The sequence below is a fragment of the Budorcas taxicolor genome, chromosome 3 (assembly GCF_023091745.1).
Source record: "Budorcas taxicolor isolate Tak-1 chromosome 3, Takin1.1, whole genome shotgun sequence".
In the NCBI taxonomy this organism is placed as follows: Eukaryota; Metazoa; Chordata; class Mammalia; order Artiodactyla; family Bovidae; genus Budorcas; species Budorcas taxicolor.
In genome coordinates, this window is record NC_068912.1 from 10,009,519 (window position 1) to 10,124,436 (window position 114,918).

The 114,918-nt window shown below is 44.8% G+C and overlaps 4 protein-coding genes across 4 annotated transcripts; 2 read left to right on the top strand and 2 right to left on the bottom strand.

The window, feature by feature from the left end:
• Positions 1-19,864: 19,864 nt before the first annotated feature.
• Positions 19,865-20,266, bottom strand: NHLH1 (nescient helix-loop-helix 1). The gene has a single exon (XM_052638158.1). It carries the CDS (start codon positions 20,264-20,266, stop codon positions 19,865-19,867), a length of 402 nt encoding a protein of 133 aa, XP_052494118.1.
• An 11,251-nt stretch (positions 20,267-31,517) lies between these two features.
• NCSTN (nicastrin) lies at positions 31,518-45,416 on the bottom strand. The gene is made up of 17 exons (XM_052636775.1): positions 45,303-45,416; positions 43,753-43,857; positions 41,299-41,422; positions 40,771-40,892; positions 40,205-40,350; positions 39,298-39,448; positions 38,892-39,001; positions 38,504-38,656; positions 37,777-37,881; positions 37,516-37,593; positions 36,433-36,605; positions 34,584-34,686; positions 34,380-34,475; positions 33,811-33,898; positions 33,381-33,535; positions 32,919-33,131; positions 31,518-32,348 (listed from the first exon to the last, which is right to left on the bottom strand). Exons 1-17 carry the CDS (start codon positions 45,385-45,387, stop codon positions 32,226-32,228), a joined length of 2,130 nt encoding a protein of 709 aa, XP_052492735.1. The 5' UTR covers positions 45,388-45,416; the 3' UTR covers positions 31,518-32,225.
• Positions 45,417-45,517: 101 nt separating this feature from the next.
• COPA (COPI coat complex subunit alpha) lies at positions 45,518-90,602 on the top strand. The gene is made up of 33 exons (XM_052638183.1): positions 45,518-45,644; positions 51,012-51,125; positions 51,311-51,384; positions 54,528-54,608; positions 57,539-57,615; positions 58,339-58,448; positions 62,681-62,790; positions 64,373-64,472; positions 65,046-65,181; positions 66,461-66,543; positions 71,836-71,986; positions 72,926-72,992; positions 73,942-74,017; positions 75,926-76,008; positions 77,086-77,225; positions 77,931-78,016; positions 78,132-78,270; positions 80,990-81,152; positions 81,254-81,400; positions 82,137-82,326; positions 82,449-82,544; positions 83,683-83,771; positions 83,935-84,058; positions 84,947-85,036; positions 85,203-85,312; positions 86,092-86,169; positions 86,336-86,404; positions 86,911-87,047; positions 87,276-87,462; positions 87,552-87,662; positions 88,195-88,356; positions 89,534-89,728; positions 89,985-90,602. The coding sequence occupies exons 1-33, from the start codon at positions 45,605-45,607 to the stop codon at positions 90,042-90,044; spliced, it is 3,675 nt and encodes a 1,224-aa protein (XP_052494143.1). The 5' UTR covers positions 45,518-45,604; the 3' UTR covers positions 90,045-90,602.
• Positions 90,603-96,142: 5,540 nt separating this feature from the next.
• Positions 96,143-101,787, top strand: PEX19 (peroxisomal biogenesis factor 19). The gene is made up of 8 exons (XM_052636888.1): positions 96,143-96,212; positions 97,602-97,711; positions 98,140-98,305; positions 98,740-98,825; positions 99,035-99,196; positions 99,925-100,101; positions 100,267-100,311; positions 100,480-101,787. The coding sequence occupies exons 1-8, from the start codon at positions 96,143-96,145 to the stop codon at positions 100,561-100,563; spliced, it is 900 nt and encodes a 299-aa protein (XP_052492848.1). The 3' UTR covers positions 100,564-101,787.
• The last annotated feature ends 13,131 nt before the right edge of the window (positions 101,788-114,918 follow it).

The following is a 114,918-nucleotide window of genomic DNA, read 5'->3' on the forward strand; positions in this document are numbered from 1 at the left end:
AAGAGTGATATTAAACTATATACTGCCTCCAAGAAACACCTTTAAATATAAAGATATGAATAGGTTAAAGGTAAAAGGATGGGAAAATATATGCCATGCTAACACTAATCAAAATAGAGTTGGAGTTACTATATTAATACTGTGCTAAAGTAGATTCCAAGGCAAAGGTATTAATAGAAATAAAGAGTATCATTTTTTAGTAATAAAGAGCTCAATTAACAGAGATAAGTACATGAAGCAAACACTGATAGAACCGCAATGAGAAATGGACACAGTTATAATCAGAAATGTCAATAAACATCTCTCAACTCATAAGACAAGAAGACAGAAAATCAATAAAGATATAAAGGACTTGACCATCACTATCAACTCACTTGACCTAATTGACATTTATAGAACAGTCCACTCAACAACAACAGAACACTTCTTTTTCAAGTGACATCAAAGACTTTCAAAGATAGACCATATCTTGGGCCATAAAAATGGGCTTGATAAATTTAAAGGAATCAGATTATACAAAATATATTCTCTGTCCACAGTAGTATTACATTATATATCAATAATAGAAAGATAGCTGGAAAATCTTGAAATATTTGGAAACTAAGTAACACATTTCTAAGTAATTCATGGATAAAATAAGAAATCAAAAGAGAAATTAAAATTTTTGAACTGAATGAAAATAGGAACACAAACATAATCAAATCTGTGGGATGTATCTAAAGCAGTACTGAAAGGGAATTTACAGTTTTATCAACCTACTAATAGAAGAGGAAATATCCTCAAGTCAAAGATACCAGCTTCCACTCTACAAGATTAGGTGAAGAGTGCAAGTTAGGCCCCAAGTAAGTGAAAGAAAGGAAATAATAAAAACCAAGCAGAAATCAATGAAATAGAAAATTAATAGAGAAAATCAATGAAACCAACAGCTAGTTCTCAGAGAAGACAGGCAAAATAATAAATCTAGCCAGACTGATCAGAAAAAAACAAGAAAAAAAATACAAATGACTAATATCAGTAATGAAAGAGATGACATCACTACAGATTCTAAAGATGTTAAAAGGATATCAGAAAATAAGTATTAAGGTGGCTCTATGCCAATAAATTTGACAGTTTAGATGAATGTAAAAATCTCTTGAAAGTACCAATATGTCAAACTCACTCAAGAAGAAATAGATTATCTGAAACACCCTGTAACTATTAAAGAAATTAAATTGTAGTTAAAAACCTTCCCACAAAGAAAACTCCAGGTGTAAATGGCTTTACTGGTGACTTTTACCAAATATTTCAAAAAGAAACAATATCAATTTTATACAAGCTCTTCCAGAAAAGTAGAACAAAGGGAATACTTCCCAAGTCATTATATAAAGCCAGCATTACTCTGAATAAGACAAAGAAATTACAAGAAAACTACAGACCAATATCCAATATAAAATAGTTAAAGAATCCTTGACAAAATTTTACCAAATCACATCCAACATCATGTAAAAAGGATAATACATCCGGACCAAAAAATTCTAGTTGGATTTAACGTTTGAGACACTGAAAACATTTTACAAAATTAAAAAGGAGGCAGAGGGAATACATGGTCATCTCAATGTCTATCAAAAAAACAGTTGACAAAAATTCAATATCAATTTCTAATTTCAAAAAACTTTTAATAAATTTGTAGCAATAATAGTGGGCATCTACAAAAAATTATGGGTAACATCGTATTCAAAGATTGGTTCTCCTAAGATCAGGAAAAAAGCAAGGATGTATGTTCTCCCCACTTTTGTTCAACATTATGCTGGAGGTTCTAGCCAGTGTAATATGCCCACCCCCCCCGCCAAAAAAAAAACATTGGAAAGATTGGAAAGGAAGAAGTAAGATTGTCTTTATTCAGAAACGACATAATCAGACTTCCCTGATAGTCCAGTGGTTAAGAATTTGCCTGCCAGTACAGGGGGCACAGGTCTGATCCCCGGTTTGGGAAGATCCCGCATGCCGTGGGGCAACTAAGCCTGTGTGTCACAACTGCTGAAACCCACACACCTAGAGCCCACGCTCTGCAGTAAGAGAAGTCACTACAATGAGAAACCCACGCGCTGCAAGCGCAGAGGAGCCCCCACTCTTTGAAACTAGAGAAAAGCCCATACGCAGCAATGAAGACCTAGCCCAGTCAATACATAAAGGAATAGTAAATGAATAATTTTTGCTGCTGCTGCTGCTGCTGCTAAGTCACTTCAGTGGTGTCCGACTCTGTGCGACCCCATAGACAGCAGCCCACCAGGCTCCCCCGTCCCTGGGATTCTCCAGGCAAGAACACTGGGGGTGGCCATTTCCTCCTCCAATGCATGAAAGTGAAAAGTGAAAGTGAAGACGCTCAGTCGTGTCCGACTCTTCGCGACCCCATGGACTGCAGCCTACCAAGCTCCTCCGTCCATGGGATTTTCCAGGCAAGAGTACTGGAATGGGGTGCCATTGCCTTACATAATCATCTTTAAAGAAAATTCAATGAAATCTTTTTAAAAAGTTATTAGAACTAATAACTAAGTTTAGCAAGTTTTAAATATATAAAATCAAAATGCAAAAATAAATTACATTTCTGAATACTAGCTATATGAATTCCTAAAGCTGTCAAAACAACAAAATATCACAAACTGAGATGGTTTCAAACAGCAGAAATGTATTACCTCACAGTTCTCAAATCACTTATGATTATATGGTGGAGGTACGCGAGTCTGAGTGAACTCCGGGAGTTGGTGATGGGCAGGGAGGCCTGGCTTGCTGCGATTCATGGGGTCGCAAAGAGTCGGACACGTCTGAGCGACTGAACTGAACTGAACCAGTAGACTGAAGGGATTGAATCTGGTACACAGAGTGCCTGAAAAACTATGGACAGAAGTTCATAACACTGTGCAGGAGGAGTAACCAAAACCACCTCCAAGAAAAAGAAATGCAAGGCAAAGTAATTGTTGGAGGAGGCTTTCCAAACAGCTGAGTAAGATTGAAGCTTCCCTGGTAGCTCAGACAGTAAAGCATCTGCCTGCTATGCGGGAAACCTGGGTTCGATCCCTAGGTCAGGAAGATACCCTGGAGAAGGAAATGGCAACCAACTCCAGTATTCGTGCCTGGAAAACCCCATGGACCAAGGAGCCTGGTGGACTACAGGCCATGGGATTGCAAAGAGTCGGACATGACTGAGCAACTCACTTCACTTCACTACAAACAGCTGAGAAAGGAAGAGAAACCAAAGGCAGTGGAGAAAGGGAAAAATTATCCAACTAACTCCTGAGTGCCAGAAAATAGCAAGGAGAGATAAGAGGCCTTCTTAAATGAACAGTGCAAAGAAATAGAGAAAAACAATAGAGTGGGAAAGACTAGAGATCTCTTCAAGATAATTGGAGATATCTAGGGAACATTTCATGCAAGGATGGGAATGATAAAGCACAGAAACAGTAAGGATCTAATGGAAGCAGAAGAGATTAAGAAGAGGTGGCAAGAATACACAGAAGAACTATACAAAAAAGATCTTAATGGCCCAGATAACCACGGTGGTGTGGTTATGTTCCTAAAACCAAACATCCTGGAGTGTGAAGTCAAGTGGGCCTTAGGAAACATCACTAGGAACAAAGTCAGTGGAGATGATGGAATAACAGCTGAGCTATTTTAAATCCTAAAAGATGACGCTGTTAAAGTGCTGTACTCACTAGGCCAGCAAATTTGGAAAATCAGCAGTGGCCACAGGACAGGAAAAGTCAGTTTTCATTCCAATCCCAAAGAAAGGAAAGGCCAAAGAATGTTCAAACTACTGCACAATTGCACTCATGGTAAAGCGTCTGTCTACAATGCAAGAGACCTGGGTTCGATCTCTGGGTCGGGAAGATTCTCTGGAGAAGAAAATGGCAACCCCCTCCAGTACTCTTGCCTAGAAAATCCCATGGACAGAGGAGCACTGTCCATGGAGTCGCAAAGACTTGGACATGACTGAGCGACTTCACTTTCACTTTCACATGCTAGTAAGATTATGCTCAAAACCCTTCAAGCTAAGCTTCAGCAGTACATGAATCAAGAACTTCCAGATGTACTACCTGGATTTAGAAAAGACAGAGGAACCAGAGATCAAATTGCCAACATTCACTGGATCATCAAAAAAGCAAGAGAGTTCCAGAAAAACATCTACTTCAGCCTTTGTGTGGATCAGAACAAACTGGGGAGGATTCTTAAAGGGATAGGCATACTAGACAACCTTACCTGCCTCCTGAGAAACCTGTGTGCAGGTCAAGAAACAATAGTTAGAACTGGACATGGAACAATGAAGTGGTTCAAAATTGACAAAGGAGTATGACAAGGCTGTATATTATCACCCTGATTATTTAACTCATATGCAGAGTACATCATGTGAAATGCGGGCTGCGTGAAGCACAAGCTGGAATTAAAATTGGCAGGAGAAATATCAACAATTTCAGACATGCAGATGATACCACTCTAATGGCAGAAAGTGAAGAGGAACTAAAGAGCCCCTTGATGAAAGTGAAAGAGGAGAGTGAAAAAGCTGGTTTAAAACTCAACATTCAAAAAACAAAGATCATGGCATCCAGTTCCATCACTTCATGGTAAATAGATGGGGATAAAGTGGAAACCGTGACAGATTTTATTTCCTTGGGCTCCAAAATCACTGCAGATGGTGACTGCAGCCATGAAATTAAGATGCTTGCTCCTTGGAAGAAAAGCTATGACAAATCTAAACAGTGTATTAAAAAGCAGAGACATCACTTTGATGACAAAGTTTTGTATAGTCAAAGCTATGGCTTTTCCAGTAGTCATGTATGGATGTGAGAGTTGGAGCATAAAGAAAGCTAAGCGCCAAAGAATTGATGCTTTTGAATCGTGGGGTTGGAGAAGGCTTTCGAGGGTCCCCTGGACTGCAAGATCAAACCAGTAAATCCTAAAAGAAATCAACCCTAAATATTCATTGGAAGGACTGATGCTGAAGCTGAAGCTCCAGTACTTTGGCCATCTGACGTGAAGAGATGACTCATTGGAAAAGACTCTGATGCTGGGAAAGATTGAAGACTGGAGGAGAAGTGGGTGAGAGAGGATGAGATGGTTGGATGGTATCACTGACTCAGTGGACATAAGTTTGAGCAAGCTCCGAGAGATGGTGAAGGACAGGGAAGCCTGGTGTACTGCATTTCATGAGATCACAAAGAGTTGGAAACAACTTAGTAATTGAACACCAATATATGCATATCTGAGGTTTTTGCTATTTCTCCTGGCAATATTGACTGTAGCTTGTTTTTCATCCAGTCCAGCATTTCACATGATATAATCTGCATTTAAGTTAAATAAGCAGGGTGACTACATACAGCCTTGTCGTATTCCTTTCTCAATTTTGAACCAGTTCATTGTTCCATGTCCAGTTCTAACTATTGTTTCTTGACCTGCACACAGGTTTCTCAGGAGGCAGGTAAAGTGGTCTAGTATGCCTATCCCTTTAAGAATCTTCCCCACTTTGCTGTGATCCATAGGGCTTCCCTGGTGGCTCAGAGGTTAAAGCGTCTGCCTCCAATGTGGGAGACCTGGGTTCGATCCCTGGGTTGGGAAGATCCCCTGCAAAAGGAAATGGTAACCCACTCCAGTATTCTTGCCTGGAGAATCCCATGGACGGAGAAGCCTGGTAGGCTACAGTCCACGGGGTCGCAAAGAGTCGGACACGACTGAGCAACTTCACTACTACTACTATGCTACACAATCAAAGGCTTTAGCATAGTCAATGAAGCTGAAGTAGATGCTTTTCTGGAACTCTCTTGCTTTTTTGATGATCCAGTGAATGTTGGCAATTTGATCTCCGGTTCCTCTGTCTTTTCTAAATCCAGGTAGTACATCTGGAAGTTCTTGATTCATGTACTGCTGAAGCTTAGGATTGAAGGATTTTGAGCATAATCTTACTAGCATTGAGTGCAATTGTGCAGTAGTTTGAACATTCTTTGGCCTTTCCTTTCCTGGGGATTGAAATGAAAACTGACTTTTCCTGTCCTGTAGCCACTGTTGAGTTTTCCAAATTTGCTGGCCTAGTGAGTACAGCACTTTAACAGCGTCGTCTTTTAGGATTTGAAATAGCTCAGCTGTTATTCCATCATCTCCACTGACTTTGTTCCTAGTGATGTTTCCTAAGGCCCACTTGACTTCACACTCCAGGATGTTTGGTTTTAGGTAAGTAACCACATCATCGTGGTTATCTGGGCCATTAAGATCTTTTTTGTATAGTTCTTCTGTGTATTCTTGCCACCTCTTCTTAATCTCTTCTGCTTCCGTTAGATCCTTACTGTTTCTGTGCTTTATCATTCCCATCCTTGCATGAAATGTTCCCTAGATATCTCCAATTATCTTGAAGAGATCTCTAGTCTTTCCCACTCTATTGTTTTTCTCTATTTCTTTGCACTGTTCATTTAAGAAGGCCTCTTATCTCTCCTTGTTATTCTTTGGAACTCTTTTCTCATGACAAATAGAAGAGGAAAAAGTGGAAGCAATGACAGATTTTATGTTCTTGGGCTCTAAAATCACTGTGGATGGTGACTGCAGCCACAAAATTAAAAGAAGCTTGCTCTTTGGAAGGAAAGCTCTGACAAAACTAGACAGCATATTAAAAAGCAGAGACATCACTTTGCTGACAAAGGTTCGTATAATCAAAGCTATGGTTTCTCCAGTGGTCATATTACGGATGTGAGAGGTGGACCATTAAGAAGACTGAGCGCTGAAGAATTGATGCTTTCGAATTGTGGTGCTGGAGAAGACTTTTGAGAGTCCCTTGGACTGCAAGGAGATCCAACCAGTCCATCCTAAAGAAAATCAACCCTGAATATTCACTGGAAGGACTGATGCTAAAGCTCCAATACTTTGACCACCTGATGTGAAGAGACAATTCATTGGAAAAGACCCTGATGCTGGGGAAGATTGAAGTCCAGAGGAGAAGGGGGTCAGAGAGGATGAGATGGTTGGATGGCATCACTGGCTCAGTGGACATGAGTTTAAGCAAACTTTGGGAGATAGTGAAGGACAGGGAAGCCTGGCATGCTGCAGTCCGTACAGTAGCAAAGAATTGGACGTGACTTAGCAGCTGAACAATGACTCGGTTCTGGAAGCTAGAGGTCTGATATCAAGGGGTTGACAGGTCCATGTCTCCTCTGAAGGATCTGGGAGAGAATCCTTCCTTGCCTTTTTTAGCTTCTGTTGTTTTCTGGCAAGCCATGGGTTCCTTGGCTCATAAAAGCGTCACTCCAGTCTCTACCTCCGTTGTCACATAGCCATCTGTTCCCTGTGGATTTTTACATTATCTTTCCTCTCTGTATGTTTGTGTCCAAATTGCCCTCGTTTTATAAGGACACCAACCATATTGGATTAAGGACCCACGCTACTTAAGTATGATCTCATCTTAACTCTAATTACACCTGTAGAGAGTCTATTTCCAAAGAAGTCCACATTCATAGGAACTGGGGGTTAGAATTTTTACTCTTGGGTGAGATACAATTTAGCCCATAACATTAGCAAAGAACACTCAAAAAATTAAATTTATAATTTATAATTGCCTTAAAAACTACAAAGTATTTAAGATAAGTCTGAGAAAAGATGTGCGCTGAAAACTGGAAGACATTGCTGAGACGAATTAAATATGACCTAAATAAATGGGAAGATAAACATTGTTTATGGGTCAGAAGACTCAGTGTTAACATTTCAGTCCTCTCAAAACTGATCTAAATATTCAATGCAATCCCAAACAAAATCACAGCAACCTTTTTTAATATAAATTGACAATATGATTCTAAACATGATATATAAATGCAAAGTACTTGGAACAGTCAAAACAACTTTGAAAAAGAAGAATGAATTTCAGCAATTTATATTATATAAATTCAATATTTGTTATAAACCTATAGTAATCAAGACAGCATTGCATAGGCAAAAAAAAGATAAATGGATCAGTGGAACAGAATAAGGAGTCCATAAATAGATCCACATGCATATGGTCAACTGATCGTTGATAAACCTGCAAAGGGTAGTCTCTTTAATATAGAGCATTCGGGTATCTACACATCCAGGAACAGAACACCAATCCACATCTTGCGTCATACACAAAAATTAATTCAAAGTTGATCACAAGACTAAATGTAAAACATAAAACTTCCAGGAGAAAATCTTTGTGACATTTGGATGGGAAAAAAGCTCTTAGATATGACATTCGAAACGTGGTCCTTAAAAGATACAAAATGATAAATTGGACTTTACCAAAATTAAGAAGTCGTGGTTTCAAAAGACACATCTAACAGGTGAAAAGATAAGTCACAGACTCAGGGGAAGTATTTGCAAATCACATATTTGATGAAGAACTTCTCCAGATTATAAAAATAATTCTCAAAATTGAAAAAAAAGAAGTGATATATAAAAATATTGCAAAGGTATAAATAAAATCGCTCTTTGAATAAAAAAAAAAGATGGATTGTTCAGTAAATGGCATTGGGATAATTAGCTAATCATTGGGAAAAAGCAAAATTGGATTCCTATCTCGTTTCTTATATCTAATGAAATGCAGGTAGATCAAAGGGCCAAAGGTAAACAGCAGCAACACCAGAACAATAATTATAATATAAACACTAGAAGGAGGCCATGGAGTTTCTTTCTTATCTTATGATCTTGGAGCAGGGAAGGCCAAGGCCTAAAATACAAAGTCCATGGAAGAAAACAACTATAAATTTGACTAAATAAAAATGTTTTGCATGGCAAAATAGTTAGTATCTATAATTCTATAGATTTTACAATCCTATAATCCTACAATCAATTAGAAAATTCCCAACAATCTAACAAAACAGTAAAACAATACTTACCACTTTACATCTACCTGAACAGCAAATCTTACAAGCAGGATAATGTCAGATGCTAGTGAGGTGGTAGGAATTAGAGATCATCACAAGCTGTTGGTGTGAAGATGCGTTGATACATCTTACAGTACAGTTTAGAGGTGTCTCATACAATTAAATATGTGTGTGGTCTATAACCCAGTTCCACTTCTAGGAATATAGTCACAAAAATGACCCTGCAAAGAATAAATAAACTGACATATTCAAGGATATCCATTGCAGAAAAAAGCTGGTGGGAAGATCTTATATAATAAATACATGGTATCAATAGAATATGCATATGGCATATGCAGATAAAAAAAGAACTAGTTCAACATATGTTCAGTTACTTCAGTCGTGTTACACTCTCTGAAACCCTGTGGACGGTAGCCTGCCTGGCTCCTCTGTCCATGGGATTCTCCAGGCAAGAATACTGGAGTGGGTAGCCGTGCCCTCCTCCAGGGGCTCTTCCTGACCCAGGGACTGAGCCTGTGTCTCCTGCATCACCTGCACTGCTCGCAGATTTTTTACTCCTGAGCCATCAGGGAAGCCTATATATTGAGTTTTAAATTTCATCTCACAGGAAAAGCAGAATAAGATTTTAAAACACAATGCTCAGTAAAAATAAAAAAAATAAGATAACTTATACATCACAATGTTGTCCTGAAATATCGAAACATGCAAAATAATGTAATGCACTGATCATGGATACACTCATGCATCAGTGAGGGGAGGAAAGGGAGATTCAAAGACGTGCACTAAGAAAATGAGTAGATTCCTGTGGGAGGGGTGGCAAGGAGGATAGGGTCAAGGATGGGGAGAGAGGGCGCAACAAAAAGGGACGCATGGGCAAATTACTCAGTGTGCCACAGACTGAGGCATTTGTTTGATAAAAGTATTGCAGTTGAACAAAAGCAGAACAGAAGCATTTTTGTTTTACTTAAAATCAATTGTATTATTTTATTTTACTCTTATGTATTTATTTGGCTGCTTCAGGTGTCAGTTGCAGTACAGCAGCTTAGTTCCCCACAGCATGTGGGATCTTAGATCCGCAACCATGGTTCAAACTGCATCCCATGCATTAGAAGGTGCATTCTTTATCACTGAAGTACCAGGGAAGTCCTCAATTGTATTTTTAAAAGAAAAAAAATATTGCATAAAAATTTTAAAAGATAAATGAAGAAGCTTTTTTCAATAAGCCAGTGATATGAACAGGGAATTCACAGAATAAACACAAACATCTAATAAGCATATGAAATTATCATCAACCTCAGACAAGGAGAATTCTAACTGAAGAAAAATTTGATATTTCTTTTGCTCATAAAGTTGTAAAAATTAAAAAAAGAATGATAATATCCTTTGCTATGAAGGGTATGAAGAAATGTAGACTCTTGTGTGTGGTTGGAACTAGTACAGAAAATAACTTATAAGAACTTCATCTGAAAAGTCAAATGGACTGGAATAGATGAATACATATTCTCAAGGTAAATGGTAACAGGTGCGTGTTCAGAAAATATAGCAACAATGAAAGCATAATTTCTCTTAATATAATCACTGTTTATTGACTTTTGTTATGCGTTAGCATGGGGTTAAGGGCTTTATCTCTAATAAGAATACAGATATTTGAAGATTTCAAGTAACTCACTCCAGGTCACACCAAAACCCATGTGATAGTAGATAGATGATCTCAGTACAATTCAACGTGGTGATTGAGATGTGCACAGAGACGTACGTTGAAAGCTAAGAGGAAGCTTAGCTTCCAAGTTTGGGGTGTCCTGGAAGAGAAAACATCTCTGTTGTCTTGAAGGATGAGTAGGACAGACGTAGGTGCAGTAAGCAGAGGAACCACAGGAGCAAAGGCACAGAGCTGGGAACGACGTGGAGTGTGTCAGAGACCTCCCCAGAACATCAGAGAACCAAGTGTGAAGGGTGGGATAGTACTAATAGTTGGGGTGGAAAGGTTTGCAGGAGCTGCACCATGAAGGGACTCTCATGCCATGTTGAAGAATTTGGATTTTATTCCAGAAACAGTGTTGTTGTCGTTCAGTCTCTAAGTCACGTCCGCCTCTTTGATCATGGACTGCAACACACCAGGCTTCCCTTTCCTTCACTCTCCCACAGTTTCCTCAGATTCATGCCCACTGAGTTGGTGATGCTATCTCATCATCTTATCCTCTGCCGCCCTCTTCTCCTTTTGCCTTCAATCTCTCCCAGCATCGGAGTCTTCTCCAATGGGTCAGCTAGAAATAATAGGGAGCCACTAAAGGGTCTGATGAGTTTGGGTGAACTCCAGGAAATGGTGATGGACAGGGAGGCCTGGCGTGCTGCAATTCATGGGGTCACAAAAAGTTGGCCACGACTGAGCGACTGAACTGAACTGAACTGAAAGGATCTGAGTCTAGAACTGTCCTGATTAGATATGCACTGGGGGTGGATCACTGGTGCCAGTCTGGCGGGTGGACTTAAGGAGAGGAAGCCAAGAGGCAAGGAGACAGCTTGGCAGCTGTCATAGTCCAGGCAGACAAAAGCAGGGGTGGTACTGGTGGAAATACAAAAACAGTTCCAAGTCTCCTTTAGAAAGCAGAATGGATAGATGTTGATGATGGATTGGAGGTGGGAGCAGAAGGAAAGAAAAGTGTGGCAGTCAGGGCAATTGCATGTGGACAGATCATTATTCATTTAAGAATACCAAGGGAAAAGTTGGGTTGAGGGGTGGAGAGAATAAGGGGGCCAGTTTAGGGTTATGAAGGTGGAGATTTCTGGGAGGTATCCTAGTAAAGAGGTCCAGCTCTTTAGTCACAAACCCAGAGAACTAGCTTCTTTCTGGACAGCTCCTCAATGGCTCTTTAAAAAGAAAAAAAAAAAGTATTGATTTGGCTGCACCAGGCCTTAGTTGCAGCACTCGGGAACCTTTCAGCTGTGTCATGCAAACATTTAGTTGCAGCATGTGGGATCTAGCTCCCTGACCAGGGAGAGAGTCTGAGCCCCTGAACTGGGAGCATGGAGTCTTAGCCCCTGAACCCCCAGGGAATCCGCCCTCAGCAGCTGTTGTTCGTTGTGTCCTTAGTATATCACCACTACTGCCACCATCCCCACCTCAGCCTCCGACAGTTCCTCCCTCCATTTCGTCGGTTTTGGAAGGTAGTACCACCATTCATTCGGGCTCCCAAGCCAGAAACCTGGGGGCTGTCTCCTAACCTAGCACATTTCATAAATCACCAAGTCCCACTGAATCTACATTTAAGTAGCCTTCCTAAATCTGTCCTCTCCTCTCCATTCCCTCTGCCACTGCCTAAATAGATTCTCTTTCTCTCAGCTGACCCTCTAAAACCGTTCACAGCACAGATCCTACTGCTGCTTGCCTGTCTTCAGAACTGCCCTTAAAGTGATATTTCTAAACTGCAAATCTAACAGCGTTTATCCTCCCTACTAGACAACATTTACTGGGCTTCCCAGGTGGCTGCAATACAGGATACACGTGTTCAATCCCAGGGTCAGGAAGATCCCCTGGAGGAAGGCATGGCAACCCACTCCACTATTTTTGCCTGGAGAATCCCATGAGTAGAGGAGCCTGGTGGACTACAGCCCACAGAGTCACAAAGAGTCGGACACAACCGAAGCAACTGAACACGCACTCACAGGCAGCATTTACTATTCTCCCATCTCTACGTGGCAAAGGACATGCTCCCTAGCATAGCAAACACCACTGCCATTCATCATTCTCCTGCCGCACCAGCCCGCTGCATTTTAAGTCCTGACAATACCAGAGTGTTCATAGTGTACTGTTGCTCACAAGGCCTCTTCAGGCCTCCATGCCTTCATATCTACAGTGTCTTCTACCTGGAATACTGCTGTCTCACGTAGGGTTTCCTGGGAAAGAGATTCTTACACACTGAGGTATATGCAGGAGGGTGCTTCCCGGAGGGAACTTGGGAATACCTGTTAGGTGTGAGAGAGGCTGGATTAAGCCGCAAGAGAAGTTGAAATACACTGCGACTGCAGAAGAGGCATCTGGCAATCCCATGGGGATTCTCAAGCTGGGAGAGCCCTTCATGGTTGTCCCTGGAATGGGGCTGTGTAAACCCACACGCCAAGCAGTCCCTGCATCCACACTGCCTAGGGAGGGAGGGCAGTCTGAAGCAAGATGGCTTTCCTCCTCCACAGGCAATTCTGGAGAGACTTGGCTGTGAGTCAACACTGCTGTATCTGGGGAGGGGAAGGCTTTGTCCAATGAAGGAGGAGATTTGTAAAGGGGGGTCTTGGCAACATACTGCAGAGTTCTCTGCAAGCACCTTCATAGATCTGGCAAATCCCATTCAGTCTTTGAAACCCAGCTCAGACTTTACCTGCTTCCTTCCTCATCAACACTCCCTCTGAATAAATCCTGACTTCTGTTCCTCGCATAGGCTTCTCATCCTCGGGAAATGCATGTTTCCCTGTCTGCCACCCCAGCAAATAGTGAGGAGAGTGTAGGCCTGTATTTCAGAAACTACAACAGTGTCTAGCCCACATTGGCTAGTTAATAAATGGACAATATACTGAATTAAATGGGATTGACTCGTGAAGGAGACAGCTACAAGGTTATAAAAGCAGGCTGGAGTTTAATCGCCAGTAAGGATGGCAGAGAGGTACTCATCTCAGGTCCCCCTCACTCCTCTCACTTCACTTGGGAACCAGGTGAAACCCAAGAGTCCCAGATTAAAGCAAAACAAGGCTCTCCTGCTTGGAATAATCAAAGTAGGGCAGGAAGACTGTCACTTGTAAATAACCGTGAGGCTGATGGAGCTGAGAGGCAGAGGTAAAACCTAGAGGGAAGGAGAGGAAGTTAAACAGCTTCAGGCCTCTGCACCATACCTGACAATTGTCACTTAGATTCCAACATGAAAAGTGACAGAAAAACAAGCACACCGTCATACGCACATAGAGCCGCCGAAGAAGCAGTCAAGCATCCCCAGAGACAGAAAACACACACACACACACACACACACACACACACACGCACACACACACAATGAATAAAAATGGACAGAGGAAAAGGCAATCTGAAAATTATAGAGCACTGTTATATGTAAATGAAACACCTATGAATTTCTGTCCTTATTTATCCCCAGACAGCAATCAACCCTCATTCACCTTCCAGAAACCTCTGGCAGGAACAGTAGTTTGGATGGCAGGTCCCACCACATCTCCTTCGTCCTTTGTCCCCAGTCTAGCATGGTCTTCTCATTTCCTGTTTCTTAGCAGCTCCCACACATAAATGCTTAAGCACAGCACGGCATGTATGTGCATATTTATAAGGGCCCTGGTGGCTCAGACGGTAAAGAATCCACCTGCAATGTGGGACACCTGGGTTTGATCCCTGGGTTGGGAAGATCCCCTGGAGGAAAGCATGGCCACCCACTCCAGTATTCTTGCCTGGAGAATCCCCATGGACAGAGGAGCCTGGCGGGTTGCAGGGTCGTCCACGGGGTGGTAAAGAGCAACTAAGCACAGCACAGCAGCTCCCAGCCAGAGGGAGAAATGTGAGAACATCCCCGACTGTGGCCAGCAGGGGGCAGTGCTCCACAAGAAACAACCACAACTGGCTTAAAGAAACCTGCTTTAAGTGAAGGAACAGGGAAGAGGAGGAGCAAGAGGTCCAACCAACACAGCGTTCTGATCATATTCCCAGACCCGGGGCTCCCTGCTTTTCAGCTTCTGGGGCTCCCTGCTTTTCAGCTTCCGCAGCACCCACTCCCTCTTCTCAGCTGCAATGTCTCCATGCTCAGTTTAGCAGAGGTCAGACTTTGGCTCTACTCAACTTCCCAGAGAAGCCAGAGCTAAGAGATCCACTCTCTAGTGGCCCCCCACCGAGTCTCTTGTCCCCTCCTAGCCTATCATGGTTTCCAAGATGGTCAGGACTCCCGAGTTTTTGCTTGGACTCCTGACTGATGCCTGGGAACCCACACAGGGAGCTTGATTCCAAGGCCACCTCTTGGAGGAGCCAAGCATCCTCACTGGCACCAAGGGCACAGCTGGTCTGGTGGCCCCTTCTCTTCTCTGGCCTGGCACACGGTACAGTGCACAAACTGGGCAACAGTACAGGTTGGCCCTCTTGCTTACTGCCCCTGGGGTGCCCTAAGTGAGCACTCGTCATCCTAAGCACTGCCAGGACGATCTCATTTAATCTTCCTAACTAACATCCCTGTGTTGTTGTTCAGGGGCCAAGTCATGTCTGACTCTTTTCGACCCCAGCATGCCAGGCTTCCCTATCCCTCACCATCTTCTGGAGATTGCCCAAGTTCGTGTCCATTGAATCAGTGATGATTCAGCATCCCTGCGAGGCAGGTCTTACCTTCCCATGTTACAGATGAAAAAGTTGAGGAGCAGGGAGGCATGTGCTTCGCTCGTTATGGCACAAAGCATAAAAGTTGAGGATGGGGCTAGGATGCAGGGCCTGCTCTCCCCTCCGACACAACTCTGCTGCTGCTGCTGTGGCCGCCACACTGCCTCCCTTCTCCCCAGCTCCCTCTCTGCTCTCTTCCCTCTTCTCTCTGGCAAACTAGCATTCAGGAATTGTGACCTTCCTATCAGCTTCTTTCTCCTGCCTCCAGTCCTCACTCAATCAGGTTTCAAGAGCTTATGGAAAGGGCATAAGAAAGCAAGAGTCAGAAAGAGAAGGCAAAGAAGGCCAGCACCGCACTGGGAAGGAAGGAAGGTGAGTGAAAGAGGGAGAGGAGCCCTGTGCCCAGATGAAAGGGGCACAGGCAGGGTCTCCATTGTGTGGGTACAAAGGGACCATATGCCTGGCAGCCTACACAGTGTGTGTGTGTGTGTGTGTGTGTGTGTGTGTGTGTGTGTGTGTGTGTGTGAGGGGAGGAGTGGCTAAGAGGTCCCCTTCAGCCTCTGAAACCCCTGGGGCCCTGCTGTCTGTCACTAGGGGTGGAGTTTACTGATAAAAGGGCAGAGGGGAGTAATTATGACAGACAGCACGGGAGGGTCAAGGCTGGAGTCAACCGGGGATATGGAAGAGGACTTGGAAAGCTGAAAGGGGCAGGGCTTGATGGGAAGGGGCTGGAGGAGGAAGGGGTAAGACCCATTTGCCAGGTGCCTCCAAACCACCCCTGCCCACCCACTGGCCCCACGTGCTGCATTTTGGAGGTTGTGAAATGAGGGCCCCCCAGATGCTTCCTCTACTAACCTTCCGTTCCTCCCGCTCCCTGAATGTTAGCCCCGGAGTGCTCTCTCTCCCCTCATCCAGGGACTTCTACCTCCCTGACAGTCTCCTCTCCCAGGGCCTGGTCCCCTGCTCCCTTCCCCCTCCCCTCCCCACCTCCTTCATCTCCAGTCCCCTGGAGCAGAGCAGCAGCCGAGGCCAATTGATTATCTGAAGAAATTCGGAGCTAGCAGTAGAACAGCTGCAGCTGCCCCCTCTCACCACCTCCAGGCCCTCAGGGATCCTTGAGGGGAGGGGCCCAGTAACCCCTTCTGCTTTCCAGCGGGACACGGTGTTGAGAGAGAGGCAGGGCGCTCAGGGGACTGAGGTTGCTGTGCAGGGGAAAGCACAATGCCCTCGGGGCCAGGAATGGAAGACACTGGTTCTAAATCCACCATCACCTTTGCATTTTACCTGCTTTTTAGACAAGGGTGTTGGAGTCAGCAAATTCTGTTTTCCCTTCCAGCCCTGGCCCCTTGTAGTCCTCAGATTCTCCCTGGTCTCTGTGGCTCTAGGCAGAGCACATTTCATCAAAATCAGATGGGAAGGGAAGATGTCAGCCTCTTCCTCTATGGGAGTTCCTCCCTGAGTCTAACTCAAACTGCTCCTGCTGCTGATGTCATTCTTTGCCCATCAGAGATGACAAGAGCACCTATCAGGTGCTGAAGGACATCCCAACATTTTCCACCCAGTGTTGGGACCTTATGGTTGAAAAGGATCTTCAAGTTCACCTAGCCAGTGTTTCATCTCTGCAGGAATGGCTCACTGGTAATTCTGCCTATTTGGACTCCTTCTTCTTGAGGCAGGCACTGCCACTGCTGGACAGCTCCAGATGTTGCAAAGGTTTTTGGAGTTAAAAATCTGTTTCCTGTCACTTCCACCTGCTGGTCTTCATTCTGACTCCCAGGGCCTTATAGAATGTCTGTTTTTGTTTTTCTTTCAATATTTGAAGATGGGTATCCTGCTGTCCCTAAGTCCACACTTGTAAAGGGCTTCCCCGGTGGCTCAAACGGTAAAGAATCTGCCGGCAGTGCATGAGACCTGGATTGTTCAAGAAGTTCAATCCCTGGGTTGGGAAGATCCCTTGGAGAAGGAAGTGGCTATCCACTCTAGTATTCTTGCCTGGAAAACTCCATGGACAGAGGAGCCTGGCGGGCTGCAGTCCATGGAGTCGCCAAAGTGGACACTACTGGGCAACATGCACTTTTTCTACACTCGTAAAGACACATGTCCTCCGTGTTTCACCTGTTCCTTCTCTGAAGTTATTTCCAGGCTTCACAGAAGTCAAGTGTGTGGTGCCTTCTTGACCACACAACTCTGAATACTCTCTAGTTTATCGAAGTTCCTGTTAAAATAGGAGTCCATAGAGCAGCACCTGGCAGGCTGGTTCATTTCAGAGAAGCAGAGAGGTCCTGGCAGTATAGGACACAGAAAAATCTGGGTGTGAACTTCCTCTCTTCCCCTAACTAGCTGTGTGACTTTGGGCAAGGCTCTTTTCCTCTCTGGACTCCAGTTCCCTCATCAATAAGGTAGCTTTAGAGCTGCTCCCAGAGCCCCTTTGCTATTCCTTCAGTTCCCCTTTGCATCCCTGCCCCTATTTCCCTCTTAGTCCCGGGGGCTCCACTGTGTTCTTTCCTGCATCCAAAAGCTGAGGAACACAAATGTGCCAAGAACTGTGACCGCGAGGAATTCTGACCCAGCTCAGAGGCGGTAACGATTCATAGCCACGGCATGAATTGTTGCATAGCCCAGCAGCAGGGACCCACAGACACACGTTTAACATGGGTTTCACTAGGACACTCAGCTCTTTCTCTGATCCACAGAGAGCAGAAGCAGAAGCACAACATCAGAAGACTCAGGAAGTGTCCCTGGATGGGTGTCAAGGAGGAGGTACTCCACTTTAGGTGGAGGAGTCTGGGACCTGCTGCACATTCCCCTTCACACTCTGGGACCCCTCTTCTCTCTTTTTTCATTTTCCCACCATAATGAGCTCTCATGACCCCATAAGAAGTCTTCAAAGCTTGGGACCCTCAATGCCTGCCCTACCATAACCTGCAGCCCAGCGTCCCAACCCAGTCGAATGATCCACAGCCATACCTGGTGCTAGAATGAGGTCACTTTAATTTTTCCTTGTATATGAAATCAGAATTTCAACAGGAGGGACTCACACATGGGACACAGACCCCTGAGGGCCCACTGTTGGGGGGGGGGGCGGTTCTTAGGAAGAAGTGAGGATTGTGGGGGAGGGTTGGAAAGAGAAAAGAAGCAGGCAGGACTGGGGTGGGATTGTCTGGGGATGAAGGGAGCTGAAGAAGGATCCAGGAGTGCTGGCAGGGTAAAGGGGTTATCATCCCGAGGATTAGGGCGTCAGGACAGATGGGTCCTAGGAGGGGATATGGGTGTGGTGAGGGAAAGGGGTCCCCCACACACCTGGAGTTGCAGAAGGAACAAGAAAGGGAAGGGAATAACCAGGGAGGAAGTAAGGAAGGCCAGGCGAGGGCTGCCAGGAGCCTCCTCACTCTACCCCAAAGTGCACAACTCGGCAATAAATAGTAATATTTATAAATAAATAAGTAAATAAATAGATGAATAAATAAATACGTAAATAAATAATATCCTTGTAGAGCTTAGGAGTTTGGTGTGAGGGAGGTGGAACATGGGAAGTGTGGGAGCGCATCTCTTCTACACAGGTTCTCTGGCCCTTCATTCTGTCACTGACCCCAGCTAGTGAGCATGTGGGCTCAGCAACATGGGGGGAGGGTGGGGACAAGAGGGCCTCAAGGTGGGGTGGGGTAGGGGTCTCTCCCCTGCTAAAGGCAGCTTAAGGAAAGAGAAGAAAATACAATAAACAAGTCATGGGGCAGAAGAGCTGAGCTTTCCCAGAGGGCAATAATGGGGCATAACCCCTGCACCCAACAGGGAAACCAGTGTGGGCCTCTCACATCTTCGTGGTGGGCGGGGAAGGAGGGAGCAGATCCGAGATCCAGCCCACCCACTGCCCCGGCCTTGTGCAGATCCTCTGGGCTGAGTCTGGGGACACACTCCCCTACCCCCAGGCCTAGGTTTCCCTTTCTCTAGCTGCACACAAGGAAGAAGCAAGTTGGGATGCTTGGGTGGAAGGGGAAGGGAGAGGGCCAAATAGCTCAGAGAGGGCAAGGCACTCACTACCAAGTAAGAACCGAGGTCTGCATATGCTAAGCCTCAGGAAAGACGTAGAAAGCAGGGGGTTTTCCCACAATTCCCAGCTACTGAGATGCCCCTCAGAGGAGTTAACTCCCGGAGCCCCCGCCTCCCAGGGCTAGACTGGGATGCTTAAGAAAAAGCCCACCCCACTCTACTCCCAGCCTTCCCCCTTCCTGTTCTCATGCCCCTCCCTGCTGTGGGCAGGAGAAGCTGGAGCGGGGTAGAAGGAGGGTGGGAGGCAGAGTTGGGGGCTGGGGAAGGGAGGGGGGAAGTCTCTGAAAATCTGGGACTAGGAGTAGAAGAGGGGGCAGCCCATGAGCAAGCCAAGACTATACCCCCCAGCCCCGCAAACATTTCGAGCCAGCTGGGCCCCGACCGCTAACCGTGGAAGGTACCCACGAGAGGAGCCCTCTGGGTGCCTGGGTGAGTCAAAGAAAGTCGCCTCCATGACCCACCAGTGGGCTCTCTGCCTGGGCCCGGGGCCTGTGGGTACATGCCATGCCGAGGTACGGGGGCTCAGGAAGGAGAGGCCGTTCTAAGCAGTGAGAGGGTGAGACGGGACCCCGGCGAGGCCGGGGGAGACGGGTGGACCCGGCGGGGAGGCAGGCCGTGTTCACACGTCCAGCACGTGGTTCAGGTAGGAGATGTAGCAGATGGCCAGACGCAGGATCTCAATCTTGGAAAGCTTCTTGTCGGGGGGCAGCGTGGGCAGCAGCTTGCGCAGCTCGGCGAAGGCCAAGTTGAAGGCTTCCACACGGATCCGCTCCCGCGTGGCATGGGCCGTGCGGTACTTGGCTGTGGCGCGCCGCCGGCGCCGACGCTCCTCGCGGCTCAAGTGCTGCAGGTCTTTCCGGCCCGGCTCTGCAGGTTCCAGGCCCCGGGCCGGGCCGCCCCTCGGCCCCCCGGGCCCCGCCCCGTCAGGGCCCGCCCCGCCCCCGCAGTCGCTGAAGCCGGACTCGGTCTCAGAGTGGGTGAGCGGCAGGTCCAGCTCCATGGTGTCTGAGTTGAGCATCATGATGGATGCCCCCCGCCCAGTGAGATCAGGACCCCCTCGCCACCCCTCCCTCTGGGAGCCTGAAAGCTGGTGGCGGGAGGGGCAGGAAGGGCCTGGGGTGGGGAGGTCTGCCACTGAGCTCAGGAAGCCAGAAAACTTCAGGGTTCCATGGTCAGGGTTCCGGTCGGGGAGTCTGGAAGAAAGAAGGGGAAATGAATAAGGTCAGAGGCAGGAAGGAGGGGACAGCTCAGAGACGCGGAGCCAGGAGGAAGGTTTAAGATGGGCTGGGAGGGGGAAGGTACTGTAAGCTTGGGGAAAGGACAGCAGAAACATGGGGAGGATTGGGCGGGTGGGGCGCAAGAGAGAGGAGCAGGTGGCCACAGTGTAAAGAAGGAAGAGGAAAGCTGGAAAGAAGGGAGGAGACCCAGAAAGTCAGCAACTGGAAAGGAGGAGAACCCATGAGAAGAACACAGGGCAGGATAAAACTAAACAAGAGGATTAAAGACCTACACGTAGGACCTAACGCTGTAGCTCCTAGAAGCAACCGCAGAGGAAAAGCTTCGTGACACTGGACTTGGCAATGCTTTCTCACATGACACCAAAAGAACAAGAAACAAAAGCAGAAATAGACAAACGGGACTACATCAAACTTACAGTCGCCTGTGCATCACAGGACACAATCAGCAGACTGAAAGGGCAGCAGGAGAGAATATTTGCAAATAATATGGATGATATAGGATTAATATCCAGAGTAGTATAAAGAGCTCCCACAGTTCAATGAAAAAAAAAAAACTTGACAAAGAAATGGGCAAAGGACTTGAAGACATTTCTCCCAAGATGATATACAAATGGCCAGCAAACATAAGAAAAGATTATCAACATCACTAATTATCAGAGAAATGCAAATCAAAATCACAATGAGATGTAACCTCACACTTGTTAGGATTATTGTCACACACACACACAAACACACACACACACACAACAGGATAGGGAGACATTGGGACACTTTGCCCTGTTGGTGGGATTGTAAAATGGTGCAACTGTTATGGAAAGAGTATGCAGTTTCCTTTAAAAATTAAAAATAGAAGTACCACATGATCTCACAATCCCACTTCTGTGTATATGTCCAAGAGAATCGAAATCAGGATCTTGAAGAGATGTCTGCACCCCCATGTTCACTGTAGCATTATTCACAATAACTAAAATATGGAAACAACCCAAACGTCCATCAAAAGATGTACGGATTAAAACATGTGGCATATACTCACAATGGAATATTATTCAGCCTTAAAAGGGAAGAAAATCCTATCACCAGTGTTACAGTATGGAAGAACCTTGAGGACATTATGCAGAGTGAAATGAATCAGTTGCAAAAATACAAATATCCTTTGATTCCACTTCTATGATGTATCTAAGTAGTTAGCAGAAAGTAGAATGATGCTTCAGAGTCTGAGGCCAGGAGTAAGGGGGGGGTATTGCTAAAAAGTTACAGAGTTTCAAGTTTCCAAGATGAAAAAGTTCCAGAGCTCTGTTTCACAACAACGTGAATATACTTAACATTATTGAACCATACACTTAAAATTTCTAATTTTATGTTATGTGTTTTTATCACAATAAAAAAATGTTTAATAATTAAAAGGACAGAGGACTGAGCAAGACTGGAGCCGCAGCTCCAAGGGAGATGGTCTATGGCTCTAAACCTCTCCCAGTTGTGAGGGGAGCATTGCAAGCCTTGGCCCTGCCACCCCCACCCTCCCAGGGCCCCTCTCCACCCTGGCTGCTTCCGAATGTGTGTGTGGAGGGGTACGGGTGATAAACACACAGACTGCCCTTTGTAAAGTGAACTAGGGCATTTGGAGCTCAGCACGGCTACCCAGCTCAGTCCTTCCCAGCCCCCAAACCCCACACAACAGGACCATAGCAGACGTCAGATCCTACCACCCTGACCGCTAGAATCAGGGGGACGTAGCTCCTTGGGCAACGGTCCCCCTTTCCAGAACAGCCCCTTCCTCCAGCTCTGTCATCAACACTCTCGACCTTGCTGCTTCCTGGCCCTTTCAGCAACTGTGCAAGGAAAACTGGGGAAAGGGAATGTGATCAGCTCTCCATTCCGCAGCCTCCCCCAGCTCAAAGGCAGTTCAGAGATGGTCTGCACAGGAGGATGGGGATAGCTTTGGGGACCTCTGTTTGGGGCGTGGCTAGGGTTTGCTTGTCTCTGGGAGCAGAGGAGGTCAGGGAGAGGCAGCTGGAACATGGGCCGGGAAAGGCTGAGGAAAGGGCTTCGCTCTGGGGGAATGTCAAGCCGAAACAGCGGATCACTCATTGTGAGCTCTGCGGACCTAACTTCCAGAAACAGAAGCACAGAGGCTCCTTTGCCATCACCGTCTCCCCTTCCTCACCAGCCTGAGTTCTCCTGCCTGAAGCAGACCTTCCCAGGGGTCAGGACTCCGCAGCCTTGCTCCGCCCCACTGTGCAGAAAAGAGGCTCAACCGAGTTGTTCACTAACAGTAAGCTCTGAGGGTTGAGGGGTGTGAGATCATCACCATCTGATGCATGTACACACACAACCATAACAAAAAACAAAAGGAGGTGAGTGCTGAAATTTAGGACACGCTCCACACTCCAGGACTCAAAGGAACAGGAAAGAATGCAGGGCCACAGCGCAGGAGGCCCTGAAGTCAGCGCCTCCCAGTATGTCTTCAGTGCTGCAGCCCCCCACTCCCACGCTCCAAGAGTTCGGTGCCGGGTTCTCCGCGCCGGTCACAGCCCGGTTCCGCCTCTCCCCGGCCCCCACATTCCTTCATCCCTGATCACTTTACCCTTCCTTCCCTCAGCCCACTCCATCTGCTCCCAATCGGACCCCAGTCCCATTGCCACCTGCCCCACTGTCCTCCCCCACTCCAATCTTCACAGCAGCGTCTATTTACCCATCAAGTCAGTCCTCGCCCCAAAATCCACTTCTGCTCTCAAAGTTCCAGGCTCCGAAGATCTGCAGTTCCAAGCATCCGGGGAAGGACTTCCTGCCCCGCTTCTGCCATCCCCAGCCCCACTGAGAATGATAGGCACAAAGAGTCCAAGGGGAGAAGTGGGTAAGAGGGAGGTCCAGGGATTCAGGGAGACACGGCACGAGACAGAACTAGAGGGAGGCTCTGGGAGAGGACTTGAGCCAGAGAACGGGAGGGACACGCCCAGCCTTCCCAGCCCGTGGTTCCCCCTTTACCTAGGAGGACCCTGTGAGGGGATCCAAACTGGCAGGACAGGGGGCCAGCGCTGACAGCCCCAGTCTCCTCTGGCTGCTCAGAGCTCATCCGTCTGCAAAGTTACTGACCAGCTTTCTAGACCTCTCCAGGGCAGCGTGGCATGGCTGCACAGGCTCCGGGGCAGATGAGAGGGGTACACATGTTGGGAATTAGAGGGCCCAGGTGGAGGTGGTGAGCTTAGCCAGGTACTGGAGCCACCCACACTCACATGCACACACACACTCACAGACACACACCTGAGCTGGCCCAGCCCTATGTATATATATGGAGATACGCACACACACCCCCAGCTCTCCATTGGCTGGCCCAGCCCTCCTTTCTCATCAATATTAAACAGTCAGGCCAGGCAGCCATTGGCAGAGAGATCTGGGAACCCCCCTGGGAGCTGGAGGCGGGGGCTGGCCCTGGGGGGGGGGGCGGGGAGTGGGGGAGCAGGGACATCTGTTCTCCATGCATATTTCATAAGCAAGAAATGGAGAGCTGGGGAAGGGGTGGGGCTGGGGCGAGAGCCAGGGCAGGATCGCAGATGAACCCCCTCAGTCTCTCACACCAGAGGCAGCAGGGACAGAGGCCCCTGGCAAGCCAGGTTAAACCATGGTCCCATTCGGAGTCCCAGCTGGACTGTGATAGCCCCTTCCCCTGTCTCCTTTTCCCTGGGAGAAAGACTCCCCAAGGTACTAACAGAGGAGTCCAGAAAAGAGCTAGTGGACAGCACTAAAGCATGGAAGAGGACCCTAGAGCCCTTACCCTCGCCAAGCTCTCATTCTTTGCAAAGCTGGCTCCCACCAGCCCCCTTGCCAGGCTACCTGTGGCTACTGTTCAGGCCCCTGCCGTCATCACCCCTGAGACTCACCGCACCTTCTTATCCCAGCCCCCAGCCTCCCACCTACCCCATCACCAGAGGAGGAGTGGGGTCAGATGCCTGACGCAGATCCTACAAAGGGTTTTTCTAGGCTGGCTGGCCCAGTCGGACCCACTGGGAATTGGGGACTCTCAGGAGGAAAGAGGTAAGGCTAAAAGGAGCAGAGCACAGGAGTGCCGAGAGAGGAGGAACCGGGGTGGGAAGGACATTGGGGGAGGAGGGCAGGGCACCCAGGCAGGCGCCAAGCATGCTGGGGCATCAGATGAGCAATGCAGAAACCCAGCTATAAAATAATACACAAATGGGCATTGATTAAGTTCACATCAATAGCTCAGCTGCCTCCAGTCTGCATGTGCATGTGTGTGCGTATCTGAGGGGGTGTGTTTGTGTGAGATGAAGGTGGCAGGAGCAGGGAGCAAGGGGAACACCACAGAGAGGCAGTAGGCTTTGCTTCAGTACGTAAAGTTCTCTTCCCCACTCAGCTGTTGAGCGTCTTCCCTGAACCTTTGTGAAGATCCAGAAATGAACCATGGCTGGGAAGACTCCAGAGACTGTATGCTACAGTGAAGAAAGCTCTGTCGGCTGTGTGACTTTGGACAAATAACTTAACCTCTTGAGCCTCAGTCATATCCAACTCTTAGCGACCCTCTGGACTGCAGCCAGCCAGGCTCCTCTGTCCATGGAATTTTCCAGGTGAGAATGCTGGACTGGGCTGCGATTTCCTTCTACAGGGGATCTTCCCGACCCAGGGATTGAACCCATGTTTCTGGCATCCCCTGCATTGGCAAGTGGATTCTCTACCACTAGCACCACCTGGGAAACCCTCTTAAACCTCAACCTTTCTTTTCTGTAAAATGGGATTAATTATAGCTGCCACTTAGGTTGCCAGGGAGATTAAGTAAGATAATGCATGTCATGGGCCTGGCCCTTAGTAGGCGCACAGCCTACCTTCAGGCTTCTGGAAGCACCTGCCATTTCCCCGTTGCTGATCAACCTTTTCTGGGCTTTCTCCAGGGTAAGGCATTCCCAAAGGGGAGTCCTGTAATTCTTTCCCAAGCTCCCCCACCCCTCCCCACTCCCAGGTCTGGGAGGTGCCAAATCCCACCTGGGCAGGCCCAGACAGGTGCCCAGGCGCCAGCAGATGGGCTGAGCTGGAGGGGAAAGGAGGTTTGAGGAGGGGGGCTGGGGGGCAGGGGATCAGGTGGCAGCTCAGTTCTTGCATCATCATTGCCATGGTGCTGATTAAAAACCAATCTCTACCTAATGAGCCCCCAGCAACAACAATCCTACCTCCCCCACCCTCCTGCCCTCCACCCCATCCAAGGAAATTGGGTGACTAAGAGATTCAAGAGAGAGTGCCATGGAGGAGAGGAAAGACACAGGACAACTGGGAAATGGAAAGGAAACAGAGGAAAGGAAGCGGGAGACATGGGGAGACACTGAGACAGGGAAACGATGAGAAAACAGCGTTGTCAGGGCACAGACACGGGAAAGATGCAGAGGAGTGGGAAGACTCCTGAGGGGGAGAAGGGTAGGGGGGACAGAGATGTGGGGAGAGACACGAAAAGAGGAGATGGTTAGGGAGACACAGAGCTGGGTGAGCTGCGGATGTGGAGAATACACAGATAGTCAGGGACGGACAGAAGCTGATGCTGGGAGAGAGTCCTGAGGGCCTCTGAGACAGCGTGGAGATACACAAGACACGAGGGGGCAGAACGCAGAGGGTTGTGAGGAAACAAAAAAATGAGTGGAGACAGGGAGGCAAGGTGGGGAGACAGGACAAACAGCGAGAGTGAGGACGTTACTGGCATGGTGAGGCCTGGCTTCAAGGGTGGACGGCGAGAAGAACAGCAGCAGAGCCTGGAAGGACCCTAGAGGCAGAAAGGAAGCGTGGTAGCGTGGAGATGGGAGACAGAACCCAAATCCTGCTCCCAGCCTCCTGCCGTGTGGGCAGTTTGGCTCAGATACGCTGGCTCTGCAGCCTCCATGCCCGCAGCACCCGCCCGGGCTGTGCGCAGCGCGAGTTGAGGGCTGAGGGTGCAGACGGGCGGGAGGGAGCTCTAGAACCGCCCCCGCCTCCTCTGCTGTCCTTCCAGGGCCCTGGACTTCGGAGCCCCAGCCCCAGTCTTCACTCAGAGATCAGTTTCTGTTCCTTGGGAGAGCAGCTAAGAAGAACATAGGCATGTGATAAAGAGGGCTTCCCAGGTGGCACCTGTGGTAAAGAACCCACCTGCCAATGCCAGGGACACAAGAGACAGGGGTTCGTCGACCCCTGGGTCAAGAAGATCTCCTGGAGAAGGGCACGGCAACCCACTCCGGAATTCTTGCCTGGAGAATCCCACGGGCAGAGGAGCCTGGTGGGCTAGTCCACAGGGTCGCAGAGTTGGACAAGACTGAAGTGACTTAGCATGCACACACGCACATGAGATGATCATTGTGGTTTATTTGCTAATTCGTGTCCCACTCTTCCGACCCCATGGACTGTAGCCCACCAGGCTGCTTGCTGAATTCTCCAGGCAAGAATACCGGAGTGGGTCGTCGTGCCCTCCTTCAGGGCATCTTCCCGGGCTAGGGATCGAAGTCAGGTCTCCTGTGCTGCAGGCAGATTCTCTACTGTATGAGCCACCACGTGGTGATGAGGAGCTAAAAACAAGCAGTGGTGGGCAGAGCTACTAATTCTTCTGAGCTTGCGGCCGGCAGACCAGGGTCCAAGTCCTGGTGACCTTGGGCACACCATTAACCTTGACTGAACCTACGTTGTCATCTGTGAAAGGGCGACAGTGTCACCTCCCTCATAGGGCTTTTGTGGCACTGTGCGTGGGCAAGTGTTAGGCCGCCTAAGCCCTTAGGTCGTGCACTGTGACTCAAAGGTGGCAAGAAGCTTCTCTGCACATGTATACGAGGTGTGATGACTGAGGGAGGCTGGGGGCAGCTCGGAGGTCAACCTGGGTTGCCAGCAGCCCCACGCCCTGAGCGTGGAGGAGAACCCTGGGAGTTGTATAAGGGCCTTTGCTGTGTTGGGGGGGCAAGAGGATGGGGATGGGGGTGGGAGGGTGTGTGGCTCTGTGGCTTTATTGCTGTTTTGCATTTTATAAGGCATCCACTTTTTTCGGATTGGTACTCACTATCTCTTTTCATCACCACACTGCAGGCCTGTGAGGTAGGTGGTGGGGGAGGAAGGGGGTGGGGTAGAGAAGACACAGGGGCAGGGGCCTGCTCCTTGAGGGTGGGGGTAGGACCTGGAGGAGCTGGAAGCCGTGGGTTTGGCAGGAGAGGGGGTGACATATGTGGGGAGCCCTGGGGACCCAACCAGGCAAGCGACTGGCAGGGAGAGCAGACGGCATTAACCCTCGCTGTGCCACACCGCCCGACCCTCCCTCAGGAGTGGCTGGGGGGCGGGGCTGTTATCAGCTGTGCTGGGGTCACGGAGCCTCTGGGCTGGAGCCTCTGTGTGCCTAGGAAGCGGTAGCTGTCTTGGATCTCCTTCCTTCCCTCCTTGGCTGCTTCCAGGAGCTCTCCCTCTGTCTCCCTGTCTCCACCCCTCTGTGCCCCGAGGTGACAGAGGGTCTCCACCACCCTGGCGGACAGCGCAATCTGTCCCTTTCTCTGCCGCCAGCCCACTGGAAGCCCCTGAGCCCTCTCTCACTCCCGGGCCCCCTAGGCCTTGTCGCCTTTGTCTTCCCTCCACTCTGCTCACCTCTCCCCAGCTCCGAGCCCATCCTCAATCTCATTAGGGCTTCCTCCGACCACTGCCCACCCCACCCGCCCCCCGCCTCTCCTACCCCCTCCCCCATCCATCTGTCTCCCCCAAGCCCTCCTCTTTGTGTCCACCCATCTGTCACCACCAGCTCTGCGCCCACTCCCCCTGGCCACGCCCGCCCGCCCGCCCGGCCTCTCTCCCCTCAGGCTCCACTCCCTCGCAGGCTCCCGGGCTCCTTCCCTCCTTCAGCCCGATGAGGACTGCTACTGCCGCTTGCCCTTCCCTCCTTTCTTCTTTCCCCAGATGTCCTTTCGGCTCTGTTGCTCCTTCTTTCCCTCCAGTTTCTCTAACTCCTCCTCAGTTGATGGGGGAAGAAGGAGGGGACTCTGGGGTCCTGGCCCACAGCCCCTGAGCAGCCAGCCGGCCAGAGCCAGCGCTGGTGACAGTTACTCACAGTTGCATCATCTCCTCAGGCCTCCTGAGGTGCCCCCTCCCCTCCAGCCTCCACGGCCTCTCTGGATGGGGACAGGGGCTCCAGCTGCCCCCTTCACCACAGCTATGTGCAAGCCCCTCTACCTTCTGAGTGTGGGGCTCCGGAAGAAATCAAATCCCACCTGACCCTGACCTTCCAAGGCTCTCTGCTTCCCAAAGGTCACTTCAGCAACCCCTACCAAGCTTGTTTTGAGTTGGGGAGGCTGAGTTTCAGGATGGCATTTCTACCACGCTGTGCCACTACCCACAGTCATCTGTCCCCGTGTTAGAGGGCGATCAGCCCCCCCACCCCCACCCAGCCCCCACCGAGGCCTCCCTCTCCCATGGGAGAACTTTCTAACCACCTTAGAAAGCTCGTGAATCAGCCAACCCTTCAAGCCATCCCGTCCTGAGGGGTTTAAGATGAAAGGGAAAAGGGAAGAGAGGCGGCCAGAGCCGGGCAGGGCCTCAGAGGACAGCCTGGTCTGACTGCACACAGATGAAAACACTGGGGCCCAGAGAGGGGAGTGCCCTTTCCAAAGTCACACAGAGCGTTGGAGGCACTCCAGAAAATCTGGTCCTGAGCCCTTCCCACAACTTGAAACTCCTCCCTACAAGCCTGCCCAGAGCAAACCCTCCATCCTCTGAACTCAGGTAGAACCTGTTTACAGCACGGATTTTGCACGGAGCAAATGCTGCCTTGCCTGGTTATTTATCCCATGCTGCCATCGAGACTTTGGATCCCAAGTCCCTATGGGAAGGTTCCGTATCTCATACCCTTTTATGATGCTGGGACAGAGTGCCTTGCCCACTGTCTGGCTCAATAAATGTTTATTACCGCTGTAGCTGCCAGTGGAGATATAAGAAATGTCTCACACAGCTCTAATGTGCTGTGGAGCCTTCAGCAAGCCACGTCACTCCTCTGAGCTGCCGTTTCCCCATCTATCAAATGAGTTAGACCATAAACACAATTCCTAAGGTCTTATTATATGGTCCCTGAAAGAAACAAAGTCCTTTTAAACAAAGTGGGATGTTGGTGCAGAACACCAGACTCTGGATGGGAATACCTCCTCCCAGGGTGCTGCTCTGGGAGCAGTGACCCAGACGTTAGAAACAGGAAAGTAAAGCCTCTACTCGGAGAAGCTGGGAAAGAGAAACCAGGGAACAGAAGAGCCTTCGGTCTTGTTTCCAGGGACCACGTGTCACAGAGGGGAGACAGGACAGACTGGGCCCCGGAGCAGGGTGGTCAGTTACTCAACTGTGCACGAGGGTTGGGTGGAGGCGCAGTGTGAGCTGGCAGTGGGTAGGAGGCAGGGAGGGAAGCCCTGTGAGCAAGGTGCGGGGAAGGGATGACAAATTTCAGAAGGCACAGGGCTGAGCAAGGCCTTGGACGGAGAGAGGAGGAGGAGGCTAAGCAGTTAAGTCTGTGGCCTTACGATGCTGCTGGTCAGTCCTGTGTGGTTTTCGGGACACAGGAGGAGCCAGGGGAGGAGTCAGACTGTGGTCTGAGAGGGGACCCCAGTGAGGGTCTATGCCCCTTCCATGGAGCCCACAAACCATGTTCTTTGGTTTTGTAAGTTTCGGGGAGAGGAGGGAGTGTGGGATAGGCATGGTGCGGAAGGCGAAAGACAAGCTTTGTTGCAGATTCCTCCCGAGGTGGCGGGGACTGACATCCTGTATCCTTCTCTCCTGTCCCTTGAGTCTTCCCAACCCTCTGCTTCCCTGTTCAGCCCCCTCACTGGTTCTCAGCCACTTCCCCACTTCCCGAAACTGCCAGCAGGATGAGGGAGCTTAGTGCTCTGTCCGCTGGGAGACCTGTTGGCCGAGGGAGGCGTGGAGTGGGCCCAGGCGATGGTGGCAGCTGTGCTCAGCTCCCGCCAGCACGGAGCAGCTTCTCCAGCTCAAACCGGGAGGGGTGTGGTGGAGGGAAAGCAGCAGGGTTTATTTCCCCCACAGCCCCAAACCCCAAACAGGTCCTCTGAGGGAACTTCGGAAAGAAACCTCGAGAAAAATCACCTCTCAGCAGGATTTGCAAAGGTAAATAGTTCAATCAGGAAACTAAGAGGGGTGCTTAGGACTCTGAAAATGGCCAGTTCTTTTCCATCTCTGCTGTCTTCACGCACGTTGGAGACAGGCTCTTGGCCAGCAGTGAGGAGAAGGCTGGCTTCAGCTGCCACTCCTGCAGGTTTGCTTCCACGCTCAGCTGATTCAGCCCCTTCCCAGCAACATCCAGCAGCTCTGCCACACTCCAGAATTCTGCCTGTGAGGACCCAGGGAATTCGAGTACCTCCCTAGCGCAGAGATCCTTTCTAGAAGAGTGTAAAACTGCTCGTTTTGGCCTACATCATGCCCACTGACAGAGCCCAGGCTGCTTAGCGTGCCACCCAAGCGTCTTTGTGACCTGCCGCAACCTCACTGCCTCAGTTTCTATGGCTCAGGCACACTGAACAACCTACAGTCCTCAATCGTGACCCATGCCTTTTCCTGGCTCTGTGCTTCCACATCTGGCGAGCTCTAAATCGCTGCCCAAGTGCTTCCTCTCTGCAGCTTTCTAAATGCCACCACCACTGCCTTGAAGCCCTCCATGTGCTGCCAGAGCACTGTGGAGAGGCTGTGATTTCTCCATTTATTACCCCTAGTTGTGAGTGTATGTTTCTCCCTTCCCCCCAGATGTGAGCTACTCAAGGGTCAGGGCTGCTTGCTGAACTCCATTCATCTCTGTACCCCAGCCTGGGTCTCAGACAGGGAAAGAAATGTCTGTCGAACGCAGAGTCGCAAGGCACTGTTCACATCACGCTCACGAGAGGAAAACCAGGGGCCAGAAGGAACTCTTCTGCTAGAGTGTCTGCTGTTTTTGACAGTCATACTGCTGGGGTCCTCTGGGGACTGAGAAGAGAGCACGGTGGTTGCAATTCTACGCCTCTAACGTAGGGTCATTGAACAGGGGGCTGGGGAAAAAACAGGTAATGTTACGGGTTGTGTGGGGCAGTCTCTTTTAATGAAACTCACTATTTATATATTTACATACACACACATATACACACACACACACACACAGAAAAAAAAGGAAACAAAAATAGATATGACAGCATAATAAAAATTACAACCAAGTACTGTGGGCTGGAGGTGGGATGCCCCCCCCGGCAGCACACCCCCTTGATGTGCCATCTAAGGGCCTGGAGACGGGACAGCTGGAGGGAGACAGAAGGCTCAGCCCACAGATGGCCCTGTCCTCCTGAGGGCTTCCTTGTCATTTGTTCCTGGCATTCAACCCTTCATGTCCTTCCTGGTCAGGAAGGGAGAGGCGGGAGCAGGGAGCATGGGGAGGCACAAGACAGGAAGGAGAGAGAAAACGGACGCTGAAGAAGGGGAAGTTAGGGCAGGCAGCTCTAAACCACCATGGGGCAGGAGTCAGGCAGGAGCAGGAAGCTTCTATTTGTCATCCCAGGATCAGGCAGGGGCAAGGAAGAAGGAACGGGGACGAGCAGACAGGAAGGGGGAGATGCGGGCGGTGGGTGACTCGATTATCTCTCACTGTCTCTTTCGGGCAGTTCCGCTTTATGTCAATGTCAAGTCTGAGCCAGGCCCAGAGAGGTTCCATGACAAACTAGTGGTTTATGTCCCAGTGGGACAGATGATCTAGGAAGCACACTGCAGAGCTGGCAGGAAAAGCTGGGGTCCTCTTCAGTAAGACACAGATCCTGGTTCCCGGGGAGTGATGAAAAGGACGTCGGCTTTGGCATTGATGCAGTAGGTGACGATGAGAGAGAAGACGAGGATGCCGAAGCCCACTATCAGGGTGATAAACTGCAGGAGGGCGTGGGCAGGGAAGGAGAGAGGTGTTCTCAGAGCTCCGGGCAGCTGTGGTGACTGCTCGGGGCGGGGAGGCAGGGCTGGCTCTAAGCACCAAGTACTGAACAATCACAGGCAACATCTCCCCAGTCTGGGGACTCAGTCTCCCCATTTGGGAAGAGGAGTAAAATACCTCTGTCCTTGCTTTTGCATTTTTTACTTAAATTTTAAGCATCCTGAAGGTAGGGCCATGACTTTGATTCTCTGGTGGCCAATAACGTGATTGTGACCGGTGCTCAATAAGCATTAGAGTGACGTTCTAGCTCTGTAGGTGGGTGTGCTGGGCGGGAGTGGAGCTGGGGAAGGGCTCCATACTGTCTCCTTGGGTCTCCATGGGTGCACACGGCCAGGAAGAACACATCAGCAAACTGTCCGTGAGGACCAGCTTCCTAATGGCGCATGCTGGCTGACCAGGGACAGGTGTGCAGCAGGTTTTGGGGGCAAATGAGAGCTAGCAGGGGTAAGAGACAAGAGGCAATAGAGAGAGGTCAAAGAGACCTCTGCCACCCACCCTCCCTATCTCACCTCCAGCTCTTTGCTGGCTATCAGAAATATCCGGGCACGGATGTCTTTCCAGCGGCTCTCGGTCCACGTCGAGTATTCGGTAGAGCCCCACTGCTCCAGTTCAAAGGCAGGGGACAAGGCCCTGGCCAGGCGTACCGTGGAACGCACACACCGGGGGAGCCGGTCCGTCTCATTGGCGTTCAAAGGGCCCTGAACCCAGGTGTACTCGTACAGCTGCACGGGACACAGGTCACAGCAAGGGGCTGATGCAGACCTCTCTCACCCGCTCCCTTTACCGTGTGGTTAGTCCGTTTTGACCCAGGGTGCTGCCTCTTCAGCACTCCAGTTCAATGGGCTGCATCCCTCCACCTCTCCACCCCAATCCCTTGGGTCCAACCAAGCCTAGGAGATCCAGCAACCGTCCCAGCGGAAGGAGGGGTGGAGGGGGCCCTGGGGTCCCCTCTGATGTCCACTACCACTCACATCCTTGTTTTCAGTGGGGACTTGACTCGGGTTCTGGCACTGCTCTCGGGTAAGGTCTAGCACCTTGCCGGTCAAGTTAGCCAAGGCATACTGTACAACGTAAGTGGCGTTGGTGGGGCTGGAGACAGCGATGTAATGCTGAAGAGGCCCGTCACCTGGGCAGAGACCACACGGAAAGGGGGGGATTCAGTGGGTGGGAGGGGGCGGGGGGTGGGAGGCGCAGATGGGCAGGGCCAGAGAGAGCCCAAGATTGGCAGCAGCCAGAGAAGAGAAAGTCAAGAGAAGAGAATCCAACAAATTTCAGGAGGAGGAAAGGAAAACGGGGGACAAGAAAATAGAAAAAACAAAGAAGTAAAGATTAAGTCAAAATGATGACTTTTTCTGTATCCCTTCCCTTGGTTAAGGACTCCACCCCACACCAGGTACTCACCCAGGTAGGACCTGAGGTCCGGCCTGAGGATAGACTGGAACCATGAGTTATTGGCTCTAACCAGGAACCCATAGAGCAGGCGGGTAACCTAGGATGGGGATATGGGGGAGACTTGGAGCCCAAGCCAAGTTTTATTAGTGGAGATTTCAGTCATGGGGTAGGAACCAGATTGGCCAGACACTGGGATAGGGAAAATGGTGGCTGGTGACAAGACACAGATGAGGCCCGCTGGGGGAACACCCAGGGCATCAGTGGTCCTCACCCACACACCCAGGCCTGCTAGATGCCAAGGTGTGGGAGACTAGGCGGGGACCAGGAGGAAGGACGCGGTAGCCCACCGTGTGCCAGGGAAGCGGCTCAGCCGTGTCCAACTCTGCGATCCCATGGACTGTAGCCCACCAGGCTCCTCCATCCATGGAATTTTCCAGGCAAGAGTACTGGAGTGGGTTGCCATTTCCTTCTCCAGGGGATCTTCCCAACCCAGAGGTCCTGCATTGCAGGGAGACACCTTACCGTCTGAGCCACCAGGGCAGACAGACAGAAAGGAACCGGGGCTCACTTGCTCCTACCGTGTGGGGGTCAGCCTGTATGGTGTCCCTGAAGCTGGCTCCTCCCGCGAGCTGGTAGAGTGCGCGTGCCAGCACCGTGGCCACACCTGCCAGAGCCTGCGGGAGGAGCAGAGGGGCTGAGTGGCCCAGATTCCGTGACCCCCAATACTGACACGTAAGCCTCGTGCACTGTGGCCCCCATGCGCCCCCCAGCCCGGGTGCTACCTTGGCGGTGTCTGTCACGAAGTTCAGGTCCTCTTCGGGGCTCTGCCCTGCAGGGTAGGTCACATTGATGCTCTCAGCAGTGTCATAAATGCTTTGGTAATAGCTGCCAGGAAAGCCGGAATGAGCCTGGCTGCACTCAGCCAGGGCCCGGCCCTTTCCTCCCTCCACTGTCCCTTCTGTAGGAACTCGGGGTCTCATTTTTCCTCATCTGAGGATGAGGGGAGAGAGAAGATCAGGATTTCATACTGAAGAAGGAGCAGAGGCTGGGGAGGTAGGAATGCAGGTGGGAGTGCTTGAATACAAAGCCTTGTGTGACTGACAAGACAGAAGAGGCAAATGAGACCAAAATGCAGAATCTGTGCCTTCCTGGGAGATCCTAAAACATAAGCAACACTTCTGTGTCGTTTGGGTCAGAGATACAGGAGGGTGGCTGAGAGAACCCTACCACACATTATCAGAGCAATCGTATGACTGTTTCCACGCACATTCATATTGAAGGTGGCTGGGAGCAGAGGGTGACGAGCAGGCCTGTCCACAGACATGTAACATTACACAGGGTTAAACCACCTCAGTACCCCTTGGAGCCCCAAGGAAGCAGATCTCAGAAGAGAAGGAAGGAGGAGAGAGCTCCCAGCCTCTACCATCACTGAATAGCCTGCCCCACAAGGAATCAAGTCGATCACATGGTCAAGTCCAGCGTGTGCTCAAATGATGGATCACCTCTCACCACACAGTAGTACAGAAGATAGGTCTGGAGAAGAAAGCTGATCTTACGTACTGGAACTGTCACCACCCCAAATAAATGAGAAGGTGCTACTGGGCAGAGGCTGGAGAACCAGAGCTTATGCATTTTGACTCAGAAGCTCACTTGGGGGCTTCCCTGGTGGCTCAGTGGTGAAGCACCTGCCTGCCAGTGCAGGAGATGCCGACTCGATCCCTGGGCCAGGAAGACACCACATACCACGCACCAACTCTGAGACTGTGCCCTGGAGCCCAAGGGCCCCAACTACCGAGACCAGGCAGCACAGCTACTCGGGCCCTCGAGCCCGTGCTCCACAACACACTGAAAGGCCCACGCGCGCAACCAGAGTGGTCCCCACGCACCACAGCTAGAGGAAAGCCTGCACAGCGACAAAGACCCAGTACCACCAAAAAAAAGAAAAGTTGAACAAAAAAAAAGAAACTCACTTGGCCTGTTGGAAGAAGGGAAGGGAGGCTGGGGGCCTAGCAGTCCAGCCTGAGTAAAGTCCCACTGCCCTTGGCATCGAGTTAGGGGCAGTTTAGGGGTGTCAGGACTGGCAGAAAAGTGACTAGCATGGCCTTGCCCCAATCTCTGCAGCCCCCTCGGCTGCAGGAACATTTTTACACCCACACTGAACCACATGCAGTTACCACACAGTAAGAACATGTGACACTTCAGGGTGAGTACCGTCTGTGTCCCCCGCGGGCCAGCCCCGGGCAGGGACAGCTCCATGTCCTCCGGCCACGGGCTCCCCATCACCACTGTACTGTGCATTTCTAACGATGCCCTCTGCTGGCAGCCCTGGGGAACTCGGGCCCCTGGAGAGCGTGGAGAGGTGGAACGGGTTAGGAGTACCGAGCTACGAAGGGACTCAGCTGAGGACTGTTTTCTAAAATGAACATCTAGTCCAACGAGAGGATCGTGTGAGATGAGAACAGGACACTGAGCAAAGAGCACAGATTGACCTGCGGTTCTGGAGAGGGTGGCATGGGGATAGGAGCGAGCAGGGGTTCCTCTCGACACAGGGACTCGGTTCCTCTGCGGACCTCAAACTGCAGAACAGACTCTCTTCAGGAATGTCAAGGAGGCGGGCTGGGCAACTCTTACAGGTTATGGAAGGAATCAGAGTGGTCAGCAAGAACAACGCCAGAGACGTTTCGTGCCCGAAGAAATCGCTGCAGAGAAGACGGTGGCAGAGGCTGGGACTGATTCAGTCTCCTGAGGACGACAGTGGGGACAGCAGCACCGCTCTGCTCCAGGGTGCTCAGGAGCGCCTCCACCTGGGAGAGGAGGGGCATGAGCTGACGGAGGCTGCGAGGGGAGGAAGCAGGAGGCCCCTCAGACCTGCAATGCTCCCCAACTTTCAAAGCAGCCCTAAATCTGCCTGGAGGCTGCGAGGGAGGAAGCAGGAGCCCCCTCAGACCTGCAACGCTCCCCAACTTTCAAAGCAGCCCTAAACCCACCTGGATCTAAATCCTGCAAGCCTTTTGGTATCAAGCCTCTCTGGATTTTCCTGCAGCATCTACTATCCTGTTTAAATCACCACACAAAGAAGGAAGAGATCTGTGGTTTTTTTTTTTTTTCTTTTCCATATTTATAGGCAAACCCAACTGTCCTCAGGACATTGTCTTAGCCGATGTGTTACTTATTATTTACTGTGCAGAACTGGAGGAGCAAAAAAATAATACAAAACAGTGCTGAGTGCCATACCAGTAGTCCACTCTAGGCTGTAAGAGGCACGGGGGGTATTGAAGCTGGGCTGGCAGGAAGAGGACCTCAGGGACAAAACAGACCTATAGCTGTACTTTGAGGGAGGGAGGGTCTTGAACAAGAAGTGAGAAAAGTGGAAAACAGTTTGGGTAGGGAGTTTGACACAGCCAGGAATGGGGCAGGGTAAGCAGGACAGCTGGGTCCCTGGGGTAGCAGAGAAGAAAGGAGACACCCACACCCTGTCCTAAGTGGGCAGTGATAGTTCGCTAGGTACCGAATGATCAGAGAACTACCCATCCCAGGGAATAGTGACAAGAGCTGAGCTCATGGTTTTCCCGGGGAACTGGAACAGGTGGGGAGTTCACCCTTTAGTCAACACCCAACCTAAGGTCCTGTCTCACACGCCCTGGAGGCTGGTGGGGCAAGCCCATATTTTGAGCTGCTGAAACAGGAAGTGAGGGGGAGAGATGCTCAGGTTACCTGGTTTAGTACAGTTTCATTTTTCTGAGACATGGGGTCTGTGTGCATCCAAAGCTCTAGTGAGTTTCTTAAGGCCACCTGGAGGTAAGATGAAGGAGCAACGTTTATAGTTAAGTTTCCCCTTCTGGCCCATACCAGGAAGAAAGGAGTGGGAGCAGAAGTCAAGGGAAGGGGCAGCAGCACCTTCAGTGAGGACGAGGGAGTAGCTGAGGGAAAGCTTTGAGGAGGAAAGGAAGAGCAGGGAGGAGACGTGCCACACACCTGTCCCAGCTCCACAAATGAGTCGATGTTCTCTAGCTGCACAGGAAAACTGCCCTTCTCCATGTCGTAGACCATTCTCGAGCTGCCAATGTAGTCAAAAGTTTCCTGAGGGGCACAGACAGGTGGGAAAGGGAACAGAGATCCCATAGCATGAGGGCAGCCTCAGTGACCTGGGGCCAGATCCTCAGAGCTCTAGGCACAAAGGCTACTACTGTCCGCACTCTCAGCTGCCGGCCAGCCGAGTCACACGACCCTGCCCTCCTCCCTACCCTGCCTCCCAGCTGCAGCGAGGCCTCACATGTGTGTGTCTCAGGACTTCTTAAGCCCAGACATGGGGAGGGCAACAGTGGCAGAGGCCCAAGGCGGACACCAGCTGTTATGTGCCTGCTTCTTGCTTCTCCCCTCATCTCCACCCACTCAGCCACAGATGCTGGTTCCCCTACTCCGTGGCCAGGCTGTGGCGGCAGTAGGGAGAGGCGGGAGCCTCAGGGCTCCTGGGTCCACAGAATAAAATAGACTCCGTCAGTGGGGGAGTGAGGGAGTTGGCAGTTTAGCAATTCTGGGTCAGGGTGCAAATGTTTCCTGTGATGAGGGAGCCTGAAGGGGAGACTTTCCAGAAGCTGAATAACAACTAGACCAAGTGCTGAGATCTTCCCCAAACCACAGCCCTTCTCACCTTTACTACCTGCTTCTTCCCGCCATCCCACCCCAGCGAAAGAGCCCTCACCCCTTGGAAGAAGACAAACATGACGTTGCGGGGCAGGGTGGCCACGTCAGGTGCCTTCTGCAGGGCTTCAGCTGCAGCCAGCTGCGTGACGAAGGAGGCGACGGCGCTTTCAGCCCCTGGGGCCACGTTCCAGAAAAAAGAACGGCTGTCCAGCTGGGCGCAGCAGACAAGGCAGAGGGGGTACACTTTGAAAATGGAAATTCGAGCCAGACCCTAGTCCCCCTTCCCCTGCTCTGGCCAAGAAAACATCCATATCCTGGGGCAATGGCTAGATGCCCACAGTCCAGAGCCTGCTCCGTCTGAGGCTCCCCACGGTAGCAACTTAGACGCCTGATAACCCCGTCCTTTCTGTGCCAGTCCTGCCCACCCCAATCGGGCCAACACTCACTCGGGTGGCAGCCACCACAACCCTGTCATCGGGCTCCAGCGTCCTAGATGTATTTATAGGCTTCAGCATGCTCCACACGTTGAAGTCGGACAGGGGGTCACAGACGACTTCTGAACAGGACACAGTAAGGGAGAAGGCGGCTGCGGAGGCGGCCTCTGACCAGGGCCCCGCGGACTCTGCGAGTCACTTCCCTGGCTCCGTTCTTCCACGTCACTTTCTCTGCCGCTGGAGACAACCTACCTTGATTTGCGTGGAACCATTCCGGTTCTTCCGCCCGGTGCTCCCTGCTCTGCCCAGCGCCCCCTGCTCGGCCCACCCCACCCGGCCCCTACAGCGGTCTCAGCCACGCCCGCTGGCCGCCCCTTTGGCCCACCCCAAGCAGCCAGCTCACCCCGACGTGCCCCACCTGGGCTGATGGTGAATGAGCTCTGGATGAGGTTGCGTCGCATGCAGGTGACGGTGCTGACGACTGCGTGCATGTGTGAGAAGAGCTGCATGGCGCACAGCGGGAAGGCCGGCGCCGAGCCGTTTGGACTCAGGTTGTGATCTCGGTAGCACTACAAGGGGAGGAGGACCCTGGTGAGGCTGGAGCTGTAGTGTCCCTCCCATACCCCCAAAAGGAGGAGGGCCCGGCTCCATCCTTCAGCCGCTCCCACATCTGTCCCTGAGCTACAGGACTGTGCCCTGTCTGGTACAACCACAGGGGCTATAAGGTCAAAGAGAACAAGTCACCAAGGGTCACAGACTCAACGACTTAGCTGGGGCTGATGAAATTACCCTATACCAAATGGCCTGGCTCAATATGGAGCTTTGGTCACTGTTTCTCGTATGATTTGCTGTAAAGAGCACCAAACTGGGAGATGAAAAAGCAAATTCAAGACAGCCTGGACATCAACTCACCATGAAACTTTTGCACAAACCTCTTAACTGCTCTGTGTATCAAAATTAGAGAACATTAGCTTAGAATTAGAGAACACTAGAGCTAAAAAGAACTTCAGAAATTACTAAACTGAATCTCTCAATTCCTAGTCCAATGCTCTCTTACCATACAAAGTGTTCTTAATCATGGCTCTACAGCTTATCTCATATTAAATATTCTTTATGTTTTGTTCTAGTCTAAAAGCCTTTAATGTTATACTTTAAGGCAGAAGAGAAATAGGAGAGGGGAATATGAAAAAAATAAACCTCTTGGCTCTTCTTCGGGCAACGGCCTTTCAGAGGGTAGACTAGTACAATGAGGCTCCCTCCAAACAGCAGGAGAGCCTAACAAATAATTCTAAGTAAGAAGTGCTAAGAGCTGACGGAGTCATTACCTGCTTAATAACATTAGTTTCATTTTCATCCTCAAGAAGAAAGATGGGGAAACTGAAATCTTCATAAGCCAAGCCGTCGCCCACCTTGTTCCACTGAAAGGCTTTGCAGTGAGCAAACTGTGACCCGTAAGAGTCAGAGTAAATACCTGAAAGGGAGGACAGGAGATAGGATGTTGGGACACCAAGCACTTAGAAACCAGGTAAGGGAGGAGGGCTAGGATATCACAGGGTTGGGACTAAGAGTTCCAAAGGAGGGAGTGACTCAAAAAGAAGTAAGCATCAACTTCTCATCACCTACAGTAAAACAGACACTGGCATCAGGGACCCCTAGGCTAGCCAGTTGGGGATCTGAACACGTGACAGAAAGGGAGAGTGGAAGGTAAACAGAGGATGGGGGAGCAGGAGACAGAAGAGATGAGTGGCAAAGACAAAGAAATCTTCTGTTTGGGAGGTAGCTGCTCACAGTATACACAAACACGTACTCCTTCATAACCTCCACCCCCCAGAGAACGAAGCAACGATGAGCTCTGGGTGACAGCAGTCTGCCCTGACCCACAGGGGCTTACCAAACCCATCATTGGGACATTGCACACTGGGAGAGAAGCCTGAGGCAGGACTGGGCTTGGCTAAAGACACTGCAAGACCAGCAATTCGGCCGGATCTCCCCTTCAGCTTCTCCATCACATCCCTGGAATGGGGCGACAATGCCATGAACGAAGGCAGGGAGATTATCAGGCAGCCTGACATCCTGCCCTCTAGGGTGGAAACAAATGCAGAATTAGGGGCATCACCACTGCTGACTCATTTCTTGTCTTTCAGCTTCTGCATGAAAACTATGACCTAATCTGAGCTCAAGGCTTCATCTCATCTACCATATCTCTGTACATCCCTTTCCTTCCTGGGGTCCTTAGGCACCTAGAGTTCTACTTACAAGGTCACTGGGACTCCTTTTGATGGCACATCTTTTGCTCTGAGTACCAACCCACCCCCTGCCTGGCAGGACCAGGGCAGCTTGCACTCACAAGCTGGAAGACTGTTCACTGACTCTCCCCTTGTCTGGATGCATTTGCCCAGCAGGAACACCGAGTTCTTACCTGGTAAAGAGTGTGCCCTCTAGCAGAACCACGTAAGGGGGGTTAGGGCCATCAGTCAACACCCACTGCAGGTCCTCTTTCTTCTCTACTACGTGGATAACCCCTGTGTCCCCACTAATGGAAGCTGCCAGGATAGAATGAGTTAAATTAAAGCATCTACAGCTAACAGTTCTGACTTTGCCTCACTGATTCTGCAGATTATTCACCACCACCACCACCCCCTGCCCCCCACTTCCAAAATGTCACAAGACGCTGGGTTAATGCAGCCAACTCTAGAGTGAAACTGAAGGGCAGAACTGCCCTGGTTCCATCTGATTACTAGGAAGAAATGGAGGACAAAAGAGCTCAGAAGTCTTATTACAGGCCTTGCTTGTTAAATGTCAGAAAGGCTCTGTGATCTTCGTTTTCTTGTCCTCTTCCCTCAACCTCACTAAGGCTTACATATGAGATTCTGTAGCAGTAGACACCAAAGTTTTTTAATATGTGTTTTCTCCAGGAAACGGCAGGCTCTAGATGTCAAGCCTGGAGTTCCAGCACTAAATCTTCCTTTGTGCAGACTTCCGTGCCCTCATAGCCTCCATGGATCTCCATTCCTTTGCCCTATTTGGGTAAGACTTCACTTGCTTTTGGTCAGTTTCGGGTAAGGTTAAATCAAGAGGTTCAAGGAGATCTGTAGAACAGAACTTCCCAAATGATGGTCCTCAAAGAGATCAGATGTGCTGATATTAAAGTCCTCTCATTTCTGGGGACCAAGCATCTCCAAAGACCTTAGGCTGTTCACCCCAGGCCAGGAACAGACACATATATTACTCCAGGATGCTTTACGGATAACTTGAAAGTATCTCATACCATAGGGAAAGAGTTAAAGAAAAGGAACGCAAAGAAAGCTATAGATTACCCCTTTTGAGCACTTTTAAAAGGGTCCGATAGAAACAGCATCAGAAACAGAAAATCAAACCCAGGTCTTTTACTCCAAATTTAAGAGGGTGTAGCTTGCTCAGGATGCACAGATATGCAGTAAGATTTAGAAATAAGTAGGCTGAAAAGGAAACAAGATCCTAATGAGGAAGTGGCCAGAGACCAGCCCCGCCCCTCTCGCCTCTCTGTATTGGCTCCAGGCTTTAGCTCCACAGGCTACTGCTTTGCTTCCCACAGGGCTGCTCTAAGGACATGTAGCCGAAGGACTCAATGCCAGAGTTGATACTGTAGAGCTCAGCTTCAGGAGGATGGGAGCCTAGCTTTTTGCACTAAAGTGGAGTTCCAGCAAGACCAGCAATACAGTCCGATCTCAGTCCACACTGGACCTGACTCCCCTCTCCTCACAAGACTAGTTTAAGAACGAGGTCCAACAAAAATTTTACTTGGAGCTGTTTGGAACCAGCTAACCCACTCCCAGTACTTGCTGTAACAAGGACATGGATAATTAACACAGAATATAGCCAAGGGATGGGTGGGTAGAAGAACAGTAATTGCCACCTTAAGCAAGTTCTTCACTTCCAGTGTCTAGTTTTCTCCAACCAAATGAGAAGGTTTCAGACAATTATAAAGTACTGCTGAGATGGCACTTAGCATCACCAATAAACATCTATTAAAGGTGATCTGACTTTCAGCTTTGTGCACTTATATTCCAACCATTTTTACAGGAATGAACAGACTCAGAGGGAACCAATTTGATGAAGAAGCCAAGATCTGACTTTAAAGTTTCCTGCATCCCTGCCAAAAACTACATTCTACCAAAGCTACTATCCAACAAACAAAATCTGAAGACAACAGGTTAAGTAGCAAGGAACTGGAGAATTCGGCCTTTTGATTACAACTTTTTTCCCCTCGTAGTTTTATAACCATAACATGCTGACATGGGACACATTTATAAAACATACAGACAAATTTAAATGCTTTATTATTTCCTCTTGCAACTATTTGGCTTTCTCAATGTCTTCTTCTTCAAAGGGTTCACTGCCTTAAAGAAGCTCATTTTGGTTCCAAAAAGCGCATTCAGAGTGCAGATGATGACTGGACTTCATAGAATATGAGGCTTTTTCTCCTAAGAAAGAGTATAGCTTTCTACCTAACTTACTGGGTGGGTAAGAGTCCTAGATTAGAACTTAGGCCACAAGTCCGAGCTTCATCACTGGCCAGCAGGACAATCTTAGAGGCTACTCACTTCTCTTACTCTCTGCTTCATATTGGTAAGATGGAGGGTAATAACAGGGGGGCTACTTCATGAGGTGGTGATGGTTAAATGAGATGCACACATAAGAAGTTTAGCATGCAGTATTTCCTCAGTGTTTGTTCTTATTGATTACCTCGCCTGGCTGGACAAATGGTTCTTTACCACCTACTACCCTCATCGCCTAGTTTGTGTTGAGGTTCCCCACAAGACTTAAATCATTACACCCAGGGGACAGACTGAAATGTCAACAGCCACGAACACAGTTCCCAATCTCAACTCACACTGGCAGCCAATCTGATGTGTAGCATTAAGCAGACGGACACAGGGAGCTGTTTTATTTAAGGGGATGTAGATCTTCCTCTCCACTGAGTTTCCTTCGCACAAACCTGATCAGAAGGTAAAAAAATGTAAGAAGAAATTGGAAGACATTGGTGATAGCCTCTGTCAGACCACAACTAGGTTGAATGGTTTTGGGTATGTCATACTTTCCAAAATGGGACTGATGTCTACCCTTCTCACCTCCTGGGAACATTATTGGAACAAATAAATGCACTCAGCTATGTACCACAGAGGGTTGCTACAAATCATAAAGCAACTGACATTGAAGCTTAAAGAGAAAACACTTGATTCATCAAAACAAAGGCATTTAACATTAGATGTACCTGCTTCTGGTTGCATACTCAACCACACTTCCACACTTTTTCCACTCTGTATATACATCACTAATTAGTTAATAAACTGGTGCCAGTCTAAGAATATAGATTACAACAACAACAAAAGTCTCCCTGAGACATTTTTCCAGGAATCTGAACAGAACTGGGAGAAAACTTATGCCATATACCCTGCCAGTTAATCTAATATCAGTAAGTGATTTGTGTGTGCCCACAGTGTGGGGCAGCTAGCTTTCCCTTTGTTGTTGTTGTTTAGTCACTATCACTAAGTCCAGTGCCACTCTTCTGTGACCCCATGGACTGTAGTCCCCCAGGCTCCTCTGTCCATGGGATTTCCTAGGCAAGAATACTGGAGTGGGTTGCCATTTCCTTCCCCAGGGGATCTTTACCGACCCAGGGATCTAATCAGCGTCTCCTGCATTAGCAGGCGGATTCATTATCACTGAGCCAACAGGGAAGCCCAGTTTCTCCTTTGGAGGTCTTTAACACAAACAATCTCAATTTGGGGGAAGGTATCATCATGTTTATAAACAAGCATGTTTGCATCTTAGGGCCTCATATACCAGAAAGTAAATGCGTGTAGGCAAACACCTGTGCACAGTATAAATGCCTAAAGTTCCTTGAGTCATCATTTCACAGCATAAACAGTTAAAAGAACTCTTACCTTAGTCTCACTTTATTAATGGGACAAACCGAGGTGAAGCACAGGGACGCGTGTTTACGGTGGAATCAACCGAGAAAGAAATAAGGCATCTACCTTCCTTAGCGCCGCAATGCACCCACAGGCGCTTTCATCTTAAAAGTCTAAACGCATTGGAAAGAAAGCTGAACTCTTAACACTTGTCCTTTCTGGTTTTGAATGGGGTGGCTGGGCCGTGGGGGAAACGAGGTATCCGGACAAAGTGGGAGAGAGTTGAGCTGGAAGTTCAAGAAGAGGCCTGGAAGAGGAAATCGGGAGACTTGACCTGCCGCGGGGGAGAAGGGACCCTCAAGTCCAGGCAAAGGGGGAACTTCTGTTGTAGGAACGAAAAAAAGAGGATTTACAGGGTGGGGGGACGGAGGGGCTGCTGGGACCAGATGGGAGACGGCAGCGCTCGCGGCTGGGCAGATCCGGAGGGTTCTCCTTACAGACTGGAGCTCACGGGCAGGGGAGGCCTCACCTGCCAGTAGGACGCAGAAAGACAGAAGGCGAAGAAGACTCCTACTTCCCGCGTCGGCCACAGAGCCGCCCCCAGCGGTGGCCATCTTGCCTCTCAGCTGAGCGGAAGCCTCAATTCCCACCTTCTCCGGCAGTGGCCTCTCTAGGCGAACCCTGGCTCCGTCTCTATGGCCCGGAGCTCCTGGGGCCGGAAGTTCGTATCCGCGGAACTTCCGGGAATCGGGGCGGAGGGACGCTGACGTGGAGGCAACCGAAGGGCGGCAGGGAGTGTCAGACTCGGATTAACAACTCGGAGCCTGAAGGATGCTAACCAAATTTGAGACCAAGAGTGCGCGGGTCAAAGGTAATGGAGATTAAAAGAGGGGGCGCGGAGGCTGGATGTCAGGGGCAGCCCTGTCACTGGGGAAGAGAGAGGGAAGATTTAACGGGCTGAATTGGGCCCACCGTACGAACCTAGAGGAACCTGAGACAGAGGGAGGCTTTTAGGCCTGGCGGCTATTCACCTGCAGTCCTGTCGCCTTTGGTTTGCCCTTGGGATTTGGTTTAACTGTAGTGGTTAACGCACCGCAGGAGGTTCGTTTGGCTCGCCCCGTTTCTTTCTCCTCGCCTCTCCTGGGTCCTGTGCTGCTACTTTTATTCTGATCCCAAAGCTCTATACAGTCAGCAAAAACAAGACCGGGAGCTGACTGTGGTTCAGATCATGAACTCTTTATTGCCAAATTCAGACTTAAATTGAAGAAAGTAGGGAAAACAACTAAACCATTCAGGTATGACCTAAATCAAATCCCTTATGATTATACAGTGGAAGTGAGAAATAGATTTAAGAGCCTAGATCTGATAGATAGAGTGCGTGATGAACTGTGGACGGAGGTTCGTGACATTGTACAGGAGACAGGGATTAAGATCATCCCCATGGAAAAGAAGTGCAAAAAAGCAAAATGACTATCTGGGGAGGCCTTACAGATAGCTGTGAAAAGAAGAGAAGCAAAAAGCAAAGGAGAAAAGGAAAGCTATAAGTATCTGAATGCAGAGTTCCAAAGAATAGCAAGGAGAGATAAGAAAGCCTTCCTCAGCGATCAATGCAAAGAAGTAGAGGAAAAGAACAGAATGGGAAAGACTAGAGATCTCTTCAAGAAAATTAGAGATACCAAGAGAACATTTCATGGAAAGATAGGCTCGATAAAGGACAGAAATGGTATAGACCTAACAGAAGCAGAAGATATTAAGAAGAGGTGGCAAGAATACACAGAACTGTACAAAAAAGATCTTCATGACCCAGATAATCACGATGGTGTGATCACTCACCTAGAGCCAGACATCCTGGAATGTGAAGTCAAGTGGGCCTTAGAAAGCATCATTATGAACAAAGCTAGTGGAGGTGATGGAATTCCAGCTGAGCTATTTCAACTCCTGAAAGATGATGCTGTGAAAGTACTACACTCAATATGCCAGCAAACAGAAAACTCAGCAGTGGCCACAGGACTGGAAAAGGTCAGTTTTCATTCCAATCCCAAAGAAAGGCAATGCCAAAGAATGCTCAAACTACCGCACAGTTGCACTCATCTCACACGCTAGTAAAGTAATGCTCAAAATTCTCCAAGCCAGGCTTCAGCAATACGTGAACCGAGAACTTCCAGACGTTCAAGCTGGTTTTAGAAAAGGCAGAGGAACCAGAGATCAAATGGCCAACATCCGCTGGATCATGGAGAAAGGAAGAGAGTTCCAGAAAAGCATCTATTTCTGCTTTATTGACTATGCCAAAGCCTTTGACTGTGTGGATCACAAGAAACTGTGGAAAATTCTGAGCGATGGGAATACCAGACCGCCTGACCTGCCTCTTGAGAAATCTGTATGCAGGTCAGGAAGCAGCAGTTAGAACTGGACATGGAACAACAGACTGGTTCCAAATAGGAAAAGGAGTACATCATGGCTGTATATTGTCACCCTGCTTATTTAACTTCTATGCAGAATACATCATGAGAAACGCAGGGCTGGAAGAAGCACAAACTGAAATCAAGATTGCCAGGAGAAATATCAATAAGCTCAGATATGCAGATGACACCACCCTTATGGCAGAAAGTGAAGAAGAACTCAAAAGCCTCTTGATGAAAGTGAAAGAGGAGAGTGAAAACGTTGGCTTAAAGCTCAACATTCAGAAAACGAAGATCATGGCATCTGGTGCCATCACTTCATGGGAAATAGATGGGGAAACAGTGGAAACTGTCAGACTTTATTTTGGGGGGCTCCAAAATCACTGCAGATGGTGACTGCAGCCATGAAATTAAAAGACGCTTACTCCTTGGAAGAAAAGTTATCACCAACCTAGATAGCATATTCAAAAGCAGAGACATTGCTTTGTCAACAAAGGTCCATCTAGTCAAGGCTGTGGTTTTTCCAGTAGTCGTGTATGGATGTGAGAGTTGGACTGTGAAGAAAGCTGAGCACCGAAGAACTGATGCTTTTGAACTGTGGTGTTGGAGAAGACTCTTGAGCAACTGAACTGAATTGGATTTGAATTTCAGATAAAAAGTAACATTTTAGTATTTTTGGTTGTTTATCAGAAATTCAAATTTAATTGGACATCTTTTATTTTTATTTCCTGAGTATGACAGCTCTAAAACTTGTGCGTCACTGAATGTAGGTGGATTGCAAACTGCTATTGCAGTAGGAGTCTCTTAGAATGTTAGAATGGCAGAGTCAGAGATTTGGGGGAAAGATTTGTACCTTGACTATTTACTAATATAAATTTTTTTTTAAAAAAGATGCAGTATAGCAAAGTGGTTAGAAACTCGCTATATGCAGTCATATGGGCTTACTTTGGAATTCGGAAACATTCAGTAATGAACTCGGAGAAGGCAATGGCAACCCACTGCAGTACTCTTGCCTGAAAAATCACATGGACGAAGGAGCCTGATAGGCTGCAGTCCATGGGGTCACTGGTAGTCGGACACAACTGAGCAACTTTACTTTCACTTTTCACATTCATGCATTGGAGAAGGAAATGGCAGCCCACTCCAGTGTTCCTGCCTGGAGAATCCCAGGGACGGGGGAGCCTGGTGGGCTGCCGCCTATGGGATTGCACAGAGTTGGACACGACTGAAGCGACTTAGCAGCAGCAGCAACAGTAATGAACTGCAGGACTTTGGGCAACTTAACATTTCTAAATCTTATTTCCTTATTTGTAATGCATGAATAATTAACATTCTTTTTTAAAGAGAATTAAAATGAGAAAGTATATAAAAGATGACTGGGGTAGACTCAGTAGCTCAAAAACTGGAGCCATTATTAATGTAAGAATAAATTTTGAGACGTTTCTATGTCTCTTGGGAATCTTGATCATAAAGAAGAGTGCCATTAAGAATTCCTGGACGGTTGAAATGTGTCTTTATAATCCTTCAGCTTTCTCTTCTGCTCCTAATTTCCTTATCAGGCATAGGGGAGAAAATTGGCCAGGGAGGGGATATCTAGATATTTGAGAGTTAATATCTATTAATGAATGTTCCTGTATATAATGGGAATGAGAGTGGGGAATGAGCAACCTAATGGAAAACGGACAGCTTACAAGAAGAAATAAAAGTGTTAAATAAATAAATGAAAATACTCTTTCCCTCACTAGTAATGAAAGAAGTGGTGTTAAAGTACTAAAACAAAACAACAAATAACTGATAACATCCCATTCTCAGTACCTTCAGAAACTTGGTGAGACTGTATATTGATACAGTCTTTTTGCAGTTAAATAGTATCTACCAAAATGTTAAATGCACATACCCCTGTTCCTGAACAAATCTCATTTCTAGTCTTTAGTGTAAATCAGTAATAATACAAACAGACTGGATTATGTGTGGAAACATTTTCATTGGATCATCTTTTCTGGTAGATAAAAGGGGAAAAAACTTATATGCCCATTAGTAGAATAGTTTAAAAAGTGGTGTATTTGTACATTGCAGTCATTAAAAAAAGGGGGCTAAGTCTAGATGTACTTAAAATGTTATGAGATACATTGAAGTTGAAGTGAAGTGACGTCGCTCAGTCGTGTCCAACTCTTTGCGACCCCATAGACTGTAGTCTATCAGGCTCCTCCATCCGTAGGATTTTCCAGGCAAGAGTGCTGGAGTGGATTGCCATTTCCTTCTCCAGGGGATCTTCCCAACCCAGGAATCGAACCCAGGTCTCCCACATTGCAGGCAGACACGTTACCATCTGAGCCACCAGGGAAGCCCCATGAGATACATTATATGAGATGCATTATATGTAGTTAAGTGAAAACAAGTTTGTAGAATATTATAATGTTATCTCCATTTTCATAAAACAATATGGATTGCATTAAAAACCTGAAAGTATAGTCTCCAAACTTCTGTGGACTCCCATTTCCAGTGATAATGGAGTAACAGAGACAAAGTTTATCTTCCCACCTTAAATATCTGCACAACTGAACAAAACATGTGAAACAAAGGTTTTCAGGCTTTGGAAAACAGGCAGTGCAGGAGAGTGATTCTTTCTTGTTCAGTCACTCAGTCATGTCCCAACTCTTTTGTGACCCAAATGGACTGTAGCTCACCAGACTCCTTTGTCTGTGGAATTTTCCAGGTAAGAATACTGGAATGGGTTGCCATTTCTTACTCCATGGGAATGACTCTTGAGAAAAGGGAAATAAACAAGATGAGTCCGGCTTCCCTCGTGGCTCAGTAGTAAAGAATGCCTGCCAATGCAGAAGACACGGGTTCAATCCCTAGTCTGGGAAGATCCCACATGCCACAAAACAGCTAAGCCTGTGAGGCTTAACAGCTGTTGAGCCTGTGCTCTAGGACTTGGGAGCCTCAACTGCTGAGCCCATGTGCCTCGGTACTGAAGCTCGCGTGCCCAAGAGCCTGTGCTCCACAAGAGAAGTCACTGCAATGAAGTGTAGCCCTTGCTAACCACAACTCGAGAAGAACCTGCACAGCAGAAAAAGACCCAGCACAGCCATAAATAAATAAGTACAATTACTTAAAAAAAAATCAAGATGAGTCCTATGATTGTGTTAGCTTGTTACCTGGAGAGAGTTTCCAGGCTGAAGTACAGGGATGGGGAGAAGAGCCCTGTGGTCTCACTGAGAAGACAAGAGTTTAGAGTTTGGGGAAGCTGAGATAGCTAGAATTTGCTGGACAAAATACTAGAGAAGGAAGAACTGCACAGAGGAACTTGAAGTTCTGCAGGGGATCCTGTCAGGCCTTTGTCCGAGTACTAACGCATGTGAGGAAATAAACCAGGGCCTGGGAAAGAACCACTGGAGAGGAGAAGACAGAACTATCCGTGGAGCTCACATAGAGCTGGGAGTAATTTGTGTTCCCACTGGCCAGTATAGACCTCCTAATGCTATAGGGCATCATATAGAGATCTCAAATGGGTATTGCTTTAACAGTAATGCCACATTAGGTCTAGGCTAAAGGCTGCTGTGGACCCATCCAAAACTTAAAAAGCAAGCCTCAAAAGGATCAACTAATTCCAAGTAACTGCATTCTAAACCAGAGCCCAGCAGTATTTAAGGAAATATAACAAAAAATCCAACACATGATACCATATAAGTCACAATGTGTGGCATCCAGTGAATGAATATATAAACCCAGTTTTTACCTAGCTGTCCCATTTTCTTATCACAGTTGGCAGGAGGTGACATTGTGGGGCTTGCTTTGCTCATTGGATCATTGTCTTTTTTTTTTTCTAAATCCAGGACTCAGCTTTCACCCCAAAAGACCCTGGATCCTGACCAGTTTACACAATGGGGTCATCCAGTTATGGGACTATCGGATGTGTACCCTCATTGACAAGTTTGATGAACATGATGGTAAGATAACAGTTTCTAGGAAGAGGCTAAAAGAAATATAAGTATTGTCTTCTGGAGCAGTTTAACCTTTCTTTAGGATTAAAGAACATGGGAGGGATAGAACTGGAAAATTCTGAATAAGAATCACCTTGGAGACTTGGAGCATAACTCTCTTTTTAACATGTATTGCCTGCTTTCTTCCCTAGGTCCAGTACGAGGCATTGACTTCCATAAGCAGCAGCCACTGTTTGTCTCTGGAGGAGATGATTATAAGATTAAGGTATAGTGGGTCTGTCATGACTGAGAGTAAAGGACAGGCGATGTGAAGTTTGGGAATCACAGAAGGGACTGAAAAGCCAGATGTCTCATTCATATAGAGCTCACGCTTTTTATCCAGAGCACTTATCCAGTGAACATTTATTGAATGTTTACTGTGTTGCAGATGCTGGTTTTTATTTTTAGAATTCAAAAGTAAATAAGAAATGGTCTCTGTTCTCAAGGAGCTTTTGTTCTAATGGAGGAGTTAAATATTCACCCTAATAATAGAGTGTACAGATTAGTGAATATACCATAGATAAACAAAGTGAAATGGGTAAGGACAATCTAGGTACAAGAACAAAAAGCATGACATAGCTGGATACATTTGAGAAACTATAATTAGTTTTGGATAAAATCTGGAAGAAAGGTGAGAGGAGCAGAAGATGAGCAGGGCCGGATTATGGAGTATCTCTCTGTAGTACTTAGAAGTTTGGATGTTATCAAACAAATAACAAGGAACCATTAAAGGAGTTTAAATAGAGGAGTGATACTAGATTCACGTTTATGTATTTATTTATTTAGCTGTGCTGGGTCTTCGTTGCTGTGCAAGCTTTTCTCTGGTTGCGTGAGTCGGGGCTACTCTCTACTTGCTACGTGCAGGCTCTTCATTGTGGTTTCTTCTCTTGCTGTGGGGCACAGGCTCTAGAGTGCACGGGCTCAGGAGCTGAGCGTGTGCACAGGTGTAGTTCCTCCATGGCATGTGGGATCTTCCCGGACCAGAAATCAGATCTGTGTCTCCTGTATTGGCAGGCCGTTTCTCACCACTGAGTCACCAGGGAAGCCCCCAGGTTCACACTTCTTTTAAAAAAAACAGGTTACTTAAATGGCAATATAGAGAGAAGATTGGATGACTTGGGCAAGACTGGAGGCAGATACTAGTTAGGAGACCATTGCAAAAGTCCACGTGGAAAAGGGGCAGAGCATGAGCTTTGGCAGTAACATTAAAAATGCAGAGGAGATGATGCATCCAACCACACCAGAGAAACTTACTTCATGGAAAAAATAATCTTTTTCAAAAGCTGCCTTAGAAAGCTATAAATTATACAGTAGGACTTACATGACAGGCATGAGGAGTGACAGCTGCCTGTAGAGAAAATGTGCGTTAGAATGATAGGGAGGACAGCTCCCTTCCTAGATTTTAGGTACTGATCCTGGGGGCAGGCAGTAGAAGCTTGGACCACCTGATGGGCCGCAGAAGCTTCTCAGGCTGTCCCTCCCTGGTCATATTTCTAGTAAAGTGATGACCATAGAGTATTAAGAATGGTTAACTTGGGTTCTTCATGATCTGTTTAAGACAAACACTGAGTGACATTTAAGAAAACATTTTTTTCCCAAAGTCATTAGTACTTTTGAAAATGAATTATCTTTCATTTACTTGCAGTGTTCAGATCAGTAGAGCAAATCAGTAGAGACAGTTGATTAATGGTTGTCTGGAGGTTGAGGGGATTGGGAGAAAATGAGGAATGACTCCTAATGGGTATAGTTTTCATTTGGTGGTAATGAAATGTTCTAAAATTGATTGTGCCAATGGTTAAATAACTATGTATTAAGAACTACTGAATTCTAGAATGGGTGAATTATATGGGATTTGAATTATATCTGAAAGATGTTATTAAATAAAGGAATTATCTAATTGATGGCTATGTAGTGCTGTCATGCTGGGATTTATATTTCTCTGATGAAAGTAGGATCATCTTGAAAAGTCATGTTTGTGGACTATCATATTTTTTGCTATACCAGGTAAAGGTAGCATTAGTATAATCCTGATTTACAAACAGTAAGACAGGAATCACAAATGGCCCGGGTCTAAAAACCCTACAGGTCTTTCAGAATTCATAGTCCTGGAACTTGATAGAGGCCTATAAAGGAATCAAGATGATTTGAAGCAAGAAATAATGAAAGTTCAAAAAACTGAACTCTATATAAGGGAGAAAAAGGTAGTTACATGATAGTGTTTATGGTGTGATCTAATTTTTGGGTGAAAGTCAAACTCCACTGTATACATGTGTATTTATTTATAGATGACTCATGAAGGTGAGGATATTCTAATATTTTCACTTTTCTTGTTATTTATCTTTTCTCATTTCTGCCGCACATCCCTTTTGTGCACCTACTAAGTGTTAACTGCTACATTAGATGCTGGAGGAGTAGTGTTGAGCATGATGGACAAGGACCCTGCCTTTAGGGAGCTTACATTCTTGTTTGGAAATGCTGGATTTGGGGTTATTCAGATTTGTTACAGGAAATGGCTTACTTGTGATTTATGAAAGAAAACAGTTTTTAAGTAAAAATAGGAAAAAATAGTAATAGCCTGGCCTGGATAGATTATAAACAAGCATTAAATTTTAAAGAAGGAAAAAAAGCATCTGACTTCTTTTTATACTTTTGGGAGTTTTTCTGGATGGGAAGTGTGAGCTATCGTACCTTTATGGTCTTGGTTTCAGCATCTTTCTCAATTGTGTCCATTGATGCCTGATGCTTGGTAGCTGTGTTAACTTCTTATCTAAATATGATATTTTTCTGCTTAGGTCAGCCTATCTGAGCAATGTTGTATTTTCCATAGTGTTGAGTTAAAGTATATTTGCATGATAGATGAGTACAGACCATGAATGTATCGGCATCATTTGCCACTAAGCCTAACAAAAGATGATGCTATATGTTATATTATTGTTACCTTTGAAGTCATATCTGTCCTCCTTTTTTTACCCACAATTAAGGTGATAGGTAAGCACCAAGTAAGGGGTCTGTTTTCAAGCTAAGAACACAATTATTCAGGAGAAGAGTTTCAAGCTGAGCCTTAGATAAACATTTTGTCTTATTAAATAGACATGATTTCTTCCCAGAAAAAAAGAAAAACCTTTCTATCATTTTATCTTTTAGGTTTCCCTAGCCTTGCTTTTTCTTCTCCCCACACGTGTGTAGCCGACTTACATTTTCATTCATAGTCTTTTCCCCTCCAACCTTAAACAAGATTCCCTGTCAAGATTCCTACCTATTTAAAGATGCCAAAAACTAAATCCCAGTTTGTTTATTGAGAAGCTTGGGCCTTATAGAGGCTCACAACTTAATGTCCTTATTCCTTTAGTTGAATTTTTCTCTTTGCAGGTATGGAATTACAAGCTTCGGCGCTGTCTCTTCACATTGCTTGGGCACTTAGACTACATCCGCACTACGTTTTTTCATCATGTAAGTAACTGTTGTGGCTCTGGTTTGGAGCACTCTTCAGTTTCCCTGTAGGAATCTTCTCCATGCTCCTGAAGAATGCTTTTGATAACAGAATCACGTTATTGATTCTTCTAGGATCTATGGAGTGTTGGCCTCTCTGCCTTGTTTCCTTGTGTAAGAGGAAGCACTCGGGGTTATATTTGAATTTAATTGGATTCAGTGGCCTTTATGAGGAAGGCATTGATTCTCTGTTGGGAAAAGTAGAGATTTTATTTTAAATTTGCTGAACTGGCAAACAGAAGTTTACAGGCTAATCACATGTATGGTGTTACTAAGTAGGTGTTTCTTGGAGGAATGTCAAGATAAGATGCCATTTTGATGCTAACTAATGTTTTGACTGGCATTCCAGTTGAGCTATTTCAAATCCTGAAAGATGATGCTGTGAAAGTGCTGCACTCAGTATGCCAGCAAACTTAGAAAACTCAGCATTGGCCACAGGACTGGAAAAGGTCAGTTTTCATTCCAATTCCAAAGAAAGGCAATGCCAAAGAATGCTCAGACTACTGCACAGTTGCACTCATCTCACACGCTAGTAAAGTAATGCTCAAAATTCTCCAAGCCAGGCTTCAGCAATAGGTGAACCATGAACTTGCAGATGTTCAAGTTGGTTTTAGAAAAGGAAGAGGAACCAGAGATCAAATTGCCAACATCTGCTGGATCATCGAAAAAGCAAGAGAATACCAGGAAAACATCTATTTCTACTTTATTGACTATGCCAAAGCCTTTGACTGTGTGGATCACTATAAACTGTGGAAAATTCTGAAAGAGATGGGAATACCAGTCCACCTGACCTGCCTCTTGAGAAACCTCTATGCAGGTCAGGAAGCAGCAGTTAGAACTGGACATGGAACAACAGACTGGTTCCAAATAGGAAAAGGAGTACGTCATGGCTGTATATTGTCACCCTGCTTATTTAACTTCTATGCAGAGTACATCATGAGAAATGCTGGGCTAGAAAAAACACAAGCTGGGAGAAATATCAGTAACCTCAGATTTGCAGATGATACCACCCTTATGGCAGAAAGTGAAGAGGAACTCAAAAGCCTCTTGATGAAAGTGAAAGAGGAGAGTGAAAAAGTTGGCTTAAAGCTCAACATTCAGAAAACGAAGATCATGGCATCTGGTGCCATCACTTCATGGGAAATAGATGGGAAACAGTGGAAACAGTGTCAGACTTTATTTTTTGGAGCTCCAAAATCACTGCAGATGGTGACTGCAGCCATGAAATTAAAAGACACTTATTCCTTGGAAGGAAAGTTATGATCAACCTAGATAGCGTATTCAAAAGCAGAGACATTGCTTTGTCAGCAGAGGTCCATCTGGTCAAGGCTATGGTTTTTCCAATAGTCATGTATGGGTGTGAGAGTTGGACTGTGAAGAAAGCTGAGCGCCGAAGAATTGATGCTTTTGAAGTGTGGTGTTGGAGAAGACTCTTGAGAGTCCCTTGGACTGCAAGGAGATCCAACCAGTCCATTCTGAAGGAGATCAGCCCTGGGTGTTCTTTGGAAGGAGTGATGCTAAAGCTGAAACTCCAGTACTTTGGCCACCTCATGCGAAGAGTTGACTCATTGGAAAAAACTCTGATGCCGGGAGGGATTGGGGGCAGGAGGAAAAGGGGACGACAGAGGATGAGATGGCTGGATGACATCACTAACTCAATGGACGTGAGTCTGAGTAAACTTTGGGAGTTAGTGATGGACAAGGAGGCCTGGCGTGCCGCGATTCATGGGGTCGCAAAGAGTCAGACACGACTGAGTGACTGAACTGAACTGAACTGACTGAATGTTTTGAAGCATTGACAATCGTGTGCTTTTATCCTAGGATTTTAGGGTCTGGTAGAGGCTGTTCCCTTAGCCAAGCTTACTACCTTTTTTGATTTGTTAGGTTTCATAGTAGACAGATACTGAGTTAAAGATTAAGACTCCCAGCCTCTTGATCTCATCCCATCCTGACTGGATTTTTCTATAATTATTAATATATGCTATTAGAATTAACTTGTACTATTCCTGGCTCTTAGTAAACTTAAGTTCTTGAATTAAGTAAGAAAGCGTATATCAAAATAAACAGTAAACTTCAGGCTAATTACACTGTATCTCCTTTTTTAAAATTAAAAAGAATTAGGGTAGAATAGGAGAAGATGAATGTGAAAATTATAGCTGAAATAGTTGAGAATGATAACCATTCAATAGGCAGCCTATTCAGAAGGAACTGTTTGTCATTGCCACGAAGGGCTCGCTAAAGACTCTTGCCCAGAACAAGTTACCATTCAGCTGGCAACTTACGAACAGCTTATTTTCTCTTATTTTTTTCAGTTTAGTAAGTGTGTGTGTACCTTGTGCTCATTAAGTTCTTCGTTAAACACTGGAGAGACAACTGTGACTAAGAAATACTTCCTTCTCTTAAAAAGTTTAAAGACTGTAAAAGGGATGAATTGCTTTTACATGTTACTTTGTGCTTTCTTTTCTGAGACTCTGGAATTTTTTGAGACTGGATGGTCTGGCAGGGACAAGTCAGACTTTAAAACAATATTCCAGTCTTAGAGTTAAATAGAGATCGTTTCACAGGATCTTGATTTATAAGATTAACTGTTTATAAATATAAATCACATATACATAAGCATATATGCAAAAGTAAATGTAAATATTATACTATTTGTCCCTGAGAATCTATCATGGTCTTGCTTCCACTCTTAAGCCTTATAGTTGAAAGTACTGAAGTTGGGAAGAGCTGGTAGCATGGTGAGGAGAAATAGACCACTAGCTTGGCAACTCAGCATCGTTTAAAGACTAGCTGAGATGTCAGATGATGAGACATTTCCTCCACAGAGAGAACTGGAACCTGGAAGGACACGTCTGTTAATGTTCAACCCCTTTGTCTGGACTATTTTTCAGGAATATCCTTGGATTCTGAGTGCCTCAGATGATCAGACCATCCGAGTGTGGAATTGGCAGTCTAGAACCTGTGTCTGGTAAAGCCGAGGATAGAGAGCTCAAGAAAACCTTCATTTCTAGTTTTTCCATAGTCAACTTCTCTTTAGAACAATCATCTCCTGTCCCTCATGGGCCATGTCTGCTGATTAATTACTGATTGTATTTATTTGTAAGACACTCTTGTATATAAAAAGATAAATACAGAAGCAACCTCATTAGAAGTATGTGAACCTGGATTTTCTGATCATTTCTTTCCAGGGGAAAGAAGTCATATAGCTAGGCTTTTGGGACAAAATTTTTAGCTGGTTTTCAGTTCTGTTTCCAAGAAACCTGAGTCAGGGTCTAAACCTCTGTCCTGCCTCGTGTTTGGTTATAGAGATTTTTATAAGTATGTAAGGACCGTTTAAAGTGACGTCCTTTAAAAGGGATAACCCCCTTAAAATCTAACAGTTTTAGTATGAATAAGATTTCATTTATTTTGATATTTTAATGCATCTTTAATGAGAGGAATGCTGTGCAGTCTCAGTTCTTTTGAAACTAGTAATAAACACTGAAACATTACAAGCAAGAGGAGAGCCAAGCTTGAAACAGCCAACTCTGCTTATTATTATTAATTCAGAATTGTTAGGATGACTTGCCTTGGCCTCCAAAAGAGTGTACTTGGAGGTGCACCTGTTTAAGTGTGGAATATGGCGTTTGACAGGTAGGAGCCTGTTGGTTCCTGCCTCTGATTTGGTATTGTCTTTCTTTCCCTCTTGCAGTGTGTTAACAGGGCACAATCATTACGTCATGTGCGCCCAGTTCCACCCTTCAGAAGACCTGGTCGTGTCAGCCAGCCTGGACCAGACTGTGCGCGTTTGGGATATTTCTGGTGAGCTGCCCAAGTTCAGGGGACAGCCTAGTTGTGTCTGGCGCAAAACTGCAATTGCTTAAAATAGTCAGGGTAGTTGAGTTGGAACAGAAAAATTTAGAGTATTCTGTTTTCATGTAATAGTGTCTTTGTTTCTGAGGATATTAAATGTGCTTTGACGGTTCATGTTAGAAGTATTCTAAGGAAAGTGGTTGCTCTGGAAAATTTAATTTTAAGAAAATGCCACATTTTAGTTAGATCCGTCTTTGTACTGTTGGGAGTATTTAAGAATCAAGCTTTTCACTAAAATAAGAAAAATCTTCGACAGAAATGAATTTTGGGTATAGATTAGTACAGGGAAACAGGGCTTTTAGAACCTGTGGCTTCATTTAGAAATAGGGAAATCCTTCCATTATATACCATCTACTGTAAAGAGAATGAGGGTTGGAGGAAGGATTTTCATGTCTAGAAAACCTTTTAACAGGCAGACTTCTAGGATGAAAAATTAAATAACTTGTAGATTTTGAGTAGTTGGGATAATTCCTCCTTTCACAGTTTATATACAGTATCTTAATTTGGGGATAAGAATTTAAATTTTTAGGACTGTATAGAGGAGAACTGAGAATTTAAATGCAGAGAAAGGGCTGTACCTATGAGATTGACATACTGGAAAAACGGAATTGCTTTGTTGAGAAATTCAGTAGGGAAATGAAACTAAATGTTATAGTTCTCTGCCTGGTTAAATTTATTTAGCAGTTGCTAAATTGTTTCTAGTTGTTTGTTGCCTTAGAAATTCTTAGAGATTGGAATCTTTGAAAAGTCCATGGTTAGTCCACAGAGCACTATTTTCATTCTGTGAAAAGAAGGACTCCTCGTAGGTCTTTACCTGGTTCTTTGTGGTAACAAAGAAAGTTGATAACTTTTCCCAACTCCTTGTGTCATGGTGGGCTGGAGCAGTATGATATTAATACTTGCTGTTCTAACAAACCATTAATAAACAGCAAGTTGAAAATTTGGATTCCTGGGCATAACATTTGGAATGTTGTAATAGCAGTTATTTAAGATTCTGTAGTATGGAAACAAGCCAAGGGGAAGATGAGGATAGTTGGAAGGTGAAAGCTCTGCCTCACGCTCTGCAGTTTTCAGAAGTTCAGAATTAAGAAAGAAGTGGTGTAAACAAGATTGTATTGGAGACAGGGCAGTCGCACTCTGTTCTGCTAAGGGCTTCTGCCATTGCAGTTTTTCGTCAGACTAGCTAGGTTTTTTGAAGTACACCCAGATGTGACCAGCCATGCCAGCAGGAAGAGGTGGGCACAGGCACTGTGGATCCTGTGCCCTCTCCTCACTGCTAGTACCAGGGAGCTTATTATTCACTCCTCCAGTAACCAGTCTTTGACTTTCAGTAGTTTTAAACTGTGCATACTTTCAAGGCACCCTCTCTGTCTCAGCATTTAGGAGCCAAATGGGGCTGGATCCCAGTTTATGCTGTTTCAGCTGACCAGGGGCAGTTACTTAGACTAGCCTTTCTCAACTGGGGATCTGTGAGAGAGTTAGCTGCTACTAAGACACTTTTTAGTGACTGTTTTCTCAGTTCTAAGAATGGTGTACAAGTACTGCCATTCTAGATGACAGAGAAGTGAATTTGTTATATGCATAAACCGATCCTTAGACCACTGGGGCTTAAATCTTTCCTAGAGCATGGGGATGAGAAGGGCCTTACACTGCTCCACTCTTTAAGAGTAATGTTTATGCCACCTGAAGCTGGCAGAGCAGTTTCCTTGTGACCTAGCTAAAGCAATTTGGGGTCCTTGGGTAAATGGATTCTCTTTGGTCATCATGAAATGCCCAGGGTAAGAAATCATTTTCTTCACTTTCATAGGAAAACATATTTGCATCAGAATCAAAGGCCCTAAATCAGAGAAGAGAGGGAGAAAGTATGACCCTAGTTGGGGTTTATGCTTGCTCTTGAATGTGTAAAGTGCATGGATTACTATATAATAACATTACATTTGCTATACTTAGTGTGTGTGGTACTGAAAATTTTGTACTAATGTTACTAATGTTAATGCGCTCTCTACCATTTCTAAGTGTTTTTCTGTACTCACAACTCTCTTGATTTCCGGTAACCCCTTAACCAGAGTGGAAGAAGATGCTTTGGTGTTCAACCAAGCGGAAGGAGCCTTTGGGATAGACTTATACATTCTTCCTCCTCTAGAAGTCAGCATACTCTTTTTAGCAGGGTTCTTTTGCCTTGGTTCAAATAAATCTGAACACAGGAAGAGAAATTACCAGTCAGCTTTGTTAGGAACTAGAGCTAATATTGACAGTATTTGCAAGAGGAAAAAATTAGTTCTGAGTCAGAAGACAAAAACCCTCAAATCTAGAGGACTGGTTAAAATTCTAATCTTTCTGAGTACCTCTCTTTGAAGAGGGACACTCTCTGCACTAAGTAAATAATAAGAAAACAGAGATCTTTAAGGAAAACCTGTGTTCTAGATACCTCTCCCATGAGGATTAAGCCAGGGGGCTTAGCGTAACCTGATCTTTTATATTAGCCTGGGCAAAAAATATTTGTTTAAAAGGGAATATATTTACAACCTAGATTTTTAAAATGTTATTTTTTTAGCTTGAGCTTCCAAGTAAATTGACAGTGAAATTATTTTGATGTGCTTATACTTTTGCATGTGAAGCCCATGTAATTCAGGCTTAATCTTTGAAGTGACTACTAAAAAAGTATTAATTTGCTGCCAGATCCTGTGCTCATGCCTCTCTTTTTACTGCTTCCCCTGGTTCCCATTGGGAAGTGTGCATCAAACTGGTCCATTCTGAGAGTGTCCTCCCCTCCCTCTGGATTTGAGTAGCTGCTGTAGAAATTTTCCATCTGGTGTTCAGTCCTAGTGAGTAGCTTGTTGAAGGCTCAAATATTTCTTCTCAGAGTATCTTTTCACTGCCTGTCACTATTCATCTATCTGTTTTTGCTCTCTCCCTTTTCCTGGATTGTTACAAGCAATCACAACAAAGGCTTCCATTCTGTCATACAGCTTTCCTTTTAATGTGTTTGTTGAAGCTTATTGGAGGTGAAGTTCCTCACAGCTGTCTGTCTTCGTATCTTCCTTTGAATCTGTTTCATGCATCAGACTCATTAGAAAAAGTTGACAGATCCCATTAAAGGGATAAAGTGAAATAAGTGAAAAGAGGCATCCCTGTGATAATGTATTTATGAAGCCTTGGAAGAATGCTTATTTTATTTTTTTAAGCATTGGCTTTATTTCTGTATACCAGTTGGCTAAATGCTTATCATGGACAGGGTGCAAGATAAGTAAAACTGTTGTGCCCTTTTAAGCACTTGCTTCTCTAATGCTGATGTTTATATGCCATTATAATAGAAAAGTTACTTTGTAATTTTAAAACAGTGAAGATAAATACAGTCATTGAACTTAATTTTTTGTACTTTCTTACAGGTGCCAACATTTAGACTTAAAACTACTTAAGTTTTGTTTTCAATGATAGCTTTTTTCCCCCTTCTATTACAGATATTTGGCTTTTTAATTTTGTAAATGTCAAGTAGTTTCATTTTCTTCTCCCCACCTTCCAAATACTCCAGAAGATAGGATTTTAGTCCCAGTTGCATTTTCTCATCTATAAACTGGTATTATTATACCTACTTGCCTACCACAGAGGGTTGTTAATCAGATCAACTTTGAAAACTGCAAGATGCTTTTCACCTGTAAGGTAGTAGTGTTATCGTAATTTGGGTTCTGACTATAGCACAGATAGTTCAGATTTTAAAGACAGATTGTTGTTGAGCCACAAGTGTCAGTCCTATACACATGAGACTCACCGTCTCCTGGTGTCTTTTTTCTGTTGTTTTCGAATTACAGGCTTATTTCTCCCTGTAGCTTCTGAAATTTTTAATGACAAAATACATATGTTCAGATCTATAACCAGTCTCTTGAGCAAGTGTTTAAAGGAATAATGAGAGTTTTAATCATTTTGTCCACTGCCCAAGAGTCAAGAAGGAAATAATAGTACACTTTTTGCAGTTTATAGTTTTACAGTATCATCCACCAAATAAACTGTTTTATATTTGAGATACATAAGAGCTCTTGCATCTTTCTTTAGTCTCTTTAAATTTCTTTTTCCCTTTTCCCTTAATTTTAGTATATCAGTGTACCTTTGGGTGCTTCGATTACTGTGCTCTTTTTGGTAACATTATGTTTACATCTTTCATCCCACTCCTCACCCCTTCAAAGGTCTAAGGAAAAAAAACCTGTCCCCTGGTGCAGTGGAGTCGGATGTGAGAGGAATAACTGGGGTTGATCTGTTTGGAACTACGGATGCAGTGGTGAAGCATGTACTAGAGGTACTTATCTGTATAGCCAGTGGCTGGATATGGGCTCTTCTCCAGGGAAACAGTGACAGTATGCTGTTCATGTATTCATTCCTTCAACAAAGACTTATGCAGGGCTTACTGAGTGCCAGGTGCCATTTGAGGCACTGAAAATAGAATGGTAGGTGAGCCAGTAGACAATTGAAGTTTAAATGCTACCTGAGGGAGAATCATGTTACCTTTTAAACCCGCTGGGGAGAGAGGGCGAAAGCTGGCATAGGCTCCATCATCATCCCAAAGCAGAGTCCATTGTCAAGCCTCTTGGGAAAGGGGAGGATAGTTAATCAAAGTTACTGAGAACCAGCCATGTGTAAGTAACTTCTTTGCATGGTGGGAAAATAGAAAGGCATAAGAGAAAGAAACTAGATTTTTTAAAGTATCTAATCTTTACAGCTGTCTGCTGGTAGAGATACTGTTAACTTCCTTTTGCAGATGAAAAATTTGAGATTTAGAGAAAGTAAGTTATTTACCAAAATCTGCATGTGTCTTGAAGAAGGAATTGGCAACCCATTCAAGTATTCTTGTTTGAAGAATTCCATGGACAGAGGAACCTGGCAGGCTACAGTCCATGGGGTTGCAAAGAGTCGGACACAACTGAGTGATTAACACACGCATTCACTCACACACACACACACACACACGCACACTCACACACACACGTGTCTAGTAAATTGAAGAACTGAATTTTGAATTTGTATCTGACTCCAAAACCCAGGTGTTTTTCACCACAGTATGGTACCTCAAAAATACTGCTAATTTGACACTACTTTATCTGTGATTCCGATACAGATTATAAACTTTTAAATAGGTTTATAAGATATCTTATAAAAGATATCTTAAAATCAGCAGTTCTTAAACTTTTTGGTCTGAGAACCTTTTTATACTCTTAAAACTTATTGAGGACCCCAGAGAGTTTTTATGTGCATTATATTTGTCAGTTTTTACCATATTTGAAATTGAAACCAAGAACTTTTAAAAATGTGAGATATATAAGGATATAATCTATTAGCCATCAAAGCAGTGACATCATCACATGTCATGTAACCTCTGTAAAACTGTATATGCATGGGAAAATAAGAGTGAAAAGGGTAAATAGCATTTTAGTATTATTACAAAAATCATTTTTAACATTGCTGGGGTTTCCTAAAAAGTTCTTGGGGATAGAGTTTCTTGACCGCACTTTGAGAATTTCTTCATTAAGTTACAGAATTGGTCTTTATTTTTGAGATGCTAATAGCTGGTTGGAGAAATACAATACAATTGGCCAGTAACAGAGCAAGGGAGTATATCCCAAATGCAAATGAAGCTGAATTTGGAGGAGAAAGGCTTTGGGAATTCCCATGAGAGTTTGGGAATAATATTGGATAGATTGATGTAGTTAGTGACTCTCATGGTCAAATCTTACAGCAGCAGTCCCCTGAGTCTTTTTCACATGGAGTGAAAATCAGAGACATCTTTTATGACCATGAGCATGGTCCATTGGCCCATTGCTTTGAGTAATGGATATGAAGAATCACTTTTTTTGGTTTTGCAAACCACTTTTTTTTTGGTACAGGGTCATGATCGTGGAGTTAACTGGGCTGCATTTCACCCTACTATGCCACTCATTGTATCTGGGGCAGATGACCGTCAAGTGAAGATCTGGCGTATGAATGGTGAGTGAAATAACAGTGTTATCATACTTAAAATATTGGCTACTGACCAGCAAGCTGAAAAAGTCAGGGGTTCTGGATTTAGTGACCCATTTTTCAACCTTAGGTTGTTATGCTTATCCTGGGACCATGACAGTTGCTCTATTCCCTTTTTTTCATTTGATGGTATCCTGATTTGGAGGAGTATGAATGTGATATTAAATGAGAATTCCATTTATTCAACAGCTATTTATTGAGTACCTACTTTGTACTAACCATTGTTCAAGGCTCTGAAGATACAATGATGACTGAACCAGATAAACTTCCTGCCATATGAAGCTTGTATAACGGCAGCTAGTGACGGCAGGATAAGATGAAGAATGACAGAGAAGAGGTGCTATAGTCGAGAGGCAGGTCAGAATGAAACAAAGAAGTACTTAGAGACATAAATGAAGAAAATTGACCTATTAGAAAGAAGTGGGATACTACTTAAGACTTTGTAGTATCTAGCATTTGGTTAAAGGATGTCATAATTCAAAATCCCAAACTTAAGAGTAGTAGGGAATTGTGGTGACCTAGTTCTTTTTTGTCTTTCAGAATCAAAGGCATGGGAAGTTGATACCTGCCGAGGCCATTACAACAATGTATCTTGTGCTGTCTTCCACCCTCGTCAAGAGTTGATCCTCAGCAATTCTGAGGACAAGAGTATCCGAGTCTGGGACATGTCTAAGCGGTAAGGGGGTTATAGTGGTGTGTGACCAAACCCAGGAGAAAGCTCCTTTCTCTCTTTTACTCTGTTCTTTTTAAAAATCAGATTAAGAATTTTTGTTTCTTACCATCCTCTGCATATAGAAAAATCAAATTACATTTTATGAAAACTTGAAGGTGATAGGGTAACAGGCAGGAAGGCCAGGGGTCTCCGAACGGAGGAAATAGCCTCAAGTGTCAGACATTTTTATTTCTCTTAAGCGGCAGGAGGAAACAAACTAGTGATATTTTTTTCCTTCTCTATACAAATTTAAAAGGAGGTTTCTCTTAAAATACTGTGTTGCCATAATGACACCTGGTTTCACCTGACGTTAACTGTTCTCAAACCTTGAGATAGCCAAGTCATTTTTTATGGAAATGTTTGTCTTAGGCTATGCTAATGTTCCCCAAACTCTGTCTTCAAGTCAGTCCTGCCTAATAGCTCAGAACCTACTTGACAAACCAGTATGTTATACTCAGATATTCTTGCCCTAATCTATGTAAACGAAACTATTTGTGTGGTAACCTGTCCCTCTACAAGATTCAAGTTAATCATTTTATGGCCCAGGATGAACCATTTGGTGCCAAGATTATCCCAAAATGCATCTCATGAGTGAGGGGCCTGGTACCATTCTGAGTTTTAAGACATTCCTTTCCTTTATTAACAGGCTGCTAGTGACTATATAACATCCAGCTGAAGACTAACAGGGGGGTAACTCTTTCTGCCCCCTTCTGATTCCTATGCCAAAAGCTTTCTCTATCTCCTTTATACTTTAATAAAACTTTATTACACAAAAGCTCTGAGCGATCAAGCCTCGTCTCTGGCCCCAGATTGAATTCTTCTCCTCCGGGGACCAAAAATTCTGGTGTCTTTGTGTGATTCAACAACAACCTTTCAAAGGGACCCAGAGATTAGCCATCGTTTACAAATTTTCCATCAAATAGAAATTTCTGCTTGTGTTCTTTTTCTGCTTTGTATTTAAGCAGTTTCTTCTGTAGCTACAGAAATAAGGAATATTAAATGAAAACAGTATGGTAGAAAATTATGATGAGTGGAGAAGTCTTAATATCAAAATAATAGTGTCAGTTTAAAGTCCTCTTTCTGTTCTTTGGTAGAATTTGTGACTGTCTTTATTTAAAATATGCCCCTTCACTGTACTTGATTTACTTTTTAATCAGTGTGTTGGCCTACCAGTCTTGTATGTGATAGGCTGAAGTTTTCTTGGAAATTAATATTTTTCTTTGTATACCTTTTGCTTTCCTAGGACTGGAGTTCAGACATTCCGCAGGGACCATGATCGTTTCTGGGTCTTAGCTGCCCACCCTAACCTTAACCTCTTTGCAGCAGGTAAGGGCCATTTCTTCTCTTTTTCCCTTTGGTTCAGTTTTTAAGACTTGAGAGTGATTCTCCATTAACTTTGTCTCCAATAAATATATAGTAGGATAACAAGGAAAAGTAAAAGGCTAAGAGCCATGTAGTTGAAGCTTTTCTCCTTTTCCCCCCTATATCTTCTTGGCACAGTGTTCTTTTGGTGTTCTTTTTCCTCCAAAATTCATTTAATAAGGAAGCCCATTCTCTCTCTCTCTTTTTTGGGTGGGTTGGGGGCACACCATGTGGCTTGTGGAATCTTAGTTTCCTGACCGGGGATTGAACCTGGGCCCTTGGCAGTGAAAGCACTGGGTCCTAATTACTGGACTGCCAGGGAATTCTCCTAAAGCCCATTCTCTTTGATTAGTACCTTAGTTCTTTTTTGATTAGGAGACTTAGAGACTAATACTGGACACTTGAGGTTCTCAGACTGAGGAGCTAGAAGCTGAGTGTTACGCATTCATTTAGCAGCTGCGTACTGAGTGTCAGCCCTAGTCTGGGTGCGGGTATTCCAGCAGTGTATAAAGCAATGTCCCTTACTTTATGGAACTTTTTGAGTTATAATAATTTAATGTATTGTATTTCATTTGTTAATATTTTGTTAAGGATTTTTGCGTCTATGCTCATCAGGGATATTGGCCTTTTTTTGGCTTCGTATGGTCTTTGTCAGCTTTTAGTATCAAGGCAATGTTTTATTCATTAAATGAGTTAGGAAGTGTTCTTTCCACTTCAGTCTTTGGAATAATTTGAGAAGGATAGGTGTTAACTCTCAGTGTTGGTAGAATTTGCCAGTGAAACCATCTGGACCTGGACTTGTGTTTTTGGGGAGTTTGTCGGTTACTGATTCAATTTTGTTAGTAGCATTTGGTCTATCCAGGTTTTCTATTTCTACATGACCCTTTTTTTTCTAGGTTGTCTAATTTGTTGGCATATCATTGTGGTATTCTCTTATAATCCTTTGTATTTCTGTGGTATCAGTTGTAATTTTTCCTCTTTCATTTCTGATTTTATTTGGGCTTTCTTTTTTTGTGATGAGTCTGGCTAAGGGTTTGTAGATTTTATCTTTCAGAGAGCCAATTCTTAATTTTTTTCCTTTTTTTTGGTCTCTATTTCATTTATTTCTGCTCTAATCTTTATCGTTTCTTCTTCATACTCACTGACCTTTGCTCATTCTTCATTTTCTGGGTTTTTTAATATATCTAGATAGCCTGAGATTTTTCTTTTCTTGGGAACAAACCTGTTTCACTGTGAACTTCCTCTTAGAGCTGCTTTTGCTGTGTCGTATAGATTTTGTTTCCATTTTCATTATTTCCAGCTATTATTTCTTCTTTGTTATTTTTGTTGACCCATTTGTTGTTTGTAGCTTATAGTTTAGTCTCTGTTTGTGTTTTATCTAGATTTCTTCTTGTAGTTGATTTCTAGGTTCATACTTTTGTGGTTGAATAAGTCACTTGAAATTATTTCAGTCTTAAATGTATTGAGCCTTGTTTTGTGGCCTAGCTTGTGATCTGTCCTGGAGAATGTTCAGTGTGCACTTGAAAAAAATGTTCAGTTCAGTTCACTCAGTCGTGTCCAACTCTGCAACCCCATGGACTGCAGCATGCCAGGCTTCCCTGTCCATCACCAACTCCCAGATGGAAAAGAATGTATTCTGTTGCTTTTGGATGGAATGTTCTCTATTAATTCTGTCTGGAAGTGTGTCATTTAAGATCAGTGTTTCCCTATTGATTTTCTGTCTGTATATGACCTGTTCATTGATGTTGGTAGAATATAGTGTCCTTTACTATTATTGTCTTGTCACTTTCTCCCTCTATGTCAGTTTCTCCCTTTATTTCTATTAATGTTTGTTTTATATATTTAGGTTTTCCTGTGTTGTGTGCTTAAATGTTTGCAAATATTATATCCTCTTGTTGGATTGACCCCTTTATCATTATGTAATGCCCTTTGTCTTTTGATATGATCTTTGTTTTGAAATCTATTTTGTCTAATATGAGAAATGTCCCAATTTTCTTTTCTTTTACATTTCCATTCCTTCACTTTCAGTCTGTGTGTATCTTTAAATCTGAAGTGAATCTCTTGTAGGCAGCATATAGATCTCATTTTTTTTTTTATCCATTCAGCCACCCGAAGTCTTTTGGTTGACACATTTAGTCCATTTACATTTAAAATAATTATCGATAAGTATGTGCTTATTGGAGGAGGGCATAGCAGTCCACTCTAGTACTCTTGCCTGGAGAATGTCATGGACAGAGGAGGAGACTGGAGAGCTATAGGCCATAGGATCGCAAAGGGTCAGACACGACTGAGGTGACCTAGCACAGCACAGCATGGCATGTGCTTATTGACATTATGTTCATTTTTTTCTGGTTTTTGTAGTTCTTCCCTGTTTCTGTCTTGTTCTCTTGGTTTCTTCCCTTGCAGTTTGATGGATTCCTTTAGTGTTAGTATGTGTGGATTTGTTTCTCTTTATTTTTTGTCTATCCATTGTTTGTTGTTACCATAAGGTTCGTATATATTGAACTATATATATATGTCTATTTTAAGCTGATAGTCACTTAAGTTCAAAGAGATTCCAAAAGCACTCCATTTTTAACACACACCTCATTTGTTTTTGACGTCATGTTTTTGTTTTGTGTATCCCTTAACTATTTTTTTAAAATTTTTATTTATTTATTGGTTTGTTGGGACTTAGTTGCAGCACACAGGATCTTTCATTGCAGTGTGCAGGCTTCTTTCTACTTGTGATATTCAGGTTCAGTAGTTGTGGCTTGGGAGCTTAGATCTCACACCCTGCATGTGGCATCTTAGCTCTCCGACCAGGGATTGAACCCACATCCCCTGCAGTGAAAGGCAGATTCTTAACCACTGGACCACACAGGGAAGTCCCTCCCTTAACTATTTATTATAGTTGATTGTACTACACCTGACCCTTTAACAGTGTGGCAATTAGGGGCACTGACCATCTGTGCAATCTAAAACGTGTGTATAAGTTTACAGTTGAATCTCTGGATGTGTGGTTCCATATTTGAAGATTCAACCAACCATGGATTATGTAGTATTATCATACATATTTAGTGCAAAAGAACTGCATATAAGTGAGCCAGTGCAGTTAAAACCCACATTGTTTAAGGGTCAGCTGTTCCCCCTGTCTTTAACCTTCATATTAGCTTTTTAAGTGGTTGATCCACTGCTTTTACTATGTGTTTGCTTTTACTAGTGAGATTTTTCCTTTCATTCATTTATTTTTTTAAATTTTATTGTATTTTATTATTACATTTTATTTTTTGTTTTTTCATTCATTTTTCTTATTTCTCGTTGTGGCCTTTTCTGCTTAAAGGAGGCCTTAACATTTCTTGTAAGGCTGCTTTAGCTGTGGTGAATTCTGTTAAGGTTTTGCTCGTCTGAGAAACTCTCCAATTCTGGATGATAGCTTTGCTGGATAAGTAGTACGTCTTTTCCTTTCAGCACTTTAAATGTATCGTGCCATTCCTTTCTGGCCTGTAAAATCAGCTGATAGTCTTACAGGATTTTTCTTGTATGTGATTGTTTTTCTCTTGCAGCCTTTGAGATTCTGTCTTTAACTCTTACCATTTTAATTAAAATACATCATGGTGAAGATCTCTTTGGGTTCATCTTATTTGGGAATCTTTGTACTTCCTGGCCCTTGATATCTATTTCCGCAGGTTAGGGAAGTTTTCAGTCATTATTATTCAAATAAATTTTCCGTTCCTTTCTCTCCTTTGGGAATCCTATAATGCGAAAGTTAGTATGTTCGGTGTTGTCCCAGGAGTCCCTTAAGTCTCCTCACTTAAAAAAATCTTTTTTGCTGTTCCGATTGGTTGATTTCCACTATTCTGTCTTACAGATTGCATATCTGTTCTTCTGTTTCACCTAATTTGTTGATTCCCTGTAGCGTAATTTTTCAGTTATTGTAGTCTTCACTTTTGATTGGTTTTCTTATATTTTCTAAGTCTTTGTGGAGTTATCACTGAGTTCTTCCATTCTTCTCTCAAGTTTGGTGGGCGTTATTATGATTGCTTCTTTGAACTCTTTATCAGGTAAATTACTTACCTCTTTCATTAGGGTTTTTTTCTGGGGTTTGTTTTGTTTGGAACATCTTGTCTTTTCATTTTGAATGACTTTTGGCATTTGTTTCTATGGATTTAAGCAAAACAGCTACCTTTCCTGGTCTTAAAGAGTGGCCTTGTGTGAGCGCATCTCCTGTGTAGAACGCACCTGGCGGCTTTGGCAGGCTGGCTGGAGCTGGAGTGCACGTGGGCAGGCGTAGTCCCTGGGGAGCGTGGGCTGGTAGCCGTCTTGCTGGGGTGGCTGGGGCTGGAAATGGGCCTGGGGCAGTCCCTGGGGAGCGCTGTGCCTGAGGCCATGGAACTTTTATTTGTAGTGAAGGGAAGTAGACCCATAAAACAACGAATATGTGAAACAGTGTGTGGTGAAAACTGCTTTAAAGGGGAGTTAAGCAAAAGTAGGTGGGAGAGAGAGGGGAGAGTGTGGGACTGCTGCTTCGGACGAGTGAAGGGGGATGACAGATGCATTGACAGTAGGAGCAGCAGATACAGAGACCGTGATGTGAGAGATGCTTGACATGTTGAGGAGCATCAGAGTGGCCAGTAATGCAGAGTGGACTTTGCCTTGTAGGCCACTAGAATTTAAGATTCATCCTGAATGAATGGAAAGCCATTGGAAGGTATTGGGTAGGGAAGCGACATGATCTGGTTTATGTATGGAGTGCACACCTGGAGGACAAAGATTGAAAGTTTTTCTGAAGGATGGATAATGCTGGTAGAGAAAAGTGAAACATTTTTAAAAAACAGAATGAGGAAGTCTTTTTAAACTAATATCCATTTGTTCAGTACATACCTTTTATGTTCATTATATGATAGTGACTGGGGAATGATGGAAGTTATTGTAATTTATGCTTTCAGGGAGCTCAGTATATAGTGGGGGTGATATACCTAAACAATTACAGTGCAAGATAAGTGCTATGGTGGAGGTTTGTACAGGCTGTTAGGAGAACACAAAGGAGGACTTGTCTAATGTGCCAGTATGATAGAGTGAGTATTGGGAAGGGATTTACAGGTGTTCACTTGAATAAAAATTCCAAGAATTGTGCGAATTCAGACAAGGATTGCATTGAAATGTCTTACCTTTGTTTGTAGCATACATACACAGTCATTATCTTCATGTATCTGCTGTTTCCAGTTTCCTTTCTTACCTGCAGCTAATTCTTTCCTCCCTTTCCCTGTGGCCCAGGCCATGATGGTGGCATGATTGTATTTAAACTGGAACGAGAACGGCCAGCCTATGCTGTTCATGGCAATATGCTCCATTATGTCAAGGACCGATTCTTACGTCAGTTGGATTTCAACAGCTCCAAAGATGTAGCTGTGATGCAGTTGCGGAGGTAAATTAGACTTAATTCTTCCCTCCAAATTGTCTCATCTGTTACCATGATACAGTACCTACAAACTGGACGCTTTTTCTTTTAACAACATTTTGGATCTCATCTCCTGTCACAGATAGAATCCCCAGGGGCATGTTGGGCAAGGTCATGAGACAAATGGGAGCGCCCCTGTTAAGAATGTTAGAGATCCTGAGGAAAGGAAATCATACAGCCAGTTTGGCAGGTGTCTTGAAAACTGGAGAAAGTTTCCTGGTTGAGAGTAGCCCAACTTGGTGACAGACCTGTTTGCCTTTATTTGGCATTTCTTTTCTATAACTCTTTCTTTGCTTTTTGGCAAAATGCACACAACTCTAAACCAGAATATATGTCTCTGGAAACTCTTAACTCTGAAGATATGATAACCTCTGGGGTGCCTGGGGAAAGGAGCTATCCTCTTGGAAAGCCAGCTGTATTAGCATGCTGAAACATTCATGGTAGCAAGCTTTGGCATAAGGGTTTGACAGTCACCCTCCAGCATTACTACAATAAAAAGATGGGTTTATGTTAATATTCCAAGGGACAGGAGAAACTAGCCCAGAGCAAATCACATCATGTTACTCTGTGGTGTCCACTGCAATTATGTGTAGGAATGTGTACCCAGGAAGAACCAGTCCCACTCACTACAGTGAGTGCTCAACATACCTTCTGCTGAATAAGTAGACTTGTACTAGGTGAGCTTTTTAAAAACACTTCACTCAAAGCTGCAAGAGGGGAGTCCCTAAGTCTTAAAGGAAGGAAGAAATGGATGCATTATTCATTAATTTTTTATTCTTGATTATAAAAGTGATAAGTATATGTGTAAAGATTAGATAAGAAGGAAGTATAGGAGTAATGCCTTTTTTCCTGTTTTCATTATATCTCTTTCCTAAATTTCTTTTTTCTTGGTATACATATCTCTAGTGGTTCCAAGTTTCCAGTGTTCAGTATGTCGTACAATCCAGCAGAAAATGCAGTCCTACTCTGTACAGTAAGTAAACCTCCTAGCATTTCCTCATTTCCCATAGGTCTGTTTCTCATGCCCTTAGAGGATCTCTGATGGCTTCTTAGAATCTATTTAATGGTCATTTTGAGAGCGCTGAAATAGTAAACCAAGGCTCAAACCAGGTAGACTTCAGTTCTCATGTTCAGGGTTTGCGTACTTACATCTGTCATAAGGTTGACAACTTCTAAACTTAATGGAGCATGAAGTTGAATCACCCAAATCACCAAAAGTAATTTGAAAGTATGTTTGGGGCTATATCCTATGCAAAGGAGATGCTTATCTTGATCTCTCCATTTGGGTGAAAATAGTAGAGCGGATTTTGAGACACATTTCTTTCACTATTGTTATCTTGGGGCCTCATTTCTTGCCATACAATTTTTTTTAAAAAGAAACAACATTCTAATTTTAGTGCCCTGGTTGCCAAATCAGAAGAATGAAAACTTCTTTTTCCCAATAGGACTTCTAGTTTCTGATCCCAGTCCTTTTTCAATATGTAACTGTCCCATATTTTCCTCCTGGCAATTTTCTTTAATGTCTTTTTTTTCCCTTCAAACAGACTTTAAGTTGATGAGTTTACTCAGGTGGGCCATTGGAATATTGGTCTCTTAATCTGTTAATTTGTGGAATAGAGAGCAGTCCTTGCTTTCATTCAGAAACTATCTGTGTCTTTGGAAGATAAAAGGAAAAGTTGCGAAGAGTTGGACATGACTTAGCGACGCCAACAACAGCAACAAAACTTATGTGAATGCTGAGTTCTCTGGCAATGCGCCCTACAATTTTTAGCTGTAGAAGCATCCAAATGTCCTCTGAGTGAAGGGTGTGAAGAGTATAGTTTCAGATTGCTGTCTGTGTAATGATACTGTTTTCTGTGTCAGAGTAAACTGGTATCCTGGGGACTCCTACTAACAATTTAATTTCTCCCATTCCTCTACAGAGAGCCAGCAATTTAGAAAATAGTACCTATGACTTGTATACCATCCCCAAGGATGCTGACTCCCAGAATCCTGATGGTAGGCATCTCTTTGTGTACCCAGCTCTGCTCCTAGCTCTCCTCACCCACATCGTCTCTTCTCTTCAGGTTTTGCATTCCATCCCCAGGCCATGGCCACATCACTCATGCCTGTTGGCAGGTGCTGCTGCCAGTCGCATCGGAGGCGACCACGGTGTGAAATATTCATGTTCCTCCTCCATTTCATTACTCCAGCTAGATATATATATTTTATAATTTGGTTATTAGACACTCTCCATTTTCTCTTTCAGCACAGCATGCTATCCTAGTTTATTGTCAGCTGATATGACTTTCACCCTGGTAGTTTCATTTATTTAAAAATGTGGTTCCAATCTTGCAATGTCTCATCCTGGGACTAGGGATTTATGCCCTCCCATCCATATCCAGATCCGATTTGCTTCCTTTTGCATGTCAAAACGATGAGGCTGTTAACAGCCCCACACCCCACCAGGGATCCCAGGATCCAGCTGAGACCCTGCCTGCCTCTTCCATCACCACCATCCCTTGTTAATGTCCTTACCATTAGCACTTGCTGACAAAACATTCTCAGAATAGATTTGAGTCTCACTATGCTTCCTTTAGTGTACTTCCTCCGGTGGATTTGTAGGTCAGAGGCTTGCGCCCCAGGTCCGTACTCTTAACAGCATACTTCCATGATATTCCAGACCCTGTCAACAAAGTCTGAGAGAGATTTTGCTAGTTCTGCCCTATTGTGGGTGCTCCTCTGTCATTATTGCTGCTAATATGATCACTGTTCTGTAAGTGTGGTCATGGTGAGAAGAGAGAAAACCTATATGTCTTTGGTATCCATAAATGAAAATTCTCCCTTATAAATTAATCAGTTGAGCCATTTCTGACCAATTTTTATTTGGTCCCTGCTTATCCATCCCCTTGCTTCCTTTCCCCATCTGTTTACAGTTAATGGAGTCTAAAATATTTTTGCTTTCTCTTACAACCACTTTTATTTTCTCCTTTCCATTTTATGAGGGAGATGATAATTATTAAAGGAATAAAGATACAGTCCAATGATAGGGAGCATAGAGGAAGAGAAAGAGCAAAAGCTTGAATAATGTGGTTCTCCAGCCCCTGGAAAATGGGGCTTTTGGTTGTGATAATAATTAATTTTGTTAGAATTGCCTGAGACCTCTGGTTGTCAAGGGGTGGCCTGGCAAGGCTGGCCAGTGTGTATTGTCCAGTGTCCTGCTGATACTGATAAGAGTATTTAGTGCATCCTTCTGTGTATCCCCTTTGAAGTTTCCCAGGGGGTGGAGTGCCTATTTAGAATTCTAATTAGTCAGTGAAATACTTGGAAACTGAGAAGCATTTTGTAACTTTCTTCCTGGTATTAAGAATGATTGATTGACATTAATGGAGCAACAACTTGGTGCAAAATTCTGCCCAGCATAGAGCTGCCTGGATTTAGTTAGGAAGTCTGTGCCCCACCCTGCTCTACTAGGAGGTCTGTATTTGCATGTTAAAAGCAGCAGAGCAGCTGGGTCCTGGAGAGAGAGCGGTATCTCTCCTCTAGCTTGTTGAGACAGGAGGTCCAAGATACTCACAGGCTGCTTGCTTTGTGCCACAGCTTGGCCAGAGAGGCCCTGCTCGTTAGCTTGATGAAGTGTGCTGTCTCCCAAGATGGGTGGTCCTTCTCTGCCAGTATATGGTGTTGGCTCAAATCACTTGGCCTAGAGAAAAGAGGCTTGGCAGGGGTAGAGGTTGGAGTTTGGAGGGGACTGGTGGGGAAAAGTCCCTGACAATAGCCTCAGGTTATGGCTGAATTAGTTAGGAAGCAGCTGAACTGGCAAAGCCAACATGGCAGCCAGCAAGACTGGCAGCTTCATGGCACCTGACTGTGTCACCTGCCAGTGGCTTACCACATGCTCCTGCCCTTTGGTTTTGTTCTTCTTAGCTCCTGAAGGGAAACGATCCTCAGGCCTGACAGCTGTTTGGGTTGCTCGAAATCGGTTTGCTGTCCTAGATCGGATGCATTCGGTGAGTTAAGACTAAAAAGGGAAATTAATTTGGGAAGTGTAGTGGCAGTGACCTCTGTATTACAAAATAAATGCATGATTTTTCTCTTATTCTCCCTTGGGTAGCTGTTTTCCTTGTGTATTAGCTTCTTTCTCCTAAAAAAAGTGAAAGTGTTAGTCCCTTAGTTGTGTCCCCACAGACACAACAAAGTGTTAGTCCCCGTTGTGACCCCACGGATTGCAGCCTGCCAGGCATCTCTGTCCATGGGATTCTCCAGGCAAGTAGGAGTAGGTAACCTTTCCCTTCTCCAGGGGATCTTCCTGACCCAGGGATTGAAGCCAGGTCTTCTGTACTGCAGGCAGATTCTTTACCATCTGAGCCACCAGGGAAGCCCTCTTTCTCCTTAGTTCTACCCCATACCCCTTGGGGATAAAAGGCCTTAAAAGTGATTTGATTGGGTGGAGGACCACTGTGACTCTGGGCTTAAGAACCAAGCAAAGCTCACTCCTGATTACACAGGGGCCAAAAAAACAACAAATTTGAAATAGATGAGCTGGGAAGTCCCTGGCGGTCCAGTGGTTAGGACTTAGTGCCTTTACTGCCGGGGCCAGAGTTCAGTCCCTGGTCAGAGAACTAAGATCCTGCAAGCCATGCAGCTTGGGCCTGACCCCCACCCCGCACGCCGCCCCCAGTAGGCGAGCTGGATAAGGAGTAGATCCTCTGCCTTATCCTACTACATCTACTGGTATTTAAAATGTAAGGGATTCTAAAAATGTTAAGCAGAGCTCTCTCAAGAAAATATTTAACAAAAATTTAAGCCCCAGAAGTGCTCCGTTCTCTCTCTGGTTGATTAAGGAATTCAGATTTTAGTTAGACTTCAGAGGATATTTCAATTGAAGAAAGAAAAAAGGCTATTAAGACCCTATCAAGAGGATCTTAGCTAGAGTGGTCTACATATAGTGGTGATTGACCTGGACAGCTAGAAAAAAAAAAAACAACATGGTTTATCAAAGCTGAGGAATAATTGCTAAGGGACATTGTCACCTGTCATCATCTTATATGTATTCCTCTTAACCCTACCTTTTATATTCATTTCAGCTTCTGATCAAGAATCTAAAGAATGAGATCACCAAAAAGGTACAGGTGCCTAACTGCGATGAGATTTTTTATGCTGGCACAGGCAACCTCCTGCTTCGAGATGCAGAATCCATCACGCTCTTTGATGTACAGCAGAAGCGGTAACATGTCAGATATCCCTAAGCAGACAGGTTTATAGTGGGGGAGAATGGAAATCTTTATTGGGAGCTTTTTTCCCCAAGTTTGACTTGTGGCTTGGCCAGTTTTTGTGCTATAATTCCAAGGCTCTTTCTCATCACTTTTTCCCCTCTGTGATCACCCTCCATCCTGTACACACACACACACACAAGCGTTACAAAGGGCTTGTTAATTTGTTTTCAGAGCATTTATCTGAACAAAGATAGCTCTTGGGACTTAAAATAATAGGATCACAGGAATGAATGGCATAGTTCCTATACTTAAAGGAGCTTATGGTGCAGTGGTGAAAATAGACATACACAAGTTCCGAATAACACATGGAAATGAGGGTCATGGAGTTGAGGAAGGTGGAAGTGTACAGTATAAGCCAAAATACTTGTCACCGAACTGTAATACAAAAATGCTCACTTAGTATTAAGAAATTAGGGGGAGAATGGATACATATGTATCTATGGCTGAGTCCCTTTGCTATTCACTTGAAACTGCCACAACACTGTTAATCAGCTATACGCCAGTACAAAATGTTTTTGGTGTTAAAAAATTAATTAAATGCTAAAAAAAAAAGAAGAAATTAGGATTTACATTAATTTGGAGATGAAAAGGAGGAAAGTCATAACCTGGAACAGAGGAATCAGGTCCACTCATATTTGCCCTTCTCTCTATCCCAGGACTCTGGCATCTGTGAAGATTTCCAAGGTGAAATACGTTATCTGGTCAGCAGACATGTCCCATGTAGCACTACTGGCCAAACATGGTAAGTCTTCATTATATCCACCCTGATTTAGAGACCAGCCCCTCCCTCCCCATCCCTGCCAGTCTGCTTCACTCACCCTGTCCAGCAGAGCACTCATGTCCTATGCCTCTTACAGCCATTGTGATCTGTAACCGCAAACTGGAGGCTCTATGTAACATTCATGAGAACATTCGTGTCAAGAGTGGGGCCTGGGATGAGAGTGGGGTATTTATCTATACCACAAGCAACCACATCAAATATGCTGTCACCACTGGGTAAGTTAATTATCTGAAAATACAGAATGGGAGAAAGTGGCTTCTTAAAATCACTATCCTGTCTCAAGAGACATACTGAAGTCCTCTTTGAACTGTCTTTATGGAAAAGCATTGTTTGGCATATATGTGCTGGAGGCATCAGAGCATTCTTTTTTCAGCTCTTTTAAAATTGTGTGAAATATGACACAAATATAGAAAATTAAACATATTATAAATATATGAAATAGCAAACAGTTATATAATGAACATCTGTGTAACTGCCACCCAAGTTAAGAAATAGAACGTTTCCCTTTGCCATGTGGTCCCTATTGATCACAACCCTCTCTCTTCACCACACAAAGAAAATGTTATTCTGACTTTTATGATAATTTCTTCCTTGCTTTTCTTTGCAATTTTACCACCATTATTTTATCAATAAAATAATGATTTAATTTTGCCTGCTTTTGAACTTCATTTTAATTAAATCATTCTGAATATATTATTTCATATTTTGCTTGTTTTGCTCAATATACTGTTTGTAAGATTCATCCATGTTATAGCTCTAATTTACTTGTTTTCATTGTTGTATAATACTGTTATATGAATATAGCACAGTTTATCAGTTCTATGCTAGACCGCTAGTTGGGCGATTTCTAGGTTGTGGCTGTTAGGAACAGTGTTCTCTTAAACATTCTTATATGTACTCTGGATCCTATGCACATACATTGCTCTAGGGCATTTCCCTCGAGCAGAATTGCTGGGTCATAGAACATGCTTATCTTCACGTTTGCTCACTGATGTGAAAGAGTGGTTTTAGCAATTCGCACATCCTGCCCAGCATTGTATAAAAGTTTCCTTGCTTGTCACCCTGGCTGGCACTTGCCTTTGTCAGACTCATTTTTGACTGGCAGATATGTGATGTATTTTGTAATTTTACGTTGCTATTATCTGATTCCCAAGGAGATTGGACAACTTTTTTTATTTAGCCATCCATCAGTATTTCCTTTCCTATGAATTTTGTTCAAGGCTTTTATCCTTCATTTAAATAAGTTATCCTTGTTCTTTTATTATAGGAGTTCTTTATTTATTTGAATATCGATCCTTTGTGATGGCAATGTATTACAAATACTAATATCACCTCCCATTCTGTTGCATATTTTTTGATTCTTTTGAGATCCTTTAATGAACAGATGTTCTTAATGTAGTTGAGTTTATGCATCTTATCATTTATGAATATCAAGTTTTGTGTCCTATTTAAGAAATCTTCATTGACTCCAAGATCATAAGAACATTCTTTTACCTCTTCCTATGACAACTTTATAGTTTTGCCTTTTGCATCTAGGTCTATAATCTACCTGAAGTTGATTTTTGTATATAGTGTAAGGTGTAGTGGGCTCAGCTTTACTTTTTCATAAGGACACTGTTTTGTACCAACATCATGTATTGAAAAATACCAGCTTTTCCCCATAGTTCTGCAGAGCCGTCTTTGTGATATATGAATCACATTTACAGAAATACAAAGATGTGTTTTCTTGTGGTCTTTTGTCTGTCTGTGATCGAATTCTGCACTGTCTTGAGTGTTATCGTTTTGTAAGTCTTTACATCTGGTAAAAGAAAGTGAAAGTGTTAGTCTCTCAGTTGTGTCTGACTGTCTCAGGAGACTATAGCCCCCAGGCTCCTCTGTCCATGGAATTCTCCAGGGAAGAATATTGGAGTGGGTTGCCATAGTAGGTCCACAAATCGTTTCCACTTTATTTTTAGTTTATTAGGCTATTTTCAAATAATTTGAACTTCTCTATTGTATTTTTGTTTTCTATTTCTTAATTTCTACTATTGGCTTTATTTTTTTCCTTCCAAGTATATCTTTGTTTTAACTTTTAAAAGAACAATAAAATTTTTGAGATGGATACTTATTAATTTTTAGTCTTTATCCTAATATTAAACATATAGAGCTCATTAATTTTTGAGTATTCTTCTAATATGTGAGTACTTAACATTATAAATTATCCTTCAAGTATTGTGTTAGCTATAGTCACAAGTTTTCATTTGTAAACTTTTAATTTTCGTTTAGTTTAAAACATCACATGTTTTGCGTCATTTCTTTGTATGTCAGGAGTCTTCACATGTACCTGTCTTCTGCTCTCACTCACAGCTTATAAGGAAGGATTGACCTGTTCATGGTGGTCTAGTGGTGCTTCCCTGGTGGCTCAGTGGTAAACGAATCTGCCTGCAGTGCAGGAGACCCGGGTTCAGTCCCTGGGTCCGGAAGATCCCCTGGAGGAGGGCATGCCAACCCAATCCAGTACTCTTCTAGAGAATCCCATGGACAGAGGAGCCCGACAGGCTACAGTCCCTAGCGTCAGAGAGTCGGACACAACTGAAGTGACTAAGCAGTCGCAGCAGTGGTCTAGTGATTCTATATCAGAACTTAAGACTCTTAACTTTCAGGTCTGGTTCTGATAGCTGTGTCTCTTAGATTGTAGAGTATTAGCTTAGAAAGAGAAATCATACCATCTGCCCCATCTTTTCTCACTTCACACAAGAGAATAAAATAAGTAAGTCTGGCATTTAGTTCTGCTCTTTTTTGATTCACTTCACATCTATACCATTGTTCAAATGGCACTTGAGAAAGGGATAATGAGAAGATAAAAGACTAGGTCCTAGACTTGTCTTACTTCCATATAGGCTGGATTTACCCACGCATCTGCTGAAAATTGTGCTCTTTAACTCTTATTCTTAGGGACCATGGGATCATCCGAACTCTGGATTTACCTATCTACGTCACGCGGGTGAAGGGCAACAATGTATATTGCCTGGACAGGGAGTGTCGTCCTCGGGTGCTCACCATTGATCCCACTGAGTTCAAGTTCAAACTGGCCCTGATCAACAGAAAATATGACGAGGTATGAAATGAGGAACCGTATTAGGAGTATTGGGAGGGGCAGTGCTCCTTTTTTCCTATAAATGACCTCTGTTTCCTGCCTACCCCACCCCAAATGTCTAGGTGCTACACATGGTGAGGAATGCAAAACTCGTAGGCCAGTCTATCATTGCTTACCTTCAGAAGAAGGGATATCCTGAAGTGGCGCTGCATTTCGTCAAGGATGAGAAAACTCGCTTCAGTCTGGCGCTGGAGTGTGGAAACACTGAGGTGAGAGCAGTAGCTGCAAGCCCCGTATTGTGGTAGAGGAGGCGAAGGGGTTCCCGTGGCCCTGGGAAGACATTATTCTGGGCTTGCTTCTTCAGCCCGTGTAATGAATTTTAGGACTTTTTAAGTTATTGAGCCATCTTCCTGTTGCTTATTTGCCCATTTTTGCTTCTGCCACAGCATTTCTACTGTTGTTGTCATTCTGAGTTAGTCTGAATTCAGGAACTTTTACAACAGAAGCATGATAGCATAGAATTGGAAAAATCTCATTGTTTCCTTGACCTTGATTTGCCGATTGGCTGCTTGGATGAAGGAACACTTACTAAACGTTGAGGTCTAGAGTCTGTGAACATTATTTTTAAATGGATGGAAATAGTTCTGAACTTCCTTCTTCCATTACTTCTTCTGAGGAGCCACATTGTTCGTCAGACCTGGCAGATAGGAAATATGATAGCTAAGCAAGAATTGACTGTATGGAATCAGCAACTGCTGAAAGATGATTTTGTTGTAAATTTCTGAGGAGGAGGATAATGTGATGTGATACTTCGATCCATGGATCTTAAGGGATCCTATTTGTTGATTGAATTTTCAGTAGAATTACTGAAAGCAAAGCTAGGCGGAATGAAGTATAAAGAGTTGCTTGAGAGATTTATTTAGAGATGGACATTTTGACTGCAGACCCTGGTTTTCAGTCATAATAACCTCCAACTTGTTACCTCTAATCCTGGGGATTCTTTAGATTGCTCTGGAAGCAGCCAAAGCACTGGATGACAAGAACTGCTGGGAAAAGCTGGGAGAGGTGGCCTTACTACAGGGGAACCACCAGATCGTGGAAATGTGCTATCAGCGTACCAAAAACTTTGACAAACTTTCCTTCTTGTACCTTATCACTGGCAACTTAGAGAAACTTCGCAAGATGATGAAGATTGGTGAGACCCCAGAAACTAAGGATAGGAAGAGGGGTCCTTGTGGGGAGGAAGATGGCAAATAGAGGCAAGAGAGAACTTGAGAGAGAAGACCTAACCTAGTGCCTCTTACTGTCTTGGTGCAGCTGAGATCCGAAAGGACATGAGTGGCCATTATCAGAATGCTCTCTACCTGGGAGATGTGTCCGAGCGAGTGCGGATCCTGAAGAACTGTGGACAGAGTAAGTATCCAGAGCTCACATGGGGTGGGGGCGGCCTTAGGAAGTACTTCCTTTATGGCAAGTTATTCAGGTATCGTGGTGAGGGGATTTCCTTCATTGCACATTTTTCAGAAGAGACCGCATGCTCCTACCATGCTCAGAAGACTTCCTTCAAAGCCAGATGGAGGGACAGCCAGAAAACATAGTTTTTCTAGACACTGGTAGGAAAATAGCTAATATCATGGAGAAAGTGGATTTTAAAAGATCCTGGAGCAGATACTGTAGTAAATGTAGTTGGTTGAATGCCGTTAGAGTTTTTATTATTTACTTCAAGTCTGGGGGTTTTACTCATATTTATTTTATATTTAAGGGGTATTTTTTGAGAACCCACTGTATACACCAGGCATTACACTAGCACTTGAGATACACTAGGGAATAAGAAAGGTGAAAGATGTGGTTTGGACCAAGGTGCTACCTGTGGACCGCTGAGCAATGGTCAGATTTGGCATACATTTTAAAGGTTGAACCAACATAATCTGTTGAAGGGGACTGATGTGAGATGTGAAAGAGAAGAGAAAGGAGTGAGTTCAAGGTTCTTGTTAACACTGATAGATCTTAAGGATAAGCAACTGTTTTAGTTATTTATTGCTGTATAGCTGGTTACCCAAAACAGTAGTTTAAAACAATAAACATTGATTATCTCAGTTTGCAGTGCCTCTGGCTCACTAGCTTTCATTATGCTGCAATCAAGGTGTTGGCCAAGACTGCAGACTTCCCAAGCTCAAGTGGAGGAGGATCCACTCCCACGTTCACTGTGTGGCTGTGGGCAAGCCTTGGGTCCTCACTAGCTATTTGCTGGGAGACGTCAGTTTTCTGCTATGTAGGCTTTTCCACAGGGCGGTTCACAGTATGGCAGCTGGTTTCCCTTAGAGCAGGTGGGGACACCTCAGATTAAGCCATATCTTTGTATCCTAATTTCAGAAATGACATCCCATCATTTCTCCCACATGCTGGTTATTAGAAGTGAGTCAGTAAGTCCAGCCCACACTTAAGGGAAGCGGATTATGCCAGGACTTGAATACCGGGAGGCTGACATCAGGACGCTGATGGGGGTACACTTGGAAATGCACGTTTACCACACAGTCTGTTTTCTTCACAGAGTCACTGGCCTATCTCACAGCTGCTACCCACGGCTTAGACGAAGAAGCTGAGAGCCTGAAGGAGACATTTGACCCAGAGAAGGAGACAGTGAGTCTTTATGTAAAGTGTCTCTGATTACAGGATTAACTCTGATATCTTGGGACTATTTAAACTTACAAATGTCACTCCCACTGAGATCAAAGAAAGCTCCATGACCTCCCCTACAGTGTTCCTGAGAGCTGTTTGCTTTTAACCTTCTTCTGCCTTCCAGATCCCAGACATTGACCCTAATGCCAAGTTGCTTCAGCCACCTGCACCTATCATGCCATTGGATACCAACTGGCCCTTATTGACTGTGTCCAAAGGGTTCTTTGAGGGCTCCATTGCCAGCAAGGGTAAATGTCCACTTCTTCCATAACATTTTTGTTGTGTGCTTGTTTTGTGAGAAACTGTTCTAGAGAGTACCCTTAGCCATAATGTCCTTTCTCTCTGTTCTTTTTTCTGTGTGATGCCTCATGGAGCACTGAGATGCCAATCAGAGTTATTGTACAGCCTTTTAAACACTAAATAAAAGCATGCTGAGATCATGAAAATTCAGAAAATAGGAGGGAAAGAGCTCTCTTAGTTCATGCTTCTAACAACCACTGTTAACTTTTGGTGTATTTTCTTAGGTTTTACCATATATGTAGTCATACTCTCCTTTCTGTGTTTTATCATTCATGACATACAATCTTGAGATACAAACCTCAGCTCCCTCAGTTCTGTCATGTGAGTATACCCACTGCCACTCTTATCTTTACACTGTTTGCTTGGAAAAGTCTACTAATGTGTTTCTTCCGAGTTTCTTGGCAACTAAGAACCTACCTAAATAGACCTTGGGTATTTTGTGCCTAGTGCTGCTCTTTCCTCCATATCCTCTCCTCTAACCTTTGTCTTCACGCCCTGTTTACACAGTAGTGGTGCTAACTTAGCAAAGATCTCAGCAAGAAATGCCAAGAATTGGTACCAAAGGCTTGTTAGTAAAAAGATTGTTTAAGAGGAAGTTTTTGGTAGCAGGAAGGTCAGTTTTTTTCATCTCTCTTCTATTCCTTCATTCTGTGAAACCTATGCTAACCTGCAAGTTAGCATGACATAGATACCACAAAAACAAATAATAAACAAAAACAGTAAGTAGACAAAGCATTGGCACCTGCTTCTGTAGGGATACATCTTGCCTGCCGAGGAGGCCGGATCTCAGAGTTAACCGACTGTAACCAGCTCCTTTCTGTCCCTTCGCGCTGTAGGGAAGGGAGGCGCGCTGGCTGCTGACATCGACATTGACACTGTTGGTACTGAGGGCTGGGGAGAGGATGCCGAGCTGCAGCTGGATGAAGGTAATATGCTCATCTCGGACTGTTCTGGGCAGATCGGCTCCTTGGAGTGGGACTGGGCTGTGGGCAATTCTGCAGGGTCCTGGACAGTGGGATCCCAACATTTTCTTGCCTTTGGCTAAAATTGTCATGTTGCAAATCTTATTTTGTGCCTCGATTTTCCTTACAGATGGGTTTGTGGAGGCTACAGAAGGTTTGGGGGATGATGCTCTTGGCAAGGGACAAGAAGAAGGAGGTGGCTGGGACGTGGAAGAAGATCTGGAGCTTCCTCCTGAGCTGGTAGGTGGAATTCTCACCCTTGTATGGTTCTCTCCATTTCCCCCCTGTGGAGGCCAATAGCCTTGTCACCCCCTGACCCCTGTCCTGAGGACCCCAAAAGAGAGGACATCTAGATCCTCCTAACCTGCTCTTTATCTCCCACTTGAAAGACAGAAGAACATAACTAGGGTTGTGCAATGGCAGCTTATGAAAAGGCAGCAAGCTTTTTTGTGTGAATTGGAGCTTTTGGTATACAGCTTTTGTTACAGCTACTGAAATTTCTACTATTTTGAGAATCATCTTCCACAACCACCACCCCTCACCAGCAGAGGCTGGGAATAAGATAGAGTTTTGTTTAGATTTATCAGGACAAATTGATGCTTTTGAACTGTGGTACTGGACAAGACTCTCGAGAGTCCCTTGGACTGCAAGGAGATCCAACCAGTCCATTCTAAAGGAAATCAGTCCTAAATATTCATTGGAAGGACTGATGCTGAAGCTGAAACTCCAATACTTTGGCCACCTGATGTGAAGAGCTGACTCATTGGAAAAGACCCTGATGCTGGGAAAGATTGAAGGTGGGAGGAGAAGGGGACGACAGAGGATAAGATGGTTGGATGGCATCGCCAACTCATTGGGCATGAGTTTGAGTAGACAGGGAGTTGGTGATGGACAGGGAGGCCTGGCGTGGCAACCATGGGGTTGCAAAGAGTTGGATGCTACTATGCCACTGAACTGAACTGATCAGGACAAATTGCTTGAATGACTTAAAAAATGACTCATTTCTCTTTTTCCCCTAGGATATACCCTCCGGGGCAGCTGGTGGAGCTGAGGATGGGTTCTTTGTGCCCCCAACCAAGGGAACCAGCCCAACTCAGGTAAGCAGAGAAATATAGCCCTGTAGGGATAAATGTTTCTAAGGTGGCTGTACTTGATTACATGTGTAAAGAATATTGACACTCTTCTGTTACAGATACAGAGTAGGATTGTTGGGAAGAGAAAGAGCAAAATTTCACTTGTCTTGGGTTTTCTGTTCCTTGTTAGATCTGGTGTAATAACTCTCAGCTTCCAGTTGATCACATCCTGGCCGGCTCTTTTGAAACAGCCATGCGAGTGAGTCTTAAAGTTACCTTGGCTTTCACTGAATGTGCCTGGGGTCCCAGGGGGATGGCTGACTCATCTTAACCAGATAACAAGGGCAGAGGTGTATATGTATCACCTCTTATCTGCTTTCAGTACGGCTTAGTAATCTCTTAAAGTAGATTCTTCTAGCCATTTTCCACTGGTTTATAGCCTGCTTTCTGGCTCACATCAATGAAGTCAGCACCCCTTCACCCCTTCATGAACAGGTGTGTGTTTTGAACACTAAGCCATGTGCTGTGGTAGCAATAACAGTACCAACAGCTGCAGCAACCACTAACATTTAATGCTGACTGTTTGCCAGTCACTATCATGAATGCTTTATGGGTATTATTAAATGAAGTAGATCCTATAATTTAATATAATTTATTGATGAAGAACCAAGTAGAGAGAACTTAACTTAAATACCTTGCCCAAGGTCAACTAGTTTTTAAGTAGCAGAGCTCAGATCCCTATGTTTCCTTCCTCTTGTATTCCAGCTCCTTCACGACCAAGTAGGGGTAACCCAGTTTGGCCCCTACAAGCAACTGTTCCTGCAGACCTATGCCCGAGGCCGTACCACCTATCAGGCTCTGCCGTGCCTGCCCTCCATGTATGGCTATCCTAATCGCAATTGGTAAGGCCCCTTGCTTCTCTCTGTTCCAGCTTGTGGTAGATATTTCAGATGGTAGCCTCAGGGAATATCAGCATTGTCCCAAAGCTGATGTTTCCTAATAGGAAAAGATCTTTGGCTTGCCACTTTTCCCTGGCTTTTTTCACTGTAGGCCGTTGTGATCATGTTTCCAGAAGTTAGGTTGCAGTGGGCTCCTAATCATCCTGCCTTCTTTCTGCTTTTCTCTTTCAGGAAGGATGCAGGGCTGAAGAATGGTGTACCAGCTGTGGGCCTGAAGCTTAATGACCTCATCCAGCGGTTGCAGCTGTGCTACCAGCTCACCACAGTTGGCAAGTTTGAGGAGGCTGTGGAAAAATTCCGTTCCATTTTACTCAGTGTGCCACTTCTTGTTGTGGACAATAAACAAGAGATTGCAGAGGTACGAGCAGTCTAGCTGCTTGTCATAGTGCTAGGCACCCCCCTAGTCTTGCATCTGTACCGTGACCTTCTTTTGTCCCCTCTCTCCAGGCTCAGCAGCTTATCACCATTTGCCGTGAGTACATTGTGGGTTTGTCCATGGAGATAGAAAGGAAGAAACTGCCCAAAGAAACTCTAGAACAGCAGAAGCGCATCTGTGAGGTAAGCCCTCTGAGCAGTACAGAGGCATTGTCCTTTTACCCTCTGAATGAATAGTAAGTCACTTCAGTCGTGTCTGACTCTGCAACCCTCTGGGCTGTAGCCCGCCAGGCTCCTCTGTCCATGGGATTCTCCAGGCAAGAATACTAGAGTGGGTTGCCATTTCTGTCTCCAGGGGATCTTCCCCACCCAGGGATCGAACCCGGGTCTCTTACCTCTCCTGCCCTGGCAGGTGGGCTCTTTACTGCTAGTGCCACCTGGGAAGCCTCTATGGAGTTTGAATTCTTTAGGTCTCAATATGGGGAGTGAGAGAAATTTGCGCCCGTTTCTGTGACAGTAGTATGTATTTCTCCACCCTTGTTCCTCATCCCATAAGTTCTCTATAACTAGGAGGCAGAAGCTTTCTCTGTTTTATAGCCAGTCCGGTGTTTATTTGGTGGTTTTGTTGTGTTTTTAATGCATGTGCAACAACTTATAAATGATCTATCCTAGCTTTAGCATCAGCCTGACATATGGTCCTCCTTCTGTCCACCAGATGGCAGCCTATTTCACCCACTCAAACCTGCAGCCAGTGCACATGATCCTGGTGTTGCGTACAGCCCTCAACCTCTTCTTCAAGCTCAAGAACTTTAAGACTGCTGCCACCTTTGCTCGGCGCCTGTTGGAACTTGGACCCAAGCCGGAGGTGGCTCAACAGGTATATGGGAACTCCTTCAGTGAGCATAGGAGAACTGGATCTCCTTTTACATGGAGGGGGTCAAAGACCAAGGTTCTTGTCTCAGAAACAAAGTGCTGTATTACAGCATTCAACAAAAGAGGCAACAAGATGCCATCCTCTGTTTACATACAGAGGATGAGGACCTCTGTATGGCATGCTGCTGCTAAGTCGCTTCAGTCATTTCCAACTCTGTGCAACCCCATAGACGGCAGCCCACCAGGCTCCCCTGTCCCTGGGATTCTCCAGGCAAGAACATTGGGGTGGGTTGCCATTTCCTTCTCCAATGCGTGAAAGTGAAAAGTGAAAGTGAAGTCGCTCAGCCGTGTCCGACTCTTAGCGACCCCATGGACTGCAGCCTACCAGGCTTCTCCATCCATGTCATTTTCCAGGCAAGAGTACTGGAGTGGGGTGCCATTGCCTTCTCTGTGTATGGCATGAGGACCCCCTTTTATTCCTGGAAACTAAACACATACCTTACTCAGACATGGCTCTACTGTGAAAGTGTGACCTGTGACATCAAATAGCTCCTCTGTAGCTGAAAGTCAGCCCCAAACTGTCCTTAAGTTCTAGGTTTCTCCTTATCAACACTAGTTACCTCTGTATTTTTACATGTCCCATTACTTGTGCTTTCTGAAAGCTTTTTTATTTGGGCAGTGAAAGCCAGTTTTAACCCTTTCATGGCCAACCCTGAGAATTCTCAGACTTAGTGAAGTATGGGTCTAGTTAGCCTTCCCCTATAGCTCAGCTGGTAAAAGAATCCACCTGCAATGCGGGAGACCTGGGTTCAGTCGTTGGGTTGGGAAGATCCCCTGGAGAAGGGAAAGGCTACCCACTCCAGTATTCTGGCCTGGAGAATTCCATGAACTGTATAGTCCATGGGGTCGCAAAAGTTGGACACGACTGAGCAACTTTTACTTCACTTCACTATGGGTCTAGTTCCATAGGGCCACTTTGGGATAGAAAAGGAAAAACCCTAATACAGTAGGAATGGCAATTATTATTCCTTCATATGACCTGTGCAGAGAACTTGCTCTGTATTCAGTCAGTACAATTGCTTCTTACATCAAAAAAACTACTAACCATGGTGTTGAGGTCATTTGAGTTGTGGTGTGCAGTTTTCAGTCCTTTTAAACAAAACATTCCTTCCCTCCCTTAGACCCGCAAAATCCTGTCTGCCTGTGAGAAGAACCCCACAGATGCCTATCAGCTCAATTATGACATGCACAACCCTTTCGACATCTGTGCTGCATCTTATCGGCCCATCTACCGTGGAAAGCCAGTGGAGAAATGTCCGCTCAGTGGGGCCTGCTATTCCCCTGAGTTTAAGGGTCAGATTTGCAAGGTCACTACAGTAAGTACTGTCCTTGAGAAATGAATCTAGAATATTGAGGGAAGGGGAAAGAAGACATATTGGTCCTTTTGTTCCCTGTATTCCCGCCTCACACCTTAAGGTAATGACATTGGAGAAAGGTAGAACTTCTCCCCACCACTCCTTACAAATCAGTAACCATAACAAAGCACTCTCCTGTCCTCACTAGGAGGGCAGGGAGTAGACCCTCTAGGCTTCTCACCCTCAAAAACCCCTAATTTTTTTTCTTCTTCCACAGGTGACAGAGATTGGCAAAGATGTGATCGGTTTGAGGATCAGCCCTCTGCAGTTTCGCTGAGGCCCCTTTCTGTGTATAGGGTCAAACACCATGTTTCCCGTATCTTCCTTAACTACTCTTCATGTTGGTGTTTAGTTCTCCCTGCCCTAAAATTTAATGTCCTTTTCTCTTCTTGTATGGCTAATCAAGTCTAAACCTGACTTTTTTTTTGCCTCTGAGAACCTCTCATCTTCTCAAGGTGACTTATAGTTGTGGTCACACTTAGCCTTGCCTTCCCAGCGTAGATCTTTCAAAGAACATTTGTGATGAACATTTAAATAGTAAATTCCTTCAATATTTATCCTTTCCCTTTCCACCCCATGTGTACCTTTTGTTAGAAAGGAATGAGATGTAATAAATAAGATAACATCTTTTACTCAGTCATAGCAAGCTCTTAGCCATCCCCATTTTCCTTGGACATTTAAACTCCTAAGCAGATAGAGCCTCTCTCTGCCCAGAAACTTAAAGTCTGAGAAAAAAGTGTTTGTTTTCCCAGAAATGCATATCACTTTTTGTTGATTTATTCTTTCCAAACATTGTTCTTGTATTTTGTTTCTTACACAAAATAAAGTAGATTTTTATGAGAGTTTTGTGGCTTGTCATTTGTTTCCTGGACACACTCACATTCCTCCTTACTTCATGTAGCTGCCCCATCCAAGCAGATATCTTTCCTTCAATAATTATTTTTAATTACAAAGGTAGTAAATACCCATTGATTTTTTTGTTTTTAAAGTAAACTGCTGTGAGAATGGGAGAAAGCAAGTAGTTCCCTATTCCATTGTTGACTGCAACCTTCCATCTATTGCTAATTAGTAATACCCTGTATATAGTACAACATATTTTGCTTGTCATGTAGTACGATTAATTTGGTAGAGTGATATAGTGTACCTTTGATTAAAATATATACTGTCATTTCAAATTCATGTTTTCAATGAACAGTGCATTTAGTTCACAAATCAATAAATTTAGAAAGCTATTCAGTAATGTCTTCCTCCTCTGCTTTCCCTCAGCCACCCAGTTCCTATCACCTTCCCCAAAACAGGTAACTGCCGTTGTTAGCTTCCTTAAATCCTGCCAGAGGTTTTTTTTTAAATGTATATACAAGCAGATGTCAATTGTTCTTCTCTATCGCCCTGTTGTATCTAAATGGAAGCATACCACTTAAGGATTTTAAGTTGCCGTTTTATTGATGGATATACTTATTGATTGATATTTGACTGTTATAAGCAGTGGTGCAATGAACATCTTGAACATACATTGTACAGGTGGGGAAAGTGAGCCTGGAGGATAAACTCCTAGAATTGTGTGATTCCTACATCAAAGAGTGCAGGCCTGTGTATCTTTTTAGCTTTAAAAGATGCTTTCTTGCTACTTCCTTGGTGGTCCAGTGGTTAAGACTGTACTTCCACTCTATGGGGCACAGGTTCAATCCCTAGTTGGGGAACTAAGATCTCACATTAAAAAAATTTTTTTAAAAAGATGCTTTCTTAAACATAGTATCCCCAAAATAAGTCTGCCTTCTCAAAAAATCTGCATACTAGTTTTATAACAGTTTCTCAAGTTATAAACATTCTTACTGTAACCTAGGCAAGTTGATCATTTCGGTAAGTTTTTTTTTAAGTTTAAAACAAATTATAAAATTAGTTTTGCATATCAACATAATGAACTAAGGGATATGAAAAAAGTGGACAATCCTCATGAAGCTTACATAATCTTAGTTCAGCTTAGTCGTGTCTAACTCTTTGCCACCCCATGGACTGCAGCACGCCAGGCCTCCCTGTCCATCACCAACTGGGAAACAATGGATAAATGTGAAATAATTGAATACCAGACAAGAATTTGAAGCTGGTTAATAAACAGTAGAGAACCAAAAATGTCCTTAATCAAGACAGTAATACAAAGAAAAAGCTGTAAAACACCCTTGCGGCAGTGTTCTGATTGCTTTGCCAACAAAGGTCCGTCTAGTCAAGGCTATGGTTTTTCCAGTGGTCATGTATGGATGTGAGAGTTAGACTGTGAAGAAAGCTGAGCACTGAAGAACTGATGCTTTTGAACTGTGGTGTTGGAGAAGACTCTTGAGAGTCCCTTGGACTGCAAGGAGATCCAACTAGTCCATCCTAAAGGAAATCAGCCCTGGGATTTCTTTGGAAGGACTGATGCTGAAGCTGAAACTCCAGTACTTTGGCCACCTCATGCGAAGAGTTGACTCACTGGAAAAGACTCTGATGCTGGCAGGGATTGGGGGCAGGAGGAGGAGAGGACAACAGAGGATGAGATGGCTGGATGGCATCACCAACTCGATGGACATGAGTTTGAGTGAACTCCGGGAGTTGGTGATGGACAGGGAGGCCTGGTGTGCTGCGATTCATGGGGTCGCAAAGAGTCGGACACGACTGGGCAACTGAACTGTACTGAACTGAATAAACAGTGGAGAACTAAAAATGTCCTTAATCAAGAGAGTGATACAAAGAAAACGCTGTAAAATACTCTTGCAGCAGTGTTCACTATACATGAAAGGCAGGAGATGAGTAAATACTGAGATGAGGTGTTAGGCGTTTCAGTAGTGAAACAAGTTTAACAGACTTCCCCTGGTGGTACAGTGGATAGAATCCGCCTGCCAATGCAGGAGACACGGGATCAATCCCTGGTCTGGGAAGACTGCACATGCCACGAAACAATGAAGCCCATGCACCACAACTATTGAACCTGCACACCTAAAGTGTGTGCTCCACAACAAGAGAAGCCATGCACCGCAACTGAAGCGCAGCCCCCCACTCTCCATAACTAGAGAAAGTGCTCACACCAACAAAGACCCCGTGCAACCAATAAACAAACTCATAAAAAATAGTAAAGCAAGTTTAAGAAGTAGAACAATCATGCCGATTTTCAACTCCGTTCATTTACTATCTGATACTTTCCTTATTAGCATACTTATATTACTATATTAATGTGAAGCCAATAGAAATACCTGTAACATGTGCTTGTTATAACTACAGTTGTATTAGCGAAACACATGTAAGCAGTTTGGAGTTAACCTGGAATAGATATTACAGCTATTGGGGAGAAAGATTAATCAGGGAAGAATTAGATTACAGAAGTTTAGACATGAAAACAACCTTAGAGTTTCAACTTTCATTTTTTTTTTTTAATCATATTTGTAATAGGAGTCCTAGAGTGGAGAAAGGTTTTGAACAAAGCAATAACAGAGTTGAGACTAGCATTTAGGTCTTCTGACTTCTGGTTCAGTGTTTTTCCCCAAGTTACAGTACGTGTGCTTGGACGATCACAGCAGGTTTTGCACAGGTATGACTTTAAAAGTATGTGTCTTATATGTCAAGGAAAGAGTAAGTACCTAATCTGGTGCTTGACATAGTACTCGAGTATGTTTAGGAAGCTAAGGATGAAAGTCAGGAAGTGACTTTTTTCATTTAGATGTGGTTTCTCCCTTTTAAACTTTATGATACTTTATCCTGAATTCTTATAAGACAATGACCTTGGCCATACTTACTGTGTCTATGTCTATACCTACCTCCAGCCTAATGCCCAGTCAACTACCTTAATAGCAAGGGCTGGTCCTGATTTATCTGTCCTCCACGGTGCCCCACATAGGATCTTGAACACCAGTAGATGCCCTCTAAGTGGTAAAGTAGGTTTGTCTAGGCAGTTGATGCATTCTGGCAGATCTAAATAGAACAGTTCCAGAGAAGGGAAGGGATGTCTGGAGTTGTCTTTATCTGAGCCTCCCCCAACTACACGATTGACTTTTGTGTACAGCAAAGGCTATAGGTCAGGGAAGTTCAGTTCAGTTGCTCAGTCATGTCCAACTCTTAGTGACCCCATGGACTGCAGCACGCAGGCTTCCCTGTCCATCACCAACTCCAGAAGATTGCTCAAACTCATGTCCATCGAGTCGGTGATGCATCCAACCATCTCATCCTCTGTCATCCCCTTCTCCCTCTGCCTTCAATCTTTCCCAGCATCAGGGTCTTTCCCAAGGAGTCAGTTCTTCGTATCAGGTGGCCAAAGTATTGGAGTTTCAGCTTCAGCATCAGTCCTTCCAGTGAATACTCAGGACTGATTTCCTTTAGGATTGACTGGTTGGATCTCCTTGCAGTCCAAGGGACTCTCAAGAGTCTTCTCCAACACCACAGTTCAAAAGCATCAATTCTTCAATGCTCAGCTTTCTTTATACTCCAACTTTCATATCTGTACATGACTACTGGAAAAACCATAGCTTTGACTAGATGGACCTTTGTGGCAAAGCAATATCTCTGCTTTTTAATACGCTGTCTAGGTTGGTCATAGCTTCTCTTCCAAGGAGCAAGTGTCCTCTTCGAATGAGCAAGCCGACTGCAGACGGCTGCGGTCACTGTCTGCAGTGATCCTGGAGCCCAAGAAAATAAATTCTCTCACTGTTTCCATTGTTTCCCATCTATTTGCCATGAAGTGATGGGACTTCCAGTACTCTTGCCTGGAAAATCCTATGGATGGAGGAGCCTGGTAGGCTGCAATCCATGGGGTCACTAACAGTCGCACACGACTGAGCGACTTCACTTTCACTCTTCACTTTCACGCATTGGAGAAGGAAATGACAACCCACTCCAGTGTTCTTGCCTGGAGAATCCCAGGGACAGGGGAGCCTGATGGGCTGGCGTCTATGGGGTCACACAGAGTCAGACAGGACTGAAGCGACTTAGCAGCAGCAGCAGCAGATGGGACCAGATGCATTATCTTAGTTTTCTGAATATTGAGTTTTAAGCCAACTTTTTCACTCTCCTGTTTCACTTTCATCAAGAAAGTGAAAGAAAAAAAAAAAAAGAAAGTGAAAGAGGCTCTTTAGTTCTTCTTCACTTTCTGCCATAAGGGTGGTGTCATCTGCATGCCTGAGGTTATTGATATTTCTCCTGGCAATCTTGTTTCCAGCTCCTGTTTCATCCAGCCCAGCGTTTCTCATGATGTACTTTGCATCTAAGTTAAATAAGCAGGATGACAATATACAGCCTTGGTGGATTCCTTTCCCTATTGGGAACCACTCTGTTGTTCCATGTCCTGTTCTAACTGTTGCTTCTTGACCTGCATACAGATTTCTCAGGAGGCAGGTCAGGTGGTCTGGTATTCCCATCTCTTGAAGAATTTTCCACAGTTTGTTGTGAACCACAGAGTCAAAGGCTTTGGCGTAGTCAATAAAGCACAAGTAGATGTTTTTCTGTTCAGGGAAGGGAACTCTACAGTACCTTTTTGCTTAATCCAAAGTCCAAGAGTCGCTTTTCTACCCGATTTGATTAGACTAATATCGAGTTCTAAGTTCTTGGCCCTGTGATAGTTTTAATGGGGTACAGGAAATGTGAGATAGCCAGTAGATTCTGCAGAGAAACATGCCTCTTTAGGATCTGAGAGAGCAGAGTAGACAATGAATGCCTAAATTTTAATCCCCAGCCCAGGAGCTAGGGATGCAGCAGTGAAGATGATGGATGAAAATCCTTGCCATCATCGTGCTTAAACTGCAAAGGGCTTAACGGGAGATAAAAATGATAAATAAGTAAAACATATAGTATGTCACATAGAGGTAAGGGTTGAGAGAAATGGAGGGAAAGTGGGCAGGATTTGTATATGTATGTGTGTGGGAAGGGTTGCAGTTTTATTTAGTGAGGCCAAAGAAGGCATTTCAGAGAAGATGACATGTGAGTAAAATACTGAAGTGAGAGAAAACTACCATGTTGGGTACGCCGTAACCTCCTTATTGATTACAAACGCACAGCTTCTGGTGGCTCGTGGGCAGTTTGTCCCAATTTGGCATACCCACAGCTCTGGAAAAAAATACTAAGGAAGCCAGGTAATGTGGGAAGTTGAAAGAAAGGAAGCCAGGCCAGTAAAAACAAAAACAAAAACAAAAAACCTGGCAGAAGGTAAGAGTAAACTCACCTCTGTTAAGGTCAGCGTGCCAGCAGAAAGAAGAGGGGTGGCGGGGGTGGGAATCGGAGCCTCCTGTCCCTTTAAAAATGGCGGCCCGGCACGGACCAACAATACCATTGGTTGCGCGAGCAGAGGGGGCGGGCACGGGGGGCGGGGCGCGCGGAGGCTCGGAGTCCCACCTCCTACGGCAAGTCAGAGGTGGCAAGATGGCCGCGGCTGAGGGGGACGGTGGTGTCCGGGCCGAAGCCGACCGGGAATTGGAAGAGCTTCTGGAAAGTAAGAGCCCGTCATGGGAAAGCCCCAAAGAGGGCGGATGTAAGGATCCATTCAGGGGGTTAAGTAAACCTGCGATGTTTGGGGCGGAGTAAGAAAGGCTCTCCAAAGGCTGGACGGGGGCGGAGAGTCTGACTGCGACCCTCGAGAAAATCTCTGGGTCACCCTCTCCTTCCTATGCAGCGGTAGTTGAGGAGTTCTCTCTGGGTCCCTGAACGGCCCACACTGTTGATCGCCCTTCCGGAGGGGAAGCTAACCCAGAGGACGTTTCACGCTCCCTCTCCAAACTCCCCTTACTTTAGTAAGTTCTGAAGTCTGACTTTCTCCCCACCAGCAGCAGCATTTGGTCCTCAGGGGGCAGCGAACCGAACAACCACGAATTGCTTCCATTAACTATTAGGAAGCCTGTAGTGTGTTCTTCTGTTAACTGTCCTGCCCTCCTTAACAGAAAAGACACTCCTTTTTTTCTCCCAGTCCTTAAATCCACCAGGCCCCTTTCCAGTTCTTTCATCATGTCAGAGCTCAAACCCTTCCCATTAGTTTGAAAAACAGGATGAGACAGCCTCAGGGGAAGACAGTTCACTCTGGAAAGAAGGTGGCTGTACTTTTCCTCCTCAGTTCTGCCATCCACTCCTGTCTGGTTTGGTTTCTTGTCCAGAGTGGGGCTGGTGTCTTTCCCCCTAGGCCTGGCAAATATAGTGGTGGTGAGAACACAGGCTTTTCAGGGTCGAGGTGAATATTTATTTTCTCTTGCTCAGTCACAGAGTGGGCAGGCGGAAAGATGAACAGAAATGGTGAGAAGTGCTAAGTGACTGTGTGAGTCTGCAGAGATGAGACCACAGGGAGCTCTAGCAACTCTGGGGAGGGAGACCTAAATTGAAAGAGAAAAGAGAGTTCAGGGCCCTCCCGTGGAGTATAATATGGAGTCCCTCAGTTTGTACCAGGACCCATGGGAAGCTGGTTGAAACATCTTAAGGCTTCTGCTCTCTTGCCAAAGATTATTCCTTGTAGGGCTCCAGAGTGAGTTCTAGGGGGGTTAAGGACATCTGTGTTCTCTCTTTCTCTTGAATATCTGTATGGGATTTCTAGGAACCATTAAAGTATGGCAAAGAGGCATTGTGTAGATGAACTGTCCTCTTACAGCTTTGAGAGATGTTTTTTTACACCTTAAGAGACTTCTTCCCCTGTGATTACAATATGTTAGGTAATGGGGAGGGGGAGGGAGAAGCTTATTGAGGAGTGGGTCAGGAGAAGGAGACTGAAAAAAAAGAGAGCATTTTAGGAAGGTTGGCAGCTTGAAAGATTGTTTTGTTAATGCTTTGCTCAGAAACCCCTCTAGCCTTGCATTCTCATCCATCACCAACACATACACTGTGTCTCTTGTCTCTGAAGGTGCTCTTGATGATTTCGATAAGGCCAAACCCTCCCCAGCACCCCCTCCTACCACCACGGCCCCTGATGCTTCAGGGCCCCAGAAGAGATCGCCAGGAGACACTGCCAAAGTATAAATTCCACCCACTTAAGGGATGGGGAGGGTATGGGCGTGCAGCTCCAAGCAGAGGTGGGGCAGGCCCTTGTGGGCCAGAGGGAAGTCGGGGAGGGTGCCTTGGCCTCACATTGCTGAGTGCTCTTGCAGGCCTCAGTCCTTGTGAAACAGGGACTTGAGGTTGAGTAGAGGGATCTCAAGGAAGTTCCTTAAGAAAAGAACAGATTTAAATGGTTGGATTGGGAATACCAGCCCATAGCCTTCCCTCAGTGGCCAGATGCCTTTTTGCTGTTCTCATGAAGAGAAGTAGTCAGAATGCCCAATGGAGGTGGGTAGGAGGGAAGCACTGCATCTCCCAGAGCCACTGCCTGTGGCTTCTGTCAGAAACCATGTACACTGGGGTACCAAGTAAGAGATGCGCTTTGGCCACATTCTCCCCTGCAGGATGCCCTCTTCGCCTCCCAGGAGAAGTTTTTCCAGGAACTGTTTGACAGCGAGCTGGCTTCCCAAGCCACTGCAGAGTTTGAGAAAGCAATGAAAGAGTTGGCTGAGGAAGAGCCCCACCTGGTAGAGCAGTTCCAAAAGCTTTCAGAGGCTGCTGGGAGAGTAGGTAAGGAGGAGAAACAGTGGGAAATATCTGAACAAACCTCTTGGGTTATTGTCCCTTGACAAAACCAAAATTTTTTGTAAAAGTTGACAGTAATTATGATACCACTGCCATGGGATGGGGGAGGAGATGGAAGGAAAAAGGAGACCCTGTTTAATGAAAGGGGTGAGATAGGTTGGAAAGTAACAGAAAAGATTATTGAAAAGTGATAATTTTAAAGATCAGTGTTAATGTGGGTGTCATTGTAGAAAACAAACTGAGACACAGTCCATGTAGATTTATGAAAATAACTATGAAGATAAACGTAGAGTATTCAAAGATTTGGAGTGTAGTAATTCACTAGTAAATGCTCCATGTCCAAGCTGGTAACCAGGTCAGTCTTAAGCAAGCAAACAGTTAAAATCCTGAATGACCTAGGCTCTTTTCATCTCTCCTAGGCAGTGATGCGACTTCCCAACAAGAATTCACCTCTTGCCTAAAGGAGACGTTAAGTGGACTAGCCAAGAATGCCACTGACCTTCAGGTGAGGGGGAAGATAGGGAACCACATGGGGCCCACTCACAGAGATTTCACCAGCAGAGTCTCAAAAGACAGACTCTTTTGGCTATCATCTCAAGTCTGTTCTTGCTTATTTTGCTACAGGCATGTTTAAATAGTTCTTTCCCACCCGAAAAGTTGGTTAGTGTCCCAAGAAGGTGGTATACTTGCTCATTTCTCTTCTGTTCTTTCTAGAACTCTGGCATGTCAGAAGAGGAACTGACCAAGGCCATGGAAGGGCTGGGCATGGACGAAGGGGATGGGGAAGGGACCATCCTCCCCATCATGCAGAGCATCATGCAGAACCTGCTGTCCAAGGATGTGCTGTACCCATCTCTGAAGGAAATCACAGAAAAGGTTTGTGAGCTTCTGTTTATGCTTTTCCTCCTTATTCCTCATTGTATCAATTCCCACGGGCTACTTTGTCTATTTAGAGACTGTAAAGACAGAGTAACTCAAGTGTACAAGTTCATCTGTTTTTTTTTCCCTTTGTTTATTTATTTGGAAGGGGAGAGTTAGGGGGGAGTTGTGTCTCCAAGAGAATAAAGCTACTTTACTGAGGATATTTAAGGTAGAAGGAGAAATCCTTCAGCTCTATTAATAGTTTTCTGTAAACTAGTCTAAGACTCTGTTGTTGTCTGATCTACTCCTTCTTGCATTTCCAGTTTCATTCATTTCTCCAACAAGATGTCACTGATGGTTTACTGACTTTATGCTGTGAACAATTTTAAGAGTAGTTTAAATGACGGTCTCTGGCATCAAAGGGTTTATAGTGTTACTGGAGAGACTTTTCAAAGTTGTTAAACACAAAAGAAGGAATATGTGACTGAAACCATATGTGGCCCTTAAAGCCTCAAATATTGACTGTCTGGCTCGTCACAGAAAAAGTTTGTTATAAATGGTGACCATAAATGCTAGCATAGCCAGGTGATCTGATTGATTGAAGTCAGTGCTGCTTCTCATGCTGAACTTATTTAGTTTTTCCTTCTCCTCTGTTTCTGGCCCCTTTGTGTTCTTTGTATTTTATTACCCTCACTTACGCATTCTTCACTTAATTCTTCACCACCCATTCTCTGTTTACTTAGTATCCAGAATGGTTGCAGGCTCACCAAGACTCTCTGCCTCCAGAGCAGTTTGAAAAATATCAGGAACAACATAGTGTCATGGGCAAAATATGTGAGCAGTTTGAGGCAGAGACCCCCACAGACACTGAGGCCACTCAGAAGGCTCGTTTTGAGGTGGTGCTGGATCTTATGCAGCAGGTAAGGCCTCCGTTTGCTGTCTGCCCGCTGCTTCTGTCTGCTTGAGTGTTCATTGCAGGCGGATCCTGAAAGGAGGCCACACTGCCAAACCAAAGTGGAGGAGGGAGCACAGGGGAGGCCACAAAGCATGGTCTTATCTCGTGTTCCTCTTTCTTTATTTTCCAGCTACAAGATTTGGGCCATCCTCCAAAAGAGCTTGCTGGGGAGATGGTGAGTATACCATCTTGCATACTCTAATCTGAGCCCAAGTTTCTATTATTCTGTAACCTTTAGTGATTCCACCCAAGGTAATAATAGTGGCTGCAGGGGACAGACCTTCAAAAGCGCTAACTTTTTGAAATGGGAGGAGTTATCTGAGTCCCTTCATCTCTTCTCCAGCCTCCTGGCCTCAACTTTGACCTGGACGCCCTTAATCTATCGGGCCCACCAGGTGCCAATGGTGAACAGTGTCTGATCATGTGAAACACAGCACGCTTTCTTCCCTGATTCCCAGCCGTGGGGGAACGTCTGGAGTCAGCAGAACTACTGAGAACTGAGGCAGGAGTGTCATCTACCGGAGTGGCTGCCCACTGCCATCTGTCATCCCACCCAAGATTGTGCCATACCAGCTGAGGCTTTTTCTCTTTGTAGGAATAAGGCCTGTTCTGCAGATCATTACTGTGAACCCTTCCCATTGTGGTTTCTGCTGCTAGCAAAGGCCCAGCTACCTTCCAAGTAAAGGAAGGCAACTCTTTTGGGGCAGGCACCTTTTTCCCTCTCCCAAAGTAATGTTACACAGGGCCACACTGATGTTCACTTTTGTACCCGGGGTCTTCATGCCTTGCGTCTCCTCCCTCTCTTGGACCTGGGGAGCAGGGACAGAGTCCTAAGACTCTGTATTTCTATACTTCTCTTAAGCAGGGCCTTTGGGAATGAGTGCAGAGAAACTGAGCCTGGGCTGGGGCCGTAGGTCTGTCACCACGCCCTCTTGCCTTCAGACTGTTGTGAATTCTCCAAAGTAAGTGCATCTAATCACAGGTTGAAAGAGAAGCCCTGGAATTCTCCTCTCTCCAGGTACAGAGTCCTCAGCTCCCTGTCCAGCCTGAGAACTCAAGCAGCTGCCCTGGTTCTTTCTATAATGCTATGTGATCTGGGTGAACTCAGCCCTTGACTTTCCTTTACCTCCTACCTCACCTCTCATCTCTCTACTTTAAATAACTCTTCATTCCAACCCTTCTCTGAGCCCAAACTGTGAAGAAAAAGGGCCTGTCCTGTTTCCCCTGTTCCAGTCCATCCACCACTCTCACCAGCCCTGCTGTCTCGCTGGCAGGCGTGTATAATTATATAGTGTCATGTCTAGGAAATGAATGACTGTTCTTCCCCAGTTGCATACAGTTTTCTTTTACACATTCTCACTTCTGATTTCTTTGAATGCTGCCCATTGATTCAGGGAGGTAGCTTGGGGAAAGGGAGGTGGGATGCAGCCTGCGCCCGTTTGCCTGATGAATAAATATTCTGAGTGAGGACAATAGCCTGTATTTCATCTAACTCTTTTCCTGATCTTCCTCAGCCTGTCTAAGCTGCTGTGTGAGGTATGTTGGCTTAACATTGCTGGGTTCTGCCATCACGTCTCTTCCCAGCTCAGTCTGCACCTCAGTTGGCAGAGTAGACTGAATGACCATCTTTCCTCATTTTCTCTGGTTTTGAAGCCTTTCAATTGGTATTGAATTTTAACATTTTATATTATTATGTTAATGTTAGTAATGTATTATTAACATGCTTTCTAAATTTTTTTTTGTTGGAGCTGACCTTGCTTTTCACTATGGGAGCCAGTGAATCTGTAGATCTTGGGTACCACATGTTGGTGGATACTCTGGTTCAGACCAGCTGGCTGTCCTGGTTCAGCACTCAGAAAATAGCCACCAGAGTAAATTTGTACTTAGACCATTTGTGGCACTCTGATCACCTGACATGACACTTTCCCTTGGGTTAAGACTTTTCTCCCCTTAAGATCCCCCACACGTTCTGTGGTATTGGTGAGGAAGGAAATATTTTTAAGACCTCAGGCTGTTTAGGAAGGTCCAGCTATTGTACCTTAGAGTATGGAAGAGCCCAGGCCTGAGTCTGAGACTCCTCGCCTTCGCAAGGGATGGGAGAGTACAAGCAGACCTGTGCTGATGGCCACAGGACATGAATGGCCAAAATTCTCTCCTTACAGCTCCAGCCAAAAACTGAACGAGGATGGGAAGGGGGGTGGGAAGGGCAAAAGGGCCCTGCCCCTTGACCCATGTGTCTGTTTCCTTTTACACATTCTCACTTCTGCCGGCCTGGCCAGGACTTACTCCAGGAACCTAAACAGGTACCACCTTAGTTTTGTTCCGGAGACATTCATGTTGATTTTGATTTTGATTGAACATGAATAGATTGGCCTCAGGTTACTGTCTGTTCCAAAAATACTATTTGAACTATTCTAGGGCTCATGGAAAGATAGAGCAGTCTTTCTCTAACTAGTAAAGGTCCTTGGTAAAGGACCAGGCGTTTTGTTTTACAAGTATCCTGTCCTCTGCCCACCAGTATGTTTTCCATATGCACAGTTCATACTGTGGGCTACCCACCATATAAGTCTGACAACACCAAATTGACCAAATCCCTTCTGCCTGATAAAGCCACTCCTTATGCATTCAGATATTATAGCAATGTCAGAATGTAGGGACTTCCCTGACAGTCCAGTGGTTAAGGCTCAACACTGCCAATACATAGGGCACCAGTTTGATCCCTCGTCAAGGATTTAAGATCCCACATGCCACACGGCACAGCCTAAATGAATAAATATGAAAAAATAAAATGCTAAAAAGTTTCTAAAAACTGAATTTCTAATTCCTCTTGTCACAGAGTGGGAAACTACTCACGGACCAGCACAAATTTCTAACCACCTGAGTAGCTCTGCTCTGGGGCCCTCCTCAGTCTCTCCACAGCTGCATCAGCCAAATAGATACATTTCTGTACTTGTTCCATCTGAGTGTTGCTTTTAATGAACTTTTTCTTTAGCAAGAATGTGTCACTGTAAGGAAGTTTCTAGTATTTTTCTAGCCTTCCTTTTGCTACTTAAAATAACCATTACAAAGCCTAGCTTTCAGTTGTGCATGAAGTGTTTATGCTACTGTCAGACTTTAAAGGAAATGCCCCCTTGTTCCAAAATTCTGTACATTAGAAAACAAATTCGTGGTTGTTGAGATGGTTTAATGAATTAAGAGTCAAGTTAATACTGTGATAATGGGGTCAATTTCCTATGATTTTTGGAACACCCTGGTAAGGGCCCCATGTGTGTGTACTAAGTCGCCTCAGTCGTGTCTAACTCTTTGCGACCCCATGGATTATAGCCTGCCAGGCTCCTCTGTCCATAGGATTCACCAGGCACAAGAATGCTGGAGTAGGTTGCCCTGCCCTCTTCCAGGGGATCTTCCTGACCCAGGGATTGAACCCACAGCCCAGGGATACCATGAGACACTTATAATATGCTATTGAGGTGGCTTTTGGGGAGCTTAGGAGAAATGATGGCCCACACTAAATCAGCTAAAGATGACAGACCATATGAGAAGTGATCAAAAGTCTTAGCAGAAGTATGCACGCAAGAATGAATGTATATTTCACTGGAAAATCCACCTGCTGCCTGTTTTTCAGGAAGGCCTTAGGAAAATTTTTTACAAAGGAAAGGCCCTGATGAAGGGGTCACCAGCATGTTTGAGAAGTTAAGAAGGGTTGTCTCTGGGTGGAGGCTGATGGAAGAGGATGTTGTTTAAGAACTGGTTTCCCTGGTAGTGGTGGGGATGATAGGATCCTAGCATTTGCCTCCGAAAGCAGAGACCAGATGGCAACACTTCACTCTCAGAAGCAGAGTGAATGAATTTCCATAAGGGCAGCATGGTCAAAGAGGAGGAGACTAATGGAAAGTGAGTCCTAGAGGCCATAGATAGACAGTCAAGGAGGATAAATCAATTTACATATAATTAAGAGTAGCCAAGAATGGTTGAACAGATGACTGAGGTCAGTAACTTCAATGAAAGGTCACAATTCCTTGCCCAGTTTCTAGGCTTGAGACAGTCTTCAGACTAAACTCTTCAGCTGACCACATCATTTACTTAGTTAACCACACACTCAGGAAAGAGTACCTTTTTTTAGTTGGAATACAAGCACTGCCACACACCTATCCCTGCATCCCCCCACCCCAACCCAATTACAGTAGGAAAATATGGGATCAGATAATAAATGGAGTGCTTGCCCAAGTCTGTCTCACAGTGGGTCCAAAAATCTATAGTTATTTTTCCAGTTGCCATAGGTAATCCGAATGGACATATTTGGCAGTCGGCAGAAAGCCCAAGTAGAACCCCTAAAACTACACCACCACCTCTGCCGAAAATAGTAAATAAGTACTATTGCATTCTGGGGAAAATGGCAGCAATTAGTTATACTCTTTAAGAGTTAAAAAGGGTACAGGGTGTTGGTCCCCATCATATCCTCGTTTAGTCTCACCATCTGGCCCTTGCAAACACTGAGTGAGATACGGTGGGCTAAAATGGACTGCTGTAAACTTGCGCAGTTAGTAGTCCTGACCCTTACAACTGTAGGGTCTGTTCTGGCCCTTACAACTAGGACTTGGCATTCTGGTTGAACACAACAAATCTTACATTGGATGAGCTTCATCTCTGGCTTGTAGAGATAACAAGATGCTTCACCTGCAAACACATGTTGAGTCCACGAGAGAAACACACTCCCTTGTGGGCCATCTCAAGAGGCTGGACACATCTACTGGAGAGTGACGCAGCCTCTGATACAGGTATGTGGCTCTTAATGTGTACTATTTGGCCTTTTTTTTTAACAAAAAGTTTCCCAATCTAGTGAGTATGTTCTTTCAATATTAATCAGGAGGAAGTATCAGAAGTAGTTGGAGCTGCAGTTGCTGGTCAACAATATATGTTTTGGTTTTAATACAGAGTTATGTTAGTTCTTCCTCTCCCTGTCACATACAGTCCAAAAGAATCTGGATATGCTGTAATATATCCCATTTGTTTCCTTTATTAAGCTTAATGCTACTCAGGTATTGAGGATGTGCTAATCAGATCTGATGAACAAACAGTGTCAATTATTCTGGATTCCTTGTTGAGACACATAAACTCCAGAGGGTAGAAGATAAATTCTTCAAAAGATGCAGGGCCCTGCCATGTTGGTTAAGTTTCTACGTGTCCAGTGATCCTTTCTAAGGTAAATATAAGTTATTGTATCTTGTGCCTTTTACCCTAAGAAGCATAAGACCTTGGTAGGCATATTACAGTTTTGGAGGCAGCATAGTCTGAGCTTACGAATACAATAATGGCCTTCACAGCAGGTCCAGACTACCATACAAGCAGTCCTGCTGCTTGGGTCATAACACTTGGAAAGTTCCATGGTACTAGAGGTACCTGTGGTAAGAAAAGATGTGTGAATTGTCTGGCAATCCACAGTAGGAGAATTCCAGCACAGATCTCTAGGGTTCTGGAGTAAGGTGGTTGTTTCTGCAGTAGAGAAAGTTTCACCATTGCAAAGCATCTCCTGGCATACTGTTAGGTCCTGAAAGAAATTCAGTGTCTGACCACAAAATATCAAGTGACTATGTGACCAGTTGCCCATATAAATAGCATGTTATTGTCAGACATGCCAAGTCATAAGATTGGGTGGATACAGTAACTATATTTTACAGTGGAAATTGTTCACTTTGGAAGAACCCCAAGCAAACTTGGCATAAGTAATTAAAAGGGCCCCAGGCCTTCATATTACCTATATCTGTTGCGCTAAAACCTTTCTTGTAGTTCATACCTATGGCAACATAAGAATTCCTTCAACCATTTGACAGAGGAGGAAAAAGTCCAAGTCTGGTTTGTGGATGGCTTAGTTTGATCATGTTAGGGCAAACTAAGCCAAGTAAGGACTGCTGCTTCTCAATAGCCTTTTCCTGAGTGGTCCTGAATCCTGAGAGACAGTGATGAGGGGAAATTCTCTCAATTAGTAGGACTTCAGGCAGTTTACTTGACCATCCACTTTGGAGAAAGAAGTGGCTGGAGGCGAAGATAGAAATGAACTCAGTCAGTGGGCTGGTTGGTCAAGGGCCCAAAAGGAGCAAGATCGGAAAATGGGGTCTGGTAAAGAGTGTTTAAGTGTTCTGTAAGAGTGGGACTTGTATTCACCAGAAGTGGGACTTGTATTCACTAAATAAATAAACTGTATGGATAGGATAATTTAGCTGGGACGATTTCAGCTACCCTGATTCGTGTATAGTGTGTTTATAAATAGTATCTCCGTGGTGGCAGAAATGGAGGCTGTTTTTCAGCCTGTTAACATGAACTCCTTTCTTACCCAGACTGACTGAGCTCTGCTGTTTCTAAATGTCTATCTTGTCAGCATCAAAGAGCAGTGCTGATCCCCTTGTTAAGTACCACTGTTCAATGAGAACAGCTCACCATTTGGTGGCAAGTTGATTACATCAAACCTTTTCCATTCTGGAAAAAGCAATAGTTTAACATTCTGATCAGGACTGATATATATTTTGCTTTGCCTGTAAGTGCCTGAGCCATTTGCTGGCATTGGGTCCTCCATAAGAATGCCTTGGAACAAGGTTCTCAGTTAATGGCAAAGCAAGTACAGTAATGGGCACTTGACAGTGGGGCCCACTGCTTCTATCAAATACCTTTTTACCCAGAAGCTTCTGGCCTGGTAGAGTAGCGGGATGGCCTTTTAAAGGTGCATTTGTGGTGCCATTAAGGATGGAGTGCTGTCCTTCACAATACACTATAAACCTACATGACCATAATAGGGTACTTTATCCACAAAAGGTAGAATTCATGGGTTCTGGAACCAAGGAGTGGAGATCGGTGTGACCCTATTCAATATCGCTTCCGTGAGCCACTTGAGGCATTTGTACTTTGTCCCTGCAACTTTACATTCTGTGGGTCTGGAGCTCCTGTTTCCCAGAGTGGAGATGCTTCTACCAGGCACAGTGTAAGAATCTTAATAAACTTAAAGGTATGGCTGTCATCTGGTCACTTTGGGCTCCTAATGCCAGCAAATTATCAGGCAGAAAAAGAAGTTGCCATACTGTCCGGGATAATTAGCTCTGTTACGAGGAGTTAGGATCACATTTACAGTATGAATACAAGCAGAAAAGTATTTGATGCACATGTAATCCCTGGGTTAACTTTTGGTTCTCCTGTGCTCAATTTTAACTGTAAATAGCTAAACACTTACGGCCTGGGAGGGCATGATCTCCAGGGGCCCAGAACACTCAGGGGTGAAGGTCTGGATCACCCCAGAGGTAAGCCATCTAGACTAACAAAAATTGTAGTCAACAAGATGACTCTGAAATAGGTGTCATTGAAGGAAGATGATGAATGTCATCTGCAATTTCTGGACCAACTGCAGTCCCCCTTGTGTTTCCAGAAATTGTGACTAACTTGACTTACGGAGAAACTGCTTAGATATAGAGAACTTAATGTACAACACAAATGGCCCCAATATAGTAGACATTGTTGGTACTCTGTCCAGAGCCTCTTTACCAGGAAGTGAGTGTTGGCTGCTAATAGCTCACTGCTACATCTTCTTGGGAATCACTGTTTGCCAAAAAAAGCCACTTCTGGAAATTTCCTGGAAATTTGTTGTTCCTTCCCAGGGATAACACCAGAGTCAATGGTATGATATTAGTTCCTGTTCAGAAGTCAGTCAGGATTCTGATAGGGATTGCATTATCAGTGATGATATGTAATTAGTAATTGTGTTGTCAGCAAATGATACTAAGGTACAAAATTCCTTGTTGCTTTCCTCAAGGTGAAACAGATGAGCCATTTATGTGCCAAGAGTTCCCAGTGGAGGCTAAACTTATCAGCTGAACCTGTATCTTTGCCTAACTTTTCCTCTTGTCCTGTCTTGCTTCACTCACTCCGTTACCAGTTTTACTTGAGAGCACTCCCTCAATAAACCACTTGCACAGAATCCCTTTCTTGGACTCTGCTTCTAGGGACTCCAATCTAAGACAGGAGAATAATAGTGTCAACTGAGAGATTTGAGTGTGACAGAGCAAAGAGCAAGTGGTGAGTTCAGTTTGGGAATGTTAAGGTGCCATTGGCTAGACTAGCAGAGAACATCCTCAATCTGGTAAAGTACAACTACACAAAAAATCTACAGCTAACAGCATACTTAAGGATCAGGAACAATACAAGGATATCAGCTGTAGCCACTTCTAGTCAATATTTTGCCAGAGGTTTTCAGTTCAGTTCAGTCGCTCAGTTGTGTCTGACTCTTTGCGACCCCGTGAACCACGGCACACCAGGCCTCCCTGTCCATCACCAACTCCCGGAGTTCACCCAAACCCATGTCCATTGAGTCAGTGATGCCATCCAGCCATCTCATCCTCTGTCGTCCCCTTCTCCTCCTGCCCTCAATCTTTCCCAGCATCAGGGTCTTTCCCAATGAGTCAGCTGTTCGCATCAGGTGGCCAAATTATTGGAGTTTCAGCTTCAACATCAGTCCTTCCAGTGAACACCCAGGACTGATCTCCTTTCAGATGGACTGGTTGGATCTCCTTGCAATCCAAGGGACTCTCAAGAGTCTTCTCCAACACCGCAGTTGAAAAGCATCAATTCTTCGGTGCTTAGCTTTCTTTATAGTCCAACTCTCACATCCATACATGACCACTGGAAAAACCATAGCCTGGACTATGGACCTTTGTTGACAAAGTAATGTCTCTACTTTTTAATATGCTGTCTAGGTTGGTCATAACTTTCCTTCCAAGGAGTAAGCGTCTTTTAATTTCATGTCTGCAATCACCATCTGCAGTGATTCTGGAGCCCCCAAAAATAAAGTCAGCCACTGTTTCCACTGTTAGCCCATCTATTTGCCATGAAGTGATGAGACCAGATGCCATGATCTTTGTTTTCTGAATGTTGAGCTTTAAGCCAAGTTTTTCACTCTCTCCTTTCACTTTCATCAAGAGGCTCTTTAGTTCCTCTCCACTTTCTGCCATAAGGGTGGTGTCGTTTGCATATCTGAGGTTATTGATATTTCTCCCGGCAATCTTGATTCCAGCTTGTTTTTCTTCCAGCCCAGCGTTTCTCATGATGTACTCTGCATAGAAGTTAAATAAGCAGGGTGACAATATACAGCCTAGACATAGTCCTTTTCCTATTTGGAACCAGTCTGTTGTTCCATGTCCAGTTCTAACCATTGCTTCCTGACCTGCATACAGGTTTCTCAAGAAGCAGGTCAGGTGGTCTGGTATTCCCATCTCTTGAAGAATTTTCCACAGTTTATTGTGACCCACACAGTCAAAGGCTTTGGCTTTAGTCAGAGGTTTTAGTCAGGGCAATTAAGCAAGAAAAAGAAAAGACATTGAGATTGGAAAGGAAAAATAAAACTGTATTTGCAGATATAGGAAATCTTAAAGAATCCACTAAAAAACTATTAGAATTAATGAGTTCAGCAAGGTTGCAGGACTTAAGTTCAATATACAGAAATCAATTATATTCCTATGATTTGCAGTGAACAGTCCAGAAAAGTGAGACTAAGAGAACAATTCCACTCACAAAAGCATCAAAAAGAATACTTGGGATTAAGGGAGAAGAATACTTAAGAATAAATTTAACAAAAGAAGTAGTGTTAAAACTACAAAATATTGTTAAGAAAGAACTAAATATGTTCACAGAGCACATTGTTAAAATGTCACTACAGATCTTCCTCGATTTACCATGGGGTTATGTCCTGATAAACCCATTGTAAGCTGAAAATATCTTAAGCCAATACATTTAATACACTAACCTACCAAACTCATAGGTTAGCCTAGTCTACTTTAAACATGCTCAGAACACTTACATTAGCCTGCAGTTGGGCAAAACCATCTAATACAAAGCCTGTTGTTTTATAATAAAGTGTTGAATATCTCATGTACTGAAAGTGAAAAAGAATGATTTTAAGTGTATTGGTTGTTTACCCTCATGATTGTGTGGCTGACTGGGAGCTGTGGCTCACTGTTGCTGCCCAACATCCTGAAAGAATATCCTACCACATATCCCTAGCCCAGGAAAAGATCAAAAGTCAAAGTACAGTTTTTACAGAACGTTTATCTCTTACACACCACCATAAAGTAAAAAAAATCATGAGCTGAACCATTGTCAGTTTGGAACTGTTCTACTCCCTAACCTCCATATTCAATGCAATCTCTATCAGAATCCCAGCTTGCTTTGTGGAAATTGACTGACTAATCCTAAAATTCATTATGGCATCACAGTGGACTCAAAAGAAGAAACTAATCTTGAAAAACTGCTACAAAACAATATGATGAGGACTTCTATGCTGTTCAGTGGTTAAGAATCCACCTGCCAGGGCAGGGGACACAAGTTCAATCCCTGGTCCAGGAAGATCCTACATGCCATGGGGCAGCTAGGCCTGTGTGCCACAACTGCTGAGCCTGAGCACCTAGAACCTGTGCTCTCTACAATGAGAGGAAGCCTGCAGGCAGCAAACAAAAACACAAAAATGTGGTGATGGCACATAGAAAAGACAGAGATACAAGTGGAGTAGAACTAAGACTCCAGAAGTAAATCTATGTATCTGTGGTTAACTGATTTGTTGTACAAAGGGCCCAAAACCATCCAATGAGAAAGAACAGTCTTCAACAATTGCCCTGGGACAACTAGATAGCCACATGCAAAATAATACATTCAATCCTTACCTCACACCATATAAAAAAATTAAACAGCTAAAAGTAATAACTGTGTCCATGGGATTCTCCAAGCAAAAGTACTGGAGTGGTAGCCATTCCCTTCTCCAGGGGATCTTCCCAACCCAGGGATCCAACCAGGTCTCATGCATAGTAGGCAGATTCTTTACTGTCTGAGCTACCAGGGAAACCCAAGAATTATATAGGACCCCAAATGCATGAGCAATGAAAACGATAAATTGGACCTCATCAAAATTGAAAAGTTTGTACTTCAAAGGACACCATCAAAAAAGGCCAAAGACAGCTCACAGAATGGGAGAAAATATTTAAATCACATAACTGATGAAGGATTTGTATCTAGAAAAACTATGTACTCTTATAACTCCATAATAAAAAGACAAGTATCCCAATTTAAAAGTGAGCAAAGGAGGGCTTCCCTGGTGGCACAGTGGTTAAGAATCTGCCTGCCAGTGCTGGAGACACGGGTTCCATTCCTGATCCAGGAAGATCCCACATGCTGCAGAGCAGCTATTGAGCCTGTGCTCCGGAGCCTGGGAGCTGCAACTACTGAGCCCATGGTGCCGCAACTACTGAATCCCAAGAGCCCTGGAGCTGTGCAGTGCAACAAGAGAAGCCATTGCATCACTGCAGTGAGAAGCCTGCACATCACAACTAGTGACTAGGCCCTACTCGCTGCAACTAGAGAAAAGCCCACACAGCAGCGAAGACAGCACAGCCATAAATACGTTTTTTTTTTTTAAGAAAAGTGAAAGTCCCTTGGTCGTGTCCGACTCTTTGCGACCCCCTGGACTGTAGTCCATGGAATTCTCCAGGCTAGAATACTGGAGTGGGTAGCCTTTCCCTTCTCCAAGGGATCTTCCCAACCCAGAGATCGAACCCAGGTCTTCCACATTGCAGGCGGATTCTTTACCAGCTGTGCCACCAGGGAAGCCCAAGAATACTGGAGTGGGTTTTCAAAAGAAAACCCATTTTAAAAAGTGAGCAGAGGACTTGAATAGACATTTCTCCAAAAGAAACAAAAACGAGCAATAAACACTTGAAAAGATGTTTGACATTGTTAGTCATCAGTTCAGTTCAGTTCAGTCACTCAGTCATGTCCGACTCTATGCGACCCCATGAATCGCAGCACACCAGGCCTCCCTGTCCATCACCAACTCCCGGAGTTCACTCAGACTCACGTCCATCGAGTCAGTGATGCCATCCAGCCATCTCATCCTCTGTTGTCCCCTTCTCCTCCTGCCCCCAATCCCTCCCAGCATCAGAGTCTTTTCCAATGAGTCAACTCTTCGCATGAAGTGGCCAGAGTACTGGAGTTTCAGCTTTAGCATCACTCCTTCCAAAGAACACCCAGGAGTGATCTCCTTTAGAATGGATTGGTTGGATCTCCTTGCAGTCCAAGGGACTCTCAAGAGTCTTCTCCAACACCACAGTTCAAAACCACCAATTCTTCTGTGCTCAGCTTTCTTCACAGTCCAACTCACATCCATACATGACTACTGGAAAAACCATAGCCTTGACTAGATGGACCTTTGTTGACAAAGTAATGTCTCTGCTTTTCAATATGCTATCTAGGTTGGTCATAACTTTCCTTCCAAGGAGTGAAGTGCAAACCAAAAATCACTTCAAACCCATTAGGATGTCTAGAATCAAAAAGTTATTAAACATTGGTAAAGATGGGAAAAAACTGGAACCTTTATACATTGCTGGTGTGAAAAGTAAAATGGTACAACAGCTTCAAAAAGCACTGTCAGTTCCTCAAATGATTAAACATAGAGTTAACCATATGACCCAGCAATTTAATTCCTAAGTATATGCCCCAAAGAAATGAAACATATGTCCAAACAAAAACTTGTATATACATTTTTATAGCAGCATTTTTTGTAATAGCTGAAAGGTAGAAACAACAGTAACATCCATCAACAGATGAATGGTTGAAAGTATACAATGGAATATTTGTTTTAAAAGAAGTACTGTTACATTCTATACAATGGGTGAATTTTGGAAGCATTGCTAAGTGAAATAAGCCAGTCACAAAAGGCCACATACTATATGATTCCATTCATATGAAAGTCTAGAATAGAGAAATCTATAGGGATAAAACAGATTAGTGGTTTCTTAGAGTTGGAGGGGGATGGGAGATGGGGGTGGGAGGTGATACCTAAAGGAAACTGGGTTTTTGTGGGTTTTTTTAGGCGATGAAAATTATTGAAAATTGACTGTTGTTATGTTTGCATATATCTGTGAATGTACCCAAAGCCATTCAATTGAACAATTTAAATGAGTGAATTGTATGGTATGTGAATTTCATTTCATTAAAGCTGTTTTTTAAAAAGTGCCATTGGCTGTCAGGTGTGTCAGTCTAAAACTTGAAGGAGAAGCCTGGTTTGGAAATAAATACATGGGAGTCATCATTATGTGGATAGTAGTTTGAAGTGAAGTGAAGTAAAGTAAAAATTTGCTCACTCATGTCGATTGTTCAGTTGTGTCCAACTCTTTGCAACCCCATGGACTGTACAGTTCATGGAATTCTCCAGGCCAGAATCATGGAGTGGGTAGCCTTTCCCTTCTCCAGGGGATCTTCCCAACCCAGAGCTTAAAACCAGTTCTCTCGCATTGCAGGCAGATTCTTTACCAGCTGAGCCACAAGGGAAGCCCAAGAACACTGCAATGGGTAGCCTATCCCTTCTCCAGTGAATCTTCCTGACTCAGGAATCGATCTGGGATCTCCTGCATTGCAGGCGGATTCTATACCAACTGAGCTATAAAGGAAGCCCTCATCTCTATTAAATGTCACCTCAGCAGAGGTGCCTTCCCTAACCACATATGTAAAAGAGCACACCTACTTAGGTAACCCACTTTTACCCTGCTTTATTTTTCTTTACATTTAATATTTAATATTGTCTGCATGGCCCTCTTCTCCCCCTACACTCCCAACCCCTGCACTAATAAGTTCCACGAATGTTGGAATCTTGGTTTGTTTTATTCACTCCTGCAGCCTCAGTACCTTACCTCAGTAAGAAGAGGCCTTACATGTGGCAGGAATTCAACAGTTGTTGATGGAGTGAATGAAAGAATGAATAGAATGTTAAGGCATTAGATAGTTAACTTTTTGTGTTCTAAGTCCTCTTAGGTAATGGGGTTATGAAGATGAAAAAGACATAGCCATTACCCTTATAGAGCTTATATTCTAGTAGTATAGATTACAAATATATAATTAGAGGTTAAATATTGTATGTAAAAAACGGTATAAAATGCAGAGTGGAAAGACAGAGGATGATGATAGTGTAGGATACTATTATAGCTGGAATGGTTGAGTTGTCTCTCTGAGGAAGGAGTATTTGGGTAGAGATCTGATTAAGTGGACAGAACAAGTCTAGTAAAGATCAGGTAGGTGAACATTCCAAGAAGAGGGAACAAGTGCAAAAGCCCTGGGGCTCTTCATACTTTGGTCAAGAGTGACAACAAGAAGGCCAAAGGGCTAGAGCAGGGTTAAAGCTAAGTAGTATGGGAGAAGATGAAATCAGAGAAATAGGTGCAGTATCATGTAGGGCTTTCCTTGGAGGCCCTTTTGAGCATTTTTATTTTTATTGTGTGATGGGAAGCTTTTGAGCGAGTGCTCTGGGCTTACATTTTAAAAGGTCAGTCTGACTGCCTTTATTTAACTAGTAGGGCAATAATGGAAGTAGACAAACCAGCTTGGCATCTGTTGCAAAAGTCCACGTATTATAATAATGACTTATAATAGGAATGTAGCGGTAGAAGAGATGACAAGGAGCCTTGCACCCTGGGCCTTCTGGTCACCCCCGCCCCACCCCTCACCCCCGGCCTGGCAGCTGGGTGTAACCTTTTCACGGATCTTCTGCACGCTTCCTTCAGGTGTCAGAAGTAGGCAGAGTGAATACCTCCAGTCCCATTCTTGGGAGTCTTCAACGCACTACCCTTCTTCAGAGAGCCTCTTGAATAGCTTAGCTGCACCTCAGGCTTCTTAAAAAATAGAGGCTCCCAGGGGTAAATAGCTCTCAGAGGTATAGAAACCACTTAACAAGGTCCTCAAAGGAAATGGGGTTTCAGAAGAAATC

Coding starts and splice junctions, on each gene's coding strand:
- NHLH1 (XM_052638158.1), bottom strand. CDS start 20,266: ATGATGCTCAACTCAGACACCATGGAGCTGGACCTGCCGCTCACCCAC.
- NCSTN (XM_052636775.1), bottom strand. CDS start 45,387: ATGGCCACCGCTGGGGGCGGCTCTGTGGCCGACGCGGGAAGTAGGAGT. Junction 39,449..40,204: donor AAACTAATGTTATTAAGCAG/GTAATGACTCCG, acceptor CTCCCCTTGTAG/TGCTACCGAGATCACAACCT. Junction 34,687..36,432: donor TCTGATTCCTTCCATAACCT/GTAAGAGTTGCC, acceptor CTTTCCTGGCAG/CTATTACCAAAGCATTTATG.
- COPA (XM_052638183.1), top strand. CDS start 45,605: ATGCTAACCAAATTTGAGACCAAGAGTGCGCGGGTCAAAG. Junction 78,271..80,989: donor AAATATGCTGTCACCACTGG/GTAAGTTAATTA, acceptor TCTTATTCTTAG/GGACCATGGGATCATCCGAA. Junction 81,401..82,136: donor TGGAGTGTGGAAACACTGAG/GTGAGAGCAGTA, acceptor GGGATTCTTTAG/ATTGCTCTGGAAGCAGCCAA.
- PEX19 (XM_052636888.1), top strand. CDS start 96,143: ATGGCCGCGGCTGAGGGGGACGGTGGTGTCCGGGCCGAAGCCGACCGG. Junction 98,826..99,034: donor AGAATGCCACTGACCTTCAG/GTGAGGGGGAAG, acceptor TGTTCTTTCTAG/AACTCTGGCATGTCAGAAGA. Junction 99,197..99,924: donor TGAAGGAAATCACAGAAAAG/GTTTGTGAGCTT, acceptor CTGTTTACTTAG/TATCCAGAATGGTTGCAGGC.